We start from the raw sequence: 136,929 nt of genomic DNA on the forward strand, positions 1-136,929 counted from the left end.
ATTTTATTGTATAACCTGTTTTGATCTGCAGAAATCTATCTATTTGTCAACTGATGATTGAATAGTGATGAAACAATAATTTGAGAGAGTGATAGAGGATTGAGAGAGAGAGAAAGAGCCACAGAATTGTTCAGTGAATGTGTATATTACAGAGAGATTTACACTCTCTTTTATAGAGAGGAAAAGTTACATAGGGTACCAATTAGCACCGAAAGAAGAAAACAATTGGGGAACATTCATTATGACAATTGCTAATAATAAACTAACATATAGCACACTAACATGATACAATAATAAACCATACAATAATACTATACAATAATAAACTAACATCCCCCTGCAAACTCAAGGAGGGAAAGCGTCAACCAAGTTGAGTTTGGAAACAAGATCATGGAAGCGGCCAGGAGGATGAGCTTTAGTGAAGATATCAGCGGGTTGATCGACTGAAGCAATAGGGAGAAGATGAACAGTACCACAGGTAACATGCTGGCGAATGAAATGACAATCAATCTCAATATGTTTGGTGCGATCATGAAAAACATCATTGTGAGCAATCTGAATGGCACTCTGATTGTCACAATAGAGAGGAGTAGGACCAGAAGCAGAAACACCCATATCAGCAAGTAGCCAGCGAAGCCAGAGAAGTTCCTGAGTAGTATCAGCAAGAGCTCGATATTCAGCTTCGGTGCTAGAGCGGGCAGTGAGGGATTGTTTTTTGCTACGCCAAGCAAGAAGAGAATCCCCTAAGAAGAAGCAGAAACCCGTGGTAGAGCGTCGATCCATAGGATCCCCAGCCCAATCAGCATCGGAAAAGGCACGCAGATCAAGAGAGGAGGAAGCAGAAAAGTGAAGGCCATGGAACAGAGTGCCTTTGAGGTAGCGAAGGATGCGGAGTAAAGCAGTATAGTGGGGAGTGCGGGGAGCCGACATGTACTGACTAACAATGTGAACAGCATAGGCAATGTCAGGACGAGTGACTGTGAGATAGACAAGACTGCCGACGAGCTGGCGATAAAGAGTAGCATCAGAGAGAAGAGTCCCATCGAGAGGAGTGAGACGAATCTGAGGATCAACTGGAGTAGAGGTAGTTTTGCAATCAGTAAGACCAGCACGAGCCAGAAGATCGGATGTATATTTGGCCTGGGACAAATAGGAACCAGTAGAATCATGAGAGACTTCAAGGCCTAAGAAGTAATTAAGAGTACCAAGGTCCTTCATTTCAAACTGTCGGTGGAGAAACTGTTTGAGGTAGAGAATACCAGTTTTATCATTACCAGTGATAATCATATCATCCACATATAAAAGAAGAAGAGTGGTACCATGAGAAGTAGACCGTATAAAAAGAGCAGAGTCATAGGAGCTAGAGGTGAACCCGAAGTCATGAATGGCAGAACTGAACGTAGCAAACCAAGCACGAGGCGCCTGCTTGAGGCCATAGAGAGCACGCTGTAGTTTGCAAACCTGATGAGGTTGAAAAGTGGACCCAGGTGGAGGTTGCATGTAGACCTCCTCAAGAAGATGACCATTGAGGAAAGCATTTTTGACATCCATCTGAAAGAGCCCCCAGTGGCGAGCAGCAGCAACAGCAAGTAAACTGTGAACAGAGGTAAGCCGAGCAACAGGAGAGAATGTCTCCTCATAATCAATACCATATTCCTGGTTGAAACCCTTGGCAACAAGACGAGCTTTGTAGCGTTCAATAGAGCCATCAAAATGTGTTTTGATTTTGTAAACCCATTTGCAGCCAATTGCAGTCTTGCCAGGAGGAAGATCAACAAGATCCCAAGTATGAGCTTTGTCTAAGGCCTGGAGTTCATCAGTCATAGCTTGCTGCCAAAGAGGATTAGTACAAGCCTCACGATAGGAGGTAGGTTCATAAGTAGAGAAGGCAGCAGATCCAACAATATAATCACGAAGATGGAGAGGAGGTTGAGTTACCCGGCGTGGTCGACCCGTAGGAGGATCGGTGGGAGGAAGAACCGGTGGAGAAGGAGGTGTGGCAATAAGAAGTAGACCGTCAGAGAGAGCAGGCTGGACGGGATCAGGAGTGAGCAAGGGTGTCTCGATGAATGAGGAACCTGTATCAAAATCAGCAGAGAAAAGATCGATGGAAGGATTAGTAAATAATACAGGAGTGGAAAGTACGCGTAAGTGAAATGAGGAGAGTGAGGAAAACATTTGGTGTTCCCAGAAAACGACATGGCGAGAGATACGAAGACGTTTAGAGAGAGGATCCCAACAACGAAAACCTTTATGTTCAATTCCATACCCAAGAAAGCAACAAAGACGAGAACGAGGTTCAAGTTTGGTGTGTTCGTGAGATTGAAGAAGAACAAAGCAGGCAGAGCCAAAAACCCGGAGATTGGCGTAAGGAGGGGGAGTGCCATGTAGACGTTCAAAGGGAGTTTGATTATGGAGGACAGGGGTAGGAGCACAGTTGATAGTGTAAACAGCAGTGAGGGCAGCTTCCCCCCAAAAGTTTTCAGGACAGGAAGAAGAGAGAAGGAGAGCACGAGTAGTGTCAAGGATATGCCTATGTTTCCGTTCAGCGCGGCCATTTTGTTGGGACGTGCCAGCACAAGAACGATGAGGCAGGGTACCATGATGCTGAAGAAAGGAAAGGAAATCCGAATCCCGATATTCCATAGCATTGTCAGAGCGAAAAATTTTGATGGCTTTGGAGAATTGGGTGTGGACCATTTGGGCAAATCTATAATAAATGTGTTTAAGTTCAGACCGATGTTTCATGAGAAAAAGCCAAGTAAACCGGGAAAAATCATCAATAAAAACAACAAAATAGCGGGAGCCCCCCATGGTAGTGGTAGGGGAGGGTCCCCAAATATCCGAATGTATAAGATCAAAAGGTGCAAGGGAAACAGAAGTACTTTTATTAAATGATAAAGCAGGTTGTTTGGCAAGTTGACAGGGTATACAATCGAAATGATCGGGAATTACATGACCCAACTGTCCACTAGAAACCAAAGACTTTAAGCGATTAACAGAAATATGCCCTAAGCGACAATGCCAAAGATGAAAGGGAGATAATGAGGAAGTCGATGTAGGAGCAGCGATCTGAGGAGAGGGAGGAACATGTAGGTGAATGAGTTCATAGAGACGTCCACGCTTACGGCCGATCCCAATAGTCTGCCCCGTCTGAGGGTCCTGTACCAAACAATCAGTAGCAGAAAATGTGACAGTTAAACCAAGTTCACATAATTGACCAATAGAAATAAGGTTTAAGGTGAGAGCAGGAATATGATAAACTTGAGGTATAGATAAAGAAGAGGTGGAGACAGTACCAACATGACGGATAGACATGAGGGAACCATCAGCAGTATGAATGGAGGGAAAAGGAGGAGATGAGGAGGAGGAAGAAAAGATAGTAGAACTGGAGGTCATATGATTACAACAGGCAGAGTCAAAATACCAAGAAGAGTTACCTGAGATTACAAACAAAGCAGTAGGAGGAGTTGTACCAGAGAGAAGTTGTTTGAGCATGGCCTCTACATCCGTCGGAGAAAAGTGAGGGGTAGACAGAGCAGGTGACTCAGAGAACCCCGCAGAGGCAGAAGCATCAGTGTGAGGAGATTGATTCCTGGAAGCAGCAGCAGCAGTGTGATGAGACTGATTCCCGGAAGCAGCAGTAGCAGTGTGATGAGACTGAGACCCGGAACGATGAAAGCTTCCCCGGGAAGAGCCACCGCGAGAGGAGTGGCTATTGGAGGATGATCGGGAAGGATTGCGAAAACAATCCTGTTGCAGATGACCAGGACCAAGTTTGTTGCAGTAGCGGCAGGATCTGACGGGGCAGTTGACCAGGAGATGTGTTGAAGGAAGGCCCCGATTCGGACAATAGAGGCAAGCAGTGGTCCGCTGGGAAAATGATGGCCGGGACGGAGGAGTGGCAAGAACAGAGTCCACATGATGAGTTTGAAGTGTACCAAGACGAGTCTCCTCTGATAGCAACTCAGAAATTGCTTGTTCAAGAGTGGGCAATGGATGACGATGAAGCAGAGAGGCACGTACGGGCTCAAAAGAGGAAGTAAGAGCCATGAGAAAGTGCACCAATCTTTGCTGGTTGCGATAGAGAGTAAATAAAACAGCATCTTCGTGGTTATGCCAAGTCGGTTCTGAAAGAGCAAGCTGATCCCAAACAGAGTACATTTGAGAAAGGAAGTCATTAATGGACTGAGTGGATTCTTGGCGCATGCGATGAAGTTGATTCTGAAGTTGATATTGATGGGCAAGACCAGAAGTCTGGTATCGTTCTTTCAAAAAATCCCAGATGTCTTTGGCAGGAGTATTGACAGAGTCTAGCTGAAAGCGACCAAACTGAAGACTGATGGAGGTAATAGAGGTATTACGAAACCAGGTAATGATTTGGTAATTCTTACTGTCCCATTCCTCAAGTCGGTCTTCATATGTAGCAGTATGAGCAGTAGTTTCAGTAGTGACACTGTCTTTTACTGGTTTAGTCACATCCCCGGTGACAATTCGCCAGAGCTTCTTGCCTTTAAGAAAGGAAGACATGGCTTGGGCCCACAGAACATAGTTTGAACCATTCAGAATAACGGAAATGGGATGGGAGGTATCAAGACGATCCATAATACTAGTTAAGTAGGATTAAAGCAACAGGAAGAGACCTGTAGGAGCAAAATTTGGTAAAACAGAGTGTACCAGTGAGTCCGGAAGGTCGAAAATAGCCAGAAAAGGCTGCTGGACAGAGATGATGTCAGCGATGATGTCAGCGGCGCACGTTAGCAGAGTGCAGGGAGGAGCACGTTAGCAGGAAGGCGGCGGCGCACGGTAGCGAACAGGCGCAGGCGCGGCGCACAATAGCCGTTTTGGCGCACGCGGGTGCAATGTAGTGAAGCGGCGCACGAAAGGCGCACAATAGCAGGCGCGGCGTACGGGAGTGGCAGGGCTGACGTCAGCCGCGGTTGTGTGGGCGCGTGGAGGCGCGTGGCGGAGGTGAGTAGCAACAGATGGCGCGTGCGGGCGCGTGTGAGAGTGGTGGCGGAGCTGGTGACGCGCAGAAGGTAAAGGCGGCGCGTGTGGGCGGGTGGAGGGTGTTCTGAGAACGGGCTAGGTGCCGTTGGAATCGTGAGAAAATTCCGAGCGATTTGATGTATGCCACTGTGTACGGGACTAAACACCAAAATCGAAAATTGCCAGAAATGTAACACTGGGCTCTGATACCATGAAACAATAATTTGAGAGAGTGATAGAGGATTGAGAGAGAGAGAAAGAGCCACAGAATTGTTCAGTGAATGTGTATATTACAAAGAGATTTACACTCTCTTTTATAGAGAGGAAAAGTTACATAGGGTGCCAATTAGCACCAAAAGAAGAAAACAATTGGGGAACATTCATTATGACAATTGCTAATAATAAACTAACATATAGCACACTAACATGATACAATAATAAACTATACAATAATACTATACAATAATAAACTAACAAGTGAGATGAACCCATTATAGCATTGCTCATTACCAGTTAAATAAGTCAATTTTTCAATTTGAATTTTGAAAAGAAACAAATCATTTTTCTAACCTCAAATATAAATTGTTAATTATGGATGACCTAAAAGTTGCAGCAAGTTCTATGAGATAGGTTCCATCAGATTATACAATTTATGATTTGATTGCATCTCAACCATTGCAGAGAGGGCCATGAGGTTACATTTTTTATATAATACATATATCTATACACATATATAGGACAATGAAATCCACATGAAATTTTAAAAATTATTATAAAAAAAGAGAGAGGAGTACTATAGATTATATTTGATTTGATGAGTCATGCATAACAAAATGAACAATCATACCAAGACACTGAGAACTATTTCAATATAGTCTTAAATACTGAAACGATTGAATTGTGTGTGTGGTCCTATGGACAAAGATTTTCAAATCTTTGGAGTTGTCTTTATTTATTATTTAATTTGTTTCCTGGTGGTAACAAGATGTCATTTTTTTTTTTTAAACTTTGCATTAAGATTTATATTAAAGATTACAGTTTGGACAATGCTATATATATCACTGGAATATTTTATTGAATGGTCATATTCACCTTGTTTTGTTGAGTTTTTTAAAATCTTCATTTTTTTTCCTTTAAAAAAATAAAAATTAATTTAACAAAAAGAAACATCAAAAATTATTTTCAAAATTATTTTTTCTCCCAAAAGAGAAAATTGGATGAAAATAATAAAAGTATATATATTATCAAACTAGATTTTAGTTTTTTTTGGAAAAAAGTAGTAGGTTTTTAAAACTCAACCAAACAAGTAGATTAATTTTAAATGGACTGGGCTTGTCGCTAGTTCTTAATTGAACTAGAGAGGTGCCATTGGGCCTACTTTTAGGTTCCGTTTCGATAATCTGAACTATTCGCATTTTAGGGTTCGTTGAGTACATCATCTCTGCAAAAAATTAAGTTGACTGAATAACGATAACCACGTGTAAAATGTAAACGACAGATCCAACAACATCTCTCCAATCCGATTAAGGACGGGAGAGAAGCCCGTTTCATTTTAAATATATGGGTCACACTAAACAATTATTTTTTCAATTATATCTATTTAATCAAATTGATAACATCTATTAAGAATTAAACAAAAATCAAGGACAAAAATAGTCCATCCCGAAGGGAATGGATCTTTTAAAATAAGCATCAACCTCTCAATCATTTTGAAGAGAGTAAGTGGACTATTTTTCCCTTCAATTTCAGTTAAATTTCTAAAAATGAAAAATTAAGATAAAATTGATATAATTAAAAGTATAAGGACCAAATTGATATACAATATATATATTTGAACTATGAGTGTAATTTACCCTATATTTTTTAGTTCAATTCTCCTAATCAAGAGAAACAAACACAGCCTAACTGTAGATTGTTTTGATAATTAATTATTTTAGTTAAATTTTTAATTTTTACTGAAAGATATACACGTAAATAGGGAGAAGAATTAGACTTTTTTTTAGCAACTTTTTAATTATTTTAATCTATTATCGAAACAACCCTGTATATGATTATTTTTTCATGTTTGGACCACACAGATTTCTACACATATAGTGCCAAGAATTTTGTGTCAATATCTCTACTCTATTATTTATTTATTATTATTATTTCTTTTGGGTTTGTTTTCTAGAGTACTACGACGCCATTCCTCATTTGTCTTTACCCTCCCTACCTTCCCTCGCAAATTTCCGAAGTAGATTCCTTTCCCAACTGACAAAACTGAAACTGAAAACCCATCTCTCTCTCTCTCTCTCTCTCTCTCTCTCTCTCTCTCTCAAACCCTAACCTCATCAGTCATGGCAGAAGAAGCATCCACCTTTCTTTCAACAAAGAGGTACTTCACTTCATATTACCCACTCTCCATTTCTTCTCTTTTTAATAAGTCCATAATACTCTTTTTTTTATTATTATTATTAATTCCTAAAGAACTCTCTTTATCAATTATATATCTCTCAAGTTCTTTCTTACTAAAATTTCTCTCAACTTTGATCTTTTATATAGATTATGTCTACCCATTATCTTCAAATTTGAGTCTCATTAATTTTCAATTTCTTTATTTTCTCTTATCAATTGTTAAAAATTAAAAGCTCAAATTTGCTTATATCTATGTTATATTATAATGTGAACATTTAAGTTGATGTGGATCTAAAAATTAAAATTATATAATTCTTTTTTGGTATTCCGAAAAAATCACAATTTTTTTTTAAATCCAAATACTCATGTCATCACTAATTGCAAGGAGTGAATAGGAAAAATCTAACAGTTAACTCATCTTGTAACTGCTTCGGTTTTTAATTTTTGCACCATATCTCTCTCTGTATGCAGCAAACTAAGGTTTCAAATATGGTAGAATTACACGCTACTATTATACAAAGCACACAAATCAGAAGTTTTGTCACGTTTTTTTATTTTTCCAAAATACCCATAAAATTGGTATCTGCAAAAACTTCACATCCTATAATTGCTAAACAGTTTTGAAATTCAATCCTCATTCATTAAACTGACCAAAAGTTCAGATGCACAATTGCAAACACATCAAAAGTTCAGATGTACAATTACAAACACATCGCGTTTGCATCCACCGCTAGTATAATATGTATGTAAACATGTGTTGTAGATATGCAGTTGTGACAGGAGCAAACAGAGGAATGGGATTGGAAATATGCAGGCAGTTAGCTTCAAATGGGGTGATGGTTGTGCTAACTGCAAGAGATGAGAAGAAGGGTATTGAAGCTCTCGAAAAACTCAAAGAGAATGGTCTCTCTCATCTTGTGGTCTTTCATCAGCTTGATCTGTTGGACCCATCTACTATTTCTTCACTTGCTGATTTCATCAAAACCCAATTTGGAAGGCTTGATATATTGGTATGTCAAAGAGGCAATTCTTCCTATCTTTAAACTCTTATCAATTCATCTTGCTATAACCCGCCCACCCACCACCCCCCCCCCCCCCCAAAAAAAAAAAATGTATGATTATCTTATACTAATATTTTGACAGTAAATTATAAGCTGACTTATTTTTTCAGTTTATTTTTGTTTTTAGTAAACATTTTTCAACTTTGACATATTTTTTTTTTAGGTTTGTCTAGTCCTAATTTTTTTTATTTATTTAAAAAAAGGTAAATTATACTGACCTCCCCTTAAATTTAGAGAAAATACAGTAAAAACCCACAGTTTTGACATGATTCTTTTATTAAGGTTAAATGAACCGAAACTAATGCAGACGGTGTGAAACCACAAAAATAAACAAAATAAAATATATTTTCATTTAAAACAAAGACAATATCATTTTTCCATCCATATAAATAACAAAATATTGACGAAAAGGGGTTATGTGTTATGTGAATTAAAACCTGAAGAGAACTCATTGTAATTATGCTAAAATTGTGGGTCTTACTATATTTCCTTCAAATATTCAGGGAGGTTAAAGTAATTTACCCTTCAAAAAAAATTCAGACAAAAAAATAAATCAAATTTTGCAAATGAGGTTGTGCCTAAGACACAATTCTCACTTGCATTCCATTGATTTGCAATTACACTCTCCTCGTTTTCCATTTATATAATATTGTTATATGTCTGGTTCTCTTTGGAATTGAAATATTTCAAGATTTTAATGGAATTTTAAGCACAAGTATTGGCCTTTTATGTTATTTTAATTTCCTTTCAATCTGTAAATTAGATTGAAGCAGTTGGAGAGATATGCTGAAGTTTATTTAACCTATCCAAATCCTAAATTTTGTTAAATTACAAACAAGTTTGAACCTGCAGGTGAACAATGCAGCAATTGGTGGGATCACAGTTGATACTGAAGCTCTTAAAGCTTCAGAAGGGGTATGTTCTTCTTCTTCTTCTTATTTATTTATTTATTATTTGTTTTTTAAAGAGTTTTATGTTAGGTGGTTGTAAATTTGGTTTGAATTCTGAATTTTGACTGACTCAGAGAGAAGGAATAGAAATCGATTGGAAAGCGATTACAAGTCAAACTTACAGCATGGGTGAGAAGTGCTTGGAAACAAACTATTTTGGTGCTAAAAGAATTATTCAAGCTCTTCTTCCTCTTCTACTCTTATCTGATTCACCAAGGATCGTTAACGTTTCCTCCACTGCCGGGAAGCTACAGGTACAAAATTTTCAAAACTGTCAAACAATAAGCTCCATTTGTTTCTGTAGAAAACATTTACATTTTAAAGAAAATTCGTAGAAAATGTTTTTGTTGCACTCTTAAAACTGTCAGTCAAAAAGTAGCCAAAACTCTGGTAAGAAAAACAACCAAGTTTGATAATTGTAAGCTGATATGAATCGAGAGCTAATGATACGATGGTGGTCTAATTTTATTATTATTATTATTTTGTATTGAATTTTGTTTCAAATCAAGGCACAGTTAACAACTTGAGCCAAACCAGCAAATTTTTTGCAAGACTTGTTTGGGGAACTTTTTTCAGAAAAAATTTCTGAGAACAACCCACTTTTTAGGAAAGACCATAAAGTTGTTTTCAAATTTTCCAAAACTGTTTTTGCGCAAAAATGAAAATGTTGGGTTTTAGATTTCCAGAAAGACAAACAACAAAGTACAAACAAAAACGAAGAAAACGAAAACACAACCAAACATAACTTTCTTGAAAAATAATTTCCAATGGAGAATTAAGGAATCATAATTCCTTTGATTATGTGGATTTTTTTATTTTTCTTTTATAAATTATGACAAAAAGTAGAGGGATTTTGTTTCCTATGAGATCTACTGCATTCTAGATAGTTTTTGTTCTCAATATACTCATTTCATGTTGTTTTCGTTTCAGTATGTATCCAATGAATGGGCTGTAGGAGTTCTAAGTGATGCAGAAAACCTCACTGAACACAAAGTGGATGAAATACTGACTGAGTTCATGAAAGATTTCAAAGAAGATCAGTTAGAATCCAAGAACTGGCCTACTTATCTCTCAGCATACATCTTATCGAAAGCGGCCATGAATGCCTACACGAGGATACTGGCGAAGACACATTCACACTTGATGATTAACTGTGTCTGCCCCGGCTATGTCAAAACTAACAGTTATGCCGGTCTCTTGACTGTTGAAGAAGGTGCTTCAAGTCCTGTGAGACTTGCTCTATTGCCTCAGGGTGGGCCTTCTGGCGTGTTTTTCTCTCAAAAAGAAGTTTCATCTTTCAACTGAAATCGCAGTCTCACATGTACGCTCTGTTTGTTTTGGCAAAAAATGTTTTCTTTTGTTTGGTTGTGACCTTGAAATAAATGTACTATAGTAGTTGTAAATAGTGAATAATGGAGGTAGTCGGGGCGGGGACAGCCATGGCAGGGAGTGGCAAGTTATATACTCCCTCTGTCCCAAAACAATGGTTCTTTTGGGGAATTTAACTTTTTTTTGATAGTACAATTATTATACTTTAAAAAAAATTGATTTTTCAAAATTACACTTTGATAGTACATTTTTTGGGAAATATCAATGTCATAATTGTACTTTTTATATTGTTTATGAATTTAAAAGAAGGGCAAAATAAAAAATTTATATTATTTTTATACTTGATTTTTGAAGAGAGACTAATATTTTAGGACAATATAAAATAGAATAAGAGACTAATATTTTGAGACGGAGAGAGTATATTTTTACTTTCAATTAATTGAAAATCTTCCATTAGAGTATTGTGTCTTGAGCTACATTAGAAAAAATAAGATAAAATCATAAGAAAGACAAGAAAAGAAGCATCAGTGTAGCCTCAAGAGGAAAGAAACATCATCACATGATATGATGATTAAATTATTCAATATAGGGACACCTAAGTCCTCTCATGCCTTTGAAAAAAAAATTAAAATTTATAACAGAGTATTCAAGGGAACAAAACATTTTTTGAAATCAAAAACAGATTCCCATTGTCAAATCCCAAATTAAACTAAGTGAAACTGAAACCTAACTGAACCACAAATTGCCCCATAATTTTTTGATTTATTTCAATCTCAACCTTCTATTATGAAAACATGATTTAAAAGTGACATATGAGCTGTAGAGTCAATTCTATGACCAAAATGTTCTTTCAAAAACTGGTTTATATGCATATATTGTTGATATTTTTCCATAATAATACTAGAAAAATATATAAAATTAAATTAAATAGAAATGACAAAACAACCTTTTTTTTCTTAAAAAAAAGAGTGAAATACAGAATAAACTACAAAACTAAAAAATGTAGGAATGAACTAGATTATATCATGGAACTCGCATAAACAAATCACTAATAGAACAAATTAGTAACACGGATAAATAAAGATTAGAACTCGTCAAGGTAAAACTAATTCTGAAAATTAAAGAACAAATAACAAGAAAGGAAGCAAACCGAAACTTGTGGTATACATAGTTTCCTTAAAACAGATTCGCCGCCTCGCCAGTAGGTGCTGGAGGAATGTCGATGTCTGTCTTCCAGGATGCGACGGTTGATACCAGCTACTACAGGAGCACCTCCTAGATAGCTTCGGTAAACTGACCAAGGGCAGCACTCTCTTTATAACAAGAGCCAAAAAAGGGGTTAGCAAATAAAAGATGGAAAACAAAACCTTTGAATTTTTCCTTTGGTATAAACACATCTCCAACTATTCCACAAAAAGAAACCACAATTTTTCATCTCAAAAAATCTTCTCTTCATCTTTTTATTTTTATTTTTATTTTTTATTTTAAATTTGAGGAGAAAGACCTCTATTTATACTTGTAGGGGAGAGCATTTGCCTTGAAGACTAACATCAATAGGGTCATCAACTTTTCATCAAAATGTCATTAACTCTAGCCTAACTAGAGTTACAAAGCTTAAAAACTCATGGCTACTAATATGGTCATTAACTCCATCATCAAAAGATGAGAATTATAAAAACCTAAAAACCCTATGTGTTTAATATATACAAATAAATATGTATATAATGATGTTTGAATAATTCAAACAGATAGTTGCAAAACAGATACGGATGTTGGGTCACAACCTGATCCAAGTTCAATCTCAAATACATACACAAGCTAATCCCAACACAGCACAGCCTAGTCCATGCTCAAGACTAGGTCCAAGTCTAAGTCCAAGACCAAACCTAGCACATGCACAAGCACAAGCACAAGTATAAGTCTAGGCATAGTCCAAACCAAGACTAAGTCCAAATATAAGCTAACTTTTATTGATGTTCACTTTATGAGACAATCCTCATTCACAATTTAATAGTTTCGACTCATTATTTTTGTGTTGTAATCTTCTCACTTAAGAGAATACAAAAACCATTTAGACCCACCTCACTGGCAGTTGGGTCCCACTTTAATTTCACATTAAAGTTGCCAAAAAAACCATTATTATTCAACATATATCTCACATATGTATATATAAGGGAAAGGACTTGGTATGCACTTTATACGAAAAGTGCAAATTAACACTTGAATGAGATTTTGGTCATAAAATTCATATGTTCAGCTCGCTTTCCACCTTTTTCATCCACTTTTAATAATAAAAATGTTAACAAAAGGTTGAAATTGAAACAAATAAAAATATTAGGGGGCAAAATGTAATGATTCTTAGTTGAAAGGGTAAAGTGATAATAACCCATAATAAAAGGGGTAAAATGTAATTTTCTCTATTATTAAAATTATCCAGAAATCAGAAATGGATTCCTGTTGTTAAATGCTAAATTAAACAAAGTGAACATTAAAGCTAACTAAACCACAATTCTCTACAAACCTAAAACCCATCTGCCCCTCACTCTCTCTCCAATTCTAATCTCATCAACCATGGCAGAAGCATCCACTTTTCTTGCAACAAGGAGGTATTTAATACAATCAAATATCTGTTTGGTTTATTTTTGTTTTCATTTTCAGAAAACATAGAAAACTTGTTTGACCATTTGTTTCTCCAAAAACAAAACAAAAACAAACAGTTTTTGGGAACTTTTCTTAAAATAACCAACTTTTTTGAAAATACCCAAAAAAATATTTTCAAAACTATTTCCACGCTAAAAAAGAAGAAGAAGAAGAAGAAGAAGAAGAAGAAAATAATGGGTGTTTTCAAAATTCTGATTGTTTTTGTTTCTAGAAACACAAAAACTAAATAACTAGTAGTTATGTATATCTTCTCAAGATATTGATAGCTTTGCCAAAAAATTCTTTAGCTATTGAATAATTTAATATATTTTGTTTTTGTTTTTGTTTTGGGTTTCAGGTATGCAGTTGTGACAGGAGCAAATAGAGGGATGGGGTTTGAAATATGTAGGCAGCTAGCTTCAAAAGGAGTCATGGTGGTGATGACTGCAAGAGATGAGAAAAAGGGCATAGAAGCACTTGAAAAATTCAAGGAGTTTGGTCTTTCTGAGCTTGTAATGTTTCATCAGCTTGATGTGGTTGATCCCTCTAGTGTTGCTTCCCTTGCTCATTTCATCAAGATCCAATTTGGAAAACTCGACATACTAGTATGATCCAAAAACCCTTTATTACTTCATATTTTTCGAACTCTTTCTTAGTCATTGTGAATTTAACTGTTGGGTATCATGAATCCCGATAACCACTGGACATTGACTACTCAATCCCAAATCCAATTTGCAGGGTAGAGCCCCTTGCCCAATTGAATTTGGTATAAGGGTATTTTTGATCTTTCTACACTTGTGACCTTATAAGGGTAGGTTGATTTTATAGATGAATTGCTCTATTCACAATCCATAATTTCATAAGAATGTGTTGATCATTGGTATGGAATTCTCTATCTAATGCACTATATTCCTTTTCCAATCACCAAGAAAATATGAATTGGAATCAGGGAAGAGAGAAAATATCCAAAACCACCATGGGTTATAACCATAAACACTACAAAGTCTTTGAAAATTACTGTTTTTGTTTAGGACCGCTTAATTGAGCATAGTCTATTGATTGCCTTTTTTTAGCAATTACAGTATTAATTTTTAATCATAATTGTTTTTGAACACATAACCCATTTGATATATTTATTTGAAATCATAAAAACAATTCATGAGATACGGTATGCAAGAATTGATAGAAAGCATGCTTAGATATTTTTTTTTCCTTTCCTTTTGGAATGTTTTTAGGCACAAGTCATTCGCTAATTGTCTTATATGAAAATGAATTAAAATAGCGAATGACCCGTGCTTGATTGGGGATAAAAAGATCTTAGTATCTTTGTAGAATTTTCACCAAGATTGCTTACAGAAATTGCAGGGTAAGTCATTTTTTTTTATATTTTTATTTCTTCGCATTTTGATTGTAACTCATTAAGTATTTTCTATCCGTGACACTTAATTACTGGAATTAATTTAGGAAAAATTGCAAATTAGTGGTAAGACCAAAAAAAATTGCAAAATCATGGAAAACTTTATCACTTAAATTATTAAAGTTGATAAGTTTTACTATTGATTTGCAATTTTCCTATTAATTTTTAGATTTTATTATCGATTTTGCTATCAATGGTTTTATTTCGAAAAGTGGAGAGACGAGTTGACTTTTTGCTATTCGTTTTAAATTCTCAAAAGATGTACAAGTGATTTAGAAAAAAACATTTGACTGTTATGTATGATTGCTACTTTTTGTAAGGTTGTTATTTTTTGTACAAGTGATTTAATATTTTTCATGGATGTACAAGTGATTTAGCATTTTCATGGATGTACAAGTGATTTAGTATTGCTCAAAAAATGTACAAGTGATTTAATATTAATCAAAAAATATTGTTAATTGCTCAATGACTCAATGTCTAGCTTTATATTGAACTGCCTAGGTATATTAGTTGTTTCTCAACTTAATTAGTTATATCTGAAAGTTTTCATAATATTTGTAGGTTTTTGGTTGATGTCAGGTTGTGTTGGGAGTACATTTTTTCTAGATTTTTCTCACGTAGTTTCAGGTTTATAATTTGCAAAGAACTATTACAATGTGATTTGCAGCAGTAGCACCAGCAGGTGTACATTGCTTAGTATTTAAATTATTTTTTTTAGATTACAGAGCATTGGTTGGTGTGCATTTCAATTTTAATTTTCTTAGATTGCAGAGCAATAGTTGGTGTGCGTTGGTTGGTATTTAATTTTAATTTGTTTTTTTTTTTTTTTTGAATTGCAAAATACTGGCTGGTGTGCATTGTTTGATGTAATTTTTTTTGAATTATGGAGTGTTAACAAATGTACAAAACCTTGGTTTGTATGTTTTGTTTTGTCTTTACAATTTTTTATTAACTTGCATAGCAAGGGTGCTTTTATTTTTAGATGTTTGCATTGATATGAAGTTTATACTTTATAGTCATAAAGTTTTTTTAATAAAAATGAAATGTTTATGATTGCGTTACTTGCCGTAGTTTAAATAGTTGATTGGGAAATATTTATTTTCAAAATATACAACCAAAAATATTTTCAAACTTTTTTAATAAAAAATCTTTTCAAAACTAACCAGACCCTCATTCATATTGACTTCAAATTTTTAGCAACAAATGAGATAAATTACCTTTTAACCCAATAATTTTATATTTAATTACATTTTGATCTCATCATTATTTGCACCGTGCCTTTAGGCACAGGCATACACTAGTACATATATATGCAAGAATCAGGGAAGAGAAGAAAATAATGTGATGCCTTTATTTTCTTTTATTATTATTATTATTATTTTTTTTTTAAAGTGAACCATATGGGTATTTTTTGAAATAAGGACTCTGCAAGGATCAATGACTTGACTTCTATATTAAATATTTTTGTAGTTTTTCTACATATGTATAAAATTTGATCACATAACTTGACACAACCCTCTCATAGGAGGCAAAAATCATTAAATGTGCCATGTGAGAGAATTTTGTTCTGTTAATTGGATTTTGTACACTTAGAATTTTTCTTGTTATTGGTCCGAGAGAAATGAATAATGAGCAAAGTTGGAAGTTGCAGGTGAATAATGCTGCGATTACCGGAATCATAGTGGATAGTGATTTTGTAAGATTAACAGAGATTGATTTGGTAAGTCTCTGATTTTGTTTTTCTGCGACAAAAATTTGTAATTTTTGATTTTCGCAGGTAGTACACTTGAATGTCGTTTTGTTTTTTGTTTTTGTTTTCCTTCAAATTTTCTTGGAGTTCTTTAATAATGTTTCTAGGAAAAGGGAAAAAAAAGTAGCAATTAATCAGAATGCATTGTCATATGGGTGATATTTTCTTCTGCTTTTTTGTTTCTTTCATTTGTGTTTCGGTTTTTTGGGGCCAATGTTCTCGCAATTTCAATTGAACTATGAAGCTGTTTAGGTTGCCTGGGTTTATTTCTATTCATTCCATAGTTCTGTATAAAAACAGTAATTAATCTGAGGTTCTGCAGAGTAGGCTGAAAACATTTTCTGAAAAATAATTTCTGTATTTCCCTATGTTACATGGACTCTTCAAATTAAATCAAATACCCGTGTCGGACACCCGACACTCGGACAAGGGTATGGGATATGTGTCGGATACTTTTCAACGGATACTTCTTATATAATTGTATATAACACTATTATTATATGTATATATTGTTATATAATTGTTATAAATGTCATTTTGACACTATAAGTTAAATATAATACCATTTTATCTCACATATTAGATTAAAAATATAAAAATATGACCTTTTTTTGCCGAGTCCGCGTATCCTTAAATTTATGATTTGATGAGTCCGACCTCTAGATACATACCCGCACCCAACACCCGTACCCGAGTCCATGTAACATAGGTATTTCCTAGCATTTGATACAACAAAAAATGAAAATTAATGAACAAACTTATTTGGGCAGAAAAAAAAAATGTTTTTCACTTTTAAAAAGTGAAACATATTTTTCAGACTATAAAATTTTACTAACCTCACTACACCGCCACAACCACCATTACTGCCATGATCATCCCACCAATGCCACCGTTACACCACCACCGCTACCACAACCACTAGCACAGTAATTACAAGGTCGTAACTAAAACTAAAAATGAAAAAAAAAAGTACCAAAACACACAGAGATTGACAACTGCTTAGTCTTTTTGAGTACCGGAACACCACAATAATGATATGTCAATGCCATTTTTGTAAATAAACGTCATCTTCATAAGTGCTTGGTTTCAAAATGAAATGTCCACATTAAATCTAATCATTCCTTACAAAAAATTTATATGAATTTTCTGTTTAGTACTTGTGTTTTACAAAGCTAAATTACATTTAGCTGTTAATCATTTGATAACTTCACTTTCACTAGTATTTTCAATAGGACCAAGACTATCCGTTGATTTACTTAACCTACACCTGATGACTTCAAACTATGATATGCCTTAGAATCATAGCATCTCTTGTGGTTGTAAATTCAAAAGTACTGTGATGATTTGAGTTATATATTCTTTTCATTGATATACACAGAAAGCAGCAAAACTCAAATGGGTTCATCACTTAATGACTCAGACTTACAGCTTGGGTGAAGAATGCTTAGAAATAAACTACTATGGGGTGAAACGAATGATCGAAGCACTCATCCCTCTCCTCGACTTCTCTGATTCACCCAGGATTGTTAACGTCTCATCCAGCTCTGGCAAGTTAAAGGTATTTAAAATGTAGCAAAACTGTACTTCAAAGTTCAAACCAAAGTGGTGCATAATGTGAGAGATATGAAACTTGTTTCATTGATCCTAGTGGATTTTTTGTGAACCACTTTCAAGATCCACTTGTAGGAATGAAAAATTATGTGTTTTAGTTAGATGTGGCAAATGGGCAGGTTAGGGCAGATTAAAATAAGTTATTTTGTATTAAAACAACTCAATTCAAACTCATCCATTTAATAAATGGGTTTAAACAAGTTTAGTTGAATTGGGTACTGGGCAGACAAATTAACCTCTTTACTTTATGACGAGGTGGTGGAGGGGTGGCATGTTGTGTTGAAGGGTCGAACAAATTAACCTAACTAACCCATTTACTTTATGAGGGGCGGTGGCGGTGGTGGTGTTGGTGGTGGATTCCTTACCTCCTTGTTATTTTTTCCAAACGGGTATAATGCCCAAGTTGCAAGATACAACCCATTTAACCCCGTTAACGATTTGGATGAGTTTAAACATAATTCAAATGAGAGAGATTAAGCAAGTTCAGATTTTTGTGTTAAGTTTGCCCCATTCTAGTTTAAATTTTCAAAATGAAGTCCTACAAATAGTTGATTCTAATTTTCTCATATTTGTTATTTCAGTTTTTACCCAATGAATGGGCGAAAGGAGTGTTTCTTGATGACGAAAGCCTTACAGAAGAGAGAATAGAGGCAGTGTTGAACAAGTTTATGAAGGATTTCAAGGAGGGTGAATTAGAAGCCAATTGTTGGCCTTCTTCTTTATCCGCGTACACCTTAGCGAAAGCATCCCTAAATGCCTACACGAAAATATTGGCCAAGAGACACAAGCGATTCATTGTTAACTCTGTCTGTCCCGGCTATGTGAAAACAGACATGAATTGCAATACTGGCAATTTAACTGTCGAAGAAGGCGGTGAAAACATTGTGAGACTTGCTCTGTTGCCTGAGGACGGGCCTTCTGGCTTGTTTTTCTTTCAAAAGGAAGTGTCCCCTTTGTGATGAAACTCAAAATCTTGCTGATAAGTGTAAAAGTACTTTCTCTGTTTACTTTATTTCTCTGTTTTTATAGTCAATAAAAGAGCAAATTTTGTGTTTTTATTTTTTGGAAAACACATATTGTTTGACTCGAAAACTATTTAAGAGGCGATTTCCAAAAATAACCCACTTTTTAGGAAACATCGACAAAAAGAAATTTCAGAATTTTCGAAACTGTTTTTGCATAGAAATAAAAATGATACGAAAATAATGGATGTTTTCAAACTTTTCATTGCTTTTGTTTATGAAAACTCGCAATCTTGCTGATAAATGTAGAAGTACTTGCATATGACACACTATGAACCTTCCTCTGTATATGGCTCATAAAGTATTTTACTTTCTTGGTTTTTATGTAACGTAGTGAATAAAAGGTGGGGGAGATTGACATGCTAGCTTGTTTGATTGTGTGTTTCTGTTTTTAGTTTTCATTTTTTAGAAAACAATTTGTTTGACGAACTGTTTCTAAAACAAAATTCCAAAAACAACCCATGTTTTAGGAAACACCATAGAGATCTATTTTCTCAAATTTGAAAAACTGTTTTTGCATAAAAATTAAAGCGATATGAAAACGATGAATTTTTCAAAATTTTCATTGTTTTGTTTCTAAAAATACAAAAAATGAAGATAAAGAAAATGAAAATACAAACGTTGCTAGTTTGGTTGCATTTCAGGAAACATGTTTTCATTTTCTATTTCCTCTACCTATGCAGATTAATCTGGCTTCTTAGAGGACAATCTGAAACTATTCTTTTTATTTAAATTACCTAAGAGGCCCTAAAATTGTTGACTATCAATTTCTTATCATGTTGTTTCAATTTGAAGGGTCCCTATTTTCATTTTGTTTCATTGTAACCCACTCAACATCTTTTGACTGACCATTAATGATGGATTTGTAAGGTTGGTGAATGCAACCCTTGGCTTGTGAAAACTTGTTTAGTGGTTCATTCTTGTCTGTTTACCTATGTATTTTGATGTGATTTTTCACTATCTTTCAGCTTTTCCATCATTTTCTTTATCTAATTGGTTAAAATGACCAAAAAATTTCATTTTAAAAACTTTGATTATGTAGCATATGTTTTTTGAAAGGGTGAACTGATGTGATGGTCGCCAGTGGGAGTGGTTAGACTGTTGCGGGATAGCTATAGGTGTGATTTGTCAGTAATCGAAACTTGCTAGTTTTCAAAATGATATTATATAAATGGACCCAAATTGCAACTTTATGCAAAATCTAAACGACCGATTGAAACAATTAAAAGATAAAAAACTGAAATAAAATTGAACGTAAAATATAAAGGTGCAAAGCAAAATTTACCTAAGATCTAATAGCTTGGGGAGGACTATGCTGACAATGATCCAAAAACACGTGGGTTAGTCAATGGTAGGTGACGCTAAGGGGTTGATTTGATTCGGTGGACAAGACATGTTGGAATATCGGTTTCATATAGGTTTATTTTGGGCCATCTTTGAACCCAAAATTGAGTGAGCCCTAAACGTCTTTTAGGGTGGGTCCGAAGAGGTGACGTATTGCTTGCCGCATAGCAAGTCACACAGTAAAGACGGTTCGTCAACACCATTTATGAGTGAATGGAAAGTTGACGTCGTTTTCGGGTTCGTGGAATTGGACATTTAAAAAATTAAATGTGGTTTCCTTGTAAAGCTTGTCCCACATTGAAACTTGAAGAGAACTTATGTATGTAAATAAGTTCTAGGTGGCAACACTTGGGTTGGGCCCCAATGGGCACCCCAAGTTTGTAGAAAGGAGAAGTTATGGACAAAGTGAACCTTAGCCCAAACCACCACACACGCCGCCCGTCCGGGCACGAGTGTGGGTCAGGTCGGTTCTAATATTAATTTTTGGACAAAATTTATTTCAAGTTTTTCAAATTCTTGCAGGAAATTATTTGAATTTCAAATTGATTTTGAATTCAAATTTTGTGTCCAATAATTGTGCCTCTTTCAAGATCAATTCCATAACAGATTTTTGAAAATGTTTTTTTTACCGGACAGATTCTGTGTTCCCAAACAGATTTAAATCTTCCTTGGCAAATTTGAATAGATTTTATCTGAGGTTCAACAGGTTCAAAAATCCCACAACAGATTTTTCAGTGCAAACAGTTTTTCAATCTGTTCAAATCCGGACAGATTCATAACTGTCCAAATAGATTCAAAATCTGGACAGTTTTATAACTGTAGCAGTTGCAGATCTGTCCAAGGATTCAAACTGTATCTGTTCAGGGCTTTTCATACCTGTTCAGTTCAAATACAGCACCTATTTGGACAGATCTTTTGGCCTATAAATTCCATCATTTTCCAGCAGTTTTGGGGTTGGAAAACAGTCTGAAAATTACTTTTTTGCTGTCCAATTTTCTGCTCTGTTGTATATATTCTTCATATTAGTTTTTAGGAAAATTAAAGAGAGTATAGAACACAAGTTTTAGTGTACCGAACAAATTGTTTGGAGTGCTAGTACAATTTATGAAGATCATTATATCCTGGGAGATAAACGCCACTTAACCGTAAGCACCGTAGCGGGGTGAATTTGTCTTAAGGACAGAATGTCACACACTCAACTTGATCTTTTATTATTAATTTGGTTCGGTAAAATAAATTCGGTACGTAATTTATTTTATTTGTTTGATTTAGTTTCAATTTAAGACAAACTCGAATTATTCTGTTTGTACAGAATTTTTCGTTTGTTTCCTTTATTCTTTCTTCTTCTTACAGAAATTATTTTCTGTGATTTTACAAAATAATATTCTGGTGGGAAAACAAATAGTAGTAATATACTGTTTGACAGATAGTAGTAATATACTTCTATTTTCTTTGACAACTAGTAGTAATATACTAGTGTCATTAACAATTCAGAATATTTATTTGTGAAATTTTGTCAGAAATTAATTTTGGTTTTCAGAAATTATTTTTGAGTGTTCATTAATTAAAATTCTGTTTCAGTATTTTAATTATTAAAGTGTTACAGAAATTTAATTTTCTGTGTGAAATTAATTTGGTTAAATAAAATTTTATTTTATTTCCAAATTAATTGAAAATAAAAGTTACAATTCTTGTTTCTTTTATTTTACGAAATTTAATTTTCTGTGTGGAATTAATTTGTTTAAATAAAATTTTATTTTATTTTCAAATTAATTGGAAATAAAAGTTACAATTCTTGTTTTTTTTTTATAGAATTTAAATTATGTGTTTTTTGGTTTAAATTTTCTGTGTAATATAAAATTTTAATTGTAATTTTGTTTTATAATTTAGAATTTATAGCTACTGAAACTGGTCAAACTAATGTTCAAACAAATACTAGTATGGTGATTGCCATTGCGCCAACCCCTCCTTATGTTGGGACTGTGCCAGTGAATCATGGTAAAAAGCCAGAGAAGTTCTTAGGAACTGATTTTTGCAAAGGCAAAGGAAAACCAAGTAAGAAGGTTGCTAAAGCTAATATGACCGAAATGGATAAAATTTTCAATAGTGTAGATGTCATAAATCTTTCTGCAATTGTTTCTGAGACAAATCTTGTCGAAAATCTTAAAGAGTGGTGGGTGGACACTGGTGCTACTTGTCATATCTGTGTCGACAAAAAGATGTTCACATCTTATTCAGTGGTGGACAATGGAGATCAACTTTTTATGGGCAACTCATCGACTTCTAAAGTTGAAGGAACTCACTTTCAACAATGTGCTATATGTACTGGACATTCGCAAAAATCTTGTATCCGAATCTTTGTTGAGTAAACATAGGTTTAGGCTAGTTTTTGAAAGTGACGAGTTTGTACTTACTAAAAACGGGATGTATGTAGGGAAATGTTACATGTCTGATGGCCTTTTCAAAAATGAATGTAATGACTATTGTACCTTTTGTCATTAATAAAAATACATCTTCTTCTTATTTGCTTGAGTGTTCAAATTTATGGCATGGTAGACTTGGACATGTTAATTATGGATCTTTGTGAAGATTAATTAATATGGAATGTTTATCTAAATTTAAAATTAATTCAAATCATAAATGTGAAATTTGCGTTGAGGCAAAATTATCTAAAACTCATTTTCATTCAATTGAAAGAAGTACGAAACCACTTGAATTAATTTATAGTGACATTTGTGATTTTAAATCAATTCAAACTAGAAGTGGGAAAATGTATTTTATCACTTTTATAGATGACTATACTAGATATAGTTATGCTTATTTAATTCGAACCAAGGATGAAGTTTTGAAAACTTTCATTCAATATAAGAATGAAGTTGAAAATCAACTTGGTAAGAAAATTAAGAAACTTAGAAATGATAGAGGTGGTGAATATGAATCACTTTTTGGTAGGTTTTGTAAAGAACATGGAATAATTCATCAAACCACCACTCTTCACTCACCTCAGCAAAATGGAATTATTGAAAGAAAAAATAGGACTTTAAAAGAAATGATGAATGTCGTGTTAATAAGTTCTGGATTACCTCAGAACTTGTGGGGGGAAACAATACTTTCTGCTAATTATACACTTAATAAAGTATCCTGAAAGAAAGTGAATCAAACACCTTATGAAATGTGGCATGGGAGAGTATCATCCTACAAATACTTAAAAGTGTGGAGGTGTTTGGCTAAAGTAGCTATTCCTAGTCCTAAAAAGACTAAGATAGGTCCTAAAACTGTTGATTGCATATTCATTGGTTATGCCAAGAATAGTAGTGCATATCGGTTTTTGATTTATAAATTAGAACATTCCGAAATGCATGTAAATACTATTATAGAATCCTGGAATGCATTTTTCTTTGAATATGTGTTTCCGAATAAGATCAGACAAGAGACTAGTAATAACAAAAGATCTTTTGATGCTATTACTAGTAATGATCAAGAACAAGATCAAGAGCAAGAGATAGATCAAAAAGAGGAGGAGAAACCTAGGCATAGTAAACGTGCTAGAACCTCAAAATCTTTTGGTCTAGATTTTCTAACATTTTTGTTAGAAAATGAGCCTTTAACTTTTAAAAAGGCTATGTCCAATCTTGAGGCTCCTTTATGGAAAGAGGCTATCAATAGTGAAGTTGAATCCATCTTGCAAAATCACACTTGGAAATTGGTGGATTTGCCACCAGGTTGTAAACCTCTTGGGTACAAGTGGTTTTTCAAAAGAAAAATGAAAGCGGATGGATCAATTGACAAATACAAAGCAAGACTTGTGGTCAAAGGTTTTAGATAAAAAGAAGGTCTTGATTATTTTGACACATATTCACTAGTTACTAGAATAACATCCATTAAAATGCTAATTGCTATTGCATCGTTGTATAATCTAGAAATTCATCAAATGGATGCGAAAACCGTTTTCTTAAATGATGAGTTAGATGAAGAAATTTACATGGAACAACCAGAAGGATTTTCTGTTCCAGGAAAAGAAAAGAAAATATGTAAATTGGTTAAATCATTATATGGTTTAAAACAAGCACCAAAACAATGGCATGGGAAATTTGACAAGGTAATGATGTCAAATGGATTAAAAATTAATGAGTGTGACAAATGTGTTTATATTAAAAACACAGACAAAGGTTATGTCATTGTATGTCTTTATGTGGATGATATGCTCATCATAGGTAGTAATAATGACATGATTAAAACTACCAAGAAAATGTTGAATAAACATTTTAACATGAAGGACATGGGCATTGCTGATGTAATTCTTGGTATGAAAATTACCAAAATATCAGAAGGTCATGCTTTGTCATAATCTCATTACATTGAGAAAATACTTGACAAATTTAGCAAAGATGATGATTATCTTGCTAGAATGCCTATGGATGTTAATTTGTTTCTTTCTAAGAATGTACAAGAAAATATTTTTCAATTAGAGTATGCCCAAATTATTGGAAGCTTAATGTACTCGATGAACTACACTCACCCGAACATAGCTTATGCAGTGAGTAAATTAAGTAGATATACGAGTAATCTAAGAGTAGAACACTGGAAAACTATTATAAGGATTCTTAGATATCTCTGATTTACTCGTAACATTGGTGTCACGACCCAAACCCGCCCCTATGGGTTTAGCACCGTAACCGGCCAGTAATCCGTGATTATCGAAGGCCTGCTTAACCATAAAGACAGTAATACAAAGTACAGGAGCTGACGGAAGCCAAAACAGTAATAAAAGACGTCCAATGAGCTGTGACAGTCTGTATGCAAAAAGACTTTTCATAACATATTCACATTGTAACCATAACAGTATATACATACATCATATACAGGCATTCAGGTTATAGACCAAATCCCTACCATAACAGTACAGTACAAGTCTCATACAGTCTATACAAAATAGAGTCAGAAAGGGGGGAAATCTAAAACACCCCAAAGCCCTAGCTTGAAGGACTTGGAACCTCATAGTGAGGCACAGTGGCTGGCTTGACAAAAAGGGAGTTTAACCCAACACTCCTAGCTCCGATCCGGTGCCTGGACACCTACATATATATATATATATATATAAACAGTAAGCTAAAACCGAGTGAATAACATATGCGTAAAGAGGTTAGGAATGAATGTCCTTTCAGTATTTAAAACAGTCATTTGAACAGTATATCAGTTATTCGATCATAGCAGTCATAAGTGGTACATCCAATAGCAAACAGTACAGTAGGTCTTAACAGACCGAACAGTTAGTTGATGGCCATCATATCAGTAAACAGTAGTGGTTCCAAACATGGGAACCGACAGAGATTTCTGTGACAGTAGCAGTACAGTACAATAATAGTAAATTGCTATGGATGCCACAAATACAGTTCGCAAATAGGACAAGCATTCATTCAGTAAGAAATATCATTTCAGAAAGCAGTACAATTGATCATTCAGAAACTATTCATGATTGAATATATCTTTACAACATTGTTACTCACAGAGTTATGGGCTACAAATAGGCTAGTGAGCGTCCTCGGATGCCAACCCTACACAGTTACAGGATGAACACACACTAAGTTGCACGTTTGGGAATCAATAACTTAATCCCTATCTTGACTCGGGGTGGTTCTACATCAATATCCTCATTAAAATGCCTTAAACTAGGCCTAGGAATGCCTAGGATGAAATGAAGATGCAGAGTTGCACTTTAAAACACTTTTTAGAATTTTCAAAAAGCAGTGGTCTCACTCAAGCGTGGCTTTCTACGCTCAAGCGGACATGCAGGCAAAGGATTTCCGCTCGAGCATGACTTTCCTCGCTCGAGCGGACTGCAAAAGTACTAGATGCATGAAATTCACGCTCGACGGGCGCTCGACCCCCGCTCAAGCGTGAGGCACAAGTCCTTTCTCGAGCGTGCATTCCCTTGCTCGAGCGGACTGTAAACACATGCAAAGTGCTGGATACACGCATTTCACGCTCGAGCGTCACTTTACTCGCTCGAGCAGACTGTATGAACTCAGAGTGTACGCTCGAGCGTGGATCCAAAATCTGGAATTTCCAGATTTGTCTCCAAGCATGAAACTCAACATTTAACACATCAAAACTCAACCTCTTGGGCCCAGTTTCTGGAAAAACACTTTAAACCCATAATATAACATGTTTTGAAGATCAATTTGTAAAATCAAAGCCCAAGAGTGAGTCAATTGAACATCATTTTCAAATAAACATCAAGAACATGATGAACATGCAACATGCATGAATTTAATCAACTTCAAAGCTTCCAATACCTAATCAAATAAGTCAAAACTTCCAAAAGCATGATGAATTCATGGACCAAAGCTAGAATATGGACATGCATGTAACAATTTCCATGAAAACAACCTCAAAATGCTAGAACATGTACATGCATGCATGATTTAAACTTCAATTCAATATTTTAAGCCATAACTTGGCTCCAGACTTCAACATTCTTCTAAACCATGCAAGAACCAACTCAATTCATAAACAAGAAGGTAAAAGCTTTACCTTAAGTCTCCAATTCCAAGAAGGGAAGCTCAATTTTTGCAATTATCTCTTCAATTCTTCAAATTCCTAGCCAAAACTTATTGAAATCAATTCTCTCCTAACCCTCTCTCTCTCTAGTCGGTTAAGGGTCTCAAATGGCTGAGGAAAATGATGCCAAGCATAGATAAATCATGGCTAATAGATGGCCTAACAAAGTCCACTTAGTGGCAATTTGGAAAATAACCCAAGTTGATGCATTTTAACATTATTTAATCCAATTTAATCATACCAAATCAAATTTTAATTAAACATACCATAAAATCGCATTAATTCTAATTAGCATAAAACACTAATCAGTTTCGGATTCGGCCGCCAATAAGGCCTTCAATTTGCAGTTCAAAACATAAACATGAACACATCATTTAGCAGTCAAATAGATAGATTTGCATTTAAACTAATACACTCAATCAATCAGTTCAGAATTTCAGTCAATCAGTCACTTAACATGTTTAATCATAGATTAGCACTAATCAGTGGTGAGGGTTGTCACAATTGGGCTTAATTATACTAGATATCCAGCAGTACTTGAAAGATACTGTGATGCAAATTGGATATCAGATACCAGAGACTCAAAGTCCACCAGTGGGTATGTCTTTACTCTTGATGGGGCGGTTGTATCTTGGAAATCTTCCAAACATACTTGCATTGCTAGGTCTACTATGGAATCAGAATTCATAACTTTAGACAAAGTTGGAGAAGAGGCAGAATAGCTTCGCTACTTCCTTGAAGATATTCCAATGTGGCCAAAATCGGTGCCTGCTATATGCATACATTGTGATAGTCAATCAGCAATTGGTGGAGCACAAAGTCATATCTATAATGGTAAGTCGCGACACATTCGTTGTCGACATAACACCGTAAGACAACTACTCTTTAATGGAATTATTTCTATTGAATATGTGAAGTTTAAAGACAACATAGTAGATCCACTAACCAAAGGGTTAGCAAGAGAGTTAGTTGAGAATTCATCGAGGGGAATGGGACTTAAGCCTATTAAATAAGAGTTACCACAACGACAACCTAACCTAGTTGACTGGAGATCCGAAGATCTAGGTTCAAAGGGACAATTGAGTTGTGTATGACTTAGAAGGATCATTGGGGAGTCCAACTCCTACCCATTTCTAGGATGAAATAGTGATGTTTGCAGCATTTTAGGTAGGCCTACAAACGAACCGAGCCGAGCCTCGGCTTGTTTACTTATTGAGCTCGTTTATTGAGCTCGAGCTCGGCTCGATAAAAAACTGGGCTCGAGCTCGGCTTGGCTCGTTAACAATAATGAAGCTCGAGCTTGGCTCGGCTCAGCTCGATAATTTTTTTTTAATATTATTTATATTATTTAAATAAAAAATATTATTATAAATAATATATTTATTATATAATTTAAATAAAGATAAACGAGTCGAGCCTGACGAGCCGAGCTTACGCGAGCTCGAGCCTAATAGTTGAGCTCGAGTTCGAGTACTAAACGAACCAAGCCAAGCCGAGCCCTTAACGAGTCTAGCCAAGCTTGTTCATGAACAATTCGGTTCATTTGCAGCCCTAATTTTAGGTTAAGTAAAACTTTAATGATTCTTACATCGAGGTAAACCTAGTGGAGTATGGTAGGATACTCTTTATAAGAGTCACCTATATAAGTGTGAACTGGGCCGGTTCTATGAGATTTGTGAAGGGCTACAATTCTCCAGAGCACTCATGAAAGACCAGGTTGTTCAAGACCAAAATGAACACAATAGTGAGAACTAAACTGTGTCTGGTGATATTCTGTATGAATTCTATTGTCTTGGTGTACACAAACGGCTGAACAGTTCAAGATATCATGTTCACTAGTTAGCTAATAAATCCGATAGTGTCTCACAAGGGAAAGTTCAAAGCCAAAAGCTACCTATCCTTTGCAGAATATTTTCAATGTCTGTACTCTTTGTAACTAGATCATGTTGTTGTATTTTCTCTCTATCAAATTCCATTCATGTGGGGGATTGTTGAAAAATTGGTTTTATATAGGCTTATTTTGGGCTATCTTTGAACCCAAACTTGAGTGGGCCCCAAACGTCTTTTGGGATGGGTCCGAAGAGGTGATGTGTTCCTTGCCGCATAGCAAGTCACACAATGAAGACGGTTCGTCAAAACCATTTATGAGTGAATGGGAAGTTGACGTCGTTTTCGGGTTCGTGGAATTGGACATTTAAAGAATTAAATGTGGTTTCCTTGTAAGGCTTGTCCCACATTGAAACTTGAAGAGAACTTATGTATGTATATAAGTTCTAGGTAGCAACACTTGGGTTGGGCCCCAAGGGGCACCCCAAGTTTTTAGAAGGGAGGAGTTATGGACAAAGTGAACTATAGCCCAAACCATCACACACACGCTGCCGCCTGTCCGGGGGCGAGTGTGGATTAGGTCGGTTCTAACATTAATTTTTTGGACAAAATTTATTTGAATTTTTCCAAATTCTTGCAGGAAATTATTTGAATTTCAAATTGAATTTGAATTCAAATTTTGTGTCCAATAATTGTGCCTCTTTCAAGATCAATTCCATAACAGATTTTTGAAAATATTTTTTTCACCGGACAGATTCTGTGTTCCCAAACAGATTTAAATCTGCCTTGGCAAATTTGAATAGATTTTATTTGAGGTTCAACAGGTTCAAAAATCCCACAACAGATTTTTCAGTCCAAACAGTTTTTCAATCTATTCAAATCCGGACAGATTCATAACTATCCAAATAGATTCAAAATCTGGACAATTTTATAACTGTAGCAGTTGCAGATCTGTCCAAGGATTCAAACTGTATCTGTTCAGGGTTTTTCATTCCTGTTCAGTTCAAATACAGCATCTGTTCGGACAGATCTTTTGGCTTATAAATTCCAGCATTTTCCAGCAGTTTTTGGGTTGAAAAACAGTTTGAAAATTACTTTTTTGCTGTCCAATTTTCTACTTTGTTGTATATATTCTTCATATTAGTTTTTCAAAAAATTAAAGAGAGTATAGAACACAGGTTCTAGTTCACCGAACAAATTGTTTGGAGTGTTACTACAATTTATGAAGATCATTGTATCCTGAGAGATAGACACCACTTAACCGTAAGCACCATAGCGGGGCGAATCTGTCTTAAGGACATAGTGTCACACACTCGACTTGATCTTTTATTATTCATTTGGTTCGGTAAAATAAATTCGGTACGTAATTTATTTTATTTGTTTGATTTAGTTTCAATTTATTTATTGTACTCAGAAGATTGTTCCAACAAGACACTCTTTTATTTAGCATAATGTTGAATTCAAGTGTCATCATGATGCAATTTAATTATGTTTTTTTTCTAATTTCCCTCAACCAATCAGAGTAATTTGGAAACTGTTGGCAAAAATCTGGTTTGCGTCAAATTGACAGAGAAGATTCGATAGAGAAACCAAAATTTTACAAACAACAAACAGATCAAGTAACTGTGGTTTGTATCCTGTGCCTTGACAGATTTAAGAACTTTTTTGGAAGTTGTAATATGAAGAAACAAAGCATAGACACACTGAAATTGGTAATAAAATTGAAACTTGTCACTCAGTTGCATTAATCAAACAACAAGCGCAATCTTTGTTACACAATCGACGGGTATTAAAAGGGTTACAAGAACTAACTGTTAATCTACTCCTAAAGTAAGATAATCTACTCCAAAATTAAGGTAGACTATTCCTAAATAAAGAACTCTGATGAGTTTGATTTTTTGGCCTCTTTGTGCTTGTATTTCCTTGACCCTTTTATAGGCCAAACCCACTGTTTATGTTCAACAACTACCTTGGGCAGTTTTCTTCTTCTATGCATGTGATGTGGCACATGAGAGAGAGGATCAAGTGTAACCTCCATTAACTTCTACACCACTTTCTTGTGTAACTTCCATCAATCCATGTTTCTACAATTGCCACGATTTTTGCTGCACATTACTATTTCTCCTTTTGTGATGCCATGACCCACTGGATAGTTTGAATGAGATTTACCTACACAAAAATAATAAAAATATAAAATATAAATATTTTTGATCGTAATTTTATGTTTAAAAATAATTTATAATCTAAATTGACAGACCAAAATCAACAGGCCACAATCAATGAGATTAGATTTGGCCATGATTAATAAGCTACAATCAATAAAATCGGATTTGGCCATAATTGGCAGGCCACAATTAATTAGATTAAATTTGGTCTATTGACATGCCAAAATCGACAGAAAATATTATGTTAACAGAAGCATCTAATTTTGTTCACACATTTTCAAAATATGTAAACAAATTTTTTTTTTTATTAATTTAAAACAGTGGAGTCTACAACTTTTAGTGAAACTTTACACTTCCTGAATATGAAACTTATTACTTTCGTTCAATTAAATTTTATGTATTATTTACGTACTTTAAACATTTATGAATAAATTCATTTTCACTATGAAGTGATTGTTTTGGTAGCTTCCTACTTTGCTATATCTGCCAAAATATGAAGCTTCTCGTGCTTCTTCTTTACACTAGAGAGATGGTCCTGCCAGCTTTGGCAAGCTGGACTCCAAACTAGTAACCAAACCACCAAGTGCTTACCATAACCATAGGACATTATTGTTTCTAGTTAATATATACTTGGTGTTGCAAACATTTTTACTTATATATTTTTTTTAAATATCATTTCAGTGAAATTTAAGAAAAATGTTTATAAATTAATGAAAAACTTGGCCTATTTTGGCAAGTTGGTTAAAAGTTAATTTTTAAAATTTTTTGAATTTTTTAGATTATATCACATCTTTATTTTTTTGCACACTTTTTAAAAAAAATAAAAAAACAAAAAACAAAAAATTGATTATTAACCTCCTTCCCAAATTAAAAGTCCCTTGTAAAGTTTTTTATGAAATTGATATTTACTTTTGAAGTTGCCACTGATTTGCTATTTCTCCTATTTTTTCACCATCGATCTTATACTTTTTTTTTTACCATCGATCGAGGGAGTATAGGAGAAGCGAAAAATGCATAACACATTAATAAAATATGAATCCAGACTTTATATTTGGTAAGAGAGCAAAAGTTATTTAAAATTTACCTTTTTAATGACTTTTTTGTTGTATTTAATATTTTTTTTCAAAAAAATTCAAACTCTTAGAATTAACTTTACTAGCTAAAAAAGTTTTACTAAAAACAAAATCAGTAAAAAATAGTTGGTTTTTTTCATATCTTTTTTAAAAATTTTTTTTTGTTTTTATTGTACACTAGATGATCCGGAAATGTAAAAATTGTTGACACAGCCGGAAACAAAGCATTAAAGAAAAAAAAAAAAAGTGATAATAAATAGAGTAAATTACAATAAATTCACTTAAATTATGACTCATTTGTACTTTGTTTCCCTAAATTTCAAACCTCAATAGTTAACCCTCTCAAGTATTATCTTATTACACTCAATCATTTTTGTTAGGATTTTGTTATAAATTTACAAAAAATCAGATCATGCGTAAAAAACATGACATGCTTATTAAATTTCTAGGGTAATAATGCCCTTATTTGGTGTTCTTGTTTATATTTTGCCACTAAAACAAGAGAGACAAAATGCAAATGAAACCACCAGATAAGGGTATTATTATCCTAAACAATAAATAACATGTATTATTTTTCTAAAAATTCAATAAATTGTCATTAAATTTACACATAATCTAATTTTCTGTAAATTTGTAACATAATCCTAACAAAAAGAGTTAATTGTAATAAAATAATACTTTGAGAGGATTAACTATTGAGTTTTGAAGTTTGAAAGCAAAGTGTAAATGAGATGTAATTATATTTCCACACACTAATTTTCTTCAATTCACACACTTAACGAAATTTTTTCTTAGTACAATTTTATCCTAGAATAAATATACCATAATATCCTTATCTCCTTTCACCCAAACCCTAATTCTAAAACATGACAACCATTCCCCATCGCTATTGACACCTCTCTCCTCCACTACCCCTTCTTGTCATTTCTTTGCCCCTCTACCTATGATCACCTTCCGCCATAAAACCATTCACTTCCACAAGTTTCCTGTCGCAAACCACCCACTTTCAAGGTTTGATTGTGGAGGCCTGGGATGAAAGGGAGCTGGGAGTAACAGTGATGGAGGGCTAAAAGTGGCTGCAACAACAACGAAGGAAGGTGGGTGGATGGAAGAAAAATTAGGATTTTAAAATTGAAAATGAGGGTATTATTGAAATCAAGAGATGTGTACTAAGATTTTTAGTTTTGTTGATGTGTATACTGAGAAAATGTTCATTAAGTATATGCATTGAGGAGAATTGATTTGTGGAAAGAAAATTACCAGTAAATGAGTCTTAGTTTGTGAGAGTTTACCATAATTTACCCAGATAAGTACTCGAAGTCTTTCACGAGTTTGTTATCAATTTCGTAAAAAAATTACAAATCAATGGTATTTTTACAAAATATTTATAAATTCATAAAAAAGTTTATAACTTCAATTATTAAAATTCACAAAATTTACCACTGATTTAATTTTTTTTTAAAAAAACAATTGCAATTTTTTTTTTTTTGGTGTGCAGGATTCACAACATTAATGTGTTAGTTATTAATTTATTTTTTTATGAAATAGTTACCAAAATCACTAATTTTGTACCATAATTAGTCTTAGATCAATAGATTTATGGGTGATCATATATTTGTCTAACCAGCTTAATACAATTGAACCGACGCCATTCAATTGATTTTGAGTGGATGCATATTTTTCGACGGACGGATGCGAATTAAATATTTCAAAATTTAAGAATATGGTTTAGATGGCGGATCAACTATTCCGTATCCACATAAACTCGATCTTCCTGTAGATAAAGTTCAAAAAAAAATTTGCTAAAACAAGTAACCGTAGAAATAATAAAAAATACATTTTTATTAAAATAGAAAACAATACCTCAAAAATATACATGCCTGATATCAAGGCATATTATAAACAAATAATACATATTTTTCAAATTACTAATAATTAGAAATTATAAAAGATATGAATTATAATTTTTTTAAAAAAATAAAAGATATATAAAGTCTAAACTGTCAAACCAGTCATATCTATTCCTTAACTTACATAACCCGCTCAATTCATATCTACTAAATCAGTGAACAGATACAAATTAATTTTTTCTAACCCGTTTAATTTTAGACTGATAACGAAGGAAATGCCAGCCCACCCAACCCACAATCACCCGCAGATCCACAGTGTCACACCCAAGTGGAACAATAACATGCGCATATACCTACATATCTGTACCTATATATATATATATATATAAATGAATCCCAGGATCTCTCCTCCATGTTCCTCCGTTGCAGATCTGCATCCGTTTCTGCATTCACACTCTACTCCATATTATTAGCTTCCTTCTCGTCACCCAATTTTCCCAGGTAAATCGCACTTTTTCGTTGGCTCGTCATTCTTCGTATTCTATTAGTTTTATTTCCTTTTGTCGATTTGGAATTGCAATTCAATCCGTGAGTTCTCAGCTTCAAATCTATAGGAGTAATTTTTTTTTTTCTCGGGAAAGATTTTTGTTTGTGTGATTTTCCTTGGAAACAAACGGGTGTTTGGACTTTAACTGAGTTGACTCACAGAATTTGTGGAACTTCGTGAGATGAGAGTAATGCATACTCTCTCACTGTCTATATTTCTCTTTGAAGCATAATTTGCCTGATTTTTCCTTTTATTTTTTAATTATAATATTTGAATTGAAGCTTTTCGAGCTTGTTGTTTTGATGGCAGAAAATTTTGTTTACTGAAATGGCAGCAAGGAAACCTGGATTAATTGCTTTGTTTGATGTTGATGGCACTCTTACCGCTCCCCGAAAGGTGCCAATTTCGTTCTCCTATTTTTCTTGTTTCATTTTAGCACATGATTAATTTTGTGGCCAAAATATATATTTTTTAGTTTTTTTTGGTATACAGTGATATTTCTTATAATCTGTAAGGCTGTCTTTGGATCATGGATTTGGGCATGAATTTGAAAAGGGAAAAGAAAATTTGAGTGAAATATAAGCAGGAAAGGAAAAGGAGAGGGAAATGTAAATGAAATATAAGTTTTTTTTTCTTCCCCTTCATTTATCTCGCTTGTTCCTTTCCATTTCCAAATCTCTGCCTAAATCTATGATCCGAACACAGTCTAAAGATACATAAATGTGGCTTTTTCACCTGTTGGTTTCTTGGAGATCAAGGGCTGTCTTAGTGAATGAGGTGCTCCTTATCTGATGTCTGAATTCAAGTCTTACCACCATGTGATGCAGTTACCCCTACCCCATTCCCTGTCTGTGAAAAAAAAAAAAAGGAAAAGAGAAGAGAAGAAAAGAAAAGAAAATACGTATTGGTTTCTTTTTTACTAGCTTCAACGTGGAAGCTTATTTATTGGAAACATAGATCCATGTAGCTGACGGCCTATTTATATTGATTAAGCTTGTCAATCATCATAAGATGATACTAAGTTCATGGTTTTGATGCCTAATTTTATGCTAAAAAATTATAAAAAGTGCTCGTAGCCTTGCCTTTTTGTATCTTCTAAAGATGGTTAATTTTCCAATTTAGCGAGACCCAAGTGGTTATGATCATATGGAACTTTCCATATTTATCTGATTTGTTTAGGCTGTCTTGGATCAATAGAGATTTTAGTTGTTTTGGTGAAATTCCCTTTTATTTAACATTTGCATTTGCTATTCCAATTTCAGGTCGTTACTCCGGATATGCTGAAGTTCATGCAGGAACTTCGAAAGGTACTTCATTGATTATTGTGATAACCCCTGAATGCAGCGTGGAGTGGTTTTCATAAAGCCTTTTTGGTTCATTCTTTCTCTTTCAACAGGCAAAATATTGCTTATGTTGGTTGTTTTCTACAATGATAATAGCTTTACAGCTTGGTCTAACTGCAGGTTGTTACAGTTGGTGTTGTTGGAGGGTCTGACCTTGTTAAGATATCAGAGCAGCTTGGGAACTCAGGTTAGCTGCAATAGCTTGTAGAATTTGGAAAGTTTTTGGTGTCTTTAGTTGTGTTTATGTGCGACTAGATCATTGTAGTTTGTCCAAACCAAACTTCACATTTCAACTTCGTTCATGTGGTAATAAGATGCAGTTTTTCCTTCATTGTGAACTAATTAGTTTTCAAAGGTTTCATTTCTTCATCAGCAATTACATGTCATAGATAGAATATAAGTGTCAATATGTTTTAATTTATTTATTTTTTTATTAGGCTTTGGTAGATTTAGGAAGTAATAGAAAAGATTGTGCTGGTGATTGTTTCTTGGATCTTGCTTACTTTCTCAGTGATTTGGTTTTCTAGGATTTGCATTTTTTATCCATGACCTCTTGTCCAAAAATTTGGGGTATAATAAGGTGATGAGTGTGAATATTGTTTGCTAATTATTCTTTGATGTGCATGTTAGTTGTTTAAGAAAAATCTCAAAGTTGAAAAATTAGTTGATATTTATTACCCCATACTAGTAGGAAACATCACTTGGGAAACATTTTACTTCATAGAAACATTAATGGAGAATGCTAGTGTGTATTCTAATTCAGTTTGTGGATGTGTCTCAGATTAGGTAAAAAACTTTCACTCCTAAACTTTCAAGTGAAATTATGGAAAATTCAATTGCCTTGTTTGGTTTTGATTGGTTTTCTGAAAATTGTTTTTTTTTGGTTTTTAGCCAAAAATTTAAATATTTGAAGTTAAGTGCATCTGAAAAAAAAGAAATTTCTTAAAATATCAAAATTTTTGACTAAAAACAAAAAAAAAAACATCGAAAACAAAAATCTCAATTTTCTAAAACCAAACAAGGTAATGTTTCTTGTGGACTGTATGTTCTTGCCTTGTGGGTGATCACATTGTTTATATGATTTGATGCAGTATAAACTTTACTACATTTTCTTTAAGCTTTCCGTTTTAGTCTTCTTTGTCTTCCTACATTCTGTTTTTCAAAAGTTCTTTAGAAGTAATATTGTGGTTCACTGCTTGACTTTTTACTCCATGTTCGCTATATGTGCAGTTATAAATGACTATGACTACGTATTTGCGGAAAATGGTCTTGTGGCCTATAAGGATGGGAAGCTCATTGGGACCCAGGCATTGTCTAAATCTCTACCGAAATTATTTATCTCAAGTCCAAGATTCAAATGATACTTTTATAAATAGGTTGACAATGATTCACACTGTTCTTATGAACAACTGAGGTCTTAAATATTTTAGACATAATTGTACAAAATGTAGGAAAATTGGGTTTATAATTTGGACTCTTCACTGGAAAATGCTATTGAATAATGCCTTGATACAACAGATTCTTTAGGTTCTCTTTTGAACCATTTTAGGTCTGAAAAAGATAGAGAAACAATAAATATTTGCTAACATTTCCAATATTGTTTAAATTAAATCTGCCAATTCATCTACTTGAACAACTTAAAGTTCCTGAGCAATGGACTGTAATTTTAATATGTTTTGCAGAAGGTTGTAGTTGCTTTCAACCATATTTATACACTTGGGGTCCACTTTGTTATCTTTTCCATTTTTTGTTCTTTTGCTTACTCTTTATTTATTTTAATTTCTTCCTGGATTCGTAATTCTGCAGAGCTTGAAATCATATCTTGGAGAAGAAAAACTTAAGGTCAGACCCCCCTCTTGCTCTTTCCTAAATCCTTAGTAGGCACAGTAACTCACTAAGCAAACTGCATTGTTATTAATTAGTAATTTGCTAAAAGCCAAGTTCCCAAGGGTACACTCTAGCAGCTTAGGCAAGACCCAAGCTTGAATTTCTTTTAACTTACCTATCAAAAAAAAAGAAAAAAAAAATGTAATTTGCAAGAAGCCAAAGGGACCAGAAAATTAGAAAAGTTAGGATCATATATTTATTACACTATCAAGGGTAGAAACAATAAAATATGCCCCCGTCTCCATCCTTCAATAAGATTATAGATCAACATGCTTGTCAAAAACATCCATTTTTTTCCAAGTTGTCTATAGTATGGTCAAGAAATAGTAGGAGAGCAAATTTTTTTTTTTTTTTTTTTTTTTCTTGTTGTCAAAGTCAGTTTAGGTATAAAAAGTTATGTTGGTTGTAGCCATTGGATGGTAGGCTTGGTCTATATATGTATAAAACATTTATAGTACAGTATTAGTTTATGGATATGACATTTTTAAATGATTTGCAGGAATTTATTAATTTTACGTTGCATTACATTGCCGACTTGGATATTCCAATAAAGAGGTTTGTGAAGTGCAAGCACGAGTTGCAATTATCCATATATGTTAAGCTTCTGAATCTGTTTCTTATTCAACTTCTTCTTTAGAGGAACATTTATAGAGTTCCGAAGCGGGATGCTCAATGTATCACCAATTGGCCGAAACTGCAGCCAGGAAGAACGGGACGAGTTTGAAAAGTATGACAAGGTACAATATCCTAAACTGTGATTAAGATTAAGTTCAAAATTTGGGTCTCTATAAGAAACACAGTTGATGCTGGACCTCTTGAAAATTACTCTACTGAAATTATATTCAGGTTCTGAACATACGCCCTAAGATGGTGTCTGTGCTCCGCGAGAAATTTGCTCACCTTAACCTCACCTTTTCCATTGGGGGACAAATAAGTTTTGATGTGAGTGAATGTTATTCCTTGTTTATGCTTTGATGATTCTTAAGCTGATAAAATAAATGATAATAAGTCAATGCAGTTGAACTTATGTTTGGGCGTAATGCTGGCACATTTTTTAACAGGTTTTCCCTCAAGGTTGGGACAAGACTTATTGCTTGAGATATGTGGATGATTTTCATGAAATTCACTTCTTTGGGGACAAAACTTACAAGGTAACAATTTTATCTTCTCTCTTCAGTTTGGTTATTCCCTTCCTTTTTTGGTATTTGCCATGTGACACTAACTTGTTATTGAAGGTTTGATTCCCTGTAGTGATGTTGTCTTGTGTTATGTTGTAATAGTTCATTTTTTATTTTGCCGACTAGTTTTTGGTACACTGTTGGGACTAAACAAAGGGCTTGGATGTTGTTTGAATAGGGAGGAAATGACCATGAGATATATGAATCGGAGCGAACTATGGGGCACAGAGGTCTGCTCTTTATTTCAGCTTATTTTTGCAGTTCAATACACAGTTCTCTATTGCCATAGCATCTAGAGAACCAAATGCATTGTTAATATGGTGCCATTTGCAAAGAAATCTAAAATCTTCAATCAAGTCAATTCATTTTGTTTTCAACAGCATCCACGTGCATCTATTTCATCTGTTAAAGTTGGATAATTACCAAAGAAAATGGATTCATCAACAAAAGATATAAAATTGATGATATTTTCTTATAACATTCCAAATGATTCTGTACATAAAACTGGCTGTACTTGTTTTAAATGCTATGGAAAACAAAATGGATTAAATATTGCAAGTTGAGATGGAACAGTTTCATTTTCATTGAGTATCCAATTGCTTTTTAAATGGATATCAATGCCAATGTTCCTCTTTTGCCATTTTAATTTTATAATCATGGTAATGTGAACTTTTTTCTTGTTCTATTCCCAGTTACTAGCCCTGAGGATACTGTAAAGCAGTGTACAGCTCTCTTCCTAAGCAAGCAGGTTTAATGGTCCCTGTGGTTATTTCGACTTTGTTGCCTTCAATTATTTGCCATTTTGTAATTTGTAGTCATAAGAATGATGGGTAGCAGAAATATCTGTTTGAATCTGTAATTCCCTTCACAGGCTTCATTTCTGTATTCAAGTGACGGCTATTTTCATGTTGCTAGTGTTCATTAGAAGTTCAATCTGTTATTTGAATGAGATCACAGAGATTGATAGACGTTGGCAATATTTTTGTATGAAATAAGAATCCAATTATTTGTATTCAGCTTATTAAAGCCCAAATGTCATTTGAGATTTCTTTCATACGTACTACTGTCTCTCTACCTTTTCTTTTCTGTTTTCGTGTTTTGTCTTGGATATCTATCTTAGTAAAGCAATTTATTTTGGCAGAGGAATAAAATTTTGGGAATTATGCAGGTTTTCTTCTAATGGATTAAGGATGATCATTACTGAAATTGATGCACCGTAAAACAATAAATCTTCTAACAAATAAATTGTTTTGCGTATTTAAATTTCCAAAGGAAAATACCACAAACTCTAATCCTCGAGTAGCACGCTATCTGGGAAGCAAGATTGATTTGATTACCATTTGACCAGGTCCGAATGTTTTTCCAGTTTGTGCTTCAGCGGAAGTCTTTTTTGATTGCATGGAAATTAGATTCACTTTGCAATAATCTAGCATTTCCTTCTTGTTTCCTCTTCTTCCTTCCTATAATCAGGTTGATGTTTACTAGTTCAGCAACCCAATATTTTTTCTCAGTATAAGTTGGGCATGTTACTGCATCAATGGCAAGACCTGGTACGCCTACTATCTTCTTGTGGTTTTGTTGCATTATCTTTTGTTGTCATTTTGGACCCTTAACACCACTTTTTCCTGCAACAAAATATTGTCACATGTTTGGTTGTGTTAACCTTTTCTGTTGTCTATTTTACCTTCTAGAAAATATAGAAACTTATTTGGGAAACTGTTTTTGGAAAAATTTTCTAAAAGCAACCCACGTTCTAGGAAATGCCAAAAAAATTGTTTTTGAATGTTTAGAACTTATTTTTTTTACCAAAACGAAAATGAAACAAAAGTAATGGGTATTTAAACTTTTTGTTGTTTTTGCTCCTGAAAAGACAAAAAACCAAAATGAAGAAAATAAAAGCACTACCAAACAGGTAAACACTGCAATTCATGCCTTGCTGTCTTTTTCCTAGTAGACTAATAAATTTTGCGTTCTGTTCTTGATCTTGAGGATATAGCATTAAAGCATGATTCCGCGTACTGGTTTCTTAGTAATAATAGAAGTGCACCATGGAAAATGTAAAGTTTGTCCCTTCCGATAGATCCTAAGTTTTCTTCTATCTATTAGATTTCCAATTCTTCTATGCAAAACATTTCTTCAGTTTTTTTTTTTTTTTTTTTTCATTCAGGTAACTATTAAGGGTAAATTATTATTATTATTATTTTTTAATTGAATGTGTAGGACCAGAATAGGAAAATGATAAACTGCATTAAATAGCAAATAAGATTTGAGTCCAGATATCACTCACACTTGGAAAGGGAGCACCTTTTCCGCTAAGCCAGCCCTTGGTCTAGGCTCTCTAGGATAAATTATACTTAGCATCCATGTATTATACAACGAATTTCGTTTTAATTTCTCATTTTTCTAATTGAAATAGTAAATCCATTACACTTTTAGTCAAAGTACAATATAGACATTCCATCATTTGTTGTTTGGAGAATTGGTGGTGAGCTTCAATGGGTTCGTATACCACCTGTTTGTTCTTGGTCAAGTCACAGTTATTCATTGTGTTACGGGTTTTTTTTTTTTTTTTTTTTATTCGTTGCCTGGGGCGTCAATCTTCTCAAGCTTCTTCAGGTGGCTTAGTTGGGTTGATGCCCGACATGCACTTAGCTTTCAGTATAGACGGCGCATCATTTGTACAAGCCTGTGATGCCACTAACGTCGCTACATTCAGCTTTGGTGACATGGGGTGGTAATGGATGGGGCGAAGGGGTAGGGGTGACTTTGGGTGGTCGGGAGGGGTGGGGGAAGAAAGGTAGTAAAATTGCATAGGTACCCTAAAAAATGCCTCAACACCCAATTAACGGAAGAATGATATTGGAACTTGACAATGACTGGAATGGGTTAACTGTTGCAATCGAAAAATAAGAGATCAAAATGATATCGAGTGCAGGATGTCAAGTGTAATTTACCCAACTCTAACTATTTCATACATTTCACAAATATGTCTTAAAAAATATTTGTCACTAGATGAAAATAACAATTGTCATCGAATCTTACATATTTGTTATGCAGACTATATACACTAGGATTTTTAATTTTCCACAAGAGGTGTTGGCCTCTCCGGAACAGTAGGAACCTCAACATCTCCTTCCAACATCTTAATCGCGTCCAAAATGGTAGGCCTCACAGAAACCATGGCATGAGCGCACAAAACCCCAACTGCTAAAAACCTCTCCACCACCGCCTTCACATTTGCACTTGCTTCATCTCCTCCACCGATCTTTCTCAACAAACTACTATCCAAAGCCTCTTCCATCTTCCCCGCCTTCACCAGTGACCAACACCAATCCGTCAGCACCAATGTCCGAACAAGCGACCCCTTTGACAAGTTCAAATCAAAATCACCACCACCAAGAGCTTTCCTCCCACACATCATCTCCAAAACGACCAGCCCGAAACTATACACATCACTCTTCTCACTAAAGTGCCCATACAGTGCATACTCTGGAGCCAAATACCCATGTGTTCCAGCAACCTTACTAGTAGTGAGATGAGACTTCCCTTCTCTGCTTTCTTTTGCCAATCCAAAATCGGCCACTCTCGCCCTCATCTCTCCATCTAACAGTATATTTGTTGCCTTGATGTCTCTGTGATACATTGCAGGTTTCACTCCATAATGAAGGTAAGCTAACCCATTTGCCACATCCAAGATTATACTCTTCCTTTGAGGCCAGTTTAGTGGTTGCTTATTTGATCTGAAGGAAACAAATGGTCATTAAGATTCCCGTTTGGCATGTAATCATACACCAGGTATTGAATCTGGCCAATCTCTTCATACGGCACATTGTTTTCATCTTCATAATTTGACACGCTACAGCAGCAACCTCTGAGCGGCACGAGATTTCGATGCTTCAGATTGCTGAGAATGTCAACTTCATTGTAGAACTCATCGATTCCTTGAAAATCGGATTCTATGAGTTGTTTAACCGCAATCATGCTACCATCAGCTAAGGTCCCTTTGTAGACAACCCTGAAACTTCCTCTCCCGATGAGATTGGTCGATGAGAAATTCTTGGTTGCCTTCTTGAGTTCATGAATTGTGAACCATTTCGAACCCATGTTAGGCCTGATCATTGTTCTTGCCCGCCTAGACCCCAACTCCCGTTGGTCATCTCTCTTTTTCCTCCACTACTTATACCATAGAAAGTACAAACCCAACAAAGATATGATCAGCAAGACCACAACACCTGCTCCGGATAGTCCAAGTACCAGAGCCAAATGTTTGTTTCTTGAAGAACCCATTTGAGAACCAAGTGGAAGATTCAAGACACATGTTATGGAACCAGTAATATTTGGTCCAAACTCGTTGATGATTCCAGCAGCATATAAAATTGTGAAGTAAAGGCAGTTAATGGAGTGAGACTTGTTTCCATCGATTCTGATCAACTCGGCTTGGACCTGGAAGCCGGCAGCTACACAGGAGTCACAGGAGGTGAGATCGGTGAGGTCTGGCTGGCAAGCAAGTCAAGTGGCGTTGACAGGCCGAGCTTGGATGCCCAGTCTTGGGTTGACTCTATTGAGGCACAGGTGTTGCGGGACATGACAAACTGGAGAGGGTCAAAGCAGAGGGAGGTGAGATCGGAGGGTAGAGAGAGAGATCAAGCTTGGATTGGAAGTAAGAGAGGCAAGAAATGGAGGTGGGTAAGTTGGGTAAGTGGAAGAAAGAGGTGGTTTTGAGGTGTTGGGCCAGTGCTATGCCATAGAGGCTGAGGAGGGTCTGGCAGCACTTGGGTTCACCTAGAGTTGAGTTGTTAGAATTATTGGAAAGTTGCAGGGTTGAAATGTTGAAGTTTTGGCAGTCAGTGGAGTGCCATGGGAGTGTTTGGACATAGCTTAGATCCAGAGGACATGTTGTGGATGTGTCATTGGTGCTTGAAGTTGGAGATGAGAAGCTAGGAGATATATAGAGAGAGGCAAATATCGGTAGAAGTAGAAAGGGAGGCTTCATCTCTCTCACTATCTCTCTGAAATGTTTTTCTAGCTTTTTTGGTTAGTGGGTGTCTGTTGTTTGTAATGGTTTGACTTTGAAGTCAAGAGAGAGAATAGTGTCTGAGTTAGAGAAAGATAAAGAGACAATCAAGAAGCAAGACTCTCCTTTGTTTCTCTATATTAATTCTGAATTGATCTAGCCTTAGGTTTTATATGGTTCAGAGAGAGAAAGCAGCAGTCCTTTTTTTTTTGAACGCAAGCAGCAGCCTCTTTGAGGCGACTTTTTTTAAACATTGAACACAGTAAAAAAGAGGAGAAGTCAATCGGTCTGTTAAGATGCCTCGGCTGCACTTTCACTTGACAACTACTGATAAACGTCTTGGAGTGATTAGTGCTAGGAAAATAGAAATCAGTCACAGAACTTGGACATAGGAAGACTGCAGTACTGTTCAGTGGTCTGTGTTTAGTTCTGTATGTGTAGCTCAACTGAATTAACTCAAAATTCTCGGTCTTTTTTCAAAAATGCTGGCAACTCAACATTGGGAAGACTTTTGGCGGCATTTTTTATTCAATTTTTTCGGAATTTAATAAAAGTTGGAAAAACTCTTTTAGTAGTGATTAGAATAGTTATAAATGGGTTTAACAGTTGACTTAGAAAGTCATGGTCAAGCCTGTTACCATCAGGTTGCCCATAGGACCTTATCAAGGTTGCTGTCTATGCTTACCTTTAGCCCAGCTCCATTGATGGTGGAGTTTTATTTAATTTTGATTTTTTTTTTAATGGTGGCTGCTGCTTGGATAACTACTACCTAAGTTACTTATTCCTTGATCAGGTGGTGTTTGGAAATCTTCTAAAAAAAAATCAAAAAAAAAAATCAAAAAATCACTATAAAAAGTCGATTCATTCTCTCGAATTTTTTTACATGTCTTTTCATAAAAAATCAAAAAATTACTTAAAAAAAAAAAAATTCCAAACACCCACTACTCAGTCTCAATTTCTTTTGTCATATGGTCATTGTTAAAAGACTATTCCTAATATAGCACAGTTTGATTTTATTCCTTATAGTATTGTCAGTACTATGTCCTGGATTATAATTTTTTTTGGCAAAATTTTATCAATTTTGTAATTTAACCAATTTTTCGAACCTCTTGTTAATCTACCATTTTATCCCACTTTCTCTTGGGATTAGTTTGGAGTCCACTTTTCTTATCGAAATGTGAGATTTTGTATTTTCTTGAATTATTAGTCCAATCTCAAAATCATGTCCTCCAAAGGAAGATGATTATATAGTTGACTTTGAATGGACTTTTATTGAGAATACATCATATTTAAAATAATTTTTTTAAAAAAACTAATGCAAATAAGTAGGGAAAATTATTAGATATTTTCGGAGTATCACGTGTCCATACTCTTTCACGAATCATCATTCACCATAACCTCTTATGTTGTTTAATTACTCAACACAAATTCATAATATCTTACCTTCTTCACTAATCAGAATACCATAGAGCAATACAAGACTGTACTTCGAAAATACTCAATAATCACTCAGTAAAACATTGTAATTAATTATACTAGGCGGTTTTTATTCTATTTTCACTTGCATCAATATAATTTTCACTGATTTGTTAGTTTATTATTTTCTCATTTATCTCATAGTCTTTATGCATATATTTTTATTGTTTCTAGATGGGCTCATTTATTTTTATGATAAATCATACAAGGCTGGTTTGGAAAGTTAGTTATTTTAATAGATTTTTTAGGTCTTTTTTTTGTTGCTATTTTAGCCTAGTTAAAAAGGTTGTGTTTGGGAAGTTGATTAGCTTTTTTTTTTTTTTTGTAATTGATTTAATGGTTGTGAGAGAAAAAGTAAAATAATTATGATTTAGATGTGATATTTTATTTTATTAATTATTTTAACTTATTTTGTCTTTATTGACTATTTTACTCCAAAATTATCTTCCCAAACAGGGTCATAATCAAGTTATGCTAGGGTAGGAACCTTTTTTTAAAAGATAAATTACAAATACACTCTTAGAGATTTGCTTAAAGTACAGATTGTCTCCTGTAATTTAGAAAATTACAAATATTTCCTTATTAGAATTTTTTATTTGACAAAATTAACTAAAAAATTGAAATTTATAATTACTCTCCTATACAATAGTAAAATTATTTAAATTATTAATTGCAATATATTTCTAATATCATTAAAAACTATTAATTGATTTGATGATTTATTAATAAAATGAGCGATTTATTATGAAATTAAAAATCTCAGGAGATAGAATGTAATTTCTAAAACCACAGGGGGCGATTTGTATTTTAATTGAATCTAAGAAGATGTATTTGCAATTTATCATTTTTTAAATAAATAATGCTACACTAATTTAATTCTTTTTTTCTTTTTTCTTTTTTTGGTTTCGAATCCAAATTTCATTCTTCATAAAGTCAGTCGCTTCTTCGAAGTTCAAAATAATTTATTGAAAAGTATACTATCACCCAAAACGTGCTGTGACCGTTTTTATTGTTCTTCCATATTTGGGTTCACGTTGACCTCCAACCACTTATTTTATGCAATTTACAGAGTTTATAGTTTATTTTATTTAGAAATTTATGTTAAAGTGTTTGATATAATTTTTACTTACAACTTATGAAATGGAGATAAATTAAATAAATGGAAAGAAAAAATAATAATTATTGAAAAATAGTGAAGAGGCGATTTTAGCTTATACTTTGTAATTATTAATTTTTAATTTATTAGAAGTTATATCAAATAAGTCTTATGCTGAAGTATTTAAGAGAAGTTACTGAGTGCCTATGGCCAGGGGATTGGGACCACGGCCATGGTCTGTCTGCAATGGTCTTAATTATAGTAATCTAATGATTTAAATTTAAAGTACAATAAAAATGGTGTAATTTTAAGTGTCTCTTACATATCACGTAGCTTTAATCCTTAATCCATTAAAACATTGATAAGTGTTTCTTACATTTCAAATAATCCTTCTTACGTAGTATGGACGAAATCAAAATTTTATCATTAGAAAAGTCAAAATTTGAATAAATTTTTTTATCATATATATATATATATATATAAGCACACATGTACATATATAATAAGATATGTAAGTTAATATACACACAAAAAGAAATTAATTATACTCATATAGGGACAGGAATTGAGTCTCATATATTAATTTTTAAATAAATTAATAATTGATATGTAATAACTCACATTATTATAAAATTAATGATATAAAATGTACGTTGTGGTGAAAAAATATAGACACTTATATTTCTAAGCAAACAAGTTATGGATTCTAGTAAGATTCACATAAACATGCATAAATTTGGCGCGATTTCAGAGAATAACGCAAGTGGTGGAAGAAAATATTGCCCAATCAACTTTAATAACAACGGCTCTTGTGCCTTAACAATGGTGAAAATTTTGTTCGGCCAAGCCTAACCAGACACACATTTAAGCGTAATATTTTCTTAAAAATTAAGCATTTTCTGTGATATTTGTGGGTTTTATATATAAAAAAATGTTTTTTTTTTTGGTTTCTTAAAATGAAAGTGTAATAAAAAAAAAATGCTCATTCCTTGTTACCTTATGAAATAATAACTTTTCATTTGCTATGGGATGAATGCCTTTAAAAAGTAAAAAATAAAAGTTAGTGATTCAAACGTGAAAATAAACAATCTAATAGAATTATCATTCGATTCCACATTCATTCAAATAAATCAAATATTACATTAGAAAAAAATTTAAGTACACGTAATTTGGTCACAAAATTATACACAAAATTATCGCATATTCAAGTTTCCCTACAATTTAAGAAGAGAAATAATTTTTTTTTTAAAAAAAAATTGTCACATCAAAAAATACTCCCATGTTAGTTTTCAAAAAACCTTGTCTGGTTTTCAAAATAACCAAACAAAAACTCCAAAATTTTCAAAAAAATGAATTAGAAAATAGGAACCAAACACAATGATTGATTTCTCCGTGATCTGTTTGGCTTAGACCTTGAATACCTGGATTATTTTCTCTCAGCCACCAGTTCTGCTAAGGCGATTGAAGGGTGTCTACCATTCCCATGAGAATCAATCTGTCCAATTTCTATGGATTGAATTGCTTTGGCTATGAGATTCCTAGTTTCAATGAGGGAAGCTTGAGCGAGAGGGCTCTTTGTTGCAGCTGCCTCAAGAGCCTTTGCAGCCTTTTCAGCTTCAGCTTTCAATAACCTGTAAAATGTTATAAATCTATGAATAGAATCCTCAGATATATCATAGCTAAACCAGCCTAACATATCAACGGGGACTCGACGTCAATTGAGAGAGGGGGGTGGGGGGTGGGGGGGTTTGCAATTCATTTCTGACTTCTGCACTTCTGCATACGATGTGTAGTGACAGATGTACAGGTACAAACAATAACTCAGCCAGCCACCGATTGTTAGTGACTCAGGCTTGTTTGGTACAATTTCTTATAAGCTAAAAGATAATAATCATAAAGTAGAAATTAAATGCATCCTTCCTCAGTTTCTCAACAATCAGCTTTTTCAGTTTATTTAAGATATTTTTGGCTTGTTAGAGCATCTTACATAATGGTTAGAAGTGTGCTCCAACTTCTTCATCAAATCTCAAGTGAGAGGCTATTTTTTCACAAATCAATGACGAACCAAATCTTTCACCAAATTCCCAACAGTCATAGTTTTACTCAAATTTGATGAAATTTTGAAAAGAGTAAGGATTGGAGATGATTTTCTTTCACCAAAAATGGTTAAAACAAGTTTTTAGGAGAAGATCGAAAATTTTCAAAAATATTTGACCAAAAAATGAAAAATGAAAAATGAAAAAAGAGAAAGGATGGTAGTGTTCTGTATCAGATTAGCGGTTGTTTGGGAAGTGCTAGATTAGTATATTTTTTGACCTTTTACGCACAAACGTGAAATATGAGTTGGGTTTGAAGTGATGTGGTAGAGAGATGATGTGACTTCAATATGATAATTGTGACCTAAATAGGATAATGTGCTAAAATAGCATGTGCTATTTTAGCACATGCCAAACAACCACTAAGCTTTTAATCAAATTTTCATTCAAATTCGATGAAAAAAAGATCAAAGACTGGAGGTCCTCTTAGTTGTAAGTAGAAGCTATACCAAACTCTCACATAGATTCCCAAAATAAAATAAAATAATTGATAAGTAGTCCCCATAAGCTGCACCAAACAAGCAGTGGATTGCTTCCATATTCTCTTAATTCCTTGTTAAATATATAAGACAATATAATTGAAGAAGAATTGGCACTTACTTTGCTCGTTCAATGGCTTCAGTCTTCTCATTTTCAGCAGCTGCTCTCTCTGCTGTAATGTTCTTTATCATCTCTAGTTTGGAGCTTGCCAAAGGATCCTTAAATAAGGGCATATTACATCTTAAACTAGTACGACGCTTTTGGCTTTCAGTCACATTCCCCGTGGAATTATCAGTGTCATTAGCTTTCTTCTTTGTGGGATTTTGTGTTCTGGGTTGTCTCTCACTACTTGGCCTTCTCTTTCGCTTCCTTTCTGCTCCAACTGGTGTGCCATGATATTTATAAAGGGCAGTGCAAACCCTGTCACGGTATGCCTAGTGGGAAAAGATAAAACTTGCTTAACAAACCATGTTTTGGCAAATTTAATGTGATATATAAAAAAAAGTCAAAAGGGTTTATTAACTTATAATGACTATCTCAATTACAGTGGGACAAATATTAATATCTTTCTTCTGATACTTTGCAATGAAATATACAGATTATCACCACAAATCACAAGTGAGCCTTGGGCCCAAAAGGGAAAACTTATATTCAGTCCAACTTACCAATCGTTTGATACTTCTCTCTCCACAAATAATCAGTAGATGTTGGGAACTTACACACAGGATAAAAGAGAGGGCAAAAAAAAAAAAAAAAGAAGTTGGAGAAATTCTATGTAAAAAGTAGCATAGAAGTTCAAGTCTTAAATCAGAAAACGAAGGGTATAAGGATTTATTCATTGGACATTCAATGGTGTATCACAAGACAAAAAACAAAGTAGGTTGAAACATCTACAAATCGATATCTTGGAATGTTAAGCTCCAATAATATGTTATAGATTTTTATCATCAACTTCATGAATTAATTTCAAGATATAAGGCTTTTCTTATTATAACACGCTCAAAAGGATCCCTCGTTCGTCCATCAAATATTCTACTTTTTTCTCTGTACTTGGATTCAATTCAAATACCCATCAATTAGCTGTTTGCACACCGTTTTCGTGCTAATGTAGTCTAAGGGGCATATGCATAGCTAGTACTAGTAATAAGTTAGTCATCCATTTAGGAATGGCAGCAAAACCCAGAGCTTGATAGGATTAGGCTACCACCCCTTTTTCAGAACATTTATGCTTCGCTTGTTTCAGCAGAAAATATTCTCCACGGAAACCTTTTTTTCCAGAAAATGTTTTCCATAGAGAACATTTTTCTATGTTTCATTACATTCTTCAAACTTATGTAATTAGTGGTGGTGGTGGCCGTGGCGTGGTGGTTTTAGTGGTGATGGTGGTGGAAAATATTTTCTACCCAAATAATTTTATTTTTCGTTGACCATGGAAAACATTTTCCGTTTTCTGTTGTACCAAACACCAAAAATCAGCAGAAAATGTTTTCCGCATTTGGAGGGTTAGACAAAGTGAATTAAATGATCACTTGATGAAAAGCAAACAAGATGGACTAGGGCAAATAAACAGCATACATTCTCAGCAGAAAATGCAACATATGCCCTTGCAGGATCAGCCCATTTGGCAGAAATAGCCTCTGAAATTTTCCTCCTTTGCTCAAGAGAATTGGGTGCTCTCTTGCTACCTTTCGGTCTTGCCATTTTTCTACCTTGTTCAACACTCTCCAACCATTCCTGCTCGAGCTGTTCATCCAAGATCTTATAGGAGTCCCACTGCTTCTCTTCCTCACCAACAAATCCCTTTCTAGAAGCTTCTGCTATCAAATTCTGCCACTCAAAGTAGCAAGTTTCCTGCAGCTTCAGTTTTTCACGGCGCCTTTCCCACCCCATTCGCATTCCATTGCCAATTTTCATCCTTGTTTCTTCGCTGCACAATCAATAAAGAACATGGTAAATAAAGTGATTAAAGCAGTATGTGGAAAATTACAAACTGAAGGTCAAAAACTCAAAACTCCTGTTAGACTTAAAGAAGGCCCTAGTACAAATCCAGGGTAATGCCAAGCATCTAATTCACTGAATCTTCTCAATTTCCAAAATCTCATATTTGAAGAAGAAAACAGACTAATATTAACAGTAAACAAGGCACAAATTAGTACAAAATGAAGGAGGAAAAAATTAAAATAGTTTAGTCTTTTTCTGGCTTCAGCCTCCAAGAACCAACAAAAGAGAAAAACAAATATCAATTAATTGAACCCAAATGACTGAACCCATCTAAGATTCAATCTAAAAGACCAGAACATCAATTAACAAGACAAGCAGAATATCCAGGATTTTTTTTGTTAGTGAATATCCAGAAAGTTTATGAATAACCAGGTACTTGTAAATTCGATGATAGAAAGAAAAATAGCAGAACCAAAAATCGAAATAACAAGACGGAATGTCATGAGATTCTACCTCTGAGCATGTCCCAGGTTAACTAACTTCATCTTAACCTGCATAGGCTGTGTCCGTGAGATCTGCTACAAAGAATTTACATTAACAGGTTCAGTGCTGGCAGGGAAGGTACAAGAGAAAAGCAAATAGTTTTAAGAATTCATGAGAAATGTTTAACAGAAATTGAAACCCTATGACACCCAAGGGGTTCAATTTCTGTTAAACATTTCTCATGAATTATTGAACCCAACAACTTCAGATCAACTGAGGCTATTTGTGTTTCTCAATTATTTCGTCCATGAATTACTTCGAAACCGGACCAAGACATTTAGGCACTTGCTCTTGTTAGTTCTTCACTGTGAGAGGTATGCATTTCATTTGCATTGCTTGTGTCAAAAAAAGAAGAAAAAAAAATTCAATCAATTAATCCAATCACCGTTAAAATATAGGTCGAGAGATGACCTTATTTTTTGCTTGGAGATACACTTTATTTGCCTCCTTGGCATTTGTCTTCTCTTCTAGCTTCTGAAAGAACTGAAACAACAAATGATAAAAAGACAGTAAAAAACATCAGCATAACAATAAATGAGTAAAACTGCAAATATATATGGAGTGAATGGATCTGGACTTGCCTCTTTACGTTTTGCCGCTCTTTCTTCACACCTCAAGCTAAAAGAGGAGGGTACTGTGGGAGGTCGTGCTTTGGGTCCAGATACACCTAAAGTCTTCAAATGGCTGCATAGTGTTAAATAAAATTTAGAATTCTTGCATAACATTGTTAGAGTAATTGTGTTGCACGAAATTTTGTCTAGGTTTTCTCACATGTGCTGAGGAAAAGTGATACTTGAATGGCAAAATTGGTTCCTATAAACTGTAATGGTATCACTGGCATGGATGGTATTGAAATATGTATTTAATATGAAATAAATTAGGTATGAATAGTAACAAACAGAAGGCAACATTACAGAAAGTGTAAGAGATGCTACTTCATTTTGGAAAGATAGTTTGTGGGTTCGACCATGAGAGTAGCCACTTTGTGTAAATAATGCCAAAGGTTAGGTTTGTATCTAATCTACCCCTAATAGACCCCAATCCTATAGGCGCTAAACTGGGAGTACTTTATTATTATTATTATTATTATTATTATTATTACATTTTTTAGTTTGCATCCACGCCTTATCTATCCCTTGTGCCAGAAACACAATACTAGCAAGACTTTTGGAACTTTCTTGGAGCTATTGTTCCTAGTATGCAATACAAAATCTCTACACTCAGTAGATAGCGATATGAGCATCTAATGAGAACTCTACAATCCACAACATAGGCAAAATAAGATCTTACTCTATCCTATGTGATTTCCCATCTGCTATCCTCCTTCCAGAAACTAAGATCTTGGCATTTGTCTTCTCTTCTAGCTTTTCAAAGAACTGAAACAGCAAATGATAAAAAGATAGCAAAAAACATCAGCATAACAATAAATGAGTAAAACTGCAGATATACATGGAGTGAATGGATCTGGACTTGCCTCTTTACGTTTTGCCGCTCTATCTTCACACCTCAAGCTAAAAGGGGAGGGTACTGTGGGACGTCGTGCTTTGGGTCCAGATACACCCGAGGTCTTCAAATGGCTGCATAGTGTTAAATAAAATTTAGAATTATTGCATAACATCGTTAGAGTAATTGTGTTGCACGAAATTTTGTTTAGGTTTTCTCACATGTGATGAGGAAGAGTGATACTTGAATTGCAAAATTGGTTCCTATAAACTGTAATGGTATAACTGGCAAGGATGGTATTGACATATGTATTTAATATGAAATAAATTAGGCATGAGTAGTAACAAACAGAAGGCAGCATAACAGAAAGTGCAAGGGAAGCTACTTCATTTTGGATAGATAGTTTGTGGGTTCAACCATGAGAGTACCCACTTTGTGCAAATAATGCCAAAGTTAGGCTTGTATCCAATCTATGCCTCCTAGACCCCAATCCTATGGGCGCTAAATTGGGAGTACTTTTTTATTATTACTATTATTATTACTTTTTTTAGGTTGCATCCACGTCTTATCAATACCTTGTGCCAGAAACACAATACTAGCAGGACTTTTGGAACTTTCTTGGAGCTATTGTTCCTAGTATGCAATACAAAATCTTTACACTCAGTAGATAGTGATATGAGCATCTAATCAAAACTCTACAATCCACAACATAGACAAACTAAGATCTTACTCTATCCCATGTGATTTCCCATCTGCTATCCTCCTAGAAACTGAGCAATCATCCACTGGTTTACTTCTGTAAACCATGAAATTAAACATTTTAGTGAAAGAAGATGAATATATATACACGTAGAAAAATGGCACAATTTTAAAGGGTTAAGCAAACAAACAACCTTCTTCTTTCTTCTTGAGGAGCTGTTGAAGAATGCACTGATAACCCATTTGCTGATGCCTGCAGTTTACCAAAAACCAAAAACGTTATCTCAGCTATGTGTTACAGTGTGCACTAGCACGCTATTGCACATGCGCAAAGCAGCAAACAAGGTGAATGAGGTGAAGGCAAGGAAGTAAAGTAAGCACCCTAGTTGGAATTCGTGGAGGATTTGAGCTGTCTCTGGATGTCTCTTCCATAACATTTGGTTCATTACACGCTGCATTTTGCTCCTCAAGCAATGCTGCAGGTTTCTTAGCACCATTTCTGTTGTAAAGGGCTTCGAAATAAGCTTTCCTCTGGGCAACTAAACCTGGCTTAGAAGATTTCTTAGCTTCTTCCAAGTACTGATTGTTAGAGAAACACGACCATTTTTCACACGCCAATGATTCCAGCATGAACCTCCGAAATGAGATTGATGTTGTCAGGGCACAATAAGGATCTCCCTGTAATGAGATTCTTTCAAGTGTTTCTTAGTAAAATCATCAAAGCTTACACATGTATCCACTAATATATTTTAAATAGAATTGCAAAGACATACATACCCAACTCCAAATATAATCTACTTCAAGAACACATGTGATAGAAACATTTTAACAAGGTACCCTATTATTTTGTGATTCTAATAAAACATGGGCAAACTATACCAGTTGTATCTATAATTTGACTCTTTAGTCAATTTAGTCATTGTAGTTCCCATTGTATTAATTTTGCCTCTTAACCTTTCACATTGTGTAAATTTAGTTCAATTGATAAACATCTGCTAAGAAATTAGACAAAAATCAAAGAGAAAATGGTACATTTAAAAAGGGAATTAATCATTTTAATCCATCAATCACTTTGAAATAGACTATTTTGCCCTTTGATTTCAGTTCAATTTCTAAATGGGCATTATCAATTACACTAAACTGACACAAAATGTGAAGAATTCAAGGGTAGAATTGATCAAATTAGAACTATCTATAAGAACGAAATTGACACAAGAAACAAACTACAAGACTACGGGTGTAATTTGCTGTAACAACATTGACTAAGCATTACATGAAATTCCCATGCAATTGGTTGATGATTGCAGTTATTAGTAAAGAAAGGAGCACAAGAATCAGAAGAAGAAGAATCAGAAGAAAAAGAAGAAGAAGAAGAAACTATAACTAGCAAAAGGGACAAATCAAGAACTCAAATGAAAAACCAAATACTGAGAACAGTAACAAATCAAGTATTGTCAAAATAATATTAAAACAACGACAAAGAAATAGCAATCCCATGTCAGAAAAATCAAAACCCACTAGGGTTTTCTGTGAAAATGAAGAAGATTGTGTTTTTTGGACAAACCTCTTCGGGTTCAGTGGAAGTAGTGCCAGCAGATTGAGAGAAGGATCGAACAAGACAAGTTGGCGATTCACCCATTTCTGTCTTTGCAGTGAAGAGAGAGAAACTCAAAGAAACTCAAAGAAACCCAAAGAAACCTACCCTATGATTCCCTGAATCCTCTTTCTTTCTCTCTGTATCTTCTTCGTATAGGGTCTTCTTTTTTTTTGATTCTCTTATGGGGTCGTCTTTGCTCTTCTAAATCTTGGAATCTCCGAGAATGCAGTTCATTCACTTTGTTAATATATTCCATATTTAGATTATAGGCTCCTAAGAGGTATGCTCAAACCCTGCCTTCTTCTTTCCCTCGCTTAGTCTTTCCTTTTCTTGTTCTTTTCCTTGTTCAAACCTTGCCCTATTCTCTCCTTACCCTGTTCTTTCCTCTTCCTATTCTTTTCCTTGCACAGCAGTCCTCATAGCCTAGTGTCACTAGTTTGCCTTCACATTCACGATGGTTTTATTTTAAAAGATAGGTCAATTGATTAATAGTTTAAAAATTGGGGGAGGAGTTGAAAATATTTTTTTACATTGCATACTTATGGATTTTTTTGTTTATTGATTACCCTTAAATTAATTTGATTTTGATATATTTTCTTTAAATTAGGATTTGTGAGAATTTATTTGATCTGTTTCAACTTAATTTTAAAATTCTTAAAATTTTGTTTGGAGATTTAAATTTAGAATGCAAAGAAACCAAATAATTCTTCTTGGATGGGATTTTTAATTTCTATTACAATCTCAAATTGGTTAACATAGGCTTTGCCAATGTTCATATAGGAAAATTATATAATAGCGCTAAAGTATCACGTAACTATATTCCTTTACCAATCATCATTTATTATATTTTTTTATATTCTTCAATTATTCAATACAAATAATCAATATTCCACATTTTCTACTAATTATACTACCATAATACAAATAATTAATATTCCACCTTTTCTACCAATTATACTACCATGAAACACCACGTGACCGTATTTCCGGACTACCGAATTATCATCCGTGCATATAAGACCTCGTTTGTGAATATTTTATTTTTGTAATTTTTGATTTTTTTTGGGCTAAAATATGAGGTAAAAAAATTGATATACTTATGATATTTTTTTTATTTTAGAAAAAAAGAATATTTAACTTTTTTTAATAATTTATTAATTTTTTAATAACTTTTTAACTTAAACTAAAATAAACACTTTCCAAACGAAAACGAGACCTAAGCTCTTAAACATTCTTCCCTTACAAGTTAGTTTTTGAGTGTGAGTTTTACACGAGATTCATATCATTCTAGTTAAAATTTTATTTTGGGTGTTCCATGGCTTTTTAGTTGGATTGCAAAAAAATTAATTTTAACTTGAATTAATTTCTGATCTGAGAAAAACTTGGATTAATTTTTGAAAGGATTATTTACTTATAAATATAGCGCAACTCTCTTATTTAAAATAAACTTATCTATTTTTCAATTGGATCTATTTTTTATATTCTTTTTAGACTTTCAATCCTTACATACTTGTTGGCTTTTTTGGCTTTCGAAGGTAACTTTTGTAATTATGAGCATGCCAGCAATGATCAATTAGTCCTTACAGAAAATTAATTGCCAACCAATTATCAGACGATTGTGTTTTAGTTCTTTCAACTTCAATGAAAAAGATTTTTACTGGTGGCTTGATTTAAGAGAATTAAGCAAATAACAATTAAATGAAGAACAATTAAAGCATTTCATTAAAATGAAAACTTACAATGATCCAAACTCAGCCTCGTAGAGGTTTATAGCAACAATCTACTTGAAACTACTCCTATGAATGAAGTGCAGTGCAGGAATTTTAAAGTGCAGAAATGTAAAGAACATGAAATGTAAAACTGGAAAGGAAATAAAGTAGAATAAGACTGGTTTTTTTGATCTGAGTCTGGGGGTTTTTTCTGGGGCCTTCTCTGCTATTTATACTTCTCAAGGATGACTATCGAACTGCATTTCCAACCGTTGAACTGCTCCTCCATGATCGCTGATCATGTTGCCTTATAATTAGCTCTACTATGTCATCACTTGCAGTTAGGTTTCCCTCATAATTTGGAATTTGAATGTGAGTAACCGTTGAAGCCACATCATTCTGTATCTCTTTGCTGATCCAATGCTACTCAGATCTCGTAATAACCAATGCTAACTATCACGTGTACGATTATGATTAAAGACTTGAATAGTCTTCCTGTATTACCCTTATTCTGCCACGCGTCGAATTGTAATTGGCTTATACAAAATATGTAGCCAACATTACCCCCCGCACTAATATACCCAATACTTGGTGATATTAGTGGATCAAGGTCTTTTATCCACGTCTTAAAACGTGCATGGGATTTGCATTCTTGTAGAAATGCAACTGTCATTCATCATTTGCATTAAACTCTCCTTCAATCTTTTGAACATCCCCACCACCTTAGTATTCGAACAGACTGATACATTTTTTATGGCCGAATCAATTTTCTCCTCCATTGATCGAGCACACGAAGAGTCATCTGATGATGTTGTTCCTCCTCGAAAGAACCTCCATGCATTAATTAGCCACCTTTACCCACCTTTCTATATTTAAGTCATGGAAGCCTTTGCAAACTATCAACCCTTGGACTACGAACAAACTGCCCTCAATCCTTTGATTCAGAAAGTTACAAATATGGACATGGGAAGTTCTTCTTCTGATTCACCCTCGGACTACAAACAAACTGCCCTCAATCATTTGATTCAGAAAGTTGCAAATATGGACATGGGAAGTTCTTCTTCACAATCCTCTGCATGGGATAAGGCTATGGCTTCTTCTTCCTCTGGGGCTTCTAACTGGGCAAGCTGGTCGGAACCTGAGGCCTGTGATTTAAGGGAGCGAATTAACCATCACTTTGTCGAGTTCACTGATCCTTTAGAGTTCCCTTCCTATGCGCGAAGCTCGGTGGTTTACACTTACGTGCCCATCGACCGATGACGCAGTTTGGAGGACAATCTGCTTGTAGCATGGTACACATCCCCCATGCCTATAAAGATAGTATATGCTACCCGACGCCCAAAAGAGGCACAAGGGTACAATCCATCATTCTTAGCCCAGAAGGTGAAGCTTTGCTCTTCTGACTGGCTCGATTATATTAATGCCCTTGTTTCTTCTGCCCTTGTTCCTTCTCTTGAAGTGGAAACTTCCATACCTCCTCCTCCGCCAAATCCTTGCTGGACAGAGAGACTGAGGCTTGCCCTCTCTGCGAATAAGGTCTTTCCTCCTTACAAGCCTCCACATTTCCCTACTCCAGCCGAGCGGAAGCAAGCCCAACTTCTGCTTGCGGCCTTCTCTCACTTGCCTTTCAATGTTCTTGAGGACGACATCCCTCTCAAGAACCTTCGATGGGCTTGTGACATTCTGACTCGGGGTCACGTCCTCAACCCCCTCGCCCAAGCAAAGCTTCACATGTTTTTGGACCAACTCCCATTGTTTTTTCACTGGTATCGAACTTCTGTGGCCACCACTCAATTTTTGGACCAACTCTCATCCCTTCGAGTTCATGCCCAGTACGAAGCAGTGAACCTCATTGAAGAATTCGATAACTTCAAGAATAAAGATTCTGCGTACTGGGATGACTTGGATATGGACGAGCTGGAACAGGGATTGAAAGAAACATCGTTCGAAATAAAAGGCTGAAGAGCTCTTTTATCAAGTGAGAGCACATCAACTTCAGCAACCAATTTTGGAAGAAATAGAGGATAGAATAAAGAAAGAACAGAAATTCATTGACCATAGCTAGACCAAATTCCATGATCTTGTTATTTATTCTATTCCTTACTTTTATGAGCTCGAATTTGTACCCAAAGAGGGTCATTCGATGTAATTGTTTTTGCTTTAATACAACTAAGTTGTTTGTCATTGTTTGATTTTGTCTCCGTTTGTCTTTAAAAGCAAATTTAGGGCTTCGAACTGAACAATCTTATCTTTCGAATCCGGATTCAATCGTTTTAAATGAAACACTAAAAAACCAACATGAACTTTTCCAATTTATGGATTATAGTTGACAGTTTTTGCTGATTTTTATTTAGAATCAGTGCTTCGAATTTAACAATCTTGCCCCTTAAAGCTTGTTTTAATCATAACCAAAATATGGTCATGGTTAATACGATCAATCAGTTTTAAATTGACCATTTTTGTTTCGAACAACAGTCCATACTTTCAAAAATATGGAAGCCTTTTTTGAGGGCTGCGCTGTTTTAGTCCGAAAAGACAATCCTTTCGGTATATATAAACCAACTATTGGTTTTGATGTTTCGAACACCAATTCCCATCCTTAAGGGGTATCAAGTTTTGCTTCGAAGGACATTACTCTCATTAAAAAGCCTAAAACAGGTTTTTAATCCCTTTGAAGTAAACAAATACTTGTGCATTCATACATCTTTAGGTATAGAATGTGCTTCGAAGGCGGCTTCTCAGTTCCGAAGCCGCTGTTATTTGACTTTTGGCACCAAAATCTGGTTTTGAAGCCAAATATTTTATTTTGAAGCTGACATCAACATCTGGGATGTGTTTTTCCCTCCAAAAGTATCAATATTGAAGGAAACTCTTCGTATCTGTACCTTTAGTACTTTACGAATTACACGATATATTTTCAAGACACAAAGGTTCTTTAAAACCCTTTTATTTCGTGTTCTGAAATCACTCGCTCGCTTAACACATAAACCCTTCTCCTCTATTAACTCTCTCTTCCTCGCTGTTTGCTACCAATGGATTCTTCTTCTCTGAAAGTACTTGCTGGCGATCGTATAAGCCCAACCATGGCTTTGAAAAGATGTATCGATGAAGAAATCGCCAAGTTAACAACTGATGGGTCAAGTGCCATAGATGGACACCTCTTTGTTCCTCGTCACAGCCACAAACAAGGATATGTCCTCGGTCCTATCTTTCGAGAAGCTCCTGCTCAACTTCTAGCTTTATACCCTCGCTTGGAGGACCACTTTCTTCTCTACAAATGAGGGCTCGACTGGGGAAATTGGAGAATGACCCGACCTCACCGTTGCTAGCCGACATTGAGAGCTGAATGGGAGGAATGGTATGAGAGAGTTGTGCCTGCAAGAGAAGATGACTTGAAAGAGCTTTGTATTCTCGATGCCCTTCGTCTTTCCAAGTTTAGCATTCCTGAAGACCCTTTTTTGATTCCTGCTGCTCTTTGCTTTTGGAACATGGCTTTTAATTTTTTTCAGTTTCGATGTGGCATAATGGCCCTCACCGTTCTTGATATCTGCCATCTCCTAGGGCTTTCACCCCTTGGTACTTTTTTTACACCCAGCTATCCGGACCTTCTTGTGAAGTTTCCCCTTCCACCCTTAAATTCCTCCTATAGTGACTTTGTAAAGGCTGAAAACAAAAGGGTAGGCCCCGTAAGAGATAGAGAACTTGTTTCCTTTATTTTATACTGGTTGTGTAAGTTTCTCTTTTGTACATCATCTCAAAGGATTATGCCTGAATTCGCCCCACTTGCGAAGGCACTTGTTTTGAAAAAACACATAGCCCTGGCTCCTTACCTCTTAGGCCATGTTTATAAAGCATGTTCCCAATTTTGTGAGAAACCTCTTGATGTTAACCAAGGGGGTCCCCTTTGGGTGCTCCAACTCTGGCTCTTTGCTTACTTGACTGATTTGCATCCTAAATGCTTAAAATTCCTTGTTTAGGACCCTAGCACTTATGGGGAGAAATATGCCAGAATTATTCTTTATCCTGCTTCCTTTGCCTACTACCTCACTTTTTTTCACCAACTTCCTATTTTTTCATCTGCCACCTTCTTTTGCCCATTTGATATTAACAAAGGACCTACTTGGCTGCAAACATTCTTAGCTGATAAAGAGTGCTCCACCCCACCCTACAAAGACATGTGGGCTTCTATTTTGTTGCCGAGGGAGCTGTTCATTGGCACTTTAAACCCTCGAGCTTATAAGTGTTTAGCTGAGGTGTACTGCCCTTCTCAATTTGCCAGGCAATTTGGGTTAACTCAAGGGATTCCCATTCCACTTTGCAGCCTCTCGAATGTCCATTTTACAGCCAGAGACCTGAGAATACCCAAATCAAAACTGGAAGAGGCAACATTTAAACGTTAAAAGAATTGAGTGAGTTCAAATTTGTCCCCTTCCTTCCCTCTGGCTTGGCTCTGAAAAGATTTCAAAACTGGTGGACAACCAATATGGAAGTGCGCTTATCCGTACACCTTCATGATTTACTGATAGGGTTAGGAGTGCCTTCGAAGGCTAAATTAACAACAGTTGAGAACATTCCCTCTCTTTCCACAGCTGCCAAAACTACTCCTGCAGCCTCACCCTCTCCTGCTAGAGTTACCAGAGCTGCTTCAAAAAGGGGTAAGTATTTTCAGGTTTCTTTTTCCTTAGACTCTTTTGTTTGTTTCCTTTACATTCATATCTCTTGGTTCAGGGTCTCCACAAGAAGAGTCTCCTAAAAGAGCTGAAACTTTAGCTACTCTCAAAGACAAACAACAACAGAAAAAGAAAAAAAAGCTAATACTCCCTCTTGAAGAATCTGAATCTCAGACTGAAGAGAAAGAGATGGAGGAAGAGCAAGAAATACCATTACAGAGAACAAAGAGGAAAAAGATGATTGTCTCTCCTTCTAACTTGGTCGAAGACCCTTCTCATGAGACAACTGCCAAAACAGCAGAAAAGGAACTTACCCCTGAAAGGTCTGAATCCCAGATTGAAGAGAGGGAGACTGAGAAAGAACAGGAAATACCATTACCAAGAAGAAAGAGAAAGAAGATGACTGTTTCTCCTTCTGATTTGGTCGAAGACCCCAGTCATGAGGCGGCTGCCAAAGCAGTAGATGAGGAATATTCCAGAGAAATAATTGTTTTTCAAAGAGCTGAGAAGAGACGGCAGCAGCAATTCTTAAGAGATGAAGCAGCTGCTGCTGATGCAATCCAAAGGGAAACTGTAAGAAGGCAACATATTGATGAGCACTATTCCCTTCGTAGCTCTCCCATTGTTGCTATCACTTCTGAAACAAGTAACTTCTTTCATGCCTCTGTTGTTTTTCCTTGTCAAATTTTTGGTATTGAGACTTGACATTACTTTATGCTTCTTCTTTTGCAGCAACAACTACTGAGCCTATTCTTCCAATAAGGACTCTCTCAGTTTCAGTTGAAGTTGATCAATTGCAAAATTATCCAATCCAAATAATCAATATTTATTATACTTCTTTATATTCCTCAATTATCCAATACAAATAATCAATATTCTACCTTGTCTACTAATTATACTACCATAATACAAATAATTAATATTCCACATTTTCTACCAATTATACTACCATGAAACACTACGTGACCGTATTTCCGGACTATCGAATTATCACCCATGCATATAAGACCTCGTTTGTGAATATTTTATTTTTGTAATTTTTGATTTTTTTTTGGGTTAAAATATGAGGTAAAAAAATTGATATACTTATGATATTTTTTTATTTTAGAAAAAAAGAATATTTAACTTTTTTAATAATTTATTAATCTTTTAATAACTTTTTAACTTAAACTAAAATAAACACTTTCCAAAAGAAAACGAGACCTAAGTCTCTTAAACACTCTCCCCTTCCAAGTCAGTTTTTGAGTGTGAGTTTTACACGAGATTCATATCATTCTAATTAAAATTTTATTTTGGGTGTTCCATGGCCTTTTAGTTGGATTGCAAAAAAATTAATTTTAACTTGAATTAATTTCTGATCTGAGAAAAACTTGGATTAATTTTTGAAAGGATTATTTACTTATAAATATAGCGTAACTCTCTTTTTTAAAATAAACTTCTCTATTTTTCAATTGGATCTATTTTTAATATTCTTTTTAGACTTTCAATCCTTACATAGTGTTGCAAGATTTGTTCTTTGTTTGACATTAGTGTAGGGAAAATTTTGAAAAAAAATCCAGATAAACCCTACGAATTTTGTGGCAGATGAACACTACATGGACATCTCTAATCCTTACTAAAATTCAAATTTGAATAAAAAGTCATTTGATTCCATAAATTTGAGTCCACTTTTCAAAAAATTAAATTTTTTATTTTTTTATATATTTTTTTAATAAATTTTTTTTAATATTTTACACAATTTTTTTATTTTTTAAATATTATCTAATTTAAATATACTTAAAAATATAATATTTGTAATAAAAAAAAACTAAAAAAATTTATCAAATACAAAAAATATAAAAATTTAATACATTTTTATATTTTGTTATATTTAAAGATTTTTGTATATATTTTTTAATTTTAAGTATATTATACTTAAGTGAATTAAAATATTTTAAAAAAAAATTAAAAAATTTTAAAACTATTTTTGAAGACTTTGGTGATTACAATCTCTTAAATTTCTTCACTCATTACTTAAAAACTAAAAAATTGAACGCTTTTATCCAATCTTTCCACTATCATGCTTTTCTCTAATTTATAGTAGGGGTGCAACTCGGGCGGGTTCGATCGGGTTGGGGGTTTACCCAAGCCCAACCCGAATTGTGTTTGGCAGTGCCCAAGCCCGCCCAAGCCCGACCATCAACCCGAGCATGGCTACCCAAACCCGGACCAAGCTTTATAATTTGAACTCGGGTTAGCCCGAATTGCCCGAATTGCACTAGACAACAAAAAGCTTCTGCAATGGTGCTTCTCCAAACAAGCCCTCTAGAGTGCCTACTCGATTTGAAGAAGCTGCTGGAGTTTGGTGGCACTAGCTTGTTTGAGTTGAAGACACAGATCACACTTTTAAGAAACAAAGTTAGCCATTGCCATTGGGATGGGACACTCAAGCCAGCCAAAAAAAAAAAAAAAACATTAAGGACATCTATTTAATTTAATTTATATATATCATATAATTTCTATAATATATTAAATGCAATTCGGGTTAAGGTTGCTCGGGTTAGCCACTGATTTTGCCCAGGCCCGGCCCGAATTACAATTCGGGCATCAAAAATCTTCCCAAGCTCGTCCAGATTACAAAATATTGTTGCCCAAGCCCTAAAAAAACTTGGGTTGGGCACGGGTTGCTCGGGTTGAGCCCGCCCGAGTTGTAGCCCTAATTTATAGCTTCCACTCAAACTACAACACTCATCAGTCTTACTCACATTTAAGTTTATTCATTGAATATGAAACTTTCTACCAAAACTTCTACTCAACTTGAGTAAAAATATAAGCAATAACAACAAAAACAGAACATTCCATGAGGCATAATATAAAATTGTTGCACAAAATTTATATATATATATATATATAAAGAGTTTGCACACATTCATACATTGAAAATGTTAATTTCATGGACTCATTATAAAATAAGGCATGAACATCCTAAACAATCAATAAGAAACAAAATTAGAAAAACAAAATAAAAATGAAACCAACACAAAATATTTAAAGAGAACAAAATACTAAATTGAAAAGACTACTCTCTTTTTCACTACATTGGAGGAGAGAAAATATTAAACTCACTAACATGGAAATCTAACCACTAAATTAACCCTAATAATTGATTATACATTCAACTACTCGTTGAACATTAATGTCCAAAACCTTGGAAGTGCCACTAGCTTTAGGTATAGTTGTATACAAAACCCCATCTTTAACCTCAGCTTTAATCTTCTCAAACTCAACATTCTCAGTTAAAGCAACTCTACTACTATACCTACCTTGGCTCTTTACAGACCACTCTTCATTTTCTACCTCACTTTCTTGGCCATTTCTGTCCTTGGCCATTTTCTCAGCCTTGACAACCAACATTTTCTCTTCAACATAGACCTTCACATCATCTTTGGTCATACCGGGCATGTCGAATCTCATCTTGTACTCTCCCTCTCCTTCCTTTATCTCCCATGGAGTCCTTCCCCTGCTGTACTCGCCGGTCTCAGTTAATGTCGGCGACGGCCACCCGTTGGTGTAGACAAAAGGGTCTTCCATCATCCTCTCCATGGTTTCCATCATTTGTTGCACTGTCCTTGCTGTTGGAAATCTATCCCATAACCCTGCATATAATGAAGGGTCAAAACTACACTATATAGATATTAGGAAAAATTAGTTTAAAGTCTCTCTCTCATTTTTAGTAATGGGAGAGATCCACAATAATATTTTGTGATGTCTAAGGTCCATCACACATTCCCATACATCTCTCTCCATATCTAATCTTCCTGGAGAAAAGAACGCAGAGACTGATCTTTGAATTCGAGATTTTAAAGTTTGGTTTTCTTCCTCGTCGGATAATTTGACAAAGGCCTCCAGCTTCGGACCGACCACTATATATACATACACAAACTCCTCCTCCATCCATTTTCTAAGGTTTTCAAAGATTTCGAGCCCAGACCTCTTTCGCCATGGAGAGGAGTAAGTTCCTTTTCACTCTATCCATCTATCTATATCTATATATATATGTATATGTTTGTGGTTGCTTAGATCTGTATCTATGTGAATTTTTTGCTATATGGTTTTCTATATATTCGTAGATCCATTGAAGGTTTGAATTTTCTGATCTAAAAATGTTTTATTCTTTGTACTTGTTATTTTATTGAGTCTTCAATTGATATCTGTAATTCAATTTTTCATGTAGTGCTAAGAAATCTGAGAAATGTGTATTTTTTTTTTCTTCTGACCCAAACACCACCCCTGTTTATTTCTGAAATTCTTATTAGATTGGATGAGCTTGATTGTGAACTCAGATCACAATTGGCTAGGCTTCAATGAACTTGATGTTGGCTGGCTAGAGTCATTGCGAACTGGCATCTCACTCCCACGAACTCAATTATGAGATGTGATTTAAGATTGTGAAGACACATCCAAGGCTAGGGTTTCTTGGATCAATGTACGATCACCAAGGACTATTCATAAAAATACAACTCTGCTGCAAATAGAGACAATATCTCTAGTTTCAATCCAAAGAATTTCTCTGGTTTAGACCAGAGAAATTCTCTTAATTGAACGGGCATCTTCTTCTCAACATCTAGAAGGTTCCACACGAGCATTTGGACCCTGAATATGCCTATGAAGAGGCCGATGTTTACATTTTGCAAAAGAAATTGTAGCTGTAGCACACAAATATCTGGTAAGTTTTGGAATTCGGAGTAGAGACAAGCTATTCTATTCATGGAGAATTTCTTGTTAGAACTAAATTTAAGTGGAGAAAACTTTATTTGAAATTTGTGATTGTTGACTGCTTCAGTATTATTTTGTGGGTTTGTTAGTAAATATTGCATTATTGGCTTACATATTACACAAAGTCAGAGAAGTTCTTTGTGAATAGAGCTAGAGAAATTTTCTTTGACTCTATCCACAAATTTTCTCTACACAATTTTCTCTGGATAAAGCCACACAAAGCCATACAAATTTTCTCTACACAATTTTCTCTGGATAAAGTCACACAAAGCCACACAACTTTCTCTACACAATTTTCTGTGGATAGAGCCACACAAATTCTCTACACAATTTTCTCTAGATAGAGCCACACAAAGCCACACAATTTTTCTTTACACAATTTTCTCTGGATAAAGGCACATAAAGCCACACATTTTTCCCCGAATAGAGCCACACAAAGCCACACAAATTTTCTCTAACACAATTTTCTTTGGATAGAGCCACACAAAGCCACAAAAATTTTCTCTACACAATTTTCTCTGGATAGAGCCACACAAAGCCACACAAATTGTCTCTAACACAATTTTCTCTAGATAGAACCACACAAAGCTACACAAATTTTCTCTACACAATTTTCTTTGGATTTTTTTGGTACTCAGAGAAAATTGGTCAAAATGGTGGTTGTTCAATTTTCTCTAGTTTGTTGTTGTCTAAATGGCTTACAGTCTGGTTTTTCTCTGGAGAGAATTTCTCTAGAGAGAAAATCTATGGGAGGTCCAAAGAAATTCTCTAGGAAGTGCAGAGAAATTCCCAGAATTTCTTTGGAGAGAAAATCTCTGGGAGGTCCAGAAAAATTTCCAGAATTTCTCTTGGGTCGAATTTTCTCTAGATCGATGTTGAAAGACCATAGACATTATGACAATGTTGGGTGTCCTTTATGCTATAAAATCTTAATACCAGGAATCTTAAAAAAAAAATCCCCTAGATATTAATGCATTCCCAATAATTAAATAATAAAATTATACTTTTTACCATTGTAGTTTTGCTTCAATGTATTTTTATCACTATGGTTTCGATTAGATAAATTATACTTTTTACAATTATAATTTTACTTAGATGTACTTTAATCACTATAATTTCAATTTAAATAATGTTGGTCTTTATATTTTTAATTCAGTTTCAATTTCATTATTTCATTTAAGTTAATAGTTAAAATTTATGATTTTTGAAAACATGTTAATTATGTAGAAAATTTTGACTATAATTTCAATAGAAAAAACAAATTAAAACTAGATTTGATGTCTATAAGAAGGCACTTGACACTTCTAACTTGGAGGTGCCTTTTGGGTTGGAGCCCAAGGGGACACCGACTGTTGGGGTTGGCCATATTGGACCATATTTCCTCAGTGGGAGCTGGGCAGAGCATCTAACATATTGATCAAACTATCACAACCTGTCTTTGGTGTGGAAATGCTTGATCGTGGATGAACACTGAAGCATCCTTGATCTCAAAAGATGTGGATTTACTTCCCATGTCCTCTGCATATTTCATTTTGTTCAATGAATGATCTTTATTGACCGAACATCTTTCTTTCTTTCATTCTTCTTTCATCATTTCTTTGGTGATGAAAATGCTTAATGTCTGTACTTGCTGACATTTTATAATTTTTCTATGCTACTTTTTTTGTGTTTCAGTGACTACATGCTGTTTGGCAAGAGAGGGCTTGAACTCACTTCGTGAAAGAAAAGATGGATTTGACATCGTAATCAGTGATGTCAACATGCCTGACATGGATGGGTTTAAGCTTCTTGAGCATGTTGGTCTTGAGATGGATCTTCTTGTCATCAGTCAGTACTTGTGATTAATATTTGAAGCTTTGTTGTGATTGCTAGATTTTCTTGTTCTCTTCCATTCATGTCTATTGAAACTTTTATTTCTAACGCTTTTGCATTCTTAATCTTTGCAGTGATGTCTGTTGACAGGGAAACAAGCAAAGTAATGAGAGGTGTCCAACATGGGGCATGTGATTATCTTCTCAAGCCTATAAGAATGAAAGAACTACGTCATATATGGCAACATGTCTTTAGAAAGAGGATACATGAAGTGAGAGATATTGAAGGTCATGAAGGCACGTATATATGGTATATATTCCTACATATATTAGGTATTGATTTCTTATATATATTAGGTATTGCCATAATTAGGTCTCTTATAGGATACTCTTGCTTGTAGTTAGATTTCTAGTAGGATACTCTTTCTCAGCTTATATATACAGGCCTTCTATTGTATAATATAATTCATTCAATACAATATCATTCAATACAATACATATTATTCTCTCACTCTCTACTATTCTAACATGGTATCAGAGCTATAGGTTAAGCTCTTGGTATTCTTCGCTTCACCGGCGGGCAGTAGCCTTGCCTTGGCCGACCGCCGGACCTCAACCTATTCCGCTGTCATATTTTCCTGTTAGTATCGATTCGTGGTGATCTCTTCCTTTTGTTCGCTGTTTATTCCTACTCTAAATATCTCTATCATATTTTTTTACTCACAATACAGTTTTTTCTTCACTCTATCTTTTCCTCTACTTCACCCTCAAATTGGTTTCTCTCTTCCAGCCTATTTGAGTTTGAGGGGGGATATTACTATATCATGGTGAGTATGGTTATACACCATACAAACCACCTAAGCCGTCTCATATGGCGCACAACTTAAGCTGTCCCTTGTGGCGCACAACTTAAGTCGCCCCTTGGCGCACCACCCAAGCCGCCTCCTTTGGCGCACAATCCAAGCTGCACTCTCTGGCCCACAACCCAAGCCGCCTCTCTTTGGCGCACAATCCAAGCCGCTTTCTCTGGCGCACCACCAAACTCGCTCCCTGGTGTATCATCCAAGCTGTCTCCTGGCACACCCAGTCATTTGTTGCCATTATCATTTAGCACTATGTCATAAGTTATGTGTGTGCCACGCTTGCTAGTTCAACATCAGTTCTCTGCATCGGTCCAACATGACCCCTTTAAACTGTCCTGACATTGATTCCGGTTAGCTTCTACATCGATCCGGCATGACCCCTTTAAACTGTCTCGACATTGATTCTGGTATGCTCCTACATCAGTTCGGCATGACCCCTTTAAACTATCCCGACATTGATTCTGGTTAGATCCTACATCGGTCCGACATGACCCTTTTAAACTGTCCTGACATTGATTCCGGTTAGCTCCTACATCTGTCTGGCATGACCCCTTTAAACTGTCCCGACATTCATGACGGTTAAATCCTACATTGGTCCAACATGACCCTTTTAAACTGTGTCGACAATTACTCTGGTTGGCTTTTACATCGGTTCGGCATGACCCCTTTAAACTGTCTTGGCATTAGTTCCAGCTAGTTCCTACAATGGTCCAACACAACCATAAACTGTCTCTCGGCATTAGTTCTAGCCAATTTCTATATCGGTTCGGCATTACCTTAAATTGTCCTGGCATTAGTTTCAACCAGTTCCTACAATGGTTCGACACGACCATAAACTGTCTCCCGGCTTTAGTTCTAGCCTCTGATCTATTTCAAACGCCCTTGTGCTCCCGTTCGGATTTTGCAATCTATTTGCCTTTTATTTTATTTAGTTTTATTTCATGTTTTAGTTTCTCTCTTCAAACTCAAGATGTTTATCTTCCTTGAGTTTGAGGGGGGATATTAACGTATATATGGTATATATTCTTACATATATTAGGTATTGATTTCCTAGATATATTAGGTATTGCCATTGTTAGGTCTTTTATAGAATACTCTTTCTCATAGTTAGATTTCTAGTAGGATACTCTTTCTCAGCCTATATACACAAGCCTTCTATTGTATAAGACATATCATTCAATACAATACATTTTATTCTCTCTCTCTCTCTACTATTCTAACAAAGGCTATAAAGAAACTTAGATGATGAGACATGGATCAGACCAATCTGATGATGGGCAGTTGTTCGGTGGAGGTGACTTGACTTCAGAAAAAAAAAAAAAAAAGATGCTGAAAACAGGCATGACGACAAAGACTTTGTTGATCCTTCTTCAGTGAAGAAAGCTAGAGTAGTTTGGGCTGTCGATCTACATCAGAAATTTGTCAAAGCTGTAAATCAGATTGGATTCGATAGTGAGTTTATTATGACCTTTCCTTTAAAGTGGGAATCAGAAGTCCTACTAATTCTATTTTGTTTTTGTTTTTGGTAAATTGTTACAACTAAGTGGGAGAGAAGACCCACATGCAGGTGAAGGGAATTCGAACCCTTGACCTCCTAGGTGCAACTCTGTAGTTACAGTTGTTTGCAATCTAATTGGTTTTCTGTTATTCGGCTGTTGTGTTCTAGAAGGTGATGATTTTCATCTTTGTTTGGCAGGAGTTGGTCCTAAAAAAATTCTTGACTTGATGAACATACCATGGTTGACAAGTGAAAATGTTGCTAGCCACTCGCAGGTGATACTCGTAACTCTTGCTCAAATATTAGCTGGAATTAACTATCGACATGGGGAGGTGTTAGTGATGAAAATATATATATTGACAATCGCATTGGTTTGTTTCATATATTTTGGCATTCATGATCAGGGGGTAGTGGGTTTTGAGTGCTGTTGGGGAGTGGGTTTAAGAACCTGTTTACGTTTTGTTGGTTAACTTTTTACATTGGTTGTCTTTGGAGAGTAGTATTGTGCTTCATCCTAATTATCTGATATTATGGGTTCTCATATTTTATATAAATGTCTCCCTAATTCCATTTGTGCCTTTCTTAAGTAGATTCTATTACTAAGCTCACCATCTATGATAGACCGCACTCGTTCTGTGAATGATATCTTCTTCCATTAAAATTAAAATTAAGTACATGTGTTTGAATGACAGCTCTGAAGATTGAGGGAAATATGCTATCTATTTGATACTCACTGGAAATTTGACAGAGATATTTTCATTGTACAAAAATACCGCCTCTACTTGAGTAGGTTACAGAAGGAAAACGGGCTAAAGGCTTCGTTTGGTGGGGAAAAGCAATTGGATTTATCTTCAAGAGACGCTGCTGCAAGTCTTGGCCTTTAGAATTCGATCAATATGCAACAAAGTGATGCTGCTAGCGAGATCTATGAAATATCTAGCAATAAGACTCTTGTCCAGAATGTCGATCCCAAAATCCACGAAGGTGATCTAAAAGGTATTGTTTCATTGCCAATGGCAGAACCCAAGAAAGCTCCGGTTCATGATATTCTCGATCCTCCATTACAACATATAAGACTTTTGGCAACCAAACTAAAACCATTATTTTGGCCTCTAAATGATTTTTGTGACAAAATAAAATTCAACACTAAAAAAATCACTAAAAATGCGCCTAGTAAAGTCTTTAGCGACGAATTTTTGAAAATGTTGCTGAAAATGACAATTAGCGACCAATTTTATATTGTCACAAAATATTTGATTTTACAAGACTAAACATTTGGTCGCTAATACTTCCGTCATAAAATGTCTCAATTTGGCCGCGAAAAACAAAATGATGACATTTTTAATGACAATGATATTTGGTCCCTAAAAGACAAATAACTTTCTCTACAACACATTTTCGTCGCTAAAAATCAAAGTTGGGATAGCTAAAAATGCACAAAAATTAAATGTCATCCAATCATAAAATAAAAAAAATAAAAAAAAAATTTGACATCCTCAAATCAAAGACACTCTATTACCAAATCATAATGAGTACATAGCTCTGAGTATATTCAAAGTTTTCAAATTCAAAATTTCCAAAAATTGACATATCAAGTAATTCTCTATCAACAGATAATTGTTGCTATTATGAGGAAGCAGGGCAATGTCACAGCGAAGCTTCTTATACTTTTCATCGAAGGACTCCTCGTCAGCATCACAAACACCAAAGCTCCCTAAGGTAGAAAGGGACACAATTATTTAAAACCAAAATTTCCCCTTCCTGCCCAATCTACTTCTACCTGGCATTCCTTCATCTTCATTGACACTAGAGAAGAAAAATGTGATAAACATTAGAGAGTTACCTAGTCATGAAGAGCTCTACTGCACAATACTCATCACGATTTGTCAATCGCTTAGTAAAATCTCAATATTATCATACATCTATTCTGGCTACAATGATTTCAAGGCTTCATCTCAATACTCATTCATATAGGTGACTAAAAGTAAAAATGGTACATAATCTATTCAAGGAGAACTAATGAGACACCAACCACATCCTAACAGTGTATTTGTGTATGATCATTGTTTCAAACTTACACACGCTAACGGATTGAGACAGATCATTGACATCAACAGCCACCTTCTATGCTCAGACCATACATCTGGACAAAGAGAATGCATTCCATTCTGCCAATCAATCAAAACAACTGTTAGGTATATGTCTGTGAAAGGATCAAAAGCACAGAACGATAATTAATTGTAAGGATCTGGATCAGCAAGCCAGGTCAGGATTACAATGTTAAAATATCAAACTAAAATGAAAAGGAAGACCAATTTGTGTGTGCATGAATTGTAGCAGGAATGAGGGAAACAATTAAGACACTCTTAGAAGTTTGCAAACTAAACCAAACCATAAAATGAATCATGTTTTCAAAATTATGAATCAATGTTTTTATATGACACCCTATCACCTGTATTGTTCACAAAGTTACATAACAAAATAGGTATATCCATGGTCAGTTTTAACTATGGTAGGGGAGATGTCTAATGAACCGGACGGATTTGGCTATGATCCACTATCAAATTCCAATTCAGAGTGATACGTATTGCAAATCAGCTGATTCACTTGCAATTTTTATCCCAACAGTAAACCGGGGTGTATTCAAATTGGAGGGCCCACAAACTGGTATGTACTGGCCAATTTCTTGAACCATGGATCACAGAGATAGATACCAGAGCTATATAAAAAAATAATGATAATAACAAGTAAATAAAACAAAAGTATTTGCATATGTTGTTTTATGATGTCTTCAAGCTTCTAGAAAATTATGTTTATAAATCTAATCCAACATTGTAGTTTTTGCTTTTCATAGGGAAGGCAATCTGCTAAAAGCACCAAGAAGGTGTAACATGGTAGGTCTATCTACTGTACAAGGTGACTTGCACCACTAGGAAGTTATGCAATCAAATTTAATTCCTTGTAAAACACGAAATTAATAAAGAAAAATACGCAATTGCCAAAGATAGCAAATTTGAGTTCAGGATACCAGAAAGGAGTAGAAACTTACCATAACAAACAGCAGCATATAAATCAGGAAATCTGTAATTGATAAGTGAAAACTTTCCCAAAACAAAAAATACACAAAATTGACAGCCTAAACAAATGCATTTGTGCAAAAACCAATTTAGGTCACAACAAAGCTGTGTGTTGTTCGTCGGCCCATTTTTAGTCAACAACCTCCATAAAATTGCATAAATATGGTTTCTATTAAAGTTAAGTTCCCATAAGAACTGTTATGGACAAGGATATAGAAAACAAGATTGTTAAATGTATAGATGAGAAGAAGAAGAAGAAGAAGAAGAAGAAGAAGAAGAAGAAGAAGAAGGAATAGAACAAGAGAAAGCTTCTGTAGATTATTGATTCAAAAACTTAGGGTTTCCCCCTTACACACAACTACTTATACTAATAAGAATAATACATAAAGACCAAACTACCCCTAACACTTAACACTCCCCCTCAAGTTGGTGCAAAGATGTTTCTCATGCCCAACTTGCAACAAATAGAGTGAAAGACTTTACTACTAAGACCCTTAGTAAAAACATCCGCCAGTTGATCTTCAGACTTAACAAAAGGCATACATATCACACCCTTATTCAATTTCTCCTTAATGAAATGTCTGTCAATCTCAATATGCTTAGTCCGGTCATGTTGAACAGGATTGTGTGCAATACTAATAGCAGCCTTGTTGTCGCAATACAAAGTCATGGGACCACTCCAATCAAGCCCTATATCACTCAACAAAGATTGAAGCCACATTAGTTCACATGTTCCATGTGCCATAGCCCTGTATTCAGCTTCAGCACTAGATCTAGAAACGACCCCCTGCTTCTTACTACGCCATGTAACTAGATTTCCCCCTACAAAAGCACAATAACCAGATGTAGAGCGTCGGTCATCTATAGAGCCTGCCCAATCTGCATCTGTGAATGCTTCCAACCTCAAGTGACCATGATTAGAGAACAAAATTCCTTTTCCAGGGGCAGATTTAAGGTACCTCAAAATGCGATAGACTGCATCCAAATGAGGTACACGAGGATCATGCATAAACTGACTCACTATTCCAACTGCATAGGCAATATCTGGACGAGTATGAGAGAGATATATCAGTCTTCCCACAAGTCTTTGGTACCTTTCCTTCTCCACAAGCTCACCAATTCCACTACAAAGATGATGATTAGTCTCAATTGGTGAATCAGTTGGTCTGCAGCCCAACATGCCCGTTTCTTCAAGAAGATCTAGAATGTACTTCCTTTGAGAAATAAAGATGCCTTTGTCAGATCTAGCAACTTCAATCCCAAGGAAGTATCTTAATGGACCAAGTTCTTTTATCTCAAACTCCTTGGCTAACTGGATCTTGAGATGGGTCACCTCCTCCTCATCATTACCTGTCACAACTATGTCATCCACGTATACAATAAGCACTGTTACCTTATGTACATTGCGTTTGACAAACAAGGTGTGATCCGCATTGCTTTGCTGATATCCAAATCCCACCATTGCCTTGAGGAATCTACCAAACCAGGCTCTAGGAGATTGTTTCAAACCGTACAAAGCCTTCTTTAATCTACAAACCTTTCCAACTGTAGACTGAGATGAGAATCCTGGAGGTACATCCATATATACCTCCTCCTCCAAATCCCCATGAAGAAAAGCATTCTTCACATCTAGTTGTTGTAGAGACCATCCCAAATTAGCCGCACATGACAGAATAGTTCGAATGGAATTCATCTTTGCTACCGGGGCAAAAGTTTCTTGATAATCTATTCCATATGTTTGGGTAAATCCCTTGGCCACTAGTCTTGCTTTGTACCGTTCAATCGTCTCATCTGCATTGTGCTTAATGGTGAACACCCACTTACATCCGACTGGGTGTTTCCCATTTGGAAGAGACACCAACTCCCATGTGTTATTTTTACTCAAAGCTTGCATCTCTTCTACCATAGCTACCTTCCACTTAGGATCATTGATGGCTTCTTTCCAACCCTGCGGAATACACACAGAAGAAAGGGACGAAACAAAAGCACGATACGTAGAAGACAACGAATCATATGACACAAATTTAGAAATAGGGTGTTGAGTACAAGCTCTAACCCCCTTTCTGAGAGCAATAGGAAGACTCAAATCATCCGTAATAGGACCATCAACAACAGGTGAAGAAATGAGATGAGGATCATTACCTGAAGAGTTAGTGGAAACTGGGTGTGGAACTGGCATAGGAGATGATGATTGACTTGGTGGCACAAGAGAAGCCGGCTCTTTCTGACGCCGTGAATAAGTCTTAAGATCAGCTCTGTCCAAACGACCACTGATATCCGACTCCTCATCAACAGAACTCCTAGGCTCCCCCTCACCACAAATAACAGCCCGTTGAGGAGGAGGGAAAAAGGACAACTAATGCTGATATGATGCCGTCTCATCCGCAATCTCATCGATACCACGCTCCCCCTGAGGAGATGGCGGAGGACCAGGAAAAAAAGACTCAGATTCACGGAAGGTGACATCCATACTAACATACAACCTATGAGAGTGAGGGTCATAGCATTTGTAGCCTTTCTGAGTAGCAGAATAACCAAGAAAGACACACCGGACAGCCTTAGGATCAAGCTTCCCACGAGGCCGAGGGTGAAGATGAACAAAACAGACACTACCAAAAACCCGAGGCGGAAGAGAAGAAGTGGGATACGTCACAGGAAGAAGCTCAAGAGGAATTTGGAAGTGGAGGACACTAGAGGGCATACGGTTAATAAGATAAGCCGCGGTAAGAACCGCATCCCCCCAAAAGGACTTAGGAACGTTCATGGTAAACAAGAGAGAGCGAGCAACCTCAAGTAGATGGCCATTCTTACGTTCAGCAACTCCATTCTGTTCAGGAGTGCCAACACAACTAGTCTGATAAAGAATGCCATGGTCGTCGAGGTATGCCCGGAAAGCGCCATCAACATACTCAGTCCCATTGTCACTCCTAAGAATTTTGATAGTAGCATTGAAGAGATTGGATACCATTTTATGAAAACTTTTGAAGCATGAGAAAACTTCATTTTTTGTGCGAAGTAAATAAAGCCAAGTCACACGGGAATAACAATCAATGAATGTGACAAACCATCGATAACCAGAGGTAGAAACAACAGGGGAAGGACCCCACACATCGGTATGAATAAGCATAAAAGGAAAAGTACTTCTTTTATTAATTGAAGGATAACAAGTACGTTTATGCTTAGCAAGCTCACAAGCATCACAAACAAAGTTATTCCTAGGACAATCACGAACTAATAAAGGAAAAAGTTTCTCTAAAATGCTAAAGGAAGGATGCCCCAAACGGCGATGCCACTGATGAAGGAGACGAAGGGAGGAGCCAGAAGAGCATTGCAGAGCCTGAGAGGACAAAGGTGAGGCAGGCATGGCATCCAGAAAGTACAGACCACTTTGTGCTCTACCACTGCCAATCATTTTCCCCGTAGCCAGTTCCTGAAAGACACAATGAGTCGGAAAAAAGGTTACAGAGCAATTGAGAGCAGTAGTAAGGCTACTAACAGAAAGTAAGTTAGTTGAAAAATTAGGAACATGAAGAACAGATGAAAGCGAAAGTAAAGAGGTGCAACGAACAGAACCCTTGCCGGAGATAGAAGATAAAGTGCCATCAGCCACTCTAACCTTATCTCGCCCAGAACTAGGTGAATAAGAATGGAAAAAACTAGAAGTACCCGTCATGTGATCGGTAGCACCGGAATCAATGATCCAAGGAGACGACGAAGAAACACTGAGGGCACTAGCAGAAATACCTGTGTGAGCAAAGTTGGAAGAGGCAGAAGAGGAAGGAGCTAAGGCAGATGAAGAATCAAGTCGAGCCATCAAACGTCTGAGAGTGTGAAGCTCATCCGGGGAAAGAGAACTAGCATCATTCGAGGCACTAGCAGTAGTCTCAGAAACATGTGCTTGAGGACGAACACCACGACCACGACCACGGCCTCGAGTAGGGCGGCCATGCAACTTCCAACAGTGTTCTTTATCATGTCTATCTTTCCCACAATACTCACACTTCAACCGGTCCCGATCAACCAATGGACCCTTACCACCACCTGGAGGCAGAAAAGGTGGAGTATCATGTGACTTGGGGCCGACAACCATCGCTGACCGATCCAGAACAGGAGCATGCACCATAGCACTGCGACGACTCTCCTCCTGCTGAACCAGGGCATAAGCCTCACGCAATGTAGGAAACGGAGAGCGACCCAACACCTGAACCCGTATCTGATCATACTCCAAATTCAGACCAGCAAGAAAGTCATACACCCGCTCCTTCTCCACAGCCTGCTGAAACATAGTGGCATCCTTGGAGCAAACTGGCTGGAAACTCTGGTAGAAATCTAGCTCTTGCCACAAACCACTCAACTCAGCATAGTAGACTGCCAGAGAGCGATCCTTCTGATCCAAACCCCTAATCGTCTTACGCAATTCATAGGCCTGTGCATCATTCCCTTGTTGAGAATACATTTGAGAGGCAGCTATCCAGATCTTGTGAGCAGTATCCATCAAGAGAAAAGTCCGACTAATGGTAGGCTCCATAGAATTGATGAGCCAGGTCATAACTAAAGCATTCTCAGAAATCCATTGAGCAGATAAAGTACTATCCTCAGTAGGTGGCTGGGAACTACTACCAGTAATATAGCCAGTCAAACGCCGGGCGGCAATCGCAAGACTACAGGAGCGGGACCAAATCAAGTAATTAAGACCATTAAGTTTGACCGGACTAATCTGGAGAGAAGGACTATCACCAAGAGTCAGACCACGACTCAGTCCACTCTCCTCCTTGCCCTTAGAGTCCTGACCCAAGCTGTCAGCCATGAGATGAGAAAAGAGGGTGCAAAAAACACAAGCCGGATATCAAACAAGTTCACAAATCACCCAACCAGCACACCAAACACCTTTTAAGGCTAAAACAGTCCAAGAGAAGCCCAGAACAGAGCAACCAGATCAACTACAAGTCAGAAAACCGAAGCAGAGCATCTAAACAGCGATAAAAATCCAAGATAGGGCCAAAATACATCAAACCAGGGACAACAAACCCCCTTAGGGTTCCAGTCGGCTCCCAAGGATAGGAGAAGAAGGGACAAAACCAGAAAAAAGAGGGTCAAACAGTGATTTTCGAAAAATCACCCAATTTTGACGAAAAATCAAAAAAATTAGAAAATTCAATCAATAATGACCAAACAATCAAAATGAGATTATAGGGTGATTACCCATTAAATTTCGAGCATACTGTAAATTTTTTTTTTTTTTTTTTTAATTTTTTTTTTTTCTGGCTGTAACAGACGTACCAGGAACAATATGGGGCTCTAAGGAACAATCTTCAAGGAGGAAGATAGTGCTCTGATACCATGTTAAATGTATAGATGAGAAGAAGAAGAAGAAGAAGAAGAAGGAATAGAACAAGAGAAAGCTTCTGTAGATTATTGATTCAAAAACTTAGGGTTTCCCCCTTACACACAACTACTTATACTAATAAGAATAATACATAAAGACCAAACTACCCCTAACACTTAACAAAGATTTTAGGTTAAGTCAATATTATGTTGAGTATCTCAAAGAGAACCAGCTTGAGTCATGATGAACTATTAAATTGATCAAACTTTAGTGTACTTATCTGGAGCAAAAAGAATACAAACCAAAAGATGGTCCCCAATTCCCAAATCTGTCTTTTTGGGAGCATAATAGCTGGAGATAACCAATACATCAAAATCAAGTTATATTGTAAGATCATATTTAGAAATACAATCCAAATGAAAAGTAAACCATAGATGACGCCCTTGCATTCATGATTACTTATATATGTATTCATGATATTTGTGTTTCTAAATGATTCCTAATTCATTAAATAGGACTCAGCTAGTTGTGGTTGTTATATCTAATATATTGCCATTCATAGTTATCTAAAAATAATAATCAGATTTCTTTTACTTGGATTGGGAATTCAATTTTATGAATCAGATTGCTAAAATTACGGGAAAAAGAATAGAACAAATAAATAAAAATAAAACAATAGTTAGTTTCAATAGAAAAGCAGAGCATCCATGGCATCTCAAATTTATCACTTTGCCATTAGAGCATCTTCAATGGCGCAAGGCAAAAACCATTTTTTGGCTTGCTATAGTGCAAAAATAAATAAATAATAAAATAAGCCATTTTTTTGCTATACCACTCCAATGGTGACATTCTATTTTGGCAAAACCAAGTTCCAAACTCAACTAACTTTCAAAATTTTCATTGAAGTAGTATCCCAAGCACCATTAACAAACATTCCGTGCTTTTTCAAGTTTAGTCATCATTACCTAACATATACATGTTCCAACTTCTCTTTTTTGAGCCACTACGACCAAAGACTCTCAATATCTATATCCCATTTTGACATTGAAACCAAAGCTCAAGCTCAAGCCCCAGATGAGGAGAGCACAGACCCTAATCCATCTTCTCTTACTATGGTTTCTACTTACAGCATATCAATGCCATACCAAGGTTCAAGCTACACGATCAGACAAGACACCCCTGTCTTCTCTTCCTACTCATTATCGAATGTAATGCTTTTCATTTGCAAAGTACATTATAACGTCTTTTTAGTTTAAAAAAAAATAAGAGGGAAGAAAACAAATATAAACATAATATATGAATTGCTTTAAAGAAGCAAAAATGCTAATGAAGCTTACCTTTGCAATTGCGATCCATGTATAGTTGATTTCAAGCTCAGACTTGCAAACTCGGATCAAGGCAGACCAATGGACAAATTTTCACCGCTTGGGTAAGTATAAAGAGTATTCTCTCCCCTTCTGTTTCATGTAGTGCAAAATATATTCTACATGAATAAATATCTAATTGAACAGACGAATAATGTCAAACAGGTTGAAGGGAAGAAGAATCATAAAAGACCATCTGGACCTAACCCTGTCGGAAATGATCGTCCCCCATCAAGTCCATGAATCAATGAATGCAATTGTGTCACGTAATGAGTGGAACAGATTATTAGAATATTTCTTTGGAGTTTATGGAGGTTAGACATAGTTGCGTTAAGTTAGAAAGATCTTGTGTCTAGGGTGTTATGTTTGTATAAAGATGCAATATATTTGACGTTCTGAATTCTATGACCTTTTTAAAATAGTAAATTAGCACATTTGTTGGTGAAAACCCCTACATCATTTTTAAATGGCTCGTGACATGATTTAAAACAAAACATATATTGGCTCCTAATATTTTTTTCAATGCAGCCAAGGAAAATTCAATACCTAGCTTCTGAAACTATATTCAAACAATAAATTCATTAGAAAAGCAAATATTATTCGGGGTGATTTGTCAACATGTATAACGGTTTTGCATAAGCTAGACTTATATGTTGCAGCTGATTTGGAAGGCATGGGAAAGTTCATCGTGCAGACTTAGCTGCAATGTCCTTTAATATAATCTATTTCTTCCTTTTATTTAATTGTCCTTTGTCATAGCTCAAGGATGCCAAATGCTAGGTCTGTATCAAATCTACACCACTGCCAACACCCTCAAACTAATTTATACGGACTCGGATACGGATATCGGGTGGTGTGGTTGTGTATCTAGGGGTCGGACACTTCAAAATTAAAAATTAAGAATACGTGGATATGTATCCAAATTTGGATATGGGTACGGGAATACGTTAAATAGTTTTTTTTAAAAAAATATATTTATTATATGAAGATAAGTTATATTATATAAATAACAAACAAAAATCTATAAAGCACGGACACACATACGAACATGGACACAGATACAGGACCTTAGTTGCACGAAGCGGGAACGGGAGCGGGAGCGGCAGCGGAGAAGCGTGAGTTGATAGAAGTTTCTTAGGTTGGGAGTGTCTCGGGGAGTGACAATATATATATATATATATATATATTTAATACACATTAGAAGTTTTTTTATAAATATTTTTATTTTAATATACATTAATTATTTTATTTATTTATTATATTTTTTAAATAATGTGTTATTGTTATTTTTTTTTAATTTTATTTTACATATATGTGTTTGTGCTTTTTTATTAATATGTATAATATATACTCATATATATATATATATATATATTATATTTATATGTGTTAATGTTTTTTTTATGCATATATATTATAAAGATTATATATATTAATATTTTTATTTTTTTTATTAATGTTTTTTTATTATATATTTGTATGTTATTATATATTTATATGTATATATATGATATATATTAAATAATAATGTGTTGATTTTTTTTTATTTTTTAAATATATATGTATTTATATAAAGATTATATATGTTTCATCTTTTATATATATATATATATATATATATATATATTACTTATATTAGATATATATCGTGACAGAAGGCCAGAAAGAGAGAGAGCGTGAGTGAGACTAAGACAGAAGGCAAAGACGAAGGCAGAGGAGACGACGATCAACAAGGAGACAATCTGCGCGCGCGCGCGCGCGCGCGCGAGAGAGAGAGAGAGAGAGAGAGAGAGAGAGAGAGACGATTTGCCAGAGAGAGACGAACTGCGACACAGACGAAAAACACACAGAGAGAGACGACCTTCGAACTGATGAAAGAAGAAGAAAAATGAAACAAAGGAGGACATACCCAGAGACGATGTTCAAGTTCTTCTTCACCTTCTTTCTCCTCTGTCTCTTTGTTGACCAACAAGCTAGGGTTTTTGTTCATAGCCACCAACGATCCCATCTCAGACAGGATTGCTTTTCTCTCTCTATAGAAACGTGATTCTTACACGTTTCTTTCTAAGAAACACGGAATCGCATTTCTTACGAAGATTCGTCACCTGGTTGCATGATTCCTGCAACTAAGTACGGGACATGACAATTTCTAAAAAATGGGAACAATGACATGGCAGGGGACACAACAAATTTTTTAATTTTTTTATAAATTTTTTAATTTTAATATACATTAATTATTTTATTTATTTATTATATTTTTTAAATAATGTGTTCCAATTAATTTTTTTATTTTATCTTACACAGTTGCACGAAGTGGGAGCGGGAGCGGGAGCGGGAGCGGGAGCGAGAGCGTGGAATCGTAGACATTTCAAGAATCGTTAGTTGGGAGCGTTTGTATATATTTCAAATAATATATAAAAATATATTGTAAGATTATATTTTTTATGGGACTATATATATAGCGATCCCGGTTTTTCCCTTTCGTGCTTAACTATAATCCGGATTCGGTTTCGTAAGAGTGCTGTTGTCTTATCCTCTTTCTATTCCTTTCTCTTTGTGTTCGAGCTTTGGGTTGTGTTGGGCAAGTTGGGAATAAGTTGGTTGTGTTTTAAAACGTAAAATCTTTGCCCAGTTTTTGGTCCCTCCGCTCGAGCAGCGCTTTTGACGCTCGAGCGGGACTCTGTTGTTGCTTGTCCGCTCGAGCGGGGGTTTTGGCGCTCGAGCGGGGAAATCACCCATCCAGTATTTCGTCTGTAGTGGTATACGCTCGATCGGGGGATTGGCCGCTCGAGCGGGAGTATGTGTCTGACGCTCGAGCGGGGAGTTTGACGCTCGAGCGGGCATCATGTCTGCATAAGTTCTGGGAGCGTGCATCCGCCGCTCGAGCGGGGGATTGGACGCTCGAACGGGGATCTGTGAGTGACGCTCGAGCGGGGCGACTTTTATATAAAGCCGAGATCCGACCTTTTTTTCACTTTTCAACATTCTTTCTCTCTCTTACTTTTCCAAAAAGGTATTTCGAGAGTTCCTCTCACTAGAACCCTAACTTCTCTCTTAGGATTGATCTAGTAGGAGTTGTTTTCTCACCTTGGGCCTTTACAAAAGTTGTATTGATCGTCGAGGGCTATCTTTTAATCTGAAAATTTCGAAATTTGGAGCATTTCCGTTTCTTCATCTTCTTCGTTGAGCCCCATCATTCGAGGTAGGGATAACCTACTCCATCTTATGAGCTTTGTCTTTGAATTTTAGCATTTTGATATGTTGGGGGGTTGTTGGGAAATTTTGAGAAAGTTTGGGCCTTTGTGTAATTTTACAAAAGTTGGGGTTTTAAATATATAAACCTATATGCATGTTAGGCATAGAAAAATGAGATTAATGTTGGGACATTGATGGAAATGGAGCCTTAGGGTTGTTTTGTGAATTATGGTAATTTGCCCTAATTGGTTTAATTAATTAATGCATATAATTTATTGAAGAAAGCGAGGAATTGAATTGAGAATGTTGAAATTGGGAATGTATGGGATTAAAGAGTGTAGACAAATCATTTGTTGCTCACCTAATTGGAATGTTGATATATTATCCATTTGTGCATTTATTTCCTGTTTAGAAATAATTGCCTTGGGCTACCGGTGGAGGGTAGTATTGATTGTTGTAGACAATGCTTGATGATTAGGCAAACTAAAACTAATCAATCGGATGTGTCATAGAGTATGACGGTTGATAGAATACATTAACTTTATGTATTGAGTGATTGTGTATATGACCAATGTGTTTATATGCATTATATGTAGACGGTTGGTAGAATACATTAATTTTATGTATTGATTGATTGTGTATAGAACCTTTGTGTTTATATGCATTGTGTATAGAGGAGGAGATGGGGGATGTACTCCGCGGTTTAGGGGAAGATGGGAGATGTACCTCTAAACCGGATAGGATTGGGAGGAGATGAAGGATGAACTCCGTAGATACAGCTCATATGCTTGTCTAGAGAAGTGAAGATACAGCTCATATGCTTATCTTTGTGAAGTGTAGATACAGCTCATATGCTTGTCTAGTGAAGTGTAGATACAGCTCATATGCTTGTCTAGTGAAGTGTAGATATAACTCATATGCTTGTCTAGTGAAGTGTGGATACAGCTAATATGCTTATCTGTTGATGTGTAATATGCTTATCTGTTGTGGTAGTGATATAGCTCATATGCTTATCTGTTGTAGTAGTGATATAGCTCATATGCTTATCTATTGAAAAGTTTGTTTGATTTGATATAGCACTAAAATGTATATCATTATCGTTTGTGAAGTATGGAAGTAGTTTATGTGTTATTGATACAACACCAAAATGTGTATCCACCGTAAATTTTGAAAAAAATGTTCTAGTGATGAACTATAATCTCATCAAAATGTTTTGGCCAGAGTACTGAGCCTTGTTTTCAAACTCAAAGTTGAATAAGAAATGGAAAGTGAATTGTAACATAAACTTGACGGTCATGGAGTTTTAATAAGATGTAAACGGAAGTGTAAGTATTGACCATCTTTCAGTTGTTAATCTTTTAGGCATTGTTCATAGTCGGTTTAGTATATTTCTACTAGGTTGTGGCTCACCCTATATGGGAACATCATTTTCAGGTACAGGTAGCATGCCACCTTTGAGGACATAGCTTGGGAGGCTAGGGGCAAACATACTTTTGTTGCCTTATTTTCCTTTTGATGTATTACATGTAAATTCAAGCCAAGGGCTTAATGTGTAACCGAGTCAATACTCTCTTTTGTAACCAAGTGTTAACTTGGAAAGCTGTAAGCCCGTAGGGCATTTACTTTTGTTGTTAACATGTAATACTTTTGTAATGAAGTACTCTGATAAATTGAGGAAATGTGGATCTTTTGTATATAAATGTATGTTTATATTGATGGGTTTAATGTTATTATTTTGAGGACGTTACAATATATGTTATAAATAAATATATTGTCGTCTTAACGTATATTGCCTTCTCCTTTAATTAACTATCATCTGTGCAACTTAATGCTTAAGTATTTTTGTTCAAGTAAATCAGAGGAATTAATGACCATGATAATTGTCATAGCCTTGCAGCCACTGGTGCGAAGTTCTTGGAGAACATCGTTCAATACTTGCTGCACTCAATTCTGTACAGGTTGATAAGAAAAATTAAGGAAAAACATGCTTCTAGTATTTTTTTCATTTGATACTTAACACAGGTTTTAATCAAGTGTGACAAGCCATTGCAGCTTTGGAATCCAATTAGGAGCTGAGCATTCTATTATACAACTTTGGAATGTCAGGGTCCCCAGTCTGCAAGTTCCAAGTGGTAATATCTTTCTTTATTTTATTTTTTATTTTTGGACATTTGCAATCATAGCCTTGCGAGGAGGGGAACCTTGTCCATGGCAAGACAAGAACCCTTGACCTACATGAGCGATGCAAGAATTCTGGTCAACTGAACTAGTCCTACTTGGTTATGTATACATACTGAAAGTAGTCATATCAATCCACGGATAATAATCAATCATCTTTCAATTTCCTAATTGATTTGCTTCTAATTGGGCAATATGTGTATTTAGAGTGTCCTCACCCTTGTAATGGGATCGTTTAGGTTGTAATTGAACTTTCTAGTAGTGAATTATATTGATATAATCATTGATGATGACAGAGACAGATAGAGCAGAATTTGTGTCAGGCACAGAAGTGCAGATTACTATAATGACTTCTCTCTCCTCCCACACCCTCTCTCCTTCCACACCCTACTCCTTACAGGTAATTTATCCTCTTTTAAAATATGGTCAAATTGAAAATTTTTGTATAAGCCTTTGACTTGATATTTCTTCATGATTAAAATTTTTCTCTAAACTAGATGAAATCAGTAACACAACAAATGAGTTCTGCGGGTTACATATTGGCCAGTGTGAGGACATGTTGCCCAAGTGTCATAAATCATGAAGTTTAATTTTTGAATGAAGAACAGCTTTAAAATGTGTTCTACATAACTCCGGAAGTGTGAAAAGTATTGGCATTTGACACAAACACAAATCCTTGTTAAAAATTGTCATGCCTGTCTTGTGACAATTTTATTGTTCAAATGTATATCGACCTTCACTCTATGGTAAATTAATTTTTAAAATATATAAATGTAACAAATGAGTTTGTAGTTCAAATGTCAAAAATTGAAAAAGAACTAGACGGAGACAGCATACTTAAAAGAGGCCTTTCAAGCATAGAGACACAAACAAGATATTCATATTAAAGATCAGCAGGTCACATAAAAAGTGAAAAATACTTGGTAACTAACCTTTTCAGAAAGATTACAAGCCTTCAATCTCAGGACCCTGAAGAAATCGTGGATTCTAACCTGTCTGCTATGAGCAGGATGCAAATAGTGAGATAAACAATTCTTGCATCACTGTCACCTTAAGGGCTATTGATATTAACATAAACTTAAATGCAATTAGACAAACTCAAGAGAGAAAAGAAAGCATTTTAGTGCTGCATGTTGCAACTAGGACAGAGTTAAGCATATTTAGATACATATGGTCTACATCTTCAGTTCAGTGAAGCACTACAGTATGTTATAATAGTCACAAATCACAATATAAAAAAAAGTGTCAATTTCGAAACCCAGTTGTTGGAAGAAAATTGAGCTCACATGTTTTAAAATCATGCATAAAAGAAAAAATAAAGAGAAAAGAAAAGCCTGATATGATAATGATTAATGAATTTCAGTGCAACAGTAGGATTATCCAGTGCACAACTAAGACACAGCATACTGATGAGGGCAAAAATATATATTCACAGAAATACTCATGATCAACGTTAATTATAACCCTACCAAGGATTTGATATATCAGAGAAAAATGGGAAGAAGCAATTTAAATATGCTTTTAAATCAAATAATGAAATATCAAGAATAATTTCATTTAGCCACCAAAAAATCCTTTATTTGCATCATTGGCATGGATGCAGCTTTAGTTCAATGAAAATATACTTTTTAATAAACTCAAATAAAAATCACATCTACAAGCGAAAGAAAGGAAAAAGAAACAGGACAAAAAGAGCACATGAAATGAAGGATAAAATAAAAAATAAAAAAACAAGTAGATCAGTCATCCATGATTCAAATACCCTATTCAATAATCTTGTGCGACAGAATGAAGGAAAATTGATCACATTTAGGGACTTGCATGTAGGTAAGGTGGCATGAAGTTCTAGATGAACAACTCAAGTAGTTTTGATCAAAAGTATATTATAAATAGCTCCTTACAGGAAAATGAAGCCATACATGATAATTATTGTATTATAGAAAATATCACTAAAATTAAAATTTCTTGTCGTCATACCTGGAATTTGGATTCATGGATAGAAATGTATCCAGAAAGTCCATAGCTTTTGAACTTCTTAAATCGAATGTCTGGCAAAGAAGAGATATAATCCATTTCATCTTCTTTCCAATTGACCAATTAATATAAAATTGAGAGTAATCCATTAATGATGAACTAGAATACTGAATAAGAAGAGAGAAATTTGGTTTAGAGAGGGATCAATGTATTTAGAATAATTGATGGTAATCAAATTACCTGAATCTTCCTCTGCATTTAAAAAAAACAAGGATAATTTATTGCAAACCAACAGAGACAATAGGCATGTGCTATGTGCAAAATGCACCCTAATTAAAAAACCAATGGAAATAAGCTCTCTACAAAATCCATAAAACCAAAGTGTTACCACAAAACATTAACACCCAAACGAATTAGATTTTGGAAAGCACGTTCCAAAACATGGTAAATTTTTGTTCCAAAATCGTAAATTTAATGATCTCAAAAGGTTTTCAAATATATTTCCTCGAAGGTTTCCTTGGGAGGAAAATAAAATTCACAATTGAACTAAAACCTTAGGTGAGTAACGTTTTGAAAGGATAAAACGCCAAAAATGGGTCATGGACAAAAAATAAATGGGCAAGTTCGATAGAGTGCTCTTGACTATAGGAACACACGACAACATGCATTCGAAGCACCCAAAAATAATTCTCTAGAGCCATATGTAAATTACAAGTCTATAAAGCTCATTTTCAATTTTTCATCATTTTAACCAATAGATACAAAAGCATGCTTCGTTCTTTTCTTCTAAAATGTGTTATACATTTATATTAAATATACACACACACCCAAAAAAACAAAACCAAAAGATACTGAGCCTTCGTTTGGCAATAACTTTTTTAGTTGACTTTTTGATTTTTTTGACTTTTTTAGCCTGGGATTTTTTTGTTCGTTTGGTATTCTTGATTGGCTTTTTTGGCTTTTTGGCTTTTTAGCTTTGGAATGGTGGATTTTTTTTGTGTTTTTGTGATTTTTGGCTTTTTGTGATTTTTTGACTTTTTTTTGTCCTTTTGTGATTATGTAGCCCAACACAATTACCAAACAACCCCTAAAGATATGATATGAATCTCTCTGTATTTTCACCATATTATAACACAATTAAAGTATTCATATATAAATCATTCAATTAAAAACTCACTGATTCCACATTTGCCATTTCAACAGTATGTAGTGAGGGATTTTCCTGCAAAGCATACAAATGACAAAAAAATTAGGGTGGACTCCATAGAAGACTTCAAACTCCCCCACAGAGAGAGAGAGAGAGAGAGAGAGAGATGCAACTTAATTTTATAAAACATGTGGTATTCTACGGTTGTTTCCATCATTCCTACGAGTCTTCCAGCATATCTCTTGGACATGGAATACATTTGCATAATTTAAATAAGGAAAAATGCTAAAGACAGCCTTTGGGCTGTCAACAGTACCAGGGGATGTGTAAAAAGTGTGTCCAAATTTGTGAAAATGCTTTGGGATGTGTAAAAAATACATTGAGAGTTTTTTGGCGTTTTCTTCCCCTTATTGGCAGCCCATTGGGCTGTCATTAGCATGACTCTTTAAATAATTTAGCATTATTATTTATTAGAAAAAGGCTTGTATAGAAGTTAGTAGACAAGATGAGAAATTTACAAAAAGTTTTCCAAGTAAATATGAAAAAATATTAAAGAAACCAATGAAGCTAAAGTTGCATCTGGGAAAGTTCCTGGACAGTTTTCTAAGGCTAGGCAATAAACACTATGAACAAACACAATGTTTCCAAACAACATATATACTCCCTAGAATTTGGACAAAAAAAAAATATACTCTTCCATCAAAGTGGAAACATACAACGGAGAAATGAATACTAAAATACCCAATTTGAAAGAAATCAAACTTGGCAAACCAGAGTACACTAAAATATTTTTAGTAATGCATGTGAAAGAGAGTTGAAGTTATTTATTTTGGAAAACAAGAATTACAAGCGTTAAATGGTGTGCTTCAAGGCCTACACCTAATATATTATGAGATCCCAAGGAGACAATGTAAATTTCATCATTGCAGCTGCATCAAATATTCTTGGTCCATCGCAAAAAAGGCCTTCAAATTAAGTTTAAGAGCTGAAATCTAGCACTTCATAGAATGTTTGAATGAAGTACAAGATCATTTTTGCCGAGCTAAAAGCAAGATAAACTATAAAAGCCAAAACACATGGAGCACGAAAAGTGACCTGTTTGGACTCGGAAGCTTTTGCAAGCAACATGATGTCCCCATAGGAATGAAATGTTTGTACAGTTAGTGTAACCAAGCAAGACTCAGCAATCCAGGATTCAATCTAAGACTAGACTAGAGATATGTTGTTCTGCAAACCAAACAAGTCAAGTGTTAGTTCAACTTGTTGTAACAGAGTTAGTTAGGTAGATATTTTGTAAACATGTGGAGTGTATATAATTTCAGATCTTCAAATTTCCAGTGGAAACTTTGTTATACATGGCTCTGCCCTAGGAATCATGGCAATACACCAATAGCTACTAAAAGAATACAAAAGGGAAAATTTCCCAAACTAAAGACGGACAATAGGAAACTATTCCTCCAATTGTAATAAGTTAACATAGTGCACGTAGAAGACACGAGGGCTGTTGCATGTGCAGTTACACCCAATTTTAATAGGTACCATATGCCATTTGTTTGGAACCAAAAAACATGAAAACGTAGACAATACGTGAATGAAAACTTTTTGAAATGGATTTATCTTTAATCTATATGAGGAACAAAATTTTCGTTTGTGTCCGTTGAAATGGTCAAAGTGTTTCCAATTCCCAAGAGGTCGAAACGAAACACTAGTGAAATAATAAAATTCTAGTGTTTTCATTGAAACACATCAAAACATAGTGAAACACACCAAAACATAGTGCGATATACTGAAAGAGTAAATTGTATCTATACAAATTTAGAAATTTTCATTTATTGCTACTGTTTAAATAAGTTTTTAGACCTCATTGGAAATTTTTGTTTAATAAAATTGAGTTATTTGACAATGCTTAATAATTTTTAGTTCATGGTGACATTAGTTTTTTAATTCTTTTACTTGAATGGCTATAATCAATTATTAGCTTTTATACATTTAGATATATTTCAATTTATATTTTCAAACATTTCTATTTAATTTTTATTTCATAAAATATTTCCGAGATGTTTTTGTTTTAGTACTATTTGAAACAACACACCGGAAATTTTGATCCTTGTATATATATAATATTACTTGAAATCCAAGGACCAGGAATCATCAATTGGCTAATTCTTTGTGCACAGATGCGAAAAAAAAGGGCAGGCTTCCACACACAAACGCAGTAGACATAACATCACACAAATTCAATTACAATATTTATGGTGTGTTAAAGATCTACTGGCTCTGAATTGCTTAGGAGATTAAGTATATGAAATACAGAACATGTTGACATTATAAAAAATAATTAAGAAATTGTATGTAATGTGCCCATTAAAAACTTTGATGTATAAGAATATAATTAATATTAAAATATTAAGTGAAGCCAACAAGGAAACAAAGATTAATCAAATAATGTTGACTCACCCTCTAAGCAAAATGGGCAGCATTTTCCTCCTGATTTTCAAGAGGTAAGATAACAGGATGATACTCTACCTGTACAATTTAATAAATGGATTCAACTTTTTACAACATACAAGTTATTTTGTAACCAAAATTCAAATTATAATATAGTCAAGGACACATCATATAAATGCATATACATTTAAGTTGATGAATAATCAGCATTGATGATCTGCGAGAGTGAATTAGTTATCAAAAGAAAAATAGCAAATTGGGCCATCACTATAACAACCTATATATATGAATTGCCACTTCACACAACATACTACCCAAAAATTTTACAAACAAAAATAGTGGGGGAAACCAAACTCACTACATTTTTAGTATAAAAAATCACTCAACATACCTCTATGAAATTGTGAAACTTTGAACACTCTAAACATGAGCTTTCCCAAAGCTATATTTCCCCTACACAAAATGATAGGCCAAATGATGCAAGTTAGGTAAAGACATTATGAAAGACAACAACAAAACGGTTTCAACTAAAGAAAATTCTTACGAGGATTGGTCAAAGTGTACATGGGGATAACGAACAATCACTAGATGGACAGGATATCCAGGGACAATTGCACCAAGTTGGAAAGAAATGAGAACTCTTCCATTTGTTGTGGTTCCTTCGGGAAATAAAAGCAGGCAAGGAAATCTATCGGAATATGCCTCTCTTTGTATTCCAATCCTTGAAAGCACATATCTGTATCAAATAATCCCTTATAGATTGATAAAACTTCTCTGAATTCTTTTCCTACAGAAAATGTAACATCTCCAAGTATACAATTAAAATTGCTTTCAATTTCCATATTTATTAGAATAGCTCACCAAAAAGAAATTTGAACACCAGATATGCGTATATTTGTTTGTAACCTTTTAAGTTTGCTCTTCCAACAACAAAAAAATTATTTAATTTTTCTAAGCATTTGCAAACTACTTAGATAATTTCATAGCATTTCATTCTCTTACCTTTTCTTTTTTTTAACATTACCCTCATTTGACTGGCCAAAAAATTCCCGCTTCAACAAGAATTTACACCAGCTTAATCACTTTCAATTTAACTTTTCCCTAGTCACTAGACAGGTAATAACATAACAAATACAAAAATAATTTATTAATGACTAGCATAGAAAACCCAAAAAACTAAGGTTTGGTTTTCATAATCAATTTTGAAAGATAATTTTCTAAAAATTTGTTTGGTTGTATATTCTAAAAATATTTTTTAGAAATTTGAAAATCCAAAACTCATTTAGTTTTTAGAAATTGAAATAATTTTTAAAACTCTGTTCAGTTTTAGCGTTTTCAAAAATAGTTTTTAAGTTTCAATCCATATTTTATAATTTTCAGTGAACACTTTAAGTATTTTAATCAATATTTTTTAAAGTTTTTAGATCCACTCAATCTAAATACACCTAAAACATATTAAATTTATTTAAAAAATGGTTTAAAAAATCACTAAATATTTAATACATTTTTGTATTTATTTTGTATTTATTAAAATTTTTAAATATTTTTTAATTTAAATTTTTTTAAGTATATGTAGATTAGATGCATCTAAAAAAAAAAAAATTACCCAATATATTAAAAAAATATGAATTAAAAATTTTAAAACTATTTTTGAAAACTGCAAAACGAAACAAAATTTTAGAAATTATTTACTCATTCCATAACGGTCATCTGAATTTAAATTTAACATATGTTTTTCATTATTTTCAAAAATATTTTTTGTTAATTCAAAATACAAATTTATTTTGTTTTAACTTTTTATATGAATTTGCAAATAAGTTCCTCATCCAAAAAAATTCGATTAACTTGAAAATATAATGTATTGCATACTTTAGGGATCCCTCATTCAAAAAAAAAAAAAAAAATTAAAAATGATAAGCAAAAACAGTTATGGTTTTTCATATGATTTTCTATTTTTGAAAAAATATTTTGTTTTTAAAATCTGAAAATATTTTTAAATGTATATATTTATCTTAGTTTATGTTTTGATACCTGGCAATTTGATTGCTTGTATTGCGATGGGAATTTCCACATGGTTTAGAACTTAGAATCATCAATCATCAACCATCAACGTCGACACAAGGAATGTGAGCTAAGTGGGGCCAATATTTGCCTTTTCCCTTTTCACACTTCCCTGTTAGTTTCCGACTTCCCCCGATGATCAACAATCTCTTAAGTGAGGGAGGCAACCTTTGCACTAGTAAAGATTTGAGCATAGGGCAACCACCGATTTTAAGAAATTCAAGAGAGGCGAGATTTTGAAACAACTTAGAAGATAGCTTCTCCAGATTTCGGAAACCTGAGATATGAAGATCGATCAGAGAGGTGGGCAGCAACATCCCATCTATCGGAAAGCTGGAACCCACTGAATGTTCTTCGTCTTTGCCTTCAATCAACAAGATTTTAAGAGAGGATAAACTATGCAAACCAATCTTCTTGAAGTTGTTCCATTCTGAAATATTCAAATACAACTCTTGAAGAGAAGTGAGGTAGTTGATGCTCTGCAATTTGTGTGGTAGGGCCTTCAGTTTTTGGCATCCCCTGATATTCAAATATGTTAGATTTGTTGCGGAGTGGAACCATCCTTCCGGAATGTACTCCAAATTCTTACACCCATACAAGATCAATCGACTGAGATTCCTGAGATTATTATTATTAGGAAGGGCATCTGGCAAGTATTTGAGCATATAACAACCCCAGATCCGAACAGACTCAAGAGATGGACAGTTAATTTCCATCCCCTCATTTACTAGCAGTGCCTCCAACTTTTTTCACCTCTCAATCTCAAGGTGTTTGAGTGTGGGTGGTAGCCCCCCACCTCTGCACAATATCAAGCATGTGAGGGATGGACAATTCTCAAACGTTAACACTTCAAGATTATTGTCATTAATTTGTGTTATCCACCCAAATAAGGATTGCAGAGCCTCACAATTACGTATCTTGAGTGTTTTCAGCGTGCACGGAAAACCTGTCTTTGGAAAAGAGCCGAGACTTGGACAGTTATAGACATACAACTCTTGAAGAAAAGTGAAGGTATGTAGCAGCTGTGGCAGTTTCTCCAACTTTTCACAATTATATATTCTTAGATGCTCAAGCCTCGCTATGCAAGGGAGTCCCTCTTCTTGTTGTTGCTGATGTTGCCCTTCATTTTCTTCATTCTTATCTTCTTCAAACAATGAAACAAGTTGGGGACAACCTCTAATTTGCAAACTTCGGAATGCAAGGAGACTGTGCTGCACTCTCACCTCATCCTTCCACAGTGTCTTAAGTTCTTCACAACTTGTAATCTTCAATGCTTTGAGTTCCATTAGCCCATGAGTAACCCATTTCGGCAAGAGCTCAAGTTTCTTGATCATCCCAATGCTCAAGGAAGTTATTAAACTCGGATGCTTACACTTTGCATTTGCCGATATCACTTCATCATCAGCCATACTCCCCATCTCAAGGACCGTTTCAAGGCTTGTTAGAGGGCCGCCATTCATAGCTATACAGGTGAGTGATGGGAGGCTAATGCTGGAACCTTAAACTAGGAATTGCGGGCACTCTGAAATCTTTAGATTATTCAAACAAGGTAGATTAGTAGGCAACATTTTAACAAGTTTAGGACATTTTATTAGGGAGAGATACTTGACACGTGTGAATGGTTGAACTTCCTTGTGATCTTCAAAAGTATACCAATCCTCCCATTCTAGCATATTTTCAAAGCTTAGAGTCTCTAGTAATGGAAAAGGTTGAACACCACCTTGCCCGTAGAACTCACAACCGACATGCTTTAGTACACTCATTCCTTTAATGTAAAGCTTTTTGAGGGAGGGTAGTTGTCCGAGTGGTGGAAAGGATGCACAATTTCCACAATTTTCTAAACTTAGGTTAGCCATATTGGAGAACAGGGAATCTCCTATCCAAGTTGGAAATCCTGTATCAAGGTAGCCTTTGATATGGAGCTCTTTTAAATTCTTGTGAGGTTGTAGCTTGTCAAGCACTTCTGTTTCAACTCTTCCATCTCGTGAATCATCTGAGTTAACACTCCATTCCATTGATAACACATATAACCCCTTCTTATCATTTAAATTCACCTCCCTTGCATCTAGAGGATTCACTACATTCTGTAGTCCAGATAGGCAAAGCTTCCCCTGTAGATAAATTAAGTTCCCCAACTCTTTTATCTGAAGCCCATTGTTTTTAGTAACAATAAAATTGGACTGTGTATGAAGACTAACCAACTTACCTATTCTCATTGGCAATTCTTCTATGGAATCTGCACCTGTAGTATCAAGATGACGTAGGTCAATTAGGTTTCCCATATCTAAAGGCAACTTTTTTAGTTTTTTACATTCTCTTAACATCAATGTTTGTAGATTGTAGAGAGAGCCTAGTGATTCAGGTAATTCTTTTATATGGCTGTAGGAAAGGTTAAGATACCGCAGATGTTTCAAATCTCCAACCGAATTTGGAAGTTCTGTGATGAAATATCTACTCATACTGAGCACCCTCAAGCGTTTTAGTTTTGGGAATAGATTAAGGGGAACATTGCTTGCCAAATTATAACCCAATCTATATTTTATGCCAAATGGTAAGAAAGTCCGTAAATGCATGGCTTTATCAATGATCTCAAATTGTTTCATACCTTCATAGTATTGCTGCATGTAAGATGAATGTCGAGCTTTCTTTAGATTCTTGTACTGGTCTTGATCTTTCAATCTATCCTCTATTCTAAAACAAGTATCTCTTGCAACTACTTGAGCCAAATCATTGATGAGGTCATGCATCACAAATTTAGAGCTTTTACTGGTACTAGATGGTTGGAAAAAAGACCTTGACAATAATTCATGGAAGTACTCAGCTCCTACATCTTCCATTTGCTTCTCTTTTTGTTGTATAATGAAGCCCTCTGCCATCAACAATAGGACTAGCTCCTCTTCCTCAAATTCATAGTCGTTGGGTATTATTGAGCAGTATGCAAAGCACTGCTTTAAATGCGAAGGAAGATCATGGTAGCTTAATCTCAAAGCAGGAAGGATGTCACTTTTATTGTGTGGTAAATCCCATATTTTACTACGCAATACATTTACCCATTCCTCATCTCGTACTTTGTTGCGTAAAAGGCCACCGAGTGTCCTAGCAGCGAGAGGCAAACCTTTACATTTCTCCACAATTTTCTTACCAATTGATACCAAATTTGGATTTGCATCAATACTTGTATTCGCAAAGGCATGTTGTGCAAACAATGACCAACAATCCTCATCTGATAGGATCTTAACGTTATGGAGTTCAACAGTTGCCATCATTGTTGCAATGTCTCTGTTACGTGTTGTCACCACGACTTTACTCCCTTGGGCTCCATCATTGAAAGGTTTCTTCAAAACATTCCAAGCATTGTAGTCTTCGTTCCAGACATCGTCTAAAATAATTAAAAACTTCCTTCCCGCCAAAGCCTTCTGTAGTTCAACTTGAGCTTGATCCAAGTTATTAAAACTACATGTTTGGGAAGTCACTGAATCATAAATAGTTTTTGTTATTTTCATAATGTCAAACTCATTTGACACACAGACCCATGCTTTCAGATTGAAATACTCCTTCACAGTTTCATCCTTGTATACCATCTGAGCGAGGGTGGTCTTGCCAATCCCACCCATACCCACAATGGGAATTACTCCAATGTTGTTATCACTTGATTCATCCCCCTTTACAAGCAACTTAATTATCTTACTCTGATCGTGTTTTCGGCTGTAAGCGCGAGGTTCATCAAATAAAGATGTAGACTCTGGTATTTGCCAAGTCTTAGTAGGTGTGGTGGTTCCAACAATCTTAACCAAATTAAATTTCGAACATTGTTCAAAACTATTGTGCAATCTGGTATTGATCTCCTCAATCTTGGACTTCATTCTAAAATTAAAGATAACATCTGTTGGCTTGAAATTAGGGATAAGGTTCCATACCTTGCTGGAACTAGCTTAGCGTGGCTTTGCCTTGAGCTTGTGTTGCAAAGCTTCGGTGGCGAACTCATCCACTAAATCATCCAAATCATATGCCAGATCCTGGAGATCGTCAAGCCATAGGTTCACGGCTGGAACTGTCATTTGCTTCTCCTCTGCGTCAATCAGAACAGCTTCAATTTGGCGCAGCATCTTGGTCCAATTGGTCAGCTGGGTATCAATACCTTCAAAGGCAGGTAATTTCGAGGATGCAAAAGAGGTCATCTTCTCAAACAGCAATTTGACGAAGCCAGAGAGAAAGATCTGTGCTAGAGGCATTGTTTCCGATTACAGAAGGAAAAGAAAAAACCAACAGATCAGAAGCAAAGCAAAGCAAAGAGGTTGTTGACTTTTTTTTTTAGTGAAAAAAGCTTTAGCAGTCTCAAAAATGGCTATATGTTTGTGAGAAGAAGAAGAAATTGAGTGCTCTGAGTTAAGTAAAAAATATAGTCTCCTTTCATTAGCCGTCTGTCACTCTGCGAAAACAACATACAAATTAAAAAATAAAAATAAAAGAACCCAAATATAATATTGTTAGTAGAAGAACCCAATTACGTTTGTTAATATGTTTTTCAATGAATTCATATCTCTATCATGGTTTTTCTCAGTTGGTAGAGGGAGGCTTAGAAGTTTTCCCATCTTTAACCAACAATATAGTTTTGGGATTTGGTTTATACATTTTCAATTTTGTTGGAATGTGATTTTTTTTGTTACTTATTGTTGAATTTGAAACGGAAAAATACTATGAGTAAAATAAAAGATGGACTGAAGTGAAATTCAAAACCAATTATATGATCACCTGTGTAATTAGTATATTTATTATGTCGTTGATCCCTATAATTTGTTTTGAATTTTGTTTTGATCCTTCTAATTTTGCACTTAATTTTTTATGTTTCAATTGTTAACAACATTTGACGGAAATATCATCTCATAACAAAATTTAAAATGTAAGGACTAAAATGTTCAAATTAAAATTACGATGACTAAAATGACACTTCACTAAAATTATAGAGACCAATGATTTAATTTATAGTTTAATTAAAAAAATTTTCTCTCTTTTGTAAGAGATAGTTGAACAAGTGTTCTGACATGAATAATGTGTAGTAGTCTAAAAACACTAAATAATGAGAAATTTAAAATACAAAATGAATGGTTTAGATTATCAGAATGAAACTCATAGCGAACTCCATGAGTCCGAACAACACTTTTCAATACAAATCGAGGACTAAATTTTTTTATTTTTTATTATATTTTTGAATATTTGCTTGACAATCATAAAAAAAATTCTTTTGTACCATAGTTTTTTTTTTTTTTTTTGGGCCTTGATTTGATTTTGTTGTTTGTCTTATTTTCTTGTCTTAGGTTACAAGCTGATAGCTTGCGAGCCAGCAGTAGGGCTGAGCAAGTGATCCGTGAAATCCGTAATCCGATCCAGTCCAGTCCAATTCGATAGGTTTGGATTAGTTTTTTGAATCCGCGGTTCGGTTCCGGATTGAAGAATTAAAAATCTGTAGTTTACGGATTGGTTCCGGATTGAACCCCACGGTTCCGGATTGAAACCAATCCGAACCGTATACAAATAGTCTATATTTTTATTATACATCCTCTCCCATAGTATCTTCTCTTAATTCTATATAAAATTTAAACTCAAACCTAAAACCGTATAACATCTTCTTTTATTACTCTTGTTTGTTGGTTTTTAGTTTTAAGTTGTAATGGTTTAAATACTTATAGTGAAACCAATTTTCTTATGGTTATTTAAATTTTAGAATAGTATGTCGCTATTATAGAAAAATATGTTGCTATTGTAGAACTAATATAGCGCTATGTTTATATTTTTATAAAATTAAAGTGTTATAAATATATTTTTGTTATTTAATTATGTGAATCCGTGGTCCTAAACCGATCCAATCCGTATTTAAATGGATTGGTTTGGATTGGTTCCATGATTTAAACGGATTGGATTGGTTCCAATTTTTTAGGAACCGTAGATAACGGATTGGTCCTAATTTTATCCCAATCCGGTCCAATCCGGACCATGCTCACCCCTAGCCAGCAGCCTTGGAGCTTCCCTGGAATCAAGATAGGGAAATTCTTTTGTACCATAGTTTTGTTTTTTTGTTTTTTTTGGCCTTAATTTGATTTTGTTGTTTGTTTTATTTTCTTGTCTTAGGTTGCAGCCTTGAATCTTTCCTGGAATCAAGATAAGGAAAGTGGTAATGTTTGTTGGGAAATTAAATTGGTAGTTTTGTATTTTGTCTTACCTATCATTTTGATTTTCACATTTTTAATTGATTTAATTTTGATTTAAATTTTAAATTTTGTATTATTTTGATTCAATTAATAACGTCAATTAGTGGTTTTGAAGTAAAATCGTTAATGAGATGATTGAAATTGACTGACTTAGTTAAGAAAAATTATAATTTTGTTCCTAAAAGCATAACTCATGCTACTTATGTGTGCAATTTTCATAATTAAAAAAAAAAAAAAAGAGTTAACGATTGCAGTTAATTAAGTTAAATTGAGAAAATAAAAAATTTAAGATTAAAATTGAATTAATTAAAATTACAAAGGTCGAAATGACACTAAAACCAAACTATAAAAACTAGTGATTAAAATTTGTGCATATTTATTTTCTTATTGTAATGAATCTCAAAGGCTCAATTTAAAAAATTTGAGAAATATCAAAGATAATGGCATACAGTTTTTTGCCCTTGAAACCCAGTCTGGCCCAAACTTGCTGGGCTTTTACCCAAACAAGGCCCAAATCCTGAACAGGTCAGCCCAAATGAGACTAGGTTTGAAATTGGACCTTGAATTTGAAACTTAGTTCGACCCAAGCTTGTTGGGCCTTTTACCTAAACCAAGGCAAATCCTGGACATGTCGGCTAAAATGAGACTAGGCTTAGTATTGAGCCTTGAAATTGAAACCCAACCCAGCCCAAGCTCATTGGGCTTTTACCTAAACAAAGCCCAAATCCTAGACTGGCTAGCCCAAGTAAGACTAGGCCATGAATTTGAAACCCAACCTGGCCGAAACTCAATGGGATTTTACTCATACAAAGGCCAAATCCTGGACAGGCCAACCCAAGTTAGACAGAGCTTAGAATTGGGCCTTGAACTTGAAACCCAACCTGGCCCAAGCTCATTGGGCTTTTACACAAATAAAGCCCAAATCCTAGACATGCCAGCACAAGAGAGATTGGGCCTTGAATTTGAAACCTAGCACAACCCAGCCCACAAAAAATTATAAAAAAAAAAAGGTGAAGAAAAATTATTTTAAAAAAAAGACTCAAATCTTGGGCTAAGCTTGGAGGGTAGGCCACGAGCTCATAGAGGTAGCCTGCTTTGGCCCACTCATCAGTCCACCATGCAAGCTCACCTAGGCTTTAAGGTTTTGGCCCGCAGCCCAATGAAAGAGGCTTCACACATTTTCAACTTTCTACACCAAACAAGCCCATTATCATGTTGCGGAAGAATGGTCCATAAAATAATTGTGCTAATGTAACGCCCTCAAAATTAACCTATTATATATCATCGACATGCATTATTTAAAGAAGACATTTTATTAATTCATTCATCAGAGTATTACTAAATAATCGAATAAAATGCCCTACAGGCTTACATCTTTCCAAGCCAACACTTGGATACAAAAATACGAGTTCTAACTCAATACAAGAAAAGCCCTAGGCTTGAGTTTTTACATGTACTAACAAATAAAAGCAAACAACAGAAAAATAGTCTTCAGAATCCAAGTCCTTCCAAGCTAAGTCCTTGGAGGTAGCTTATCCCCTAAACCTGAAAATGATGTTCCCATAAAGGGTGAGCCACAGCCCAGTAGAAATATACTAAACCACATATAAGTAACGAATAAAGCAATAGCATTCAACAGATGGTTAACTAGGGTAATCAATTACTTCATTTTACAGTCTCATGACACTATTGTCTAAGATACGTTTTACTTCCCAGTTTTATCAACATGGCTCAGAACCTGGCCAAACTTACAACAGTGAATTACATATATCGTATTCACATTCTTCCAATATCAACAAACAAATGAGACTCAAGCTCAAATAAATCAAAACACTTCATACTTCCAGATTGATACACATTTTAGTGCTGTATCAATAAAACACTTCTATATAAATAAGCACACATAAAAGTGATGCTAATGGAGTCCATCCCCTATCTCCTCCCAAACAAAATCCGGTTTAGAGGTCCATCCCCTATCTTCCCCTAAACCGTGGAGTACATCCCCTATCTCCTCCCACACACAAAACAATGTATGCAAATGCAATGCTCAATCAATACACTTATTCTCTATCAATGCAATAGTCAAAATTTATGACTTAACCAATGTGATTAGTTTCAATTAATCCTAATCCACATGCAATGTCTACAACAATCACGACTATCCTCCACCGATAGCCCAAAACAGTTATTTCTAAAATGAAAATAACTATGTCCACAATTCAATAGACAAATGATACAAATTATCCAATTATGCCATTTAATCAATGAATTCCCCAATTCCATGAATTACTTACACAAATCAATTCAATAATTCAACTAGGGTTTTTTCCAAAATTTACCAAAGTATTCCCAACATATTAAAATACCAAAACTTAGAACGTAACCTATAAATTGGAGTAGGAAATCCCTACCTCAGAGAAAACAACCCAAATGGTGAAGACAGAGATGAGTGCCCAAAGACCAAAATGCTCCAAATTGCCAAATCTTCAGATTAAATGAAAGCTCTTGACTCCCTCTATCTTTTTAATAAAGCAACTAGGGTTGAAACACTCTCTAAACAGATCAAACCTAAGAGAGAAGGTGAGTAGGGAGAGAGAGAGGTCGAACCTAGGGTTTGGAATCAAAAGAATATGAAAAAGACTGATCAAATCCCGCTGCTGTGTATTTAAACTGGACAGGCTCGCTCGAGCGAAGACTTGGTCGCTCGAGCGACCAGACACAGAGAATCTACGCTCGAGCCAAGGAAGCCTTGCTCGAGCCAACAACCCAAAAGCTCGCTCGAGCGAAAGAAAGCTCGATCGAGCGAAGAACTCAAACCCTCAGGTCTGAAACCAGACTCACGCTCGAGCGAATGAACTATTGCTCGAGCGAAGAACAAACTAACTCGCTCGAGCGAAGAAAAGCTCGCTCGAGCCAAGAATGCAAAGCTACAGGTCCAACCCAGACGCAAACTCTCGCTCGAGCTACCAAACCCCGGCTCGAGCGAAGAACCAAAACAACATCTCGCTCGAGCGACAAACTCCTCGCTCGAGCGAATAACCAAAATTCTGGACAGCAACACTTGGTTTCTAAACCCAACCAACCTGAACAAACCTGCCCAACACATCCTATAATTCCAAAAGAGAAAATAAGGAACAACAACAACAACAATTATACAATGACAGAATCTACGGAACAGTCCGGATACAATAATCAAACGGGAAAAGACCGGGGTCGCTATAGCTAATCTCTCTCATGAGCAAAAATGAACATCTTTCAAGTTTTAGGTTTGCCTTAATAACCATTTGAAACATGATGAGTCACTTGAAAGAAATAATAAATAAACCAGTTTGATTTACTTCCAAATTTTAAATTTCTTATCAAAATCTTAGCGCACACAATATTTTATCTTTTACTTTCACCAACATCAATTTCGTGCGGCAAACTGGTCGATGCTGATCCTATTTTGCTATTTTGCAGTCCTAAGAATTGAGACCTGCATAAAAACAGATGAATAAAACAAATAAGTTTCGTATAAGTAAAAAATTAAACACATAATTAAGTAAAAAATTATACACATAATTAGGTTTGAATTACTGCATGCTTGCTCGTTTCGTGTAATCAGCAAAAAAATCGATAAATGTAAACCAATATAATATAACATGATATGGACACAAAAACGCAAAAAAAGAAAGAACCGAACAGGACAAACTACAAACTGTTATATGTCACCATTACAATTATGACTGATACAAAATGAACAATTTAGATACGAAATGCAAACCTCTTCCAGTCAGTTTATTATATGCTCTTATATAAAATATTTGTTCAATTATAAAACAAGAAATCATTAAATATATCAAATGTTAACGAACACTTCACACCTAATTAATACACAATGTATTAGTTTACTCTCAATGAGATGATTCGCCATGACTGAACTCATTGTGATCTTAAAATTTGATCTAAATATATCAATTAAAGAAGAAAATTCATATGCTGGGCTTTGAAATATTACTCGAAACATATTATAGTACCTTAGGCCGCTCTATAGAGCTTCCAAAATAACCCATTCCAAAAGACAGGGAATTGTAGGCTGCTGCAATCTCTATAGCTTTTAGCTTAGTTGAAGTTCCAAGAAGCTAAATAGGAAACAAACAAACAATAAGTCGTTTTTTTTCCTTAAAAAAAACCATTTAGGTTGAGGGTTGGGAGCTCTCACTGATATAGGAGCCTCGGCTTGATCAACCAGAGTTCTGACACTTTTATCAGTACCGTGTTGTCTACTATCTTACATAACAGAGCGTAAAACTTTCATGCAAGCAGAGCCCGGACCTGCCTGCGACTTGTGCAACAAAAATAATAACCATGTTAGATTCACAAGCTGGGGGTATACATAAATGGAAACAAAGAATATGATTTTTATAGGTTTAACACAAAAATAAATAATGAAAACTAAATACATAGAAGAAAGCACTAAATTAGGCAAAAAATCACAAAAATGCGAAGACGTTTACAAAAATATCCCAGTATTAAACTAGCCTCATACCAAGAAAATATAATGTTCCTCATAGTAAAAGATAAATTAAAATTGCACGTTTATAAGATACAATTTTCTATTTGTTTTTTTTTTTTTTATTCTAGTAGTTATACTTCCCAAAATAAAATAAAATAACATTTTTGAATAACGAGGATACATATAGTGATGATGAGACACAACACTCCCGAGCAGCAAATCCTTTCATTAAATACTGTCCAGCGCCACTAACGCAACAACCAACTATAAATGGAGCCCCAAACGGACCTTTTGAGGATGCCTAATAATCGGAGCCATATATTGCTGCTAATCCCACACGTCCACTTATTTGTTAAAAATATTTGAAGAATAAATTGTAAGTTTAAGTGAATAATGATCCATTTTAGAAATGATGTCACCCAAATTTCAACTTTTAGTTGTGAATTGTGATCAACAAAGGCATCAAATCTAAATAAAAGACAAGCCAAAAAAGCATTGAAAATGAAAATGATGCCAAATAGGCCCCTAGAAACTTGGTTAACTTCATCAAATGAACTGGCTACCCAATAACCACTTCAAGGTTTCATTCACTACCAAGAAAAGCATTTCTTTTGCGTGGTTGTTGGGAACTTGGGAGGACAAAATGCCATAGAGGAACTGATTTTTTTTTTTTTAAATCAAAGCCTCTGAATGCCCCTCTCTCTCTCTCTCTCTCTCTCTCTCTCTCACACACACACACACACACACACACACACAACTTCATATACCATAGCCCCCCAAACTTTCAATGGCCACCAATCAACTCCTCTCACAGAATACCAAGTCGACCACCATCAATTAAATAAGAATAGTAGAAAAATAATGATACAATCTAAGGAATTGAGACAAATAATATAGAAACTCTTTGCATATATAACACGAAAATGCCACAAAAACAAAGCAATAATCACCTTCAGTGCAATGCCACCACTTGAAGCTCCAGATGCTATATGTCCTTCAGTGTCAACACAAATAACCCCAACAGAGTCCATAATGCAGTCATCTTCTGGCACATTCAACCTACATAAATGGACCATGATCCCCATTTGTCTTCAAATGATCGAACTTCTGTTTGTGGAACACATGCAAAAACATTCATAAATTCAAAATAAACTTTAATAAAACAGCCCAACCATAAAATAAAGAGAGAGAGAGAGAGAGAGAGAGAGAGAAGATAAAGTAATTGACATACTTATCATTGTAACATATTTAGTTGTGAATCCCAAAAAAAAAAAAAAAACCAACTGACATATTTAACATGAACATCCTTTTCTCTCAAAACATATTTTCATGACACAAGTAATTGACATATTCAGCAAGGGTGAATTACACTTTACTCCCCTCAACTATTGTCCTGTATCACTTTACCCTGAACTAAATATTATAACACTTAACCTCCCCTCATCTACTAATTTTTTAAAATTTATTTGGAAGTGCTCTTCTACATTTTTTGTTTTTGTTTTTTTAACTGATGAAATAGAACATAATTTAAGTTATGGTTTATGTACATAAATACAGGTGGGTAACAGGATTATCCGCAAGAGGATCCATGTCCATATCGAGCATGTTTAGCCTTGAAGGTGCATCGAGGACTTCAAATTGAGGAAAAAGAACAATGATAAATTGAAGGTAGAAGCCAAGGCTAGGAGTGAAGTCATAAGCACAAAGACTCAGCTAACGGGCCCTAAACCTGGTTTCATGGTGGAAGGTGCCACCTTGGAAACTATTACGCCGATACCCTATGACGTGGTGAACGATCTCAAGGGTGGCTACTACGGTTGTTCGTCGTTGCATTATATGCTGCTTATTAAATTTTTTTTTTTGAATATTGCGTGGAAGTTTTTTGTTTTTAAGTAATTTTTTTGAATATTTTAATTTATTTTTATTTTTTAGATATACATAATTTTTTTTAGCAATATACATAATTTAGATACACTTTGTAATTTATTTTTTTTTAACAGGAAAGATTTAACCAAATACAAAAAACACAAAAAAAAAATTGCAAATTTAGTATATTCTTGTATTTTTTTTGTATTCAATGAATTTTTTTAAATAATTTTGTACAAATTTTATACTTTTTTAAGTATATCAAGATTAAGGGGTGGTTTGGAATGTTGTAAATAAATGTACTTTTTGACTTTTTATAAAAAAAATGTGTAAAAAGGTAGAGAAAGTAGGTAGAAAAGTATAGAAGAGATGTTGATAGATGTGACTCAAATAAGTGTATGTATACAAAAAAAGTATACTTTTTTAGTGCATGCCAAATACCTACTAAGTAGATTTAAAAATTAGAAAAGGGTAAGTTATAAATATATCTGATAATGTGGTAACTTCAGCAGAAGATGGGCTGGACTGATCTACGCTTCTAATGGATCTGTTGACCTCGGTGTCCCCAAAGCATACCTGCAAAAAGGTCCAAAGGGGGAGGAGTTCCCCCGACGGACACTCCGACGACCAAGTTAGGTTAGGGCAGATTGACTTGAGAGAGAGAGAGAGAGAGAGAGAGAGTGTGTGTGTGTGTGTGTGTGTGTGTAACAAGGGATCGAAAAACTTAACCTCAACGTATCTCCAAGACTTTTTATACCCGTTACTCATCATTTCCTTATCCATTTCAAGCTGTCTTGTTGGCCGAAAGTCTATAGTCTAATTAGCATCGTTCATGGTGAGTCTGTATCCTCCGGCATGGAGGGGTTATTGCATTTAATGCTATAAAGGCCTTATTAATGGCTGATGTGTGGGTGTAATAATTTTGCAGGATCTTTGTCTGTTCAAGTGGTTGATTTCTTGCTTGACAAGTGTTTAAATGCTATTAGTCTTGGTTCAATATTGGTTTTCCAAGGATACTGGGCTTTAGTATCTGGGCCTCGATTTGGGCCTTGAGTTATGGGTTGGACCATCTTGAGGGCCCATCAGTATCAGTACTCCCCTATTCCCAAGTGCAGCCTTAGACCAACGAAGGAAATAGGAAAAGTGGAGGTAGTCCCCTAAGCCCAGGAAGGAGGTAGAGGTAGGCCGGTAGGGGGTGGCACCTTGGGAGGCCTACCGTGAGGGCAATCGACTGTGAAGGTAGCCGAGCAAAATGACCGACTGTGAGGGAGGCCGACCGCGAAGGAGGTCGACCGCGAAGGAGGCCGAGCGAAATGACCGACCGTGAGGGCAGCCGACAGCGAAGGTGGCCGAGCGAAATGATTGGCAGTGAGGGCAGCCGACAGCGAAGGAGGACGAGTGGGGTGACCGACTGTAAGGGCGGTTGACTGCGAAGGTGGACGAGTGGGGTGACCGACTGTAAGGGCGGTTGACTGCGAAGGTGGTCGAGTGGGGTGACTGACCGTGAAGGGGGCCGATCGTGAAGGTGGCCGAGTGGGGTGACCAACTGCGAAGGTGGCCGAATGGGGTGACCGATCATTAGGGCGGCCAACCATTAAGGTAGCCGAATGGAGTGACCGACAGTGAGGGAGGCTGACCATGAAGGTGGCCGAGTAGGGTGACCGACTGTGAGGAGGGCAAAAACGCATTGACGGCATACAAGGCTGAAGGAGCTGGTAAGCACGTAATGATGTGAAATGGAATAGAAGAGGGAGGGATGGTGGCCTTACATGTGGGGCAATGTAAGCCACGGGTAAGTGATACGAAGTGGTTAGGGGAGAGGAAGGGATGGGTGGGGGCTGTGGAAAAGGCGGGGGTTGTTCTTGTTATCGAATTTTTAAACTAGCGAATTTTAACCGCGACCCTTGGAAAATAGGAAAACCCTGGGCCTTTGGAGTTGTGCGCTTTACCTATCTGATTACAAAAAATTATCGTATTCCATACTTGAGTTCCTACATCTCAGCGGACTCTCCCCTCTTACACGTTGCCAACTTTCTTGCCCTCGCAACCGAAGCGATAGATAGAAACATGAAGGAGATGGCACAAGGCAAAGTGTCGGCCATGGCATTGGAGGCCTTAGGAGAGGATGACGATGTGGAGCTGGTGGAACAGTATAGGGCAAAAAAGCGTAGGGAAAGAGGGGTGTAGCAACCAGAGCAGCCCCTACCTTCCACAATGATCTCGGCGGCGTAGCCGATTAGCCAAGTGGCGCTTGACCATTGGCACACCAAGGCTGATAGATCCACGTTAATGGTGGAGGATCTGGAGGAGTTGCGTAGCAAATATCAGATTCTGGTAGAAGTAGAGCTGAGGCTACGGATGGTGAATGAGAGGGTATCTGATGCACGGTCGATGGAGTTTACGCTGTATGAGGAGGCGCTGTGGAGGGTGCCTGAGGTTGCCCCTCTCACAAGGAGTGGTGGACGTGCTGAATCACCTAAAGGTGGCTCTAAGACAACTAATGTCAAATGAATAGAAAATTCCATTTGCTTGTGGGATCGCATGGCAACGGGCGACCGGGGGAGAAGCGGTATGGGTGAATTAATTTTTTACATGCTACAAGTCCTTAGGCTAGTAAGAGACATGGGTGACCCTATAGACGGTAGCAATGAGGGGATTGGGAGGGGGTTGCCCTCTTTAGTGAAGAGTTGGAGACCGAGATGGTTTTATGCATCAACGAATGACGGGACGGGGGTGCGCACGATTTAGAAAGTCCCCACCAAGTTAGTAGAGTCCAAGTTAGATGTGGTGGCGGAGAGGAGGGTGAAGCAAGTGAAGGAGTTTAGGGAGAAGGAGGGGCTGAAATTGGACGACCTTGTTTAGCCCTTAGCCTTGTTTGCCCTAAAGTTAGGGCTTGGGCTGGCCGAATGAGATCCTGCTCCAAAAGAGGTGGAGGCAAGGAAGAAGGTGCAAGGGACAGAAGACAAACGTGCTTTCGCGATGGTCGAAAATATAAGGAGAAACAATTAGGCCCAGTGCCGACGTTGGTCGCAAAGAGGTCGGTCCAACCACATCCCAAACCCTTGGGAGAGAAGGACTTAATCGATTTCGTGCCCCTGCAGGCGTCGATGAATCCACTAAAGGAGATAAGTAAGAAAGAGGTGGAGTTGGTGTTGAAGTAGAAGAAGAAGAAGAGGAAGGTGACTGTAGAGGATGGGGAAAAAGGGCCTGTAGGGAAGAAGATGAAGGAGAGGGTGGAGGAGATAGCCCCAAAGGTTGTAAAGGAAGAGGCCAAGATGAGTTTGGAGGTAGAGAGGGCGCCAAATGTTGATCAGGAAGGGGGTGCAGAGAGACATCGATCGGCAGACCGGTCTGGCAAGGACTTGGCCTCAGCAGACTTGCCTCCCACTCAAAAGTTAGGGAAGGAGCAGTGTAGCGACCCTAATTTTCTTAAGTCATTATTTTATTATTATTATGGTTATTGTTATCTTATTTTATTTTTGGCTTTATTAATTTGGTGGTTACATGAAATTTAAAGTGATATTTAATAAATTGAATGTTGTAATTATTAATTGGGTGGTTACATGAGATTTAATGGGATATTTAATGTTGTAATTAATAAATTTAATGTATATATATTTAATCTTATATATATAGTAACATAGAAGTATTCAACTAGGCTGAAGAGATCAAAAGAAAAGAGAAGAAATAAAACAAAAACGAGAGAGAGAAAGAGGAGAGGGAAGAAAATGAAAGATTAGGGTTTTGTTTTGGTGGCTCTATTAGTTTGCTAGATATTCTTTGATCTTCTATAAAATATTGTGAGTACAAAACCCACTTCCTTTGCTTTAGGTTAAATTCATGTTTTTATTTATTTACTTATTTATTTATTTTTTTCTATTTGATGTTGGATTGATTTTGTATTTGCACGTAGATGATGGATTGATTTCACTTATTTTGATTAGTTATGTATGTCTTGTTTCGGGTTTTTATATGGATTTATTTTATGGTTGCAATCGCATTCATGGTTATATGGAAAATAAAATAAATTAGAAACCCATAGATAAATTCCTTATACTCCACCATGACTCCATGGATTGTTGTTTTATTTGAGTGATGGTGAGAAAGAGTGTATAAAAAAAAGTGAGGATTATGAGAGTTGTTTAATGCCTTATGCCCGGCATTGTTATATTTGTCTCATGATGTTGATGAGATGCTCGTTCTCATGAGTAGACGAGTACTTTGATTTACGCGCGCACGTATATGCTAACCATCCGGGGAGTGTGAGTCAAACTCGGGACGATATCCCCGTGCAAGTTTGGCTTCGGAGCGGTGTTAGGTATACGGGAGGCACATGGGATATATGTGTAGGCCAGAAGGGGAGAGCCAAAGTGGTGGAGTTAAGGTACAAAGAATTTAATTACGAGGTTATTGGTATAGTGTGAATTATGTTGTTTTGTAGATCCTGAAAAATAGTCAACGACTTCGGTAAATTATGAAATTTGAGCAGAGGCATGTATACGAGATTCTAGACAATTCTTTTGTTTTAAATTGTTATTAAAAAGATCGATTAGAACTTATAATCGGATGATCTTGATTATTGTAGTTTTGATTTATTTTGGCAATGCAGAGTTTCGAGGTTGTTGTTAGGAAATTTAATTCTGTACAACTTTCGCCCTTTGAGTTTGGTTAATTCGAATTATTTAAACATGAAACGGTGCATTTTTATACTTCTTTAACAAATTGTTTATGGTTAAATTATACTAACTTTATTTTGTAGGATGGTGGGTCTTACTAACTTTTCATGCAGGGCTGACCCACCATATTTTTATTTCTATTTTGTCTATTTTATAATCAATTTATATTTCGTTGTGTACGGACAAGAAACTAAATGCCACCGTATCTCGGGAAACTAACCATTTGTCTCGATGCGGGTGGAACTACTTGTCTTGTTCCGTAACAAGAAATAATGTACTTTTTGTTTGTGTCTGGTGGACACGTGGGTCTCAATTCTTGTACTCATACCAGTATACCTGTATCCTGACCCGTTTTGTCTCTTGGCAACTCGGGTGCGTTCTGTTTGAACGCAGCTGAGCTTCCTGTGCAGGATTAGTTGGGGCTACGGTGGTGATGTGGATTTACGATAGTGTTGGACCTGTCGTTTGGACTGCTTTTGTTTTATTGAGCTTAGGATTGATATTAGTCTATGTATTTATTATTCTCTGTATGACTTTAGTATTGGAATAATTTAGAATGGTTTGTAACCGTATTATATTTAATGTGTTTTGACTATTTAATGTTACCTTGATGTTGAGGTATTGGTTAGTTATGAAATTATGATGGATGGTTTGGTTGGCTTTTAGTTTTTGTTTCACCCCTAGGATTTGGATGATGGAATATTGATTGGGGTTTAGTCCTAATTTAATATTTAATTGTCCAAATTTTGGGGCGTGACAAGCAGGTGAGCGAACCAGAGAGGAGCACCAATGTGGTGTCACTGGGAACGACCACTTACCATGTGAATGCGGTGGCTGGTCGCTTGGTGATGGATAAGAATGACCTTTCTGAGGTGCAACGGGAGGTTAAGGCTGGGGCAGGCCGTCTGTTGGGGGTCATTGAGGACGCAGCCATGTAGAGTGTTGCACAATTTACAGAGGTCGACCTCATGAGAGGATTCTGCATAGTACAAATGGAGGTAGCAACTCTATTGGCCTCTCTACTAAGCAAGGCTGTCGGGGCGAAGATGGAAACAGAGCTGCTTAAGGCCCAGGTGGAAGAGGTTCGGAAGCAATTGCGGAATGTAAGGGCAGAGACGGCTAGCTGGAGGAAAGCAGCACAAAGTGACTGTGCGAAGGGTCTAGCCTATGTTGAGAAGGCGAAGAAGATGGAGGTGTTGGCGGTGGTGTAGGGTTACTTGGCGGATCACGCCATGATGGGTTAAACAAAGGCTGTTGCCAAGCTGGTAGTCGTCAAGGCTGAGCTAGAAGTAGTGCGTTGCAAGGTGGTGTCATTAGAGTTCGAGCTAGCGAGCGAGCAAAAGAGGGCTGACGAGGTTCAACAAGCCTGTACCACCACCAACGTGAGATTGGAGGAGGCCTAGTTGAATAATGAAGAACTGCACGATCAGGCCTCGAAAGATAAGGAGAAAGCAGAGGCACAAATCTCGGAGTTGGAGAGGATTGTCGAGGAAGAGAGGGTCAAAACTGCAGAGTTAACCAGGAGAATGGCATCGGAGAGGGCTGCTTACTCAGACCTGTGTGCCACTACGGTGGAACAATTTAAGCTATCTCTTGACTTCCAAATGGCCATTGACGCAACTGTGGCTAGGAGTTTGGCCAGAGAGGGGGAAGGTGGTGCTGAACCATCAAATGTGGCTGCTGTTGAACTGGTGGAGGGGCAAACCAAAAAAGAGATAATCCAGAGGTTTTAGCACTATTACAAGCATGAAATGAGCATGTACTAGAACAGTGGCTGGGCAAGCTTCAAATATAGGGCGGAGGAGCTCTTTCCAGACATGGATTTCAGCGGCATAAGGCTAGGAGAGAAGGACATTGCCCAAACCCCACTGGATGAGGGCGTACAAGAAGAAGATTTGGCATCCAGCGGGGAAGAGGAAGGTGAAGGTGGAGCAGTTTAAAGACCCTCTTTGTTTGCTGGTGTTTTTTTTTTTTTTTTAATCGAATTAGTTTTTTTGTAAAGAACGGTGGAAGTGTGTAAAGAATTTGTATTTAATTTATAAAAATTGGGTGTTGAATATGAATTTTTGTGTTTTTTGTTTATTTTGGTGTTGGTTAAGAAAGAATAAGGATGAAATTGTAGGAATTGGCAAAAGGATCAAGTGAGGCTAAGTAAATATGATAAGAATGAATTAGCTTGGATAAAAATTGACTTGGATGAAAATTGACTTGAATGTCACAATTAATAGATATTTGGCTACACTTACCAAGTTTTAAGTGTAACTTTAACAACTGGAGTGACATACTTGAATGGATACTTAAACGGGGCCAAGCATTGTACTGTTTAACTCAGTCTGGCTGAGCTCTTCATGCTTAGTCTGGCTGAAGCTTAGAGGGCTCAGTCTGACTGAGGCTTGGAGGGCTCAGTCTAGCTGAGGCTTTGTTTAACTTAGTCTGGCTGAGCTCTTCATGCTCAGTCTAGCTGGGGCTTGGAGGGCTCAGTCTGGCTAAGGTTTTGTTTAACTCAGTCTACTTGGGCTCTTCATGGTCAGTCTGGCTGAGGCTTTGTTTAACTCAGTCTGGCTGGCTCTTCATGCTCAGTCTGGCTGAGGTTTTGTTTAACTCAGTTTGGTTGAGCTCTTTATGCTCAGTCTAGCTGAGGCTTTGATGGCTCAGTCTGGCTGAGGCTTTGTTTACCTCAGTCTAGTTGAGCTCTTCATGCTCAGTCTGACTGAGGCTTTGAGGGCTTAGTCTGGCTGAGGCTTTGTTTAACTCAGTTTGGCTGAGCTCTTCATGCTCACTCTGGTTGAGGCTTGAAGGGTTCAGTTTGACTGAGGCTTTGCTTGAAAATTTTAGATTAAGGCACAACGTAAATAATGAGAATTTTAAATTGTTGTCGTAGTCTTGCGATCATATGTTCATGCATTATATGGCAAGGGCCAAAATGGACAAGTGTTTCCAACAGTAAAATGAAACATACAATAATTTGAATCATACAAAAAGCAGGAAACGCCGCTTTACTGGAAATAATGTTGAAGTGTTCGGCATTCCATGGATAAGGAAGGTTTCTGCCCTCCATGTCTTGGAGACGGTACGTGCCTGGGCGAGGTCTTGCTTTGATGATGTAAGGTCCTTCCCACTTAGCTGCTAGTTTGACTTTGGTTGGGTTTTAGTGGCAAGGGTTGCTTCTCATAAGACTAGGTCTCCTATTATGAATTCCCTCGGTCGAACTTTGCGATTATAGTGTTGCCTTACTTTCTGTTGGTATAAGGCCAGTTGGACAGCGGCTGTTTCTTGCAGTTCCTCGATGAGGTCTAGGTCGACCCTCTGAAATTCGTTGTTTAGTTGTGGATCGAGATTGATGACCCTGGGTGTCGGTAGTCTGACTTCCACGGGGATGACTGCCTCAACACCTTAAGTTAGGCGAAAAGGGGTCTCCCCAATTGGAGTTTTAGCTGTCGTCCGATAGGCCCAGAGGACATTCGGTAACTCTTCTGCCCAGATTCCCTTGGCGGCCTCCAACTTGTCTTAATGATTTTCAATATAGAGCGGTTGGTGATTTCCAATTGGCCGTTAGCTTGAGGATAGCCAGGGGAAGAAAAACAGGTCCTGATGTTGAACTCATCACAAAATTATTTGAATTTGGCATTGTCAAACTGTTTACCATTGTTGGAGACGATGGCTTTAGGCACATAATAGACGGCCAAATGAACCTAGTGGTATTTCGCTCGGTAATATTGGCAAGGGGCTCTACTTTTACGTACTTAGTGAAGTAATCGATGGAGACCACGACAAACTTCACTTGGCCCCGGCCGGTCAGCAAGGGGCCTATGAGATTGATGCCTCACTTGGCAAAGGGGTGATGACTGCTGAGTGTGATCAGCTCTGTTAGAGGGATATGTGGGATGTTAGCGAAGCGCTGGCATTTGTCACATTTGAGTATGAAGTTGATGGCATCTCGGTTGAGCGTGGGCCAAAAATAGCCCGTGCGAAGGATTTTATGAGCTAAAGATCGTCCCCTAGAGTGGTTGCCGCAAATACCTTCATGTATTTCTCTCATGACGTAGGCGACTTGATCACTATTGAGGCATTTGAGGTATGGCCGTGAGAATCCTCTTTTATACAAGATGCCACTGTTAAGGATATAATTGGATGACCGAGCCCTAACCTTGGCAGCCTCCTGCCTATTTTCTGGTAGTACTCTCTGTTCTAGAATGTAATAATGTCCTGGACCCATGGGATAGGCTTGTCCTGGAGTAGATGAATCTATTTGTGGTCTGGTGAAACTGTTGGATAGGTTAGGTATTCAATTCGGACGCCGTGGCTGAGGTTGGATTGATTTGTTGAGGCTAACTGTGCCATTTCATCTGCTTGGGAGTTCTCTGACCTGGGGACATGCTTGATGTGAAAGCTATTAAGGAGGCAGGTGAGGGGAAGAGGGATGTCCCTGTACGGTCGCATTGCTACCTCCTTTGCATCAAACTCGCTTGTTATCTGTCCGACCACCAACCGAGAATCACTAAACACTCGGAGATGGTCGACCCCAATGTCACGAGCCAGCTAGAGACCTGTGATCAGGGCCTCATACTTAGTCTCGTTGTTACTGGCTGCAAATAGGAAGCGAAGGGCACATTTGAAGTATTCTCCCTTTGGGATGATGAGGATCAAGAAGCTCCACTACCCTTTTTATGGGATGAACCGTCAACACAAAAAGTCCAGGAATTGGGGTCTTCTTTATCAAGAGTGGCACGTGCTATTGGAGGGGGTGTGTTTGGAGTGAGAATTGTGAATTCCAGGATAAAATTTGCAACAGCCTGGCCTTTAATAGCTGTTTGGGGTCGATAAGAGATCTCATACTGGCTTAATTTAATAGATCACTACATTAGTCGGCTTGACAACTCTAGCTGTTGCATGATTTTCTTCAAAGGTTGGTCAGTAAGGACCACTATGGAGTGGGCTTGAAAATAGGGCCGAAGGCATCTAGAGGAGATGACCAGAGCTAGGGCCATCTTCTCCAACAGGGGATAAGTCTGTTCGACACCTCGAAGGGCACACCTGATGTAATAAACCAGGCGCTGGACTGAGTCGTCCTTTCTGACGAGGGTAGCACTGACTACAGTGTGGGAGACAGCTAAGTAGAGAAAGAGGGTATCTTTTGGAATTGCTTGAGAGAGGAGGAGAGAGTGTGCCATGCATTGTTTCAGTTGTTGGAATGCCTCCCTAGACTCAGTATTCCAGTCAAAAGAGTTTTGGAGCACCTTGAAGAACTGAAAGAACTGAAAGAACTTGTCAGTGGCCCTTGATATGAAGCGATTGAGGGCAGTGACCCTACCTGTGAACCGCTGAACCTCCTTTATTGTTCTGGGAGACTGCATTTCGATTAAGGCCTTGATCTTTTCTAGGTTAGCCTCAATGCCCCTGTGGCTGACTATAAACCCCAAAAACTTACCAGACCTAACACCGAAGGCGCACTTATTTGGATTCAGCTTCATCTTATACTTGCACAGGGCCTGGAAGGTCTCTCGTAGGTCTACTAAGTGGTTGGAGGATAGTTGGCTTTTGACAAACATGTCATCGACATAGACCTCCATATTCTGACCTATCTGGTTTTTGAAAATGGCATTAACCAAGCGCTGGTAAGTGGCTCTTGCATTCTTCAAACTGAATGGCATCACACGATAATGATAAGTCTCTCTGTCAGTAATGAACGAAGTGTGCTCTTGATCGGCCATATGCATTAAAATTTGATTATAGCCTGAAAAAGCATCTATGAAGCTAAGCATCTGATGTCCTACAATTGCGTCGACCAATAAGTTTATCTTGGGAAGTGGGTAGCTATCTTCAGGGCAGGCTTGGTTAAGGTTGAAGTAGTCGAAGCAACCTGTCCTAGTTTGGAATGGTCACTATGGATTTCGATATGCACTAGGTCGAATAGTCGAAAAGGGTGCCCCAGTAAAACCGGGGTTTGTGTTCCCATACTGTCAGAGCCCACAACCGGTCAGCCTTATGGCATCCTTTGACAAAGTCAAGCCTCCGGCAAACCGTTCAGGAATGGCAGATGGCAAACACGGTGTCCTAGGCGCACCAATGCACATGCAATGCAAAGAGACACATAAATGAAATCAAAATAGGATATCACGAGTTCGAGTCAAGCTCTCTAAATCCCCAGCGGAGTCGCCAGAAACTGTAGACACGCCCGCGGGCCTCGCTACAGTTCGGACTCAATTTGTGTCACGGTCCTTAATCTGAACCAAAGAGTCTAAATCCGGCAAATCGCTTTGAGAAACAGATTTTTGAAAAAGAAGTGCCAAACATGGGCTGCTTTGCCAAATACAGAGTCGCCACCTAAATATTTTATTTTGGGAAATTTAGGAAACCCTGACTCAGTGCCAAAGGCCACGTGTCCGTCATCACCAAAGTTGCCTCGGTTCGGGAGCTTGGGTATGATTGGAGAAGATCAGCTATGAGCACCCCCTCTCGCTCGATCCGAAGATCGGCCTCTACTAACCATGATATCCGATTTTGAAAACGTTATGTGTTCTTATCCCGATTATTAGCCTAGAATTACTATGTTATACGCACAGCAAACAAGTATAGACCAAATTGCCTAAATTGGAACAAAACATAGCATGTTTGTTTTGAAAAATGGTTTGCTACTCGCAAGTAGGCTAAAATGCAGGTTTTGCCACCTTTAAGTGGACTTTTAGAAAAAATAGTTTTGCCACTATCGAGTGGGCTTAAAACTCACAGTTTTAATGCATTATTCCAATTTAGGTAATTCAACCTCCATCCACAGGCATTCAAGCAGTTATATCACGTAAGCAACTAGCCTCATATTAATCATGCTGTTATGTCAACACTCACACGCATGCGGTATGCTAAAGCATGAATGCTTACCGAGTACTCCGAGCCAAAACAAAAACTAGTTAGTAATCATATGCATGATCCTAGTTCATGTTAAGATGGCTAATGCAACACATGCAAAATGCGACTAAGATAGGCTCGGCTAATCTATAATGACATGTGAAATGCTATAACTAATCACGTATTCAATTTAGAATTGAAATACAAATGCAGTTAGAATGATGCGCCGAGCCCGGTGCATGCAAGACAAATGTATGAATGCACACATGCATAGCATAAGGTATGCTAATTTAAATATGCCCTAGTCTACCATCATAAGCGGGTAAATAAAATGGAAGAAAGACGTGGGGTTGGAAGACATACGCACACTCACGCACACTTATTACACAATTGCCCTCGCTCGGAGGGTCTGAATAAATATTACAGTTCGAATAGATAATACTAAATTAATTATTACAAAAACTTCTAATTAATTAACAAAATAAATGCAGAAAGAAGGTGGTCGCAGCCCTGTCTTGGGATGCGTGGATGATGCATGTTTGACTCGTCTCGCCCGGAAATTTGCTGCCATAGCACTGTTGCCTCTGTTGACACTGCCCTGCTCCTCTTAGGACTGTCAAAGTCCAAGGATATGCTCTTTGGACACTGGGAAACACCACCAGCTGAGGGAAATGATCACCAGCCATGGAGAATAAGCATCGGCTGCCTTTCAATCTATCGGCCACAAATTGATGGCCGGTCGGCACTAAACACTGCCGGTCGGCCAAGAATTCCTGCAGAACCTGCAATTGACAGCAGCAGAGCGCAAGGCATAGCATGGTAATGCATTTCAAGCCAATGTATGCACCTCCACATCCCTTATCATGTTTATGACTCGAAGGGGTATGGTTCTCGATTCTCGGAGCACCAATCGTGCATTTCCATGCATGATGGCCCGAAGAATCAAGTGTGCACTTTGATATGGGATGCAATGCACATAAACACACAATGAGGGCCAATCTCTATCATACTCACTTCAAGAGGTCGAGCATGCATACTCATGCAATGCAATCCTAAGCATGTGAACTAGCATGCAACATGGCAATTCAATGTGAATATGCAAGTATGCAAGCAAACATACAAGGTGAGCACACAGCCAAGCAAAGGGGATGGACTTAGACTAATTTAGGCAGCCCTCAAGCTATCCTAAAACAGTGGCCAAAGTGCTCAAACATGAGGACCAACACACACACACACATGCACATGTTAATGGGCCAACACTTAAACATCGAAAGGCAACTCTCAAGCACACTTGAAAGAGACTAAACATGGACTAAGGGCATGCAATGTAAGCTCTGAAAACCATGTTAAAAAGGTGCCAAACCAAGTAAATAAGGCAAGCCAAACATGCAATAATGGTCTAAGACTTAAGGCAGGCCAAAGGGGAGGTAAACCAAGGCTAGGTCAACCAAGCCTCACAAGGCCAAAGGGACTTAAAATAGGTCTAATGCAGACCTAAACAAAGCTAAGGATGTACTTAGATGGCATCTAAGTGGTCTAAAAATGCAAGCATACTCTAAGGCCTAAACAAGGGGCATGAGGCAACAACCTTTAAACACATTGAAGGGGGATCAAATGCAAGCATATGGGCACATCATGAGGTCTGAAATAACATGTCAAGTGGTTTCAAACCACTGAAACAAAGCAAGGATGGCATGCTAGAAGGGCCAAAGCTTAAGGCATACAAGAGGGATTACATGGTAGCTATACAAAGCAAGGCATGGATGACTCAAATGACTTAAAACAGTCCCTTAGCACATCAAAATATGCATATAAGCTTCACAAAGCTTGGCCAAAACACAAAAGCATGGTAGTCTAAATGCTATGCATGTATTGAGGCAAATCATGGCATTACAAGGTATGTATGCTAGACAAGCATGGTGTACCAAAACCAACACACAACAATGCTATATTATGACATAATAAGCCTGAAAATCAGTCAAGGCATGGTCAATACATACTCAAACTATATGCTCCCTCAAGAGGCTAAAAATGACCCTTTTCAAGGACAACAAAGAGAGGGGGTGGCCCTCTCCTTCTTGGGACCTCAAGGCACTATCCTCACCACTGAAATCCCTCAAGATTTCAGTGGTGAGGAGGCCCAAACAGTATGGTCCCGGAGCTCACCAAAAAAGGCACAAAATGGTGCTAAACAAGCCTTAAGAGGGGTCAAACAACCTCAAACACCAAAACACTCTTAAACAACTATTTAGAGAAAGAAAAAACAAAACTTTTATATGTTATACACCAAGTCTAAAAAACAATTTTAAGGTAGTCAAAAGAGCTATGCAAAAATGGGGTAAAAAGGGACAAGTTTCTTATCCTTGTAGACCCTCTTCACAAATGAAGCTCCAACAGCTTCTTTGGCTCCAAACTAGCTCCAAGAACTCCAAGAACACTTCTCTGGCCCTCAGCAACCAAGAAAAGGTGTGATACTATGTGTTTGTGTGCAATAATAAGACTAAACACACACTTAGAGCTAAAGAGAGGGAGAAATAGAGATAGGATGGATACAACACTCAAACCCTAAAACTCAAAGCTCTCTGAAAATGTTGTCTAACCTAGAGGAGGGAGAAAAGCCTCCCTCTTATAGGAGTTCCCTCTTGAAAGGCTTCCAAAACAAGCCATCCAAGAGAGAAATCCCTCCATACACGTGTATAGAGGGGAGCAGAGTGGGTGCCAGCTATCACAGCTGGCACAAAAATATTTACAAAAGTAGATGAACAGTGGTCGGCCAGCCAAAAATACAATTTGACCAAAATAGATGGCCGGTGGCAACAAAACACAGCCAGTGGCTTCAAGCCGTGGCCGGTGGAGTGTGGGGATGACCAACAAGCCATTCCCTACCCTCCAAAGCAAAAACACAAGTGTTTGGTGCAAAACCAAACACAAAACAGTTGAGTCGAGAGATTCTGAGGCAAGGCCTGCAGCCGAGGCTTCCGGGAACTCAAGACGAACACAAACATGGATGATCACCGAGTGTTCACGCGGTGACGTCCAAGTCTTAAGGACGGTAAAAAATGGAGTGTCTACGTAGGACCAAGACTATCTATTGATTTACTTAACCTACACCTGATGACTTCAAACTATGATATGACTTAGAATCATAGCATCTCTTGTGGTTGTAATTTGTAAATTCAAAAGTACTGTGATGATTTGAGTCATATATTCTTTTCATTGATATACACAGAAAGCAGCAAAACTCAAATAGGGTCATTACTTAATGGCTCAGACTTACAGCTTGAGTGAAGAATGCTTAGAAATAAACTACTATGGGGTGAAATGAATGATCGAAGCACTCATCCCTCTCCTCAACTTCTCGGATTCACCCAGGATTGTTAATGTCTCATCTAGCTCCAGCAAGTTAAAGGTATTTAAAATGTAGCAAAACTGTACTTCAAAGTTCAAACCTAAGTGGTGCATAATGTGAGAGATATGAAAACTTGTTTCATTGATCCTAGCGGATTTTTTGTGAACCACTTTCAAGATCCACTTGTAGGAATGAAAAATTATGTGTTTGAGTTAGATGTGGCAAACGAGCAGGTTTGGGCAGATTAAAATAGGTTATTATGTATTAAAACAACTCAATTCAAACTCATCCATTTAATAAATGGGTTTAAACAAGTTTAGTTGAATTGGGTACTGGTCAGACAAATTAACCTGTTTACTTTATGAAGAGGTGGTGGTGGGGTGGACTTTTAACAGACGAGTTTAAGCTTGTTGTGTTGAAGGGTCGAACAAATTAACTTGACTAACCCGTTTACTTTATGAGAGGCAGTGGCGGTGGTGGAGGAAGTGGTGGGGTTGATGGTGGATTCCTTACCTTGTTGCTATTTTTTCCAAACGGGTGTAATGCCCAGTTCGCAAGATACAACCCATTTAACCCCGTTAACGATTTAGATGAGTTTAAACAGAATTCAAATGAGAGAGGTTAAGCAAGTTCAGATTTTTGTGTTAAGTTTGCCCCATTCTAGTTTAAATTTTCAAACTGAAGTCCTACAAATAGTTGATTCTAATTTTCTCATATTTGTTGTTTCAGTTTTTGCCCAATGAATGGGCGAAAAGAGTGTTTCTTGATGACGAAAGCCTTACAGAAGAGAGAATAGAGGCAATGTTGAACAAGTTTATGAAAGATTTCAAGGAGGGTGAATTAGAAGCCAATTGTTGGCCTTCTTCTCTATCCGCGTACACATTAGCGAAAGCATCCCTAAATGGCTACACGAAAATATTGGCCAAGAGACGCACGCGATTCATTGTCAACTCTGTCTGTCCCGACTATGTGAAAACAGACATGAATTGCAATACTGGCCATTTAACTATCAAAGAAGAAGGTGAAAATATTGTGAGACTTGCTATGTTGCCCAAGGATGGGCCTTCTGGCTTGTTTTTCTCTCAAAAGGAAGTGTCACCCTTGTGATGAAACTCAAAATCTTGCTGATAAATGTAAAAGTACTTTCTCTATTTACTTGATATCTTTGTTTTTATGTGATGTAGTCAATAAAAGAGCAAATTTTGTGTTTTTATTTTTTGGAAAACACACATTGTTTGACTCGAAAACTGTTTAAGACGCGATTTCCAAAAATAACCCACTTTTTAGGAAACATCGACAAAAAATGTTTCAGAATTTCCGAAAACTGTTTTTGCATAAAAATAAAAATGCTACGAAAATAATGGATGTTTTCAAACTTTTCATTGCTTTTGTTTAGGAAAACTCGCAATCTTGCTGATAAATGTAGAAGTACTTGCATATGAGACACTATGAACCATCCTCTATGAACCGTCCTCTGTATATGGCTCATAGAGTATTTTACTTTCTTTGTTTTTATGTAAATTAGTGATTTGACTAGCTTCAATGTAGAAGCTTATTTATTGGAAACATAGATCCATGTAGCTGATGGCCTATTAATAGTGATTAAGCTTGTCAATCATCATAAGATGATATTAAGTTCATGGTTTTGATGCCTAATTTTATGCCCAAAAATTATAAAAAGTGCTCGTATCCCTGTCTTTTTGTATCTTCTAAAGATGGTTAATTTTCCAATTTAGCAAGACCCAAGTGGTTATGATCATATGGAACTTTCCATAGTTATCTGATTTGTTTAGGCTGTCTTGGATCAATAGAGAGATTTTAGTTGTTTTGGTGAAATTCCCTTTTATTTAACATTTGCATTATTTGCTATTCCAATTTCAGGTTGTTACTCCGGATATGCTGAAGTTCATGCAGGAACTTCGAAAGGTACTGCATTGATTATTGTGATAACCCCTGAATGCAGCGTGGAGTGGTTTTCATAAAGCCTTTTTGGTTCATTCTTTCTCTTTCAAGTGGCAAAATATTGCTTATGTTGGTTGTTTTCTACAATGATAACAGCTTTACAGCTTGGTCTAACTGCCGGTTGTTACAGTTGGTGTTGTTGGAGGGTCTGACCTTGTTAAGATATCAGAGCAGCTTGGGAACTCAGGTTAGCTGCAATAGCTTGTAGAATTTGGAAAGTTTTTGGTGTCTTTAGTTGTGTTTATGTGCGACTAGATCATTGTAGTTTGTCCAAACCAAACTTCACATTTCAACTTCGTTCATGTGGTAATAAGATGCAGTTTTTCCTTCATTGTGAACTAATTAGTTTTCAAAGGTTTCATTTCTTCATCAGTAATTACATGTTATAGATAGAATATAAGTGTCAATATGTTTTAATTTATTTTATTTTTATTAGGCTTTGGTAGATTTAGGAAGTAATAGAAAAGATTGTTCTGGTGATTTGTTTCTTGGATCTTGCTTACTTTCTAAGTGATTTGGTTTTCTAGGATTTTCATTTTTTATCCATGACCTATTGTCCAAAAATTTGGGGTATAATAAGGGGATCAGTTGTTTAAGAAAAATCTCAAAGTTGAAAAATTAGATGATATTTATTACCCCATACTAGTAGGAAACATCACTTGGGAAACATTTTACTTCATAGAAACATTAATGGAGAATGCTAGTGTGTATTCTAATCAATTTGTGAATGTGTCTTAGATTAGGTAAAAAACTTTCACTCCTAAAATTTCAAGTGAAATTATGGAAAATTCAATTACCTTGTTTGGTTTTGATTGATTTTCTGAAAATTGAGTTTCTTGGTTTTTAGCCAAAAATTTAAATATTTGAAGTTAAGTGCATCTGAAAAATAAGAAATTTTCTTAAAATATTAAAATTTTTGACTAAAAACAAAAAAACATAGAAAACAAAAATCTCAATTTTCTGAAACCAAACAAGGTAATGTTTCTTGTGGACTGTATGTTCTTGCCTTGTGGGTGATCACATTGTTTATATGATTTGATGCAGTATAAATGCTACATTTTCTTCAAGCTTTCCGTTTTAGTCTTCTTTGTCTCCCTACATTCTGTCTTTCAAAAGTTCTTTAGAAGTAATATTGTGGTTCGCTGCTTGACTTTTTACTCCATGTTTGCTATATGTGCAGTTATAAATGACTATGACTACGTATTTGCGGAAAATGGTCTTGTGGCCTATAAGGATGGGAAGCTCATTGGGACCCAGGCATTGTCTAAATCTCTACCGAAATTATTTATCTCAAGTCCAAGATTCAAATGATACTTTTATAAATATGTTGACAATGATTCACATTGTTCTTATGAACAACTAAGGTCTTAAATATTTTAGACATAATTGTACAAAATGTAGGAAAATTGGGTTTATAATTTGGACTCTTCAATGGAAAATACTATTGAATAATGCCTTGATACAACAGATTCTTTAGGTTCTCTTCTGAACCATTTTAGGTCTGAAAAAGATAGAGAAACAATAAATATTTGCTAACATTTTCAATATTGTTTAAATTAAATCTACCAATTCATCTCCTTGAACAACTTAAAGTTCCTGAGCAATGGACTGTAATTTTAGTATGTTGTTGTAGTTACATTTAGCCATATTTATACACTGGGGTCCACTTTGTTATCTTTTCCATTTTTTGTTCTTTTGCTTGCCTTTTTTTTAATTTCTTCCTGGATTCGTAATTTTGCAGAGCTTGAGATCGTATCTTGGAGAAGAATAACTTAAGGTCAGACCCCTCTCCTGCTCTTTCCTACATCCTGAGTAGGCACAGTAACTCACTAAGCAAACTGCATTGTTATTAATTAGTAATTTGCAAAAAGCCAAGTCCCCAAGGGGACACTCTAGCAGCTTAGGCAAGACCCAAGTTCGAATTTCTTTAGCTTACCTATAAAAAAAAAAAAAATGTAATTTGCAAGAAGCCAAAGGGACCATAAAATTAGAAAAGTTAGGATCACATATTTATTACACTATCAAGGGTAGAAACAATAAAATATGCCCCCGTCTCCATCCTTCAGTAAGATTACAGATCAACATGCTTGTCAAAAACGTCCATTTTTTTCCAAGTTGTTTATAGTATGGTCAAGAAATAGTAGGAGAGCAAAATTTTTTTTTTTTTCTTGTTGTCAAAGTCAGTTTAGGTATAAAAAGTTATGTTGGTTGTAGCCATTGGATGGTAGGCTTGGTCTATATATGTATAAAACATTTATAGTACATTATTAGTTTATGGATATGACATTTTTAAATGATTTGCAGGAATTTATTAATTTTACGTTGCATTACATTGCCAACTTGGATATTCCAATAAAGAGGTTTGTGAAGTGCAAGCACGAGTTGCAATTATCCATACATGTTAAGCTTCTGAATCTGTTTCCTATTCAACTTCTTCTTTAGAGGAACATTTATAGAGTTCCGAAGCGGGATGCTCAATGTATCACCAATTGGCCGAAACTGCAGCCAAGAAAAACGAGACGAGTTTGAAAAGTATGACAAGGTACAATATCCTAAACTGTGATTAAGATTAAGTTCAAAATTTGGTTCTCTATAAGAAACACAGTTGATGCTAGACCTCTTGAAAATTACTCTACTGAAATTATATTTAGGTTCTGAACATACGCCCTAAGATGGTGTCTGTGCTCCGTGAGAAATTTGCTCACCTTAACCTCACCTTTTCCATTGGGGGACAAATAAGTTTTGATGTGAGTGAATGTTATTCCTTGTTTATGCTTTGATGATTCTTAAGCTGATAAAATAAATGATAATAAGTCAATGCAGTTGAACTTATGTTTGGGCGTAATGCTTGCACATTTTTTAACAGGTTTTCCCTCAAGGTTGGGACAAGACTTATTGCTTGAGATATGTGGATGATTTTCATGAAATTCACTTCTTTGGAGACAAAACTTACAAGGCAACAATTTTATCTTCTCTCTTCAGTTTGGTTATTCCCTTCCTTTTTTGGTATTTTCCATGTGACACTAACTTGTCATTAAAGGTTCGATTCCCTATAGTGATGTCTTGTGTTATATTGTATTCGTTCATTGTTTATTTTGCTGACTAGTTTTTGGTACACTGTTGGGAGTAAACAAAGGGCTTGGATGTTGTTTGAATAGGGAGGAAATGACCATGAGATATATGAATCGGAGCGAACTATGGGGCACACAGGTCTGCTCTATATTTCAGCTTATTTTTGCAGTTCAATACACCATGGAGTTCTTTATTGCCATAGCATCTAGAGAACCAAATGCATTGTTAATATGGTGCCATTTGTAAAGAAATCTAAAATCTTCAATCAAGTCAATTCATTTTGTTTTCAACAGCATCCACATGCATCTATTTCATCTGTTAAAGTTGGATAATTACCAAAGAAAATGGATCCATCAACAAAAAATATAAAATTGATGATATTTTCTTATAACATTCCAAATGATTCTGTACATAAAACTAGCTGTACTTGTTTTAAATGCTATGGAAAACAAAATGGATTAAATATTGCAAGTTGAGATGGAACAGTTTCATTTTCATTAAGTACCCAATTGCTTTTTAAATGGATATCGATGTCAATGTTCCTCTTTTGCCATTTTAATTTTATAATCATGGTGATGTGAACTTTTTTCTTGTTCTATTCCCAGTTACCAGCCCTGAGGATACTGTAAAGTAGTGTACAGCTCTCTTCCTAAGCAAGCAGGTTTAATGGTCCCTGTGGTTATTTCGACTTTGTTGCCTTCAATTATTTGCCATTTGTAATTTATAATCATAAGAATGATGGGTAGCAGAAATATCTGTTTGAATATGTAATTCCCTTCACAGCCTTCATTTCTGTATTCAAGTGATGGCTATTTTCATGTTGCCAGTGTTCATTAGAAGTCCAATCTGTTATTTGAATGAGATCACAGAGATTGATAGACGTTGCCAATATTTTTGTATGAAATAAGAATCCAATTATTTGTATTCAGCTTATTAAAGCCCAAATGTCATTTGAGATTTCTTTTATACGCACTACTGTCTCTCTACCTTTTCTTTTCTGTTTTCCTGTTTTGTCTTGGATATTTATCTTAGTAAAGCAATTTATTTTGGTAGAGGAATAAAATTTTGGGAATTATGCAGGTTTTCTTCTAATGGATTAAGGACAATCATTACTGAAATTGATGCAACAGCATAAAAGAATAAATCTTCTAACAAATAGATTGTTTTGCGTATTTAAATTTCCAAAGGAAAATACCACAAACTCTAATCCTCAAGTAGCATGCTATCTGGGAAGCAAGATTGATTTGACTACCATTTGACCAGGTCCAAATGTTTTTCTAGTTTGTGCTTCAGCAAAAGTCTTTTTTGATTGCATGGAAATTAGATTCACTTTGCAATAATCTAACATTTCCTTCTTGTTTCCTCTTCCTTCCTATAATCAGGTTGATGTTTTCTAGTTCAGCAACCCAATATTTTTCCTCAGCATAAGTTGGGCATGTTACTGCATCAATGGCAAGACCTAGTACGCCTACTATCTTCTTGTGGTTTTGTTGCATTATCTTTTGTTGTCATTTTGGACCCTTAACACCACTTTTTCCTGCAACAAAATATTGTCACATGTTTGGTTGTGTTAACCTTTTCTGTTGTCTATTTTATCTTCTAGAAAATATAGAAACTTATTTGGGAAACTGTTGTGGGAAAAAAATTTTGAAAGCAACCCACGTTCTAGGAAACGCCAAAAAAATTGTTTTTGAATGTTTAGAACTTATTTTTTTTACCAAAACGAAAATGAAACAAAAATAATGGGTATTTTAAAACTTTTTGTTGTTTTTGCTCCTGAAAAGACAAAAAACCAAAATGAAGAAAATAAAAGCACTACCAAACAGGTAAACACTGCAATTCATGCCTTGGTGTCTTTTTTCTAGTGGACCAATAAATTTTGCGTTCTGTTCTTGATCTTGAGGATATAGCATTAAAGCATGATTCCGCATACTTGTTTCTTTAGTAATAATACAAGTGCACCATGGAAAATGTAAAGTTTGTCCCTTCTGATAGATCCTAAGTTTTCTTCTATCTATTAGATTTCCAATTCTTCTATGCAAAACATTTTTTTTTTTTTGCAGGTAACTATTAAGGGTAAATTATTATTATTATTTTTTAATTGAATGTGTAGGACCAAAATAGGAAAATGATAAACTGCATTAAATAGCAAGTAAGATTTGAGTCCAGATATCACTCACACCTGGTAAGGGAGCACCTTTTCCGCTAAGCCAACCCTTGGTCTAGGCTCTCTAGGATAAATTATACTTAGCATCCATGTATTATACACCGAATTTCACTTTAATTTCTCATTTTTCTTATTGCAATAGTAAATCCATTACACTTTTAGTCAAAGTACAATATAGACATTCCATCATTTATTGTTTGGAGAATTGGTAGTAAGCTTCAATGGGTTCATATACCACCTGTTTGTTCTTGGTCAGGTCACAGTTATTCATTGTGTTACGGGTTTTTTTTTTTTATCATAAATTTTTTATTCATTGTCTAGGGCCTCAATCTTCTCAAGCTTCAGGTGGCTTAGTTGGGTTGATGCCCGACATGCACTTAGCTCTCAGCATAGATGGCGCATCATTTGTACAAGCCTGTGATGCCACTAACCTCGCTACATTTAGCTTTGGTGACATGGGGTGGTAATGGATGGGCGAAGGGGTAGGGGTGACTGTGGGTGGAGGGGTGACTGTGGGTGGTGGGGAAGAAAGGTAGTAAAATTGCATAGGTACCCTAAAAAATGCCTCAACACCCAATTAACGGAAAAATGACATTGGAACTTGACAATAACTGGAATGGGTTAACTGTTGCAATTGAAAAATAAGAGATCAAAATGATATCGAGTAAAGGATGTCAAGCGTAATTTACCCAACTCTTAACTATTTCATACATCTCACAAATATGTCTTAAAAAATATTTGTCACTAGATGAAAATAACAATTGTCATCGAATCTTGCATATTTGTTATGCAGACTATATACACGAGGATTTTTAATTTTCCGTAAGAGGTGTTGGCCTCTCCGAAACAGTAGGAACCTCAACATCTCCTTCCAACATCTTAATCGCGTCCATAATGGTAGGCCTCACAGAAACCATTGCATGAGCGCACAAAACCCCAACTGCTAAAAACCTCTCCACCACCGCCTTCACATTTGCACTTTGCTTCATCTCCTCCATCGATCTCTCTCAACAAACTACTATCCAAAGCCTCTTCCATCTTCCCCGCCTTCACCAGTGACCAACACCAATCCGTGAGAACCAATGTCCGAACGAGCAACTTCTCTGACGAGTTCAAATCAAAATCACCACCACCAAGAGCTTTCCTCCCACACATCATCTCCAAAACCACCACCCCGAAACTATACACATCACTCTTCTCACTAAAGTGCCCATACAGTGCATACTCTGGAGCCAAATACCCATTTGTTCTAGCAACCTTACTAGTAGTGAGATGAGACTTCCCTTCTCTGCTTTCTTTTGCCAATCCAAAATTGGCCACTCCCGCCCTCATCTCTCCATCTAACAGTATATTTGTTGCCTTGATGTGTCTGTGATATAGTGCAGGTTTCACTCCATAATGACGGTAAGCTAACCCATTTGCCACATCCAAGATTATACTCTTCCTTTGAGGCCAGTTTAGTGGTTGCTTATGGTTTTGATCTGAAGGAAACAAATGGTCATTAAGATTCCCGTTTGGCATGTAATCGTACACCAGGTATTGAATCTGGCCATTCTCTTCATACGACACATTGTTTTCATCTTCATAATTTGACACGCTACAGCAGCAGCCTCTGAGCGGCATGAGATTTCGATGCTTCAGATTGCTGAGAATGTCAACTTCATTGTAGAACTCATCGTTTCCTTGAAAATCAGATTCTATGAGTTGTTTAACTGCAATCATGCTACCATCAGCTAAGGTCCCTTTGTAGACAACCCCGAAACTTCCTCTCCCGATGAGATTGGTCGATGAGAAATTCTTGGTTGCCTTCTTGAGCTCGTGAATTGTGAACCATTTCGATCCCATGTTAGGCCTGATCATTGTTCTTGCCCGCCTAGACCCCAACTCCCCTTGGTCATCTCTCTTTTTCCTCCACTTCTTATACCGCAGAAAGTACATACCCAACAAAGATATGATCAGCAAGACCACAACACCTGCTCCGGATAGTCCAAGTACCAGAGCCAAATTTTTGTTTCTTGAAGAACCCATTTGAGAACCAAGTGGAAGATTCAAGATACATGTTATGGAACCAGTACTGTTTGGTCCAAACTCGTTGATGATTCTGGCAGCATATAGAATTGTGAAGTAAAGGCAATTAATGGAGTGAGACTTGTTTCCATCGATTCTGATCAACTCGGCTTGGACCTGGAAGCCAGCAACTACACAGGAGTCACGGGAGGTGAGATCGGTGAGGTCTAGCTGGCAAGCCAGGTCAAGTGGCGTTGACAGGCCGAGCTTGGATGCCCAGTCTTGGGTTGACTCTATTGAGGCACAGGTGTTGTGGGACATGACAAACTGGAGAGGGTCAAAGCAGAGGGAGGTGAGATCAGAGGGTAGAGAGAGAGAGTCAAGCTTGGATTAGAAGTAAGAGAGGCAAGAAATGGAGGTGGGTAAGTTGGGTAAGTGGAAGAAAGAGGTGGTTTTGAGGTGTTGGGCCAGTGCCATGCCATAGAGGCTGAGGAGGGTCTGGCAGCACTTGGGTTCACCTAGGGTCGAGTTGTTAGAATTATTGGAAAGTTGCAGGGTTGAAATGTTGAAGTTTTGGCACTCAGTGGAGTGCCATGGGAGTGTTTGGACATAGCTTAGATCCAGAGGACATGTTGTGGATGTGTCATTGGTGCTTGAAGTTGGAGGTGAGGAGCTAGGAGATATATAGAGAGGCAAATATCAGTTGAAGTAGAAAGGGAGGCTTCATCTCTCTCTCTCTCTCTCTATATATATATATATATATATCTGAAATGTTTTTCTAGCTTTTTTGGTTAGTGGGTGTTGTTGGGAGAAAACAAAACAAAAAATCAATTCGAAATATCCGAATCCGGCACAAAAATAGCGGAAGTAGTTTATTCTCCCTCTTTGTGTGAACCTATTAGGAAGTAATTTAATAGGGCACAACATATTCTGAAAATAATCTGAAAGCGATGATCCAACAATCACACAACAAGACGACAGCAAATTTTTAACGTGAAAAACCTTCCCGATGTGGAAAGGAAAAACCACGGGACCGTAGTCCACCAAATATCTCCACTATAAACAAATAATGGGTATACAAGAGTTCTCTCTAGATAGAACTAGAGGCAAACAATCAAGATCAACTTACAAATAAGCTTCCTTGGCAACCAAAGATCAAACTACAAAGTTTAGGAAAAATCTCACTAAAAACGGTACGGTTCACGGGCCAAAAACCAGCAGTAGAAAACTCCAAATCTGATCTCCACCCTACAGAATTTAGAGTCTTGAGTTGTGAACTCGCCTACCAAATTTCAGCTCAATCGGACCACAGATTCTTGTTGATCGGATAGCTTGATCACTGCTGGACAGAATTTCTCCTCTCCTCTCTGTTTTGGTGGCAGCTTCTATGTCTCTTTTTGTGTACAAAGAAAAGGTTTGTAACCCTAAACTTATGGGCCAGATCTTTTCAAAAAACATAACCTCTCCATGTGGACTTTGGAATTCACATGGGCTTACTAAATGTTTTGGGCCTTCCTCCACATAGGATGGAAACCCAACCCAAAGGTGTCTGTTGTTTGTAATGGTTTGAAGTTCAGAGAGAGAATAGTGTCTGAGTTAGAGAAAGATAAAAGAGACAACCAAGAAGCAAGACTCTCCTTTGTTTCTTTATATTGATTCTGAATTGATCTAGCCTTAGGTTTTATATGCTTTAGAGAGAGAAAGCAGCAGTCGTTTTTTTTTTTTTTTGAACGCAAGCAGCAGCCTTTTTGAGGCGACTTTTTTTAAACATTGAACGCAGTACAAAAGAGAAGTCAACCGGTCTGTTAAGATGCCTCGGCTGCACTTTCACTTGACAACTACTGATAAACGGCTTGGAGTGATTAGTGCTAGGAAAATAGAAATCAGTCACAGAACTTGGACATAGGTAGACTGCAATTCTGTTCAGTGGTCTGTGTTTAATTAGTTCTGTATGTGTAGCTCAACTGAATTAACTCAAAATTTTCGGCCTTTTTTTAAAAAATGCTGGCAACTCAACATTGGGAAGCTTTTTGGCGGCATTTTTTATTCATTTTTTCCGGAATTTAATAAAAGTTGGAAAAACTCTTTTAGTAGTGATTAGAATAGTTATAAATGGGATTAGGGTTTAACAGTTGACTTAGAAAGTCATGGTTAAGCCTGTTACCATCAGGTCGCCCATAGGACCTTATCAAGGTTGCTTTCTGTGCTTACCTTAGCCCAGCTCCATTGATGGTGGAGTTTTACTTAATTTTGATTTTTTTTTTTTTTGAATGGTGGCTGCTGCTTGGATAACTACTGCCTAAGTTACTTATTCCTTGATCAGGTGGTGTTTGTGAATCTTCTAAAAAAAAAATCAAAGGATCAAAAAATCACTATAAAAAGTCAATTCAATCTCTTGATTTTTTTGCATGTCTTTTTATAAAAAATCAAAAAAATTACTTTAAAAAAAAATTCCTAACACCCACTACTCGGTCTCAATTTTCTTTTTAGTCATATGGCCATTGTTAAAAGACTATTCCAAAATATAGCACTTTTTGATTTTATTCCTTTTAGTATTGTCAGTACTATGTACTTAGTCTTGGATTATAAATTTTTTTGGCAAAATTTTATCAATTTTGTAATTTAATCAATTTTTTCGAACCTCTTGTTAATCTACCATTTTATCCCACTTCCTCTTGGGATTAATTTGGAGTCCAGTTTTTTTATCGAAATGTGAGATTTTGTATTTTATTGGATTAGTAGTCCAATCTCAAAATCATAGCCCCTCCAAAAGAAGATGGTTATATAGTTGACTTTGAATGGACTTTTATTGAGAACACATCATATATAAGATAATTTTTTTTAAAAAAACTAATGCAAATAAGTAGGGAAAATTATTAGGTATTTTCGGAGTATCACGTATCTATACTCTTTCATGAATCATCATTCACCATAATCTTTTATGTTGTTTAATCACTCAACACAAATTCATAATATCCTACCTTCTCCACTAATCAGAATATCATAGAGTAATACATGACTGTACTTCGGAAATACTCAATAATCACTCAGTAAAACATTATAATTAATTACACTAAGCAGTTTTTATACTATTTTCACTTGCATCAATATAGTTTTCACTGATTTGTTAGTTTGTTCTTTTCTCATTTATCTCATAGTCTTTATGCATATATTTTTATTGTTTCTAGATGGGCTCATTTTTTTTTTTTTTTTTATGATAAATCATATAAGGCTGGTTTGGAAAGTTGGTTATTTTAATTGATTTTTTATTTTTTTATTATTGACTATTTTAGCCTAGTTAATAAAGTTGTGTTTGGGAAGTTGGTTAGTTTTTTTTTTGTAATTGATTTAATAGTTGTGAGAGAAAAAGTCAAATAATTATGGTTTGAATGTGATATTTTATTTTATTAATTATTTTAACTTATTTTGTCTTTATTGATTATTTTACTCCAAAATTATCTTCCCAAACAGGGTCATTATCAAGTTACGTGAGGGTAGGAACCTTTTTTTAAAAGGTAAATTACAAATATACTTCATGAGATTTGCTTAAAGTACAGATTGTCTCCTGTAGTTTAGAAAATTACAAATATCTCTTTATTAGAATTTTTTATTTGACAGAATTAACTAAAAAATTAAAATTCATAATTACTCTCTTATACAATAATAAAATTACTTAAATTATTAATTGAAATATATTTCTAATATCATTAAAAAATGTTAATTGATTTGATGATTTATTAATAAAATGAGTAATTTGTTATGAAATTAAAAATCTCAGGGGGTGGAATATACTTTTTAAAACTACAGGAGGCGATTCGTATTTTAATTAAATCTCAGGAGATGTATTTGTAATTTATCCTTTTTTAAATAAATAATGCTACACTAATTTAATTCTTATGTATTTATTTTTTGAGCAATGGTAGAGGGCCCAAATTCTGTGGCTCAAATGTGGCTCAAATGGCCAAAACGACGTCGTTTTGAGTACAAAACAACATCAAAATGGCCAAAACGACGTCGTTTTGGCCATTTGAGCCACATTTGAGCCACAGAATTAGGGCCCCCAAACATTTTTCTTATTTTTTTTTTGGTTTCGAATCCAGATTTCATTCTTCATCAAGTCAGTCGCTTCTTCAAAGTTCAAAATAATTTGTTGAAAATTATACTATCACCCATTGCTGTGACCGTTTTTATTGTTCTTCTTCCACATTTTGGTCCACTTTGACCTCCAACTACTTATTTTATGCAATTTACAGAGTTTATAGTTTATTTTATTTAGAAATTAATGTTAAAGTGTTTGATATAATTTTTACTTATAACTAATGAAATAGAGATAAATTAAATAAATAGAAAGAAAAAATAATAATTATTGAAAAATAGTGAAGAGGTGATTTTAACTTAAACTTTCTAATTATTAATTTTTAATTTATTAGAAGTTATATCAAACAAGCCTTATGTTGAAGTATTTAAGAGGAGTTATTGAGTGCCTATGGCCATCGGATTGGGACCACGGCCATGATCTCTCTGCAATGGTTTTAATTGTAGTAATCTAATGATTTAAATTTAAAGTGAAATAAAAATGGTGTAATTTTAGAATGTGTAATTGATATTATTTAAATATTCTTTGCTTTAATTAAACTTAGTATTGCATTAAATGTCCTTTGTTGATTGTTTGTTTGTAGTATGGATGACAAAGAATCTAAATCCATCGTGATGACTAGATGGTGTGCTTCAAGATGATTGTGATTAGTGAATATTGTAAAAAATTTTATGTTGATGAAGGAGAAATGACTTGAAAGATGATATTTTATTATTAGTTGGCAGTATAATCACAATTTAAATCTATGAATCCAGATTTTCATTTTGAGATTTGTGTCAAGAACTGAAGTGTGTATTGTAGATTGAAAGTGAGTTTATTTGTAAAATGAATTTGGATCATTGATATTTTTGAATAATTTTTTTAATACAATTTTTGAGTTTGTAGTTCATCAGTAATCACGTAGTGCTAAAATACGTTTTGTACTTGAAAATTGTAAATTTGCTAATACCTAAATCATTATGAAAAAATATCTCAAACTTAAAAAATGAATTAATAAAATAATATTAATAATATTATGTTATGATGATATTTTATTCATCGTTTTATATGTTGTTATTATATTGGTTGAATAAGCTATGCCACTCATATCGGTTTCCACCAATTTAATAGTGACCAATCACATAATAAAGGAGATGTGTTGTATAAATTATCATTATAGTATTATTGTAAATTATTTTCAAAAATTATTTTTGAAAAAAAAATTAAAAACCCATTTTTTAAGAAATTTCAAAAGGTTATTTTTAAAATTTTTAAAAGGAATATTTAGTTTAACATCTCTCCACCTTTTAATAATAAAAGAGGTTCACAAATTTAATTTAATTTAATTTAATTAATTAATTTATTTATTTATTTATTTTGCAACTTAAGCTCCTTCACCCATTTTTTAACCACTAACCCACTCAACTCAACTCTCTCTCTCTCTCTCTCTGCCTTCTATCTCTGTAATCATTTTTTCATTCTTCCAACTCTAATTTTCAGATCTCAACTTCAATTTCAATGCGCTCTCTCTCACCAGTACTCAGCAGAGAAAACCAGATTACTTTCTCTAACATTGTTTTTATTCAAAGATCGTTTTATATATATAGATTTTTACAATGTCGGAGGATAAGAAGTTGAAGGAGGTAAAGAAATTGCCATGGGATGATCAACTGATGCACAAGAACTAAAAGGTCAAGAACGACGCCAACATCAACCTCTCCTCCGTCTTCAATTCCATCACCGATCCCAAGGATCAGCGTCTCCGTGAATTTAGTTAGTTAGGGTTTTCATTTCCTCTCATTCGATCTTTTTTCGTTGCTTTCTAATTTTCGTTTCGCCGATCCTTGTTTTTTGTTTTTTTTTTTCTCTCTCGCAATGTTATGTCTCAAATGATGGATTGTATCTTCAGATCTCACATTTTTGTTGAATTGTATCTTTACAAGAAATGGAAGCTTGGGTTGAGGTTTTAATGGGTTTTTGTTTTCCAGTCTTAATTCTTTGTTTGAATTGAAGCTTTGTTCAGTTGAATGGAGATTGATCAATCTAGGGTTTATCAATGGCATCATCTGGTTTCTTTCTTATCTGTATGCTCTATTCTTTGGTTGAGTAAAATCACAATTTTTTTTGATTTGATCAAAACACAGAGAAAATTATGAGCAAATCAAAAAAATATGATCAAAATATAGAGAAAATTGTGAACAAATTACAAAGAAATTTGTAAGTAAATTAAAAAAAATTCAAACTATAGAAATTTCAAAATATAGAAAATTTGAAAAATACAGAAAATTAAGGAAATTTTGATCCAGATAAATTTCAAAATACAAAGAAATTCATCTAGATTGAAATTTTTCTAGAAAAATATTAAGGTATTTCAACCACTATAAAAATATTGCATATTCATTTTTTTAAATTTTAATATTAAGAACTTTAAAAAAAAATTCATTTTAAAAAATTATTTTTACACCAAATAAAATTAATCGACTTTTTCAATTATAAACACACAAATAAATAAATAAAAATAAATCATATTTTTTTTAGTACTACGGAAAGGAAAATATTAACAAAAACAGAACAGCAAGACACAATAATATAGTAGTACAGAACAAATAGCTAGAAGGGAAACTATCCCAGGCTTGATCTAAGGTAGCTTTGGCCAACCATATCGCTATCACCTAGCTTCGGATCTCATCTAGGGGTCCTCTATTACGTATCCGGATCCTCGGCCGCCCTATCCGGCAGCCCCCCAAAACGACGTCGTTTTGGGGGTTTTTTGTTTTTTTTTTTGTTTTCTTCTTCGTTCTTGCTTTCTCTC

At 35.8% G+C, this 136,929-nt stretch overlaps 8 protein-coding genes and 3 pseudogenes across 24 annotated transcripts; 6 read left to right on the forward strand and 5 right to left on the reverse strand.

Moving 5' to 3' along the window:
* The first annotated feature begins 7,167 nt into the window (after positions 1-7,167).
* LOC114300036 ((+)-neomenthol dehydrogenase) lies at positions 7,168-10,952 on the forward strand. Its single transcript, XM_028244895.2, has 5 exons — positions 7,168-7,363; positions 8,147-8,393; positions 9,297-9,359; positions 9,469-9,648; positions 10,325-10,952. The coding sequence occupies exons 1-5, from the start codon at positions 7,326-7,328 to the stop codon at positions 10,697-10,699; spliced, it is 903 nt and encodes a 300-aa protein (XP_028100696.2). The 5' UTR covers positions 7,168-7,325; the 3' UTR covers positions 10,700-10,952.
* Positions 10,953-13,174: 2,222 nt separating this feature from the next.
* On the forward strand, positions 13,175-19,199 carry LOC145820588 ((+)-neomenthol dehydrogenase-like). 4 transcript variants are annotated; one of them, XM_082916723.1, is made up of 5 exons: positions 13,175-13,329; positions 13,722-13,968; positions 16,432-16,500; positions 17,909-18,088; positions 18,723-19,199. In XM_082916723.1, the coding sequence occupies exons 1-5, from the start codon at positions 13,295-13,297 to the stop codon at positions 19,098-19,100; spliced, it is 909 nt and encodes a 302-aa protein (XP_082772849.1). In that variant the 5' UTR covers positions 13,175-13,294; the 3' UTR covers positions 19,101-19,199. The 4 variants fall into 4 exon arrangements, with proteins under 4 accessions (XP_082772849.1, XP_082772851.1, XP_082772850.1 ...); XM_082916724.1 differs by having other exon boundaries at positions 13,180-13,329; positions 17,951-18,088; XM_082916725.1 differs by lacking the exon at positions 16,432-16,500 and having other exon boundaries at positions 13,178-13,329.
* Positions 19,200-34,197: 14,998 nt separating this feature from the next.
* On the forward strand, positions 34,198-39,992 carry LOC114299955 (phosphomannomutase). Its single transcript, XM_028244789.2, has 12 exons — positions 34,198-34,484; positions 34,840-34,926; positions 35,793-35,837; positions 35,994-36,060; positions 37,104-37,180; positions 37,680-37,715; positions 38,260-38,315; positions 38,398-38,497; positions 38,607-38,702; positions 38,822-38,911; positions 39,117-39,168; positions 39,631-39,992. Exons 2-12 carry the CDS (start codon positions 34,858-34,860, stop codon positions 39,690-39,692), a joined length of 750 nt encoding a protein of 249 aa, XP_028100590.2. The 5' UTR covers positions 34,198-34,484; positions 34,840-34,857; the 3' UTR covers positions 39,693-39,992.
* Positions 39,993-41,925: 1,933 nt separating this feature from the next.
* On the reverse strand, positions 41,926-43,936 carry LOC114299948 (putative receptor-like protein kinase At1g11050 pseudogene; annotated as a pseudogene). Its single transcript, XR_014362417.1, has one exon. The product of XR_014362417.1 is annotated as a putative receptor-like protein kinase At1g11050 pseudogene (transcript).
* Positions 43,937-47,614: 3,678 nt separating this feature from the next.
* On the reverse strand, positions 47,615-55,779 carry LOC114299917 (uncharacterized). 3 transcript variants are annotated; one of them, XM_082916730.1, is made up of 12 exons: positions 55,291-55,779; positions 54,108-54,404; positions 53,921-53,979; positions 53,758-53,823; positions 53,059-53,161; positions 52,875-52,960; positions 52,166-52,268; positions 51,996-52,067; positions 51,555-51,616; positions 50,676-51,027; positions 49,221-49,534; positions 47,615-48,155 (listed from the first exon to the last, which is right to left on the reverse strand). In XM_082916730.1, the coding sequence occupies exons 1-12, from the start codon at positions 55,363-55,365 to the stop codon at positions 47,951-47,953; spliced, it is 1,794 nt and encodes a 597-aa protein (XP_082772856.1). In that variant the 5' UTR covers positions 55,366-55,779; the 3' UTR covers positions 47,615-47,950. The 3 variants fall into 3 exon arrangements, with proteins under 3 accessions (XP_082772856.1, XP_082772857.1, XP_082772855.1); XM_082916731.1 differs by having other exon boundaries at positions 50,709-51,027; positions 51,555-51,619; positions 55,291-55,762; XM_082916729.1 differs by having other exon boundaries at positions 51,555-51,619; positions 55,291-55,762.
* Positions 55,780-64,747: 8,968 nt separating this feature from the next.
* Positions 64,748-68,198, reverse strand: LOC114290491 (small heat shock protein, chloroplastic-like). The gene is made up of 3 exons (XM_082913389.1): positions 68,171-68,198; positions 67,160-67,321; positions 64,748-65,337 (listed from the first exon to the last, which is right to left on the reverse strand). Exons 1-3 carry the CDS (start codon positions 68,196-68,198, stop codon positions 64,838-64,840), a joined length of 690 nt encoding a protein of 229 aa, XP_082769515.1. The 3' UTR covers positions 64,748-64,837.
* A 28-nt stretch (positions 68,199-68,226) lies between these two features.
* On the forward strand, positions 68,227-71,513 carry LOC145819402 (two-component response regulator ORR26-like). Its single transcript, XM_082913390.1, has 5 exons — positions 68,227-68,284; positions 68,404-68,578; positions 70,471-70,583; positions 70,828-70,963; positions 71,378-71,513. Exons 1-5 carry the CDS (start codon positions 68,227-68,229, stop codon positions 71,511-71,513), a joined length of 618 nt encoding a protein of 205 aa, XP_082769516.1.
* A 784-nt stretch (positions 71,514-72,297) lies between these two features.
* LOC114290490 (lysophospholipid acyltransferase LPEAT2) lies at positions 72,298-97,821 on the reverse strand. Of its 10 annotated transcripts, none has more exons than XR_014362420.1 (11): positions 93,370-94,734; positions 91,883-92,074; positions 91,730-91,791; positions 91,348-91,416; positions 89,986-90,117; positions 88,921-88,965; positions 87,747-87,817; positions 86,702-86,765; positions 80,370-80,489; positions 72,708-72,797; positions 72,298-72,435 (listed from the first exon to the last, which is right to left on the reverse strand). XR_014362420.1 is itself a non-coding variant. In XM_082916735.1 (9 exons), the coding sequence occupies exons 5-9, from the start codon at positions 90,016-90,018 to the stop codon at positions 80,451-80,453; spliced, it is 252 nt and encodes an 83-aa protein (XP_082772861.1). In that variant the 5' UTR covers positions 90,019-90,117; positions 91,348-91,416; positions 91,730-91,791; positions 91,883-92,074; positions 93,370-94,734; the 3' UTR covers positions 80,321-80,450. The 10 variants fall into 7 exon arrangements, 2 of the variants coding, with proteins under 2 accessions (XP_082772861.1, XP_082772860.1); XR_014362418.1 differs by lacking the exon at positions 93,370-94,734 and adding an exon at positions 97,317-97,526; XR_014362419.1 differs by lacking the exons at positions 91,348-91,416; positions 93,370-94,734 and adding an exon at positions 97,317-97,821.
* A 22,989-nt stretch (positions 97,822-120,810) lies between these two features.
* On the forward strand, positions 120,811-122,816 carry LOC114311070 ((+)-neomenthol dehydrogenase pseudogene; annotated as a pseudogene).
* Positions 122,817-124,542: 1,726 nt separating this feature from the next.
* LOC114290482 (phosphomannomutase-like) lies at positions 124,543-126,832 on the forward strand. Of its 2 annotated transcripts, XM_082916733.1 has the most exons (7): positions 124,543-124,573; positions 125,101-125,156; positions 125,239-125,338; positions 125,448-125,543; positions 125,663-125,752; positions 125,955-126,006; positions 126,474-126,832. In XM_082916733.1, exons 3-7 carry the CDS (start codon positions 125,267-125,269, stop codon positions 126,500-126,502), a joined length of 339 nt encoding a protein of 112 aa, XP_082772859.1. In that variant the 5' UTR covers positions 124,543-124,573; positions 125,101-125,156; positions 125,239-125,266; the 3' UTR covers positions 126,503-126,832. The 2 variants fall into 2 exon arrangements, with proteins under 2 accessions (XP_082772859.1, XP_082772858.1); XM_082916732.1 differs by lacking the exon at positions 124,543-124,573 and having other exon boundaries at positions 125,003-125,156.
* Positions 126,833-128,809: 1,977 nt separating this feature from the next.
* On the reverse strand, positions 128,810-130,752 carry LOC114290484 (putative receptor-like protein kinase At1g11050 pseudogene; annotated as a pseudogene).
* Between the last annotated feature and the right edge of the window lie 6,177 nt (positions 130,753-136,929).

The sequence above is a fragment of the Camellia sinensis genome, chromosome 2 (assembly GCF_055761805.1).
Source record: "Camellia sinensis isolate YWXY chromosome 2, ASM5576180v1, whole genome shotgun sequence".
Classification (NCBI taxonomy): domain Eukaryota; kingdom Viridiplantae; phylum Streptophyta; class Magnoliopsida; order Ericales; family Theaceae; genus Camellia; species Camellia sinensis.

What these genes read in the sequence shown, in the direction of transcription:
- LOC114290491 (XM_082913389.1), bottom strand. Translation starts at nt 68,198, where the DNA reads ATGTCAAATCCATCTTTTCTTTCACGAA. An exon ending in TCCATCTTTTCTTTCACGAA is followed by an intron (nt 67,322 to 68,170) that starts GTGAGTTCAAGC and finishes ACATCGATCTAG; the next exon opens with AGAAAATTCGACCCAAGAGA. An exon ending in CTCCAGAGAAAAACCAGACT is followed by an intron (nt 65,338 to 67,159) that starts GTAAGCCATTTA and finishes CATTATATGCAG; the next exon opens with GGTTATGGGATAGATTTCCA.
- LOC114290482 (XM_082916732.1), top strand. Translation starts at nt 125,071, where the DNA reads ATGGATATGACATTTTTAAATGATTTGCAGGAATTTATTAATTTTACG. An exon ending in TTGGATATTCCAATAAAGAG is followed by an intron (nt 125,157 to 125,238) that starts GTTTGTGAAGTG and finishes CTTCTTCTTTAG; the next exon opens with AGGAACATTTATAGAGTTCC. An exon ending in TTGGAGACAAAACTTACAAG is followed by an intron (nt 125,753 to 125,954) that starts GCAACAATTTTA and finishes TTGTTTGAATAG; the next exon opens with GGAGGAAATGACCATGAGAT.
- LOC114290490 (XM_082916734.1), bottom strand. Translation starts at nt 97,384, where the DNA reads ATGAGTTCGCCACCGAAGCTTTGCAACACAAGCTCAAGGCAAAGCCAC. An exon ending in GCTAAGCTAGTTCCAGCAAG is followed by an intron (nt 92,075 to 97,316) that starts GTATGGAACCTT and finishes TATTTGATACAG; the next exon opens with ATATGTGCTTTCAAGGATTG. An exon ending in GTACACTTTGACCAATCCTC is followed by an intron (nt 91,792 to 91,882) that starts GTAAGAATTTTC and finishes CATTTTGTGTAG; the next exon opens with GGGAAATATAGCTTTGGGAA.
- LOC114299955 (XM_028244789.2), top strand. Translation starts at nt 34,858, where the DNA reads ATGGCAGCAAGGAAACCTGGATTAATTGCTTTGTTTGATGTTGATGGC. An exon ending in TCATGCAGGAACTTCGAAAG is followed by an intron (nt 35,838 to 35,993) that starts GTACTTCATTGA and finishes GTCTAACTGCAG; the next exon opens with GTTGTTACAGTTGGTGTTGT. An exon ending in GGAAGCTCATTGGGACCCAG is followed by an intron (nt 37,181 to 37,679) that starts GCATTGTCTAAA and finishes GTAATTCTGCAG; the next exon opens with AGCTTGAAATCATATCTTGG.
- LOC114300036 (XM_028244895.2), top strand. Translation starts at nt 7,326, where the DNA reads ATGGCAGAAGAAGCATCCACCTTTCTTTCAACAAAGAG. An exon ending in ACCTTTCTTTCAACAAAGAG is followed by an intron (nt 7,364 to 8,146) that starts GTACTTCACTTC and finishes CATGTGTTGTAG; the next exon opens with ATATGCAGTTGTGACAGGAG. An exon ending in CCACTGCCGGGAAGCTACAG is followed by an intron (nt 9,649 to 10,324) that starts GTACAAAATTTT and finishes TTTTCGTTTCAG; the next exon opens with TATGTATCCAATGAATGGGC.
- LOC114299917 (XM_082916729.1), bottom strand. Translation starts at nt 55,365, where the DNA reads ATGGGTGAATCGCCAACTTGTCTTGTTCGATCCTTCTCTCAATCTGCT. An exon ending in GGGAAATCACATGGGATAGA is followed by an intron (nt 53,162 to 53,757) that starts GTAAGATCTTAG and finishes AACACTATGCAG; the next exon opens with CCATTTGAAGACCTCGGGTG. An exon ending in GAGCGGCAAAACGTAAAGAG is followed by an intron (nt 52,068 to 52,165) that starts GCAAGTCCAGAT and finishes TTGTTGTTTCAG; the next exon opens with TTCTTTCAGAAGCTAGAAGA.
- LOC145819402 (XM_082913390.1), top strand. Translation starts at nt 68,227, where the DNA reads ATGGATGGGTTTAAGCTTCTTGAGCATGTTGGTCTTGAGATGGATCTT. An exon ending in AAATCAGATTGGATTCGATA is followed by an intron (nt 70,584 to 70,827) that starts GTGAGTTTATTA and finishes TTTGTTTGGCAG; the next exon opens with GAGTTGGTCCTAAAAAAATT. An exon ending in AACTATCGACATGGGGAGGT is followed by an intron (nt 70,964 to 71,377) that starts GTTAGTGATGAA and finishes GAAATTTGACAG; the next exon opens with AGATATTTTCATTGTACAAA.
- LOC145820588 (XM_082916723.1), top strand. Translation starts at nt 13,295, where the DNA reads ATGGCAGAAGCATCCACTTTTCTTGCAACAAGGAG. An exon ending in ACTTTTCTTGCAACAAGGAG is followed by an intron (nt 13,330 to 13,721) that starts GTATTTAATACA and finishes TTTGGGTTTCAG; the next exon opens with GTATGCAGTTGTGACAGGAG. An exon ending in TTGGAAAACTCGACATACTA is followed by an intron (nt 13,969 to 16,431) that starts GTATGATCCAAA and finishes TGGAAGTTGCAG; the next exon opens with GTGAATAATGCTGCGATTAC.